The sequence below is a fragment of the Xenopus tropicalis genome, chromosome 5 (genome assembly GCF_000004195.4).
Source record: "Xenopus tropicalis strain Nigerian chromosome 5, UCB_Xtro_10.0, whole genome shotgun sequence".
Classification (NCBI taxonomy): domain Eukaryota; kingdom Metazoa; phylum Chordata; class Amphibia; order Anura; family Pipidae; genus Xenopus; species Xenopus tropicalis.
The window spans coordinates 71,732,311-71,863,228 of NC_030681.2; the positions used below are offsets into that span (position 1 = coordinate 71,732,311).

At 37.4% G+C, this 130,918-nt stretch overlaps 1 protein-coding gene across 4 annotated transcripts; it reads right to left on the bottom strand.

The window, feature by feature from the left end:
- Positions 1-30,553: 30,553 nt before the first annotated feature.
- On the bottom strand, positions 30,554-121,197 carry ahi1 (Abelson helper integration site 1). 4 transcript variants are annotated; one of them, XM_002935808.5, is made up of 25 exons: positions 121,016-121,197; positions 111,861-111,929; positions 110,611-110,732; positions 107,955-108,517; positions 106,901-107,040; positions 105,759-105,960; positions 102,856-103,048; positions 102,136-102,231; positions 100,744-100,920; positions 99,427-99,573; positions 97,251-97,383; positions 90,648-90,771; positions 89,600-89,829; positions 87,494-87,600; positions 85,847-85,965; positions 84,889-85,019; positions 84,280-84,420; positions 82,466-82,635; positions 74,314-74,389; positions 47,171-47,229; positions 44,754-44,822; positions 39,683-39,845; positions 39,463-39,560; positions 35,349-35,428; positions 30,554-31,626 (listed from the first exon to the last, which is right to left on the bottom strand). In XM_002935808.5, the coding sequence occupies exons 2-25, from the start codon at positions 111,868-111,870 to the stop codon at positions 31,347-31,349; spliced, it is 3,630 nt and encodes a 1,209-aa protein (XP_002935854.3). In that variant the 5' UTR covers positions 111,871-111,929; positions 121,016-121,197; the 3' UTR covers positions 30,554-31,346. The 4 variants fall into 4 exon arrangements, with proteins under 4 accessions (XP_002935854.3, XP_012819035.2, XP_004914631.2 ...); XM_012963581.3 differs by having other exon boundaries at positions 100,738-100,920; positions 121,016-121,196; XM_004914574.4 differs by having other exon boundaries at positions 100,738-100,920; positions 120,995-121,196.
- Positions 121,198-130,918: the final 9,721 nt, after the last annotated feature.

Genomic DNA, 130,918 nt, shown 5'->3' on the forward strand with positions numbered 1-130,918 from the left:
AGGTTGTGTACTGATGAGTACGTTAGTGCAGCAAGTGCATACAACAACCAGGTATCAGTCCTGGATTGCACTAGGCAAATAAATCAGTGACTCTTGATATTTGTGAATTGCTGCTCTTAATCATTATTTTAGAGCATGAGGGATTAATGATGCTTTGTAAACTGTAGATTAGTGATGTAAACATCTCTGAAAACAACCTTGATGGCGCATCTGTTCTTTGAAAGAAACATTTCCCCTTATGTATGTTTAGTCTTTCCGTTTCTTACATTTGTGTGCTTTCAGGCAAAAAAAGAGCTCAACTGCTTGGTGGTAAAAAAACACTGCTAAGTCACACAGTGTAAACCATTCAGAGAAAAAAGCATGTATAAATTGATTCCCTATTTCAAGTTAAAGGTAGCTTCACACTGATGTTTTTGCTTTTTTGGTAAGGATAAGTTGTTTTTTATCAAAATTTTCTCTTGTTGTGTTTTGGAAACTTTAAAAAGGGAAATAGCAGTCACTCATTCCACCAGTATGATTCAGATAATGTATAAACAATTTGTAGGGATGCTGACACTCACACATGGGGTGTAAAAAGCACAATGCTTGCATCTATTTAGCACTTTAGAAATTTTGTTGCATTTCCTGCTTAGGTATGTTAATTAATAAGAATTTTAATCCTTAAAGGAAAAAGAAAGTCAAAGTCACTTGGGGGTGCCAAAATGTTAGGCATTTTTTTTTTTGACCACCTACCTTTTACCCCGGGCTGGTGCCCCTGTGAGGAGAGAACAGCACCAGCCCGGGGTAGCTGCCGGCGCTTCCTCCTTCCTATTCGCTTGCGCGCACATGCGCAGTAGAATAAAAAGCCGAACTTAAACCTTAAAGTCGGCTTTTCACTCTACTGCGCATGCCCGGCCACCGGCATTTCAGCAAACGGAAGCCGGAAGAAGGAAGCGCTCCGCTCCAGGTACCCCGGGCTGGTGCTGTTTTCTGCGAACAGGGGCACCAGTGCAGGGTACAAGGTAAGCGGTTAAAGTCACTTGGGGGTGCCTAACATTTTGGCACCCCAAAGTGTCTTTGCCTTTCGTTCTCCTTTAATCAGCAATTTGATTTGACTGACTATAATTTTTCCTTATTCTTCACCACTTCAAAGTGGAGGGCAACAGCCTAAATATGGTGAAAATATGATGATTGGTCACATCCAGGTTTGGTTTAAACCAATATCCCATTAGTTCTGCCCCTGCCCCACTACATCTCCACACTGCTGTACCCCCGGAAAACCAGAGATTGTCCTTGCCAATCTGACACAGTCACACAGTCAGGTGAAAGCACACAAACAATAACATTGTGATAGTTTTCACATATTTCAGTGTTCACATCTTTTTTGTTTTTAAAGAAGGCACCTAATAAAAGCAGGAGGAGTAATATAAGCTGCATATAGGCTAGGGTCAGTTGGAATTTTGGAAGCATGTAAATTTATTTTAACACAAAACTAGACAAAGAAAAGGGACTATTTCTGATACAGAAATATTCTTTTTTTAATTATCTTTTAATTGAGTTTTAATTATATGAAGAGAAATACAGAAAAGGGGAAATGAGGAAATTATAACAATGAAAACATAGCATAGATACTAATAAAAATATTAGAAACAAATTATTAAATAGTCAAGAAATCAGGTCACATCATTCAAACAACCAAAAGCTCAGTTCATATTACATATGGCTTACTTCCCCTTAATGTTATATTACACTATCAACATAATCCCATTGACCAGAAATTCACTTTAGTTCACTATATTTCACTATAAGTCACTATACTATGCTTAAGAGCAGTAAGGTAGCCCATTCTTCATATGTACCTTATTCTCTCCAGAAAGTCTACTGACACGGAAATATTCTTTACAGACATTGTGGACCCAGTGGGTTAAAATTCCAAACTTATGTGTCCTAAAGGGGCAACCCATTTAGAGAAGTCAGGGAACAAGGACCCTGTGAATGAGGGTTAGACAGATACAGGATTATCTTTGTCACAGTAAGTTCTAGGAACATAAGATAATGAGAGTAGGTAAGAAAGAGCAGCCATGTACTCCAATTTAGGATTGATAGCTGGAGGCAAACTCCCCCTAGGCATACCTGGCATAAAGTGAAGGTACAACAGTGCTAACAGTGGAACCACACCTTCCCTTCCTTTTCCACATTGTGAGTGCCCAGCTAAGAAAAGAAGTCCAATGCCAAGCTAAACTGCAACGTTAAATTCTGGGCCGAGATAAAGTAATACTCACAAGCAATCTAAAGTATGCTCTTTGTGTTTTATTAGCCTAAGGGCAAATGAACACGTGGTAGATAACATTTCTTCATTGTCAATTGACCTACAAGTCCCGGTGATTGCTGCTGCAATGAAAGGAAAGAAATTTTAAGGGTTTTGTCACCCAAAAAGCTATAGAATCACATGACAATACTCAGAACCACCCTTTAGGTTATTTGAGTAGTAAACATCTTTACATGTGCATAGCCTATTCCTCCAGGCTCATTTGCTCTATGTTGTTCAATTCATTACATGACACTTGCACAACAGATTCTTTGCTGGATATAGATCAGGGGTTATATTGGATTATTGGAGGACTGCTACTTTTTAGTTCCTGGGCCACATTTATGTTCTTGGCTTATTTTGTGCCATTCTCCCATAGTTAGCCCATGTGGGGCTGCTCTTCTTCAATAGGAACTGGATATTATGTTAAAGTGCAAAGGAGATGGTGGAGAATCTTGGGATGTACGATAGGGAGCCCCAACTTCTCATTATAGCTATGTTTTAGGTTACCCAGAGAGCAAAATAAGAAAACTTATTTATTCTATGTCTGTTTGCCCCCAAAGAACAAAGTAACCTGTATTTAGCCAGCTAGTAATGTTTGAAATAAGCCTAAAAGCCAAATGTAGCCTTGAAGGCCGCAGTTGAAGATGAGAAGCTGTGTAAAATAAATGGAAAAGATCACCATCTGAATGCCGGATATTACGCTGGATATTACGCCATTATTTCCCATAAGTTCCGGTGGAAGAAAAAATGCGTAAAACAATTACGCCGATTTTACGCCATTTTTACATGGCGACGTGTGGCGAATTTTCCCTCCATTTTTTACACAGCATAATAAATATGCCCCTTAAGGTGGCCACACACGTGGCGATCTGACGATGTTTTGTGCGACCATCGGTCGCACGAAACATCGTCAGATCCGCCACACACCGTCAGGGCTGAAACAGCAGATAAGGAGGTAGAAACAATAGGATTTCTACCTCCTTCTGCCGATTCAGCCCTGACGGCAGATTTTGGTCAGGCGCCTTCTATGGCGCCCGATCAAAATCTTTTAACCGGTCCGATCGGCGAGTCGACCAATAGCAGCTTCCTGCGATATTGGTCGACTCGCCGAAATGCCATACACACACCGAATATCGTACGAAACGAGGTTTCGTACGATAGTATCGGTGCGTGTATGGCCAGCTTTAGTGTATACTGTTCCTATGCTTAAAGGAATCAATACTATTCTGTTTTACTGGATTATCTCAACAGTTCTTGAACTAAGTTTTCAGGTCTTGCATAGCACACTAGATAAGTTTTATCTTTAGATAGTCCTTAATTGTTCAAAAAAAAGCAATTTTGGAAACCTAACATCTGGACAGTTATAAAATATTTGATTTATAACCAGCATGGAATTGTTTTATTGCTTTCAAGTTCCCTTTTTTTCCTATGTATGCTTGCATAGCATTAATGATGACCCTGGCGTGTGATATAATGTGCTAAGTAAATACCTTATGTGCGTAGTTAAAGTGCTGTTGCGTGTTTGGAAAGAATCTTCTCTTGCTTCCCTCCTCAGTTAAAACTGCGGTTGTTCGGTAATTCAAGGAGGAGGATTGGCTGATAAGGATATAAGCCCCTTACTCTGCAAAAGTCACTGAACCCGCATGGCAATAACTGTTTCCCACACACTTGATATGTGAGTGTGTAAAGTTCAGTATACAATGTGTCAGAAGAAGTGTATCCAGGAAAGTAAAGCAATCCCTGAAATTAATGTTTTGTGTGTAGGAAAGATGGATTTACTTAAAATACTATATGAGTTTCTTGTCATGGAAAAATATAAACCATTAAAAACTCTCTATCATTTTTTAAATAATCAGTTTATTCTTCAGTATTCCCCTCTCACCAATCTGTCTCTCTATATGCAGCTTTTTTGGGAGTCAGATTTTGACTGCTAGGTCAAATACATTGGTGCTTACTTCACCTAGACCAGTGCTCCCCAACATGTTGCTCACCAACCCCTTGAATGTTGCTCTCAGTGCCCCCAATCAGGTAGTTGTTTTTGAATACCTGACTTGGCAAGTTTTGGTTGAATAAAAACAAGATTTACAGGTATAGGACCCATTATCCAGAATACTCAGGACCAAGGGTACTCTGGATAAGGGGTCTTTCCATAATTTGGATCTGCATACCTTAAGTCTACTAAAAAATCAATAAAAAATTAATCAAACCCAATAGCATTGTTTTGCATCCAATAAGAATTAATTATATCTTAGTTGGGATCAAGTACAAGGTACTGTTTTATTATTACAGAGAAAAAGGTAATCCGTTTTAAACTTCTGAATAATTTGATTAAAATGGAGTCTATGGGAGACAGGCTTTCCGTAATTCGGAGCTTTCTGGATAACGGGTTTCTGGATAAGGGATCCCTTACCTGTACTACCAAATAAAGCCTCCTGTAAGCTGATAGTGTGCATAGAGGCTGCCTAATAGCCAATCACAGCCCTTATTTGGCACCTCCATGAACTTTTATTGAGCTATTGTTGCTCTCCAAGTGACTGTGGCTCACGAGTAAGAAAGGTTGGGGATCCCTGGCCTAGACAATAAGTTTAAAATAATGGTCTTTAATAATAACAAACTCTGACACTAAGCTGCATGAAGAGAGGCAGATTGCTCAGAGGAGCAGGAAGCAGAGACTATTTAAGAGACTGTGCAGAATTGTAATTGCTTTTATTTAGAAAGTTTCTTATTTCCATGAGATGAAGCTCATATTTATAAAAAATGGTTTAATCTTGCATAGGATAGAGTATTTCCTGGAAGTAAACAAAATTATTTCTTTCCATGGAATTTTAGCTGTCTTTAATTCAGGAAGTAAGGGCAAAATCAGTCGCACTAAATCTAACACTGTTTACAGTGCTATAGTATAAAAAGGCCTTAATAAAATTAAATAAAATAATACAGGAGAAAGCTGAACTAAATTTTGTCTGTACTGTAGCTGTGTATGCTGTACCTATGCTATGAATCAGGTCAAATGTAAAAGCACAAAAATACTGTATTCCTGATCTATGATATAATTAGTCTAATTCTTCTATTACTGGTAGAGATGTAGCGAACTGTTCGCCGGCGAACTAATTCGCGCGAACATCGGGTGTTCGCAAGTCCCCAAATTCGCGAACTTTTCGTGATGTTCGCAATTTGGGTTCGCCGGCACCGAAAAAGTCGCAAAACTTCCGATAACGTTACGAATGCTCCGAAAAAGTCGCAAAACTTCCGATAACGTTACGAATGCTCCGAAAAAGTCGCAAAACTTACGATAACGTTACGAATGCTCCGAAAAAGTCGCAAAACTTACGATAACGTTACGAATGCTCCGAAAAAGTTGCAAAACTTACGATAACGTTACGAATGCTCCGAAAAAGTCGCAAAACTTACGATAACGTTACGAATGCTCCGAAAAAGTCGCAAAACTTACGATAACTTTACGAAAGCGCCGGAAATTACGAAAAAGTCGCAAAATGACCGATCATTTCGAAAAACGGCGTGTGTCAATTTTTCAGAGAAGTTTTTGCCCTTGATCCCCCTCCTGCATGCCACTGTCCAGGTCGTGGCACCCTTTAAACAACTTTAAAATCAGTTTTCTCTCCAGAAATGGCTTTTCTAGGTTTTAAAGTTCGCCTTCCCATTGAAGTCTATGGGGTTCGCAAAGTTTGCGAATATTCGCAATTTTCGGCGGAAGTTCGCGAACAGGTTCGCAAACTTTTTTTTTGAGGTTCGCTACATCCCTAATTACTGGCATGTCACGCTGAGCTGCATGGAGTTCCCTGGGGCAAGATGCAGAATCTTGCCCAGTTTTGGCCATAACTAACCCTCTTTCATAATGAGAGCTGACCTGTCACCCTATAAAAGAATTCCAAATTCTCTTTTATTATGTTGATAGACTTTACTTGCCCTAACAAACTAGTCAGATCTTGTTTTTTCATTCACTGTGGGCTGCAGTGATTCTGCTCCTTGTTCCTTTACTACTAATATATACTTATGGTACCTTTGGGTGTGGTGCATGGGACACCTGGGAACTATAAGCTGGATACCCTTGCTACTAGATTTCTGTGTTTTCATTAGGCTTACCTCCTGAACTGCTTCTCTGTCTCCTACTTTATGGCCCCTCAACCATTCAATGTTTGTCACAGGCACAAGACACTCACCCTTTGAAAATATTGTATCTCACCTGTTTGAGGGCATGTCATATTATTTTGCAGGCTAGTTACCAGCTCTACATCTGAACTAATAATGAAATCTTTATTACCCTATAGGTACTTTATATGAAACTCCCAAAAAAGTTTTGCATAAAACAGCTTATATGTGAAGTCCTGCTTTATTGAAATAAATCATTTTCATAAAAATATACTTTTTTAGTAGTATGTGACTGGGTAATCCTATATTGAAAATTGCCATTTTAGGCTGCCCCCTGGGACCAAATTATTCACATTGCACACAAACAAACCAAGGGCACATATACATGTTAGATCACATTAGCCACATTTATGGAAAAAGTGTGGGAGTAAAAGTTCTTTTACTCCCACACTTCTTCCTGTTACAACTAAGAGTGGAATTATTTCCTGTGAGGTGATCTCTGTGGGAACACACAGCCCATCACAAAATGGTGGCACACACATATATATATAATATATATCAATTTAGTAAGATTCTTTAAAAGCCCATTTAATATAATTTAAACTATCTGTTGGTTAAGTATTCATGCTGGGGGTACAGTTTTAAATATTATGGCCTTTCTTTTACAAAGCATTTGTGTGGGTGCATTAATATTAACACTGTATTACAAATGGATCAGATGAGCAGTGGTTTACTGTAATAGAATGTGAGTCTGTTCCTCCTGGCGGGAAAAAATGAACCTCAATGAAACATTGTTATTCCCCAGGGGCCGATGAGGAACAAAAATAAATCAAATTGCACCTGTATGCTAGCGATGCCGAATCTGTCCAGATCTCTTTCTCGTGCTTTGTACTCGCAGCTGCTGCAATGCTTTGGATGCAGGTGGAAGGATGGACTTTGCTATCTATAAAAACTGTGTAATAACAGAGACATGCTTCCTCTTTAGCTCCTTGGGGATTAACATTGCTGTGTTATGACATAAAAAGAGGCTTGTACTAGAGGTCAGAAATAAATGTGAATCATGTCTTTTGGAACCAAGAATAATATCTGCAATATGTAAGGCCATGTGTTTAATGAAGGTGCCAAAAGCTATCACAGACTTGTTATATAAAATGTAAATAAAGCAGTAAGCATAAGGGTCTGCTTTATCAGCATGAACCTTTTAGGTTTTTTTATGCATTTATACTGTACATAATTGGCGGATTACATTTAGCAAGTAAGTCAAGGAGGAATGCAAGTAATGTTAGTGCAACCGAACTTGTGGATGGAAGTGAGACTTTTAACTTTTAACTGACCTGTATATAATATTTGGGTCATGTACATGGCTACAAGATCAAGTCAGATTTTCCCATAAAGCCAAATGCAATTCAATGACAACAGTATAATGTATTACAATGTATTACATGTGATTTAGCTTGTTCCCGGAGTGACTTTGATACTCTCCTTATAAAATGATCCTAGTAAGTTTAAAACTACATTTGTATCTTCTCAAAAAATATATACATGTTTTGTATTATGGAGTGTCCATACCTGTCAACATATACAGAATATGAATGGGAACAGAGGCACCTCTAATGTAATACCAAGATTAACATTATGGCAGCTACTATTTGGCTGCAGAAATGAAAATATATTCTCATACTTTACTGCTCATTTAAATAAAACATTTTGATACAAACCCCATTTATATACTTAGGGGCACATTTACTAATCCATGAACGTCCGAAAAGCGTCCGAATGCGTTTTTTTCGTAATGATCGGTATTTTGCGATTTTTTCGTAAATTGTCGCAACTTTTCCGTAGCCGTTACGACTTTTTCGGAAATTGTTGCGACTTTTTCGTAGCCATTACGACTTGCGGGAATTGTCGTGACTTTTTCGTAGCCGTCGCGCCAATTACTAAAGCTTCGGATTCATTCAAGCTTCAGTATCGTGACTTTCCTTGGGCCAGGTTGGAGCTGCAGAGTGCCATTGAGTCCTATGGGAGACTTCCAAAATCATGCAAAGTTTGAAAGGTTTGCCCGCCGTTTACGAGCGCTCAATACGAAAAAGTCGCGACAATATACGAGCAAGTCGTAACGGCTACGAAAAAGTCGCGACAATTTGCGCAAGTCGTAATGGCTACGAAAAAGTCGCGGCAATTTACGAATAAGTCGTGACGGCGACGCAAAAAATACGAAAAAGTCGCAAAATGTTTGTTTCCAATCCGATTTTTTCCCATTCGTGATTCGGATTCGTGGATTAGTAAATGTGCCCCTTAGTGTATCATCCATTACCTAGATATTTGAATTCAACCGTTTAATTAAACAAATTACTATTTTTTCTCCACTGTATGCTGAAAATCTCTAAATGCAAATGGATTACTTTAGAGTGCTTTTATAAGCAAATAGTGTTGAACATTATCAACTTATAAATACACATTTTGATTATATATTAGTAAACAAACATGAACCTGTTTATCAAAGGTTACAAAATTTCAGTACTGTAATAAAATTTTCATTTTATGTAGTAACTTAATTTAAATACATAGTTATAGAGAGAGGCATAAAGGCCAGGTCTATTTACAGGGCAGCAGGCCCAGTCTGCCAAGTGCTTTAATGTGGTATAATAAACATGTGCATGGAAAAAGTTGGACGGCACTGGGAAAGATGTACCAACCAAGTGTGTGTTTTTGCAGTAATTGTCAGCAACATTCCCACTGACAAAACTTCTCCTGGCATTTGGAAAAGGCAAGTGTTCTAGTCCCGGTTTTAATATGAAACAATAGAACAATCAATACAGTGTAAGGATTTAATTGCTGGACTTCTGCAGTCTTCTTTTTCCATAGCAGCTGCCAGACACATTTTATCTCACTTGAATGAGTTTAACAAGGAATATTGGGAGCTCCACTCCTGAATTGTAGGGAGATGGAATACAAAACACACCCTTGTTCATATCATTTGTTACTATATTATTTAACATACTCCATGTCTGCTTTCTTCCCTGCTAACTGTAATGTCAGATATAATGTTTCTTCTTTATTTATGAACTATAGACAAAATAACATTTACCCTAAAGCAAATGATACAATTTAAAAGCTTCCAAAAAGTTAATCCACTGTTACTTTACATGTTTTCTTGATTATAAAACAGGGAATAACAGTTTAGGGCAAGCAGGGAAAAATTGCCTAATATTAAATTACATCTTGTTCATAAGGACTGCTTTTTGGTCCTGGAGAATATTTTCTATGGAAATCAAAAAAATCACTAAACAATATTTTTATGTTAGTAAATGTCAACATTACAAACTATTTAAGATTCTGCCTAGATGACTAAATAATAAGCAGAAGATTATCTTTCACTGATTTTTTTTTTTTTCTTTTACTATGTTACTTTTCTTGATATTGCTGTCACTAGTGAGTTTCCAAACAACAATATCATAACTGTCTGTCGCAAGCAAATTGGGTGTTTCAGTTTGTTCGACCTGTCATAATAAATTAATTACAGGATGTTGCAGAAATGGCAGCAGCATCTTGCATGGTTTAATATAGCTCAGTTTCCCCATTTTTATAAATTTGTGGTTAGATAAATCCTCTGAAAATTTACAGCTGCTACAGACTAGTTTATAGATGCTGTCTCTGCGTGATCTACTTAGATTTTGCTGATAGCCTCCTTAGAAGAAAAGGCAACTTGAAAAGAATATCAATATTTTGATACAGGAACCTGTTATTTTCAATAGTCATTCTGATAACTGCACAAAGAATACACATACTTCTACAACTGCTTGTAGTTATGTTTTCATATATATTTATACAGATCCTAAAAAGTATTTATTTTATACTTTTCTGTTTCATTTTTTAAGTTTGTTAATATCTGTGGTGTGCAAAAAATGGACACCTCTTGATGGCGGTAACAGCCTCTATCCCAGAAAAGCTATTCACACCCAAAACAATTGGCACAGCTTTCGGCTATGCTATGATACAATGGTTAGACTGGCTAATATATACAAATGTCTGACATGGGCCTCCATAATATTTGCATTAAACAGGGTGTTTAGTTAGAAAAGCAGGTGCATGGCAAGTGTTTTTTTCTAAAGTTTCTTTAGAAACTAGTTGTGTTCTTCCAATGTACACATCACATGTAATAGCATTGTTTCTGTCTTATCTGACAAAGCCCTCAGATCAGCTGAAACTATTGATATTAGATTGATTGTTCCATTTGGTCCCACCATTAAGAACCGTGAAGTACATTTTGCCTAACATACAAGCAGGTAGCAGGTCCTATACAATTCTAATCTCACGACAGCTAGTGTCCCTAGTGACTAGAAAGCAAACTGATCAGGCTGGTGTTGCTGTTATTTATGGATTATCTGTCCCATTTATCTTCTAGTTCACAATTTATACAACAGCCTGGTTGTTTGTGTTACTGATTATTGTCATTGGTATAAACTCCCCCCCAAATGAAGTGGGTGTTTAATAATTTGTTTATAGAAACAGTTTTTGTGATATTTATAGCTTTGTGGTGTGCTTCAACACCAAATAACATCAAAGATTCAGTTCTCCACTCAGAAACAGAAGCTATGTATAGATACAGATATTTGGAGTTTGCAGAATATCTGTGTTTGAGTACATATTGTCAATGTATGGCTCCTTTACAGTATCATCTAGCCATGCTCATTAGAAAAGGCAGGAAGTTGTCCCTAGATGTGGTTGTTTGGAAGGACTACATTGGACTACATCTTCCCAGTCAAGAAAAATGTTTCTAGATGAGATCTTTCAAGCCAAATCGATGCCATGCATCTAAGGAAGAGACTTTTGTGTTCTTGGAAGCTCATGTACGCACGACAAAAATATAAACAACTGATTTCACCCTGGATCTTTCCCGCCTCTGACCAAGTATCTCCCATTCACCTTAACAATTAGAGCAGAAGGATGCAGTGAATGGAATGCCTCATTATTAACTCTGCTACTCATGTTGCCTATATTGTCTTAGAGGGCTGTCTTCTTCTGCTTGTGTTGGGCCTTTGTTAGACCTAAGTGGTACTGACATTCATTTCTCTGCCAAACAATTGGGGCCAGTCGGCAGATTTAGTCTGCTGGTCAACAGGAGCTTTCAGTTGTCATGTTTCTCTGCTGTTTCCTCATTAGTCCCAATGTGACTCTGATCCGCCTCTCTTTGTCATTCTAATTAACCCATTACTTGCTAAAAAAAAAAATAGATGTAATAATATTTTGGAGGCAAAAGTTGAATCCCATTGTGTTTTTTTTTTAGAAAATAGAAACACTTAGATAACTACTTTTTTCCTATTTTCAGAATAACAATTGTTATTGTCAGTATTTACCATATTTTTCATAAAGGTGACTGCAATACTTTTATACTTCTGTAAATCCCTTATGCTGACTTAAAAGTGTACTGTCATCAGAAATAAGATGGAATGTTGTTTGAAAACTAGGATTATGATTTTGAACACAGAATCAGAACATTCTTATAAGGTACAATCAGTTATACTTTGTCTGAAATGGTCTGGTTACATAAATGTAATAAAAGTAACAAAGGCTGCATTAGATCTAGAACAAATTGTAGATAAGTTACAAACATTTGGCATGTATATATATATATATATATATATATATATATATATATATATATATATATGTATATTTTTATTTATATAGTTCTACTTGTGCATGCAGCTCTGTACAGCAGAACAATACATTAATAGAACAAACAGGTCAATGCAATGATAAGACACAAATAAAAACAAATTACAGTTACATTTCAGATTACATTCAGATTTTTTAAAAAATAAGATAAAACCACGACTAAACTCATTTCCACAAAGTCATTTATTAAAAAATTAGAATTGAAAAGGCAGGAACGAAAAAAAAGCAGCAGAAAAAATGCAAAATACGCAATTCTTTCAACTTGACACACGAAAAACTTTTGTACTTTTTCATATAGTAGCACAAAAGCCAGCATCAAAAAACCACGAAAACCTCTAATACCACAAAGATCTTTCAGTTGTAAAAGGGACATCTGCCATCGACTTCTACATGATCTTGACAAGTTTTAGCTGTGTTTTGCATTCGGAATTGTCATGGTTTGTCACATAATAAATCGCATAAAGTTTTTGGCGACAAAAAACCCAAACCAAAAGAAATGAAAAAATGTGTTAAAGAGACAAGAGGAAGTTAACAATATAATTGGGTGGGTAACTTACAGGGACTGGTTGCTATTGGTTACTAGACCTAGGGGCCCATTCATGAAAGCACACTTTTTTTTCCAGAAAGAAATAATTTTTTTTTAAATTTACAGAACTTTTCATAATGACCACCATAATATCGTTAAAATTACACGGCTTTTTTGTGGTGTTCGTTAACTTCCACGAAAAAGTCATATTTTCCGCAAAGACTACGACCATTTCGGAAAGCTTTGGTATCGTGACTATCTTTTGGCCAGGTTAGCCAGGAGTTGCCATTGAGTCCTAAGGAAATCATACATTGAAGTTTCAAAGCCAGAAAGGTTTTCTTGCCGTTTACGATTGTTCGGCAAAAAAACCTTTCTGGCTTTGAAACTTCGATGTATGATTTTGGAAGCCTTCCATAGAAATTTTGTGACGGATCGCAACCACAATATTTTTGTACGACCGTGAAAAGAATTTTCATGCAATTTTCAGAAATTATCATGGCTACACCAAATTTTTTCCAATTGTGCTTTTAACCACACAAAATTTGTGCTTTCATGGATGGGCCCCCTAGTGTATGCTTTGTGATTTTTATTATATTACCGCATTTGAGTATATTAAATATTTAAGAGGGTAAGTGGGTCACATTTATACAAACTTGGTACCTTTATAACTGCCTTGCTGGGATATCAGAATGGACATAGCATTCTGCTGCACTGTCCATTCCCCACCCAACTGCAGATTTACTACTTAGTACTGTACTCTGCAGTACATTTTTAACACATATATATTGCAGTTGATAAATGGAGAATTCTCTGCCACTTCTTGTCACAGTTGCAGAATGTACAGTTCAGTCACAGCTGCGAAGCACCACTACGTTTATGGTGGGCATGTTGAGTGGGTTGGAAAAGCGGTTTCAGATGCCCACAGAAGTCATATGGAGTCATATGATAGTTGCAGAGCAGGGCTACAGTATAATATGAAGCAGCTAGCAGTTATTTAAGAAACTCATTAAGATGTGTCAACTTTTGGTATTGAAAGATAACAGGATTTGCTATGTTTATTTTGTTCAAGGAGGAAATGTATGTTAGTGTAGGAAGTGCTATATCACAGGCATCATCTAAATGTGTGTTATGTACATAAATATGTGATCTTTGTTTTGCTCATTATGCCCAAATGGTTCAGGTATAAATATAAGCATTCTTGTGGGGGATGCAGTGGATGCATTTGAAAAACACTGTGACATCTGTGCTAACGTCATGGGCTGGTGGTTAAAGGAAAGCTATACTTTAAATATAAGTTTCTCTTTGCTGATATGATTCATATTTTTACACCATTTTTGTATATTTTTACACAAATTTGTATCTAATAAAAGAACCTTTATCAGTATAAACAGAACTGGGACGTGGGCTGGCGTACAGAGCTAAATAGTATCAAACTTTGCACCAACCCCAGCCACACAAAGAGAACTGACAGTGCAGGACCAGTTTCTAAGTGGGCACTAATATGAAAGGAGTGTTAAAATAAGAAAACATAACAAAAAAAATAACTTGTTGAGGATGATTTATTAGAATTTGTGTTTTTAAAAATATGAGCGCAGAAAATCAGAAGATTTGCTCGACTTTTTTTCCCCCTCAAATGCTAGAAATTATTTGCGATGAAAATATCAGTTGCAAATGTGAATTGCATTGTTCCATTTTTTTCAGTGAGGCTGTAAAATTTAAAAAAAAAAATCAAAATAATTTTTTTTGTGTGATAAATCTTGAAAAAATGGTTTGAAAAACAAACGAATATATTTAAGATTGCTAAGTATCATCAATAGGAAAGAGCGTTTCTCCTAGGAGGGATTGGATTGTGCTAACACATAGAAGACACAGATGAAACATGTGCTTGAAGAAACTGTACTTACCTATTATTTGTTAGGATAGGGTAGTGAGTAACCAGCCACTTTTAAATTTAATGGTGGTGGGGATGCAGAAGCTGATAGCATGAATATAAGGAACTGAACAGTGAACAGGGTTCAGAGATTGAGACTTGACCAAGAAGGGATAGCTTATGCTGAATGGAAGTATTGGCTAGTAGTTGCAGGCTAAGTAGTATTGGGCCAATTAAGGAGCTACAGCCTATACTTGGACTCTGGCAGGGAGCTAACTGGTGTCTACTTTACAGCCTTTTACTAATAAGAGGGAGATTTGATACCTTCCCATCCTCTTCCCTTTATCTGAAGGCATGAGTGTAGGTGTTATATGCCAGAGCTTCTTCAAGATGTTATTATATCAATGGTGTACATCTAGTAGCAGACTGTGTTTCGGGCAACTTTGCTCTACACATGCATAAAAATATTTATATAAAAAGAAAAGCATAAAAATAGAAAATAACAGTTTTTTTGCACCTAGGGTATTTACCACTGATTATTACCACAATTATACTGGAAAGAAGCAAGATGTGCTATCTATCTCTAATTATAGAACTTGGTCAATAAGGAAGAGTCAATAGAAAGCCAAAAAACTGATGAGGTTCAGTGACCTTATTGTAAACTAGAACAAACCATCCCCAAAATATAATAATAATAGTGGATATCTTTCAAACTACCGTAATCCATACCAACTACTTTCATTTGTTCTAACATTTAAGCCAATTAATAACTGAAAAAAAGAACATTATGAGTAATGTAGCCATCAAGCAACTAAATAGGCCTGTCTCTGGCTACTTGGCCATTAGCTGAGATCAAGCTCGTACCTCATTCTAAAACTCGTGTCACATGCCAGATTCCTGATCCCTTGTCTCCTTACTGATCCCTTGCCTGATTCCTGTATTCATTGCCTGTTTCTAAGTCCTGCCAGTTTCCTGTCTCATGTGATTTTTAGTTTTGACCTCTGGCCTCTGCTTCCCTGCCACCTGCCCTGCCCTTGGCCTATTTATTGTGCTCTATTTGCCTGCAGCCTGCCCAGATCTTGGTCTGTGTATTGAACTCTGCTTGCCTGCCCAGACCATGGTCAGTTAAAGGGTTTGTGCCTTCATGAGCTCAGTAACGTGTGATTATTACACCTTGCCATATCAATAGTTCGTCCAAGACACCATCTACTAGCATTAGCCAACATACGAATTCCAGCCTGTCTACACTCAGCCAGTCATTTTTGTCAGAATGACCAAACCAAACAACATGGAGTCCACAGGTAACATAACCACTTCCAAGGGGGGCCCACTCAGTCTAACTAATGTGTGGGGTTCTTTCATTAAGAGGTGTGAGGGAGGAAGAACAGGATTCTTCTTCTGATTTTCTGATAGCAAGAGGCCGTCTGTAGTGCTTTTTTTTTCAACAAAACACAAGACCAAATAAAAAGCAGGCTAAAAGAAGATTATTCAGAATACTTTGAACTCTACTGAGAATGCTTTGGTGCTATATCATTAAAGGCCGCATTCAATGCCACAGAAAAAAAAACTTATCTCCAGATTTCCTCATATGTTACAATGGAAGTTTTCTTACACAGAATACAACAGAAGCATTTTTTTCTCTTAAAGGGATCTAGACAGTTACATTACTAAACATTTTAGTGATGTAATTTTTCTTTGCAGGTTCCAGTTGGTATTTTTTTATTCCCACATAAATTGATAGTACTGTATGTTTTTACTAAAAGACATACAATATTTGTATTTCAGTTATGTAAGTGTCAGAATAGCTTTATTACTAAGATGCAAAAATTCTAGCAGAGCTTAGGACCATTCAGTATTGTTAGTGGTGTATCTGAACTCAAATGGCAAAATGAAATCTTTTTGTATTCCCTTTCTCTGAAAAATAATAATGGATGTGCCAGGCATAAAAGCAAGGTAACCACACTGTTCTCAGAAATAGGTTATATTTCATCTTTATTGCACCAAAGTGTTTTGCATAAAGCTTAACTCTACTTTCCCTAATTTGTTTCAAGTAAATTATTCCCGCATGACCTTTCATGTGACAAATACTATGCAAAGTTACATTGCCTTTTGCTTGTTGTTGTTTTGTTCCTGTTTGAAAGCAAAGCTTTCTCCTGAAAAGTGTCCATCACCTTTGTACATTTGTACAGATATCAGATTTTAATAATGGTGTATGCAGTGAGTTTGTCTTTCAGCATAAGCAGATGGCACAGAGTATCTCTATGGAGATACAGAGTTCTGCAGGGTTTTCTCTAGGTACTTCTCTTTCTCTCCTGCTGCCAAAAATACAGGAAGGTTAACTGCTTCCTGATAAAATAGACCCCAGTATGTATGCGTATGTATGTTGGGTATCTTAGATTGGAAACTCCAGAGGCAATCGACATGAATGAGGAACAGTCTTGGTATAGAACTGCATAAATATGTGCTATGATCTGATCATTGGTAATGCGTCCAAATGTTTGGATTAGCCCTATTCAGCCCACTCCTGAAAATGAGAACTTGCCTCAGGTTGCAGAGTGCAGCAGGCTACTAGAAGTGGATTTTCAACTTAAACAGTTAAATTTCCATTTTTAAAAAGGAGATTTGCTCTTATGGGAAGGGGGAAAGGGGGGCAACATCAGGCAAGAGCAACAACTGAAAGCCCCTGCATCCACCACATGGAAGGCCAAATCATTCAAAAACCCTTTAACTTGTTTGTCCTCACCAAACAAGCAGATCTTTTCCAGGGCACTATGTCCAACACATATCTCTGGGTGCTCTGTTTTTGGCTTTTGATAAAACTGACCCTATATTGCAGGAATAAGCAATCTACAGATTTCCAGATGCTGCAAACCTACAAAATCCCTACATTGTTTGAGTTGCTTGTGATCTGTTGAGAGCTATAGCTCAGCAACATAAGGAGCAGCAGGATTTTCCCAGGATAGGACAATTAGACTGTCAGCACTACTAGGGCAGGAACTTGCTCTTTAAGGCTCTGTCAGCACTAGACAGATAGAGGGAGTGTTGTTTACTATAGGTGAGCAAGGTGCAATTTATCATTTTTTTGTACATTGCCAGCATTTATAAGATGTATGAGAAAGCATCTGGCTTTTTATTTAAGTGGTAATTATAATTACTTTTTTGACATGCCTGCATTTGCCATTGTGGAAAATAAGAGAATTTTAAGGACACCAGTGTTAAATGAACTGTGTCTCTTTAAATGTCCTACTGCCTCTAAGCAAAGTGGGCAAATATGATGGTATATAAGAAAAGTAAAAGATGGTTAAAGATAATAAGTTAAGTATACAAACTGTTAGCAGTAATCCCAAGATTAGCATCAATATTTGCTCTTGTAAATGTGCATGTGTACTGAATGGAACATTTCTACTGATGAAAATTCATGTTGCCATTATATTAATGGTGCAACACAGCGCAACACAACACAATGAGAACCTATCAAAAGGGGCTTACCATATAGAGCACAGTGGGAACAATTCTCACTCAGGTGTACTAGGTGACAAGTGATATTTAGAATAGGCAAAGCAAGGACTTAACCTTGGACTCCTGACACTTGCTTTGAAAATGTACTTGGTGAGAAGGATTTACCATTAATAGACAAAATAAAGGAAATATATGAATATTCATGGATCAGACTTGCTAAGCCTGCATCCTTCTAACTGTATTGAAAAATGCCAAGACAGACAATACTGGGAGATCTGGTCCTGCAATGACTGAAAAGTCAGGCAACTGTCACTTACCAATTAAAGATAAAAGATTAAAGTTGATTCTCACAGGAAGCAGAATAAGCTTTCTGTATTCCACTATGCTTAACTATGAATATTGGCCAATACACTGACCATACTGACAGTATATACTACTGGCCTGTCCTATTGCTAAAAACCTATGACAATTCTCAACATCTATGCTCTATGCCTCTTTATTTAATATCAGTGTTATGCAACTTACAGCCAGAAAGCTAGCTGAACTGCGTCCTGCTGCAAATTGTGTACTAGGTGACATAAATCAAATAATGAACCTGTCATGTGATAAGTTGCATTCCAGTGTCACTGGTCCTACAAAACTGTCCCAATGGCAAAATCATTACAGTTTACTAATGGTGTGGTGGTGGGAAACATCTGATACAGTACTTGGCCCAATCCCTGTCAGACCACTCCCCTTTACACCTAGCGCTTCACCTTCTATCACTCTGGCCAGATAACCTATGGTGTCTGGGCTCTATTTGGCAAAGACATACTAGAATCCAATAAAAAGTCCTACCAAGAGTCCTGGGAACTCAAAGCTGGCACAATCCTGGGGGTGATGATGTGGGATGCTGCCAAGGCAGTAGCAAGAGGATCCCTTGCGGATGTCATTGCTCAGTTTAGGAAAATGGCCAAAGACTCAGTCAATAAAGCAGAGAGGAAGTTCCTGGAATTCCAGCAGCAGTACTAAACTCAGTCCCAGACACTTACAATATAGTTCTAAGGCTAAAGCAACCTTTATAAGGAAATCCACCACAATTGATGTTTCTTTGCAAATCCTCCCAATCCCAATATGGCCTTTCGTGCCTTTATACTTTACTCGAGGCATCCCGAACTTTTTTTGTTCCTGTGAGCAACACTCAAATGTAAAAGGAGTTGGAGAGCAACACAAGCATGAAAACATTTCCTGGAGATGCCAAATAAGGACTGTAATTGGCTATCTGGTAGCCCTGTATGAACCACTAGCCTGCAGGAGGCTCTGCTTCTGTGCCTCTCCAAGTCATAAATTTAAAAAATGGGCACCTATTTTGAGGCCACTGGGAGCAACATCTGAGGGGTTGGGGGCAACATGTTGCTTGTGAGCCACTGGTTGGGGATCACTGCTCTACTCCATATAGGTTCTTGGTAATTACCCTTACAGCATGATATGAATGTGTTTCATGCACAAATCATGGCCCATTGTCCTTAAAGTGATATTGACACCAAAAACTACTTTTCAAAATAGTAATGTACATAAAATGTTATCTACAGGTCATGTTTTGCCAACCTGACTGTCACTTCTCAGCCCATCAGTTATACCTTCTAATGCTAATGGGCTACTGCTGCACAATTATGGCAGACCCTCATAGAGGACCATGGGGGATCATATATTTAATGTAAAAGCAATGGGCAACTACTATTAAGGCAAAATTATAAATAGCGTGCATTGATAATGTTACATAAGATTAAAGTATCACTTTAAGCTACTGGGACATCCACTACCTCATCTCAACCTCACTTGCCACTGTGGGCAACTTACTCTTCATGCACCTCAAAAATCTCCTGGATTTTCCAATGTGGCCATGGCTTTGTATCAAAACATAGTCAGATCTTGGGAACTTCAAGACAAACTGACAAATAGGCTGGTGCATAGAAGCAAGTTAAAAATAATGATAATATATATATATACATATATATACATATTACATGAATTCCCTATTGGCTATATATTTGTGTAAGAGGTCAGTGATCCTGTGAATTGAATGGTTATAGAATAGAGCACATCACACATTCACTTGCCCCTATCATTTGTGAATAGTTCAAAATCATATACAGTATTATGTTTCCGCTCTCAAAGAATTTACTGCATGCCTATCTCTTTTACATTTTCTATACTTTTCTGCCTGACAGACAGATGTGCTTATATTTCAGAAACTGGTTTCAGTGTCTTTATCAAAAAACCACAGATCATCCCCACAGGACAGGACTAATCAGATAAAATGCTGTATTCTTGTGGGTATTGTACTGAAACAAAATAATATACCACTATGTATTACAAATGAAAAGTATCTCATTTATTAGCCTGTATATCTATAATATTCCCCTAACAATAACACATATATCTTCAGTCTAATTTTTCCAGTACATTAAATTTAAACCAGCGTGTAGTTCAGTATTAAAATCCTACTCAATAAACAAAAGATATTTGCACCTAGAAATTAGCCAGATAGCTTTCCTATAAAATATTTATTTTGAGTTGCACACTGCATAAAATGTTAACACTTTAATCACGAAATAGTCACAGTTTGATAAATGCAAGTACCTCTTGAGTATACAGCCAATGTCCTATTGCTAAATTTACTTCAACCATACTATTTTAAATCAGAATTCACCATAAGGGAATTCTACAGCTCTATTCACTTGTATTGCACTTGGGATTTCTCTTCTTGTGAACTGCGATTAATTGTCCCTTTAACTTTATAAATATGCTATGAGTGTCCCTATGAGTGTCACAGGCAGTACATTTCCATTTTAGTAGAAAGGGAAGCCAATGGTGAAGAAAATGTGATGGGCACACTTCTACCCATGGAGATCTTTTTATTTTAAAATGTAAATGTTGGGTTAAAGGGTCAATAATCACTTATTAATGACTTATTAAGTGATTTACGTGGAACACGCCAATAGACACTAATTTGCAGCAAAGTCCTGCAGTGTCAGGTGTCCGTCATTATTCTATATCAGGGGTCTCCAACCTTTCTTACTTGTGAGCCACAATCAAATGTAAAAAGACTTGGAGAGCAACACAAGCATCATAAAAGTTCATGGAGGAGCCAAATAAGGGCTAAGATTGGCTATTAGGCAGCCTCTATGCACACTATCAGCTTACAGGGGGCTTTAAGAGGTAGTAAATCCTGTTTTTATTCAACCAAAACTTGCCCCCAAGTTTGGAATTCAAAAATAACTACTTGGTTTGGGGGAACGGGGAGCAACATCCAATGGGTTGGGGAGCAACATGTTGCTCACAAGCCACTGGTTGGGGATCACTGTTCTATATGATGTCTACGTTTAATTAGTGCTACAACAGGAGTACAGGCGTTGAAGGAGTTAGCTGAATTGGAATTGAAAAGAACTTTTATTGAGAAATGGCTACAGGCTTCCCCACATTTTTGCAAAATACAAAACAGACAGAAATGCCATTTTAGGGCAAAAATTCTCTAGAGAATTTTCCCTACAATAATTGTACATGGAAACTAGCGAATTTCACTTAAAATTTACACCTGGAGAACATTCAGCAGATTTTTCTTGCAACAGGGTACTTAGGATTTTTACAGTGGATATAAAAAGTCTACGCACCCCTGATAAAATGTCAGGTTCCTGTGCTGTACAAAAACGAGACACAGATAAATCGTTTCAGAACTTTTTCCACCTTTAATGTGACCTATAAACTGTACCACTCAATTGAAAAACAAACTGAAATCTTTTAGGTGGAGGGAAGAAAACCAAAAAAACTAAAATAATGTGGTTGCATAAGTGTGCACACCCTTAAACTAATACTTAGTTGAAGCACCTTTTGATTTTATTACAGCACTCAGTCTTTTTGGGTATGAGTCTATCAGCATGGCACATTTTGACTTTGCAAGATTTGCCCACTCTTCTTTGCAGAAACACTCCAAATCTGTCAGATTGTGAGGGCATCTCCTGGGCATCACCCCACAGATTTTCAATCGGATTCAGGTCTGGGCTCTGGCTGGGCCATTCCAAAACTTTAATCTTCTTCCGGTGAAGCCATTCCTTTGTTGATTTGGATGTGTGCTTTGGGTCGTTGTCATGATGAAAGATGAAGTTCCTCCTCATGTTCACCTTTCTAGCAGAAGCCTGAAGGTTTTGTGCCAATATTGACTGGTATTTGGAACTGTTCATAATTCCCTCTATCTTAACTAAGGCCCCAGTTCCAGCTGAAGAAAAACAGCCCCAAAGCATGATGCTGCCACCACCATGCTTCACTGTGGGTATGGTGTTCTTTTGGTGATGTGCAGTATTGTTTTTGCGCCAAACATATTTTTTGGAATTATGCCCAAAAAGTTAAACCTTGGTTTCATCAGACCATAACACCTTTTCCCACATGCTTTTGGGAGACTTCAGATGTGTTTTTGCAAAATGTAGCCTGGTTTGGATGTTTTTCTTCATAAGAAAAGGCTTTCATCTTGCCACTCTACCCCATAGCCCAGACATATGAAGAATACGGGAGATTGTTGTCACATGTACCACACAGCCAGTACTTGCCAGATATTCCTGCAGCTCCTTTAATGTTGCTGTAGGCCTCTTGGTTGCCTCCCTGACCAGTTTTCATCTCGTCTTTTCATAAATTTTGGAGGAACGTCTAGTTCTTGGTAATGTCACTGTTGTGCCATATTTTATCCCCTGTGTTCCATGGTATATCTAATGCCTTGGAAATTCTTTTGTACCCTTCTCCTGACTGATATCTTTTAACAATGAGATCCCTCTGATGCTTTGGAAGCTCTCTGTGGACCATGGCTTTGGCTGTGGGATGCGACTAAAAAAATCTCAGGAAAGACCAACTAGAGCAGCTGAACTTTATTTGGAGTTAATCAGAGGCACTTTAAATGATTGAGGTGTATGCTGACTCCTATTTAATATGATTTTGAATGTGATTGCTTAATACTGAACACAACTACATCCCCAGTTAGAAGAGGGTGTGCACACTTATGCAACCACATTAATTTAGTTTTTTTGGTTTTCTTCCCTCCACCTAAAAGATTTCAGTTTGTTTTTCAATTGAGTGGTACAGTTTATAGGTCACATTAAAAGTTCTGAAATCATTTATCTTTGTCTCATTTTTGTACAGCACGGGAACCTGACTTTTTATATCTACTGTATGTGTTGAGAAAATACACCTGGCAAATTGAGGTAGGCTTTGGTGAAGTCAGATGAAGAGAAAATTCACATTTTAGTTAATATGCCCCTACAACAGCAATTATATGAAGGGAAGGTAACAATGTGATGGTTACCCAATCTACACATTTAAAAAATGCATCACTGCTAAAAAGAATGACATTTTTCTAAAATAGTTTAATTCTGTGAATTTTGTTAAAATTTGTGGCTGTTTTATTTGTTTTATTAACATAATCAAATGCTACAAAAAGACTGGAATCCAGTTTTAAAGAAACGTTGTTAAAGTTGATTTACAAATTAGTCTATATTTTATTTTGGTATTACTTGTCTATTAAGGACTATGGTATTTAGTTTTCCTCTACAAATACCAATAGTCAAAATTCTGTTGCCCACATATTGCTTTCTATTGGGGATAATTCATAGCAGGCAGGCAGGTAGGTGATAGTACAACTCCACAGAGCAAAGTGGGGTTCAAATGGTCAAATCAGTCATAGTTACAAGCAATATTTACCTAGGCTAGACTCGCCTTTATCTTACGTCCTTACTAACTACTCAGAAGGGTGCTGTCCCTTATACTCAAGAATTCCAGTATTGCACTATAAGAAGTGCTGGAGTTTATTGGGGGATTTTGTGTGAATGGTATTTGCTCCTTTGTTGTTTTGTACTGAAGGCCTGTGATTTCAATTTAGGGCTGCTTTAAGGTACCAACAGGCCCTGGGCAAAATTTTACTGGTGGGTCCCCACTACCCAAAGAAATAAGAATAACCCTTAAGCACATTCAATATAGTAAGGCAGGCAGTGAAGAAATGATCTTCACTAACTGAAGAAGACATGAAAAAGGCAAATACATTAAAACAGCCATACTGTAGAGCTCTTCCAGACAAATTAAAATGTGGGATGCTTCTGACAAAAGTTATCCTGGTGGGCCCTGGGCAAATGCTCCTTTTGCCCATTTATTAAAACAGTCCTGCCTTATGTGCCACCTCCCCGCCCGCTAGCTCTCAGGTAGGAAAGCAGTGGGGAGGGGAGTTCACTAAAGCTGTAGAGGAAGCAGACTCAACTGTCCATGCCCTCCCGCAACTGTGGGGTCTGCTTCCTCTATAGTTATGCCACTGGCTAGGCCTGATTATCCTCAGCCGGCTAATCTATAGGCTTTCTGAGTCTCTCAGAGGGAAAGAGTAAGCCAGGGCAAGGTCTGCAAACTGAACATACAGAAGTCTATGAACTTTAAAAGTCTATTCACTCAAATGTTTGCCAGGATTGTAGCATACATGTTATTTATGGCTTTAGACTGATAAAAGTCTTACAGGTCCAGGTTTCTCTTCCCAAATACCATCATAGTATCAGCACTATCAATGCTAAATAAAGTGATGGGGGAGGTATTGCATTTCTTAATCTTAATATGTATAGGAGCTTATTTTCCTAAATGCACTAGGTATGGTTAAAAACCTTGTTTTAGCAAGAGGGAGATCACAGTAACAATTGCCTTGTGCAGACAGGCTTGTTACCTGGAAGCATGGAGGAGAATCTAATCCAGGAGCCTTGTAAATGAACTTGATAAATGAACAAGGTATTTTCTAAGACAATATTGCAGTATTCTCTCAGTACAGACATTGAGGTATTTTTAGTACTTGTATTGCATATCTGGTTTTGGTTTCTATTAAAAATAAAAATCAAGTAATCTTGACCTCCACTATGCAGAGCTTTTCTGGAAATAGGTTGCAGAGACACTTCCTAAATTCTTCAAGCAGAAATCTGGGTAAAGAGACACTTTAGAGTTTTGGAATAGGGTTTCTTAATTCTCAAGTGAAATGAAATGATGTACAAGCATGTGGGATATCAGCGTGGAGGAGGTAACGCAGATAATGAGATGCCAAAGTGGATTCTCTATTATTATAATGGACGTTTGCCATATATGTGATTTTCTGCCAATATGAAGGTAATTCTCCAGTACTGTTTTTAGTTAATTGCTGATGTTGGGAATTGTCATTTTTGGTGAAAATTCTCCAAATTTAGTAAATATGCCCCATAATATCTGCAATGTTTTCACGTGGAAGATGGTATACAGGATAAAAAGTATTTAAATATTGTGTGCTTTCTTTTGTTGGAATCCACAATCACAGCAGCAGGCAGGTGGACACTGTTATCAAGGCAAGTTTGTATCCCTCTAAAATCTTGTTTATGTGCCAGAATGGGGAACTGATGTCCATTCACAGAATTCACAATTATAGACAGGGAGTAGAGAGAAGGAATGTGAGGAGTGCAATGGCATGAAGAAAGTGCAGACATTAAAGTGATTGCTGTGTCTTAGGCATAGAGACAATATATAATTGACAGGTGAAATATTTAAATGATATTAGAACAGGAATAGATGTTTTAATAAAAAAAGAATGTGGGTTTCATGTTTATTTGAAAGGGACTTTTATTATACAGCTTTTTGTGGTGACAGGTTTAATAGATGTTCAAGTAGACTTTGGTTTGGAGGCCAAATTGTACTGTAGGTCTGTCCATCACAGAAATGATATCTTGAAAGCAAATATTCGATCGATGATATGGGTTTTAGCAACTGTGCAAATGTGTACCCATTTTAACGAATGTCCAAGCATTAATGCTGTTTATCTTCTGATTTCATTTGATTTCAATGCCTTATATGGCAAAGAAGCCCAGCTTTTGACAATAAAGCTGTCTTCTTCAGGGACTGTTGAGCATGGTGTATGGAGATTCTTTACATACTTAAGTGGTTCCCACCTGATTATTTCTCTAACCAACTGGAGTTAGGGGGCAATACATGCCTAATTTATTTTTTCAAGCTTTTATTTGACCCCAAAAATAAGTGGGCATTAATTTATTTACAGAAAGTTAATTGGCTTGCTACCTCAACCTATTGCTTTCTGTACTGCACACAACTCAGCCATGCAGTTTGTCAGTTATTCAATTCCAAATTGTACTTGTATCTAAACACTTACAAAATAAAGTACTAAAGGATAAGGAAACCCAAATTCAATGGGGGCGCCAACATAATAACCCATTGTGAATTAATTCCCTGGGCACCAGTTTGGAAAAAAATATGGTATTTAGCTGTGAATCCATGCCTGGTGGAAAAATTTGCTCATTGCTATTCGCAATATCACCTGTGAAACATTAAGTATTTTGGAGTTCAGGCAAGTTCAGAAATGTAATTCATTTTTTGATATACAGCCTAAATTGCTTTGCATTATAACTGACTCCCCAAACTTATGACGCATTTTCCACTTGCTGAAATCAGAAATAACAGTGTATGTTCTTATGTGTTCTTTACTCTGTGCACACAACATAGTGGAAACTAAACTGATGTGCCTTGTTAAACATGTGGTCTGTGATATTTTAGCCGCCTACGATTCCCCTTGGGCAAAATATGCATTAGGCACATGATTTTAGAAATAAAAGGCTGTTGTAGTACTTCAACCAACTCCATATTGGCTCAGGTATTTACCATTGTATAGCACGTATTTTGTGTTTGCTAACAAGCTTTTATATTTCTTTTATTTTCCGTAATTTGAATGGATTGTGACTTGCCTTGCAGAAACTGGCTAAACAGGTTGACTACATGCCAGTACATTGGGTATCAAATCTGAAATCTCACATTTGATAGACTTTACTTGTGCTAAATGTATAAAGTTCATAGCCACTCAGACAGAGCGTGATGTGGCTTATTCATTTTCTATCTGTTTATTCTTTATCTAATATCCGGCGTATTCATTAGAACACATGCGCCCTATGTAAGGTTAATTAGTTTATTCATATTGGCGTTCAAATGTGATCCTGAATGCCGCTGGTGTAAGAAATGTTCGTCGCAGGAACATGTGCTGACCTGTTCATAGATGTAAGCAAAGATTGCTGTCCTCTAACACAAACCTGTTTTAAAGATCATTTATTTTTCATTGTGTGTACAAGAGGTTGCCTGTAGGTTAAAACAAGTAGGCGAGGGAATAGGTTTCTACCACACGTAAAAATATTGGGCAATACAAGAAGCAGGTGAAATTCTTTCCAGTCAGTTTTCTTAGGGCTAGTGGGGTTGGTTAAAAAAAGTAAAAGTTCCACGCTCACCTTAGCATATACTTTTTAAAGGCCACAAAATCATTTCAAGTATTGCAGGATATTTCTGCTATGTGCTCCTCTCATCTTCATTATGATGTAAAAATATTGCTTACAGGTGATGTGATTGTGACTTTTCCATAACAGCATGTGGGGAACCCTATTTGGTACCACTAATCCCCATGATTTATAAAGTCAGTAGATTCAAGATTTTCTTTGTTGTGATTATAATGTGACTTTTCTCACATATGAGACTTGTGCTAGCCTACAAGTTCAGTGAGCAAAGTGCAGTTTAGAGCACAATTGCCATGTCCCCCCGCCCCCGAATTCCAGCGTCATTGTGGCCACTAAGGGGAGATTCTGTTGACACAAATGTGCTGCGCCTAAATAAGCCTTATAGAGCCCTAGAATAATTTCACCATGTATCATATTGTGTTAGAACTGATTGGAGTATAATCTTTCTAGCTCAGATTTACCAATGTACCATTCGAATTCAAAGGCAATTGGATATTTAAGTTTTCTGGGGGATGTACCATTTGCTTCCTGACTCCTCAGAGCCTGCATGCAATGCTGGTAAATATGACACTTCCATATAATTAGATTTGCGTAATTTTTCCCTTAAATGTTCATGATCAAAGTGTAGAATTTTTATATAATTTCAGCAATTACCCCTGATCGGGATTAATTCATTTGAAAACGAAAATTTGAGATTGATCACAGTTCACGAGATGCAATAAAATGATATCCAACAATAAATGTACCCCTTGGGGTAAGATGAAAGAGTATGATCTGTACGCTCTGTGCGTTCTCCTAGTAGTATTTTCTTCTGCTCCTAGGGGAACAGTATAGTGAAAAGACATTTCAGATGTTTCCTTTTTATGCATACAAGAATATATTTCCTTCAATTTGTTTTCAGTTTGTGAAATGACCATCATTGTTTGCCTAGGTTTGTGCCTAAAACACAAGGTGCAAGGATAACTGTGGTTAGCGTCTGGGGAATTTTCCATACATCACTGCCCAGCCCTGCTAGTCTCACTTCTTCCTTTTATTTTGTGTATGTGTGTGTGTTAGTATGTCATAGAATGTAAGGATTTTTCATTTTATTATAAAACCTATCAACCATGATCACAAATAAAACATGAATCAAGATGCTAATTCCAACACTTTTATTAGTTAAAAAATATATTAAAGTGCTTTTGAGAAGATACAAAGGTTCCAAATGAACTGCAGTCATAAATAACATTATAAAACAAATAAAATCACAATTCATAATAATTAAACTGGTAAAATCACTTAATTTAACCTAAAATTTGTAATTTATTATTGGTTTTAAAACCATCCTTCATTTAAATATCACACGGTAACACAAAAGAAAGGTAACAAACACTTATATATAATGAGAATGGAAATTAATGAATAACACATCCCCAGGTACTGATGCGGATTAATGACTTGTTAAATGCAGAAGCCTCTGAAGGCACCCAGATATAGCTAGAATCAAAGCCAACATTGTTGCATTCCACCATTTTGCTATATCATCCAAACCTTGGTTCCCATAACATTCCGTATCTAATCTGCTGCTGGGTATGCTGTATTGCATTTCCTATTTTGTGACAAACATGACAGGTTTTATTATGATGCAGATGACCATGACATCTTGTCAGCAGCGATTTGAGGGAAAAACCACAAAATAATTTGTAATTTTATTTTAAAAGCTTTTTCTTGTTAGAAGAGAAATTCGAGCTGGGTCTGAGTTACAGGTTACCCCGAGGATATATGGTTTGCATTAAGACAAACAGCCTGGGCGTCAGTGGGATAGGCATATAGGAAATCTGCCCAGGTCTGTATCTATTCAGATCTGAGGTATTCAATTCATTATATAAAGATCATTTTTTCTGTAGCGGATTTAAAGAGAAGATATTTATTAATCAAATAAAAATAGCAAAGACAAAGGGTATTTGCGGCTTTTTAATTTGCACCAGACCATGGAAGTTAAACTAACCCAGCTGATTCTCCTCACATGTCACATGTATCTTACAAAATTACAGAATCTTAACAAAAATGGTGAAAACTATGTTAGACCCAACAAGGTTTGCCAGAGTGATCCAAGGCTTTCATAGACATGGTAACATACTGTAGCTATTGTAAGGAGATCTATTTGTCTCCTTTGTTCAGTTAACAGTGCACTGATTGGTACATCATTTCTTGTAAAACACTGTGTACCCACATGTGGTATTTATATAAATAAATACAATACAAAATATACATAATCTACTACTTGGAAAAGTTTTGGAAAAAAGGTGCAACTGTTTTTATATAACTTCCTTTAACAGCAATTAGGCCTTTGCCTTATCGTGAACATAAACCATATATTTCAAACGTAGCAGGCCCACCAATTGTGCATCCATGACATTAGTCTTTCAGACCCTTTAACCTACTTTTGGTTGCTTCTCACTAGGAGTCTCCAGCAATCAGAAAGCATAATGAAATGCTCTACATTTCCTTCTTGCTAGGGACCACGGGCTTCTATTTTTGGACCAACAAATTTATTTTTTAGCTGTAATATTGGTGTGTAGGCAGCCATCTCAGTGCATTGTGCCTGAGTCTGAGCTTTCAGAAGGAGCCAGAACTACACATTAGAACTGCTTTCAGGTAACCTATTCTTTCTCCTACTCCCATGTAACTGGAGGAGTCCCAAGCCGGACTTGAATTTCTTACTATTGTTTCTTACCATTTCTTACGATTCTGATATCTACTGGGAGCTGCTATTTAGCTACCTTCCCATTGTTCTGCTGATCTGCTGCTGGGAGGGGTGATATTACTCCAATTTGCAGCTCAGCAGTAAAGTGTAACTGAAGTTTATCAAAGCACAGGTCACATTGCATTCCTGTAGCACACAGGATTCTGCTGGAGAAGCTTTATTAACTGATGCGTTTTGAAAAAAACATGTTTTCCCATGACAGTATTTCTTTAAGAAGCTAGAATAGATGCTGTGTGAATAGAAGATATTAGGTATAAAGGTAACAGAACACACTGATTCAAATAATCCTTCATAGCTTTACGTTTACAGCACTGATATGGTAATTCTCAGCAGTTATTCAGCGAATATATATATGTTCTTGACATGGATAGCTATAGGACAGGAATAAATAATAGGGTTACAAATGAATATAAGATTAAGATAAATAAAGATAATTTAACTAGTGGAAGAACACTATCAGAACAGAAAAAAACATGTTTTGCAAAGTAATAAAAAAAAAAGGTAAAAAAGTAAATCTTTATGTACAGTAGAAAAAAAGGGGCTTATCTTATAAGTATAGCACTGTCTCTCAGTATTTATGAAGTCAGTCTGATTAAGAGTACGAATTACAAAAAGCACAGGCTCTACATATTGGGGTCACTATATTGCTATCCAATATCTGGATTACCTGCATATGGCATGATCAAAGGAAAAATAAATGGTCAAAAAAATTAAAATACAAAAATATATACAAAGCTGGCCCAAAAGGTACAGGAAGGCAGGAAATATTATTTGGTGTTGGTATTAGGGACGCACTGAATCCAGGATTCGGATTCAGGATTCAGCCTTTTTTGGGCGAATCTATGTGCCTGGCCAAACCTTAAAATTGCGTGAATACTTCTCACATAAACACGGAAGCTGAAAATTGTTCATCAAGCCCCCTGTGTGTGCGGTTCTCTTTAACCCTTGTGTGGCCTTATTTGCATATGCAAATTAGAATTCAGTTTGGGTGTTTGGCCAAATCTTCCACAAAGGGTTTGGGGTTCAGCTGAATATCAAAATAGTGGATTCAGTGCATCCCTAGTTGATATGTAGGCACTGCTGGTTTAATAAGCAAATACATAGCTTTCTCTGAGGTTATGGCTAAGGCCTGTCATATGCAGGGTTAATCTCTTTGGATATGAAGTGACCAATGCAAGGCTTGTATTTCTTTTTGATATTTTCTTTTTTACAGGATAGAAATTTTTTTACAAGGATAGAAATTAAGACGGGCACTCCCTATAGTACATATTCCTGCTGGTTCCAAAAACACATACATTTTTCACAATAAACAACCTTTTAAAACACTAATACAAAAATGTTGCCCTTTTTAAGAGCCATTCTCTTTTCTAAACTGGAAGATGGTTCTTTGTTTTCCCCAAGCCCTTATATAAAGGATATCCAACATTATCTTGTGAGTCTGGCTCAAATGCATTATTTGTTTGCCCAGCAGTGCTGCTGTTTTTTAATATTTTTTTCTTTTTGGGTTTCACAGCCACCTTTTCACTTATTTGCCCCCATTCAGGCAAAGCAGTGTTTGCGATGTCAGACGGCTCTGCATGAAGAGAAGTCATTTTGGTTGAACGGTTTGATGGCTCTGGATACAGCTGCTTGTCATGCCTTGATCCACTGCAAAAAGCAGACAAATTATTCTTTATATTTCTCTTACTATACTAAACTATACTGCTTTAACAACATCATTAAAAACCAATACTAAAAAATGGCTACACAAATACATATGGTTTCATAAAACAAATCAATAAAATTATATAAAAAGTGTGTCTTATTTAAATCTATTAACATTTCATTCACAATTTTAAGAAAAGCCTATGCATGATTGTAAAGAAAGGGGCTGGCTCATACAGACATTCCAACATTTTCTTTAAAGAAAGCCTTCCATGCAACCAATATGGCAGCTCCTAACTATCTACAAAGCAAATATGCAGTGAAGAAATGTTTATGCACAACATTTGTTCACACACTTGATAATCAATTTCAGAGAGAATATGTTTATAAAAGGGCAACTCCTACCCAGTGCCCAACCCAACAACCCAGTGCCCCTTGCCTACCCACTCCTTCACCTGTGTCCTCCACTCCCCACCCAAAGGTCTAAAGAGGAGGAATAGAGGTGCTGATGGCATCTGCCAACCATTGTAGCAGTTTTGTAACAGGCAGAAAGACAGGGGCGCCTGTCAGAAATAGGTGGTGCAGAGAAGTGGCCCAATGGGGAGGGGGGCGGGGGCGGTGGTGCAGAGAAGTGGCCCAATGGGGAGGGGGGGTGGTGCAGAGAAGTGGCCCAATGGGGAGGGGGGGGCGGTGGTGCAGAGAAGTGGCCCAATGTGGAGGGGGGGTGGTGCAGAGAAGTGGCCCAATGGGGAGGGGGGGAGGTGCAGAGAAGTGGCCCAATGGGGAGGGGGGGGGTGGTGCGGAGATGGGGATGTTCTCCTTTAAAAACAGGTTTATTTTTATGTCTACTTTTTACCATATTTATGGGGTATTTATATTGTAGAAAGAAATGTCACAGTACTGTACAGTACACTGTACACATATTTTTGGCAAGTTTACTAAACAGAAACGTTTAAGAGACTGCTTTAAGCACAGTGTCATTTTCTCAGTTTGATTTGCTGTCCTTTATTTTATAAACAAAATCATCAGGCTGAAAAGGTGGAAGGTCCCTTTTCTTTCAGACATTCTCTGTCATTTTCCTAAATAATAAAATAAGGGTTGTTTCTTCAGGTCATTATAGTAAAAGGCTGGCGGAAGTCTCATGAACACCCTGGAAATACAAGATTTTCTTGATGTGCAGTGACCCTGTTTAAAGTTCAATTGTCCTCAAAAATGAACAGCTAAGGATAATTCTAACTACAGCATCACTGTTGTAACCACATATGCCTGCCTTTCGAGGGTCACTAACTGCTTTGATTCCTCAATATCCTACCTAAGAAAGTGGATCAGGTTGTCCTAGTTAAACAATGGACCATATCTTTAAAAAACTTTGCCATTTTTTATCTGCTTCAGAATAAATAAGGGGCTTGTGGATATTTTGATAAATTATACCTCCAGATTGTGTCTGGTATAAATAATTATGCATGGTCTTTGTATTTTAAATATTTTAAGATGGCAACTCATTGGAAATCTGTATAATTTGCTAAACAAATACCATACAAAGCACTCTACAATATCACTTGGCACTTCAGTGCTTTTCAGCTTCTCCACTTGCTACACAGGGTTCTTTTACTTAAGGCCAATTAAGTTCTTGTATTTGTCTTTTAAAGGGCACAGGGTTACGACTTTTTCACTCAAAGAAGGAAAGCTGGTTTTAGCAGAATTGTAGGTGGTAGCTGAAAGGTTAAGTGGATTCTAAGTAACATTGGGCGTGCTTGCTGCTTCTCATTGATAATCATCATGGCTGACAAGTGCTGTGGGTCACTTTCTTTTGGCTTCATGTCACACAGGCTACAAATGCTCTTTGTGACACTGGGGGTCATTTATAAGGTTCACGCAGCGCATATTTTTTTTTTGCAAATGGTTGTTTGCACATGTTTTCCCCTAAACACTTACATTTTGCACTGCTATGCTCGTCTTTCCTTTTCTTGTGAATCGCAGTGAAATGCGAACTGCTCAAAAACATTTGCAAATGAGTTTGCAATTTGTATTCACAGTTTGCAAATATGCCATATTTATAAGCTTTATTGATATTCGCACTGCAAATAAAAAATTTGCAATTATGTTTGCACATTACATGCACCAGTCTTGTCCAACTTTATAAATGTAAACATGGGCAGGGCAAATATGTTCATTGTGTAAATAATTTTGCACTGTGCAAATTTTATAAATGACCCTCCACTCATTTTGATGGTTAGCAACTAAAGGTGAGATGGAGGTATTTGGACTTTACCAAAAACCGCCCCCCCTACATCAAACACTGACCCACTGCATGGTAAGCACACACTGCATTTTTGGGCTGAAATCTGCTCTGTGTGCACAATGATAAAGGCAGCAGAACAGCATTTTCTCCACTGGCATATACATGCAAAAAAACACAAATAATAGCTGTGCACATAACTGGAAAGCCCCAATGACCCCTACTTCCTTCAACTGGACTTGATGTCTGCAGGACAGAATGCAGTGCAACATGATAGGACTCATTTACTAAGAAAGGTGCTAAACAGGACAAGTGCAGAGACCCAGAACAACCAGCAATATGCAATCAGCTATTTGTTTTGATCAGCCTACTACAGGTATGGAACCCGTTATCCAGAATGCTCGAGACCTGGGGTTTTCCGGATAAGGGGTCTTTCCGTAATTCGGATCTCCTACCTAAAGTCTGCTAATAATATTATTTAAACAGTAATTAAACCCAATAGGATTGTTTTGCCTCCAATAAGGATTAATTATATCTTAGTTGGGATTAATTATAAGGTACTAGAGAGAAAAGGGAAATAATTTTTAAAAATGTGAATTATTTGATTAAAATGGAGTCTATGGGAGATGGCCTTTCCGTAATTCAGAACTTTCTGGATAATGGGTTTCCGGATAAGGGGTCCGATACCTGTACCAGCTAGAAAATTTAAGCAAATATCTGATTGGTCCCAATGAGCAACTGCAATGATAAAAATAGTTACACAGTTCCTGGTCTGAAATTTTTCAACATGGTTAAGCAATCGATAATGAAAACAAGAAAACCAAAACTGCTCCCAACTTAAAAGGAAAAAAAGCTAATAAATGGCTATATGAAATGAAGTCACAGTTTAAATACCACAATTTATTTTATTCAGCAAACATCCCCATAGGGAAGGCATACTTTCCCATGATATAATATGTAAAGAAAAGGTAAACAGATGATAGAGGAAGTCACATTACTGGGTCTAATGTGCATACTTTATCTAATCAATTACTGATTGCCAGACAATGGTTTTATAGTAAGTGTTATAAAATGTGAATCACAGTTCCTAGATAGGGAATGGACAAAATCTACAAGCGCATGCTGAAGATATATTTACTGGAACAAAGGTGGATAATTTGTTTAAAAAAAAAAAAAAATAAATAATAATATAAAAGAGATCTACCCATTATTACTAAAGGGAGGAAAAGGAAGTCCTCATACAATATCCTGCTCTACATTATCTACAATATACTACATTATGGTTCTTGAGATATTATTAACCATTTCCCTATAGATTAATTCTCCCAGTTACTATCCAGTGGATGAAATCATATCAGGATTTCTACTGGGAAGGCATCCTTATCCTTTTTAAACTGTCTATATGTATCTAAACAAAAATATGTTTTTATATTCGGTGAGATTTTTTTCTGAACATGGAAAGATCCTTCCGAATGCTCTCTCTTACTGTGTCACAGGTGAGTCTGCATCTGTGTCAGTCTGTGGCATAAATTTCAGATCCTTTGACGTGCTGGAGACTGCTGACATCTGCAAACAAACAAAAGGCTTAGTAAAAATTCACAGGCAAGGAGGCCAAGTCTATATCTCAGAAACCCACCAGTTTCCTGGATTGAGAGCAAATATACCCCATTTTCAACAAGCTCTTTCACTTGGGGCATGTGTATATTTATGTGGTTGCCAGAAAGGAAACAGTCACTGGCCCCAATCCTACCCATGCCAGGCAGTTGTCAGGTGAGAAGCAAACACTAGAAATTGCTCAAAGCAAAATCTAACATGCACCTGGCTCTATACCAGTTAAAAAAAAAAAACACACACACACACAAACACAGATACAAAAAATTGCTTCATACCAATCATAAAAAGAAAGCTAAATACATAAGAAAGTAACACAAGTTAAAACAATTATCGCAAGATACTGGTTATACATGGACAAATCTATGGGCTATATTAATGCTCCCTTTATTTACAGCGGGGAAAATAAGTATTAAACCACATCAACTTTTTTTTCAGTAAATATTTTTCTAATGGGTTCTTACCGACATCTGGTGTAAATTTCTTGTCAACAGCCCCAAGTAATCCACACATATAAAGAAATCAAAACAAATATGTCCATAGTTATGTGTAGAAAAGTGGAATGACACAGGGAATAAGTATTGAACACGCTTACTGAAATGTAGAAAAAGCCTTTGTTCTAAAGATTTTCATTTGGATTCAAGTCAGATGATTGACTGTGCCATTTTAGCAGGTTTATTTTCTTTTCTGAAATTCGACTGTGTGTTTGGGAAATGAAATGTCCATCCTGGTTTCATATTCAGCATTCTTATCAAGAATGCCCTGGTACATTTCTCCATTAATCCTTTCTTCAGTAATATGAAGTCTGTAAGTACCATATGCTAAAATGAAAAACAGCCCCATACCAAGATGTTCCTACCTCCAAACTTCACTGTTGGTATGGTGTTTTTGGGGTAACGTCCAGTGCCATTTCTCCTCCAAACATGGTGTGTGCAATGACATCCAAAGAGTTCAATTTTCCCAAAATGTAATTGGCCAAATGTTGTTCAGCAAATTTTAGACAAGCTTCAACATGCTTTTTCTTCAGCAGTGCAGTCTTGCATGGTGATTTTGCATAGAGGCCATGTTGGTTGAGTGCATAGCTTATTGCTTTCTTTAAAACAACTGTATCTGCTAGTTCAAGGTCTTTCTGCAGCGGTCTGTGAGTTATCCATTGCTCTTAGACAACTCTTCTGATTATTTTTTTGACTCCTCTGTCAGAAATCTTGCGAGGAGTATCTGGTCGTGGCTGGTTTAGGCCACTTTCAGATTATGGCCCCAACGGTGCCCACTGGAACATTGAGAAGCTTAGAACTATGTCTGTAACCAATGCCATCAGTATGTTTTACAACAATAAGATTGCAAAGGTCTTAAGAGAGCTCTTTGCTTTTACCCATCATCAGATGCTTGTTGTCTGGTACCTTGGTAATGAGAAACCTTTTAATAGGCCATCAATTAGGACTAAACCAGCTGATATTAATTTTCACAGGATTGCTTTCTAAATTCTGACATATTTCAGCAGGTTTCTTGACTTTCCATGCCCTTTTGCACCTCCTTTTCTGTGTTCAATACTTTATCCCTGTGTCATTCCACTTTACTACACATAACTTAATGAAGGACTGTAACATTGAACTGGAAAAACCCTGTTAGAATTCCAAGTTGGCTTGGAGCAGTTACAGAGAGGTTTACCACTGAGAAACTGGCCCTCATTAGGAAAGATCTTTCAGCTTAACACTGGAAATGCAGGCAAAACACATCTTAACTCCCTCCCTTCTTATTGTTAAACAAGACAATTCCACAACTCTACCTATAATCTAACATACAGTGGCTTGCAAAAGTATTCGGCCCCCTTGAACTTTTCCACATTTTGTCACATTACAGCCACAAACATTAATCAATTTTATTGGAATTCCACCTGAAAGACCAATACAAAGTGGCGTACACGTGAGAAGTGGAACAAAAATCATACATGATTCCAAACATTTTTTACAAATAATTAACAGCAAAGTGGGGTGTGCGTAATTATTCAGCCCCCTTTGGTCTGAGTGCAGTCAGTTGCCCATAGACATTGCCTGATGAGTGCTAATGACTAAATAGAGTGCACCTGTGTGTAATCTAATGTCAGTACAAATACAGCTGCTCTGTGACGGCCTCAGAGGTTGTCTAAGAGAATATTGGGAGCAACAACACCATGAAGTCCAAAGAACACACCAGACAGGTCAGGGATAAAGTTATTGAGAAATTTAAAGCAGGCTTAGGCTACAAAAAGATTTCCAAAGCCTTGAACATCCCACGGAGCACTGTTCAAGCGATCATTCAGAAATGGAAGGAGTATGGCACAACTGTAAACCTACCAAGACAAGGCCGTCCACCTAAACTCACAGGCCGAACAAGGAGAGCGCAGATCAGAAATGCAGCCAAGAGGCCCATGGTGACTCTGGACGAGCTGCAGAGATTTACAGCTCAGGTAGGGGAATCTGTCCATAGGACAACTATTAGTCGTGCACTGCACAAAGTTGGCCTTTATGGAAGAGTGGCAAGAAGAAAGCCATTGAAACCATAAGAAGTCCCGTTTGCAGTTTGCCACAAGCCATGTGGGGGACACAGCAAACATGTGGAAGAAGGTGCTCTGGTCAGATGAGACCAAAATGGAACTTTTTGGCCAAAATGCAAAACGCTATGTGTGTCGGAAAACTAACACTGCACATCACTCTGAACACACCATCCCCACTGTCAAATATGGTGGTGGCAGCATCATGCCCTGGGGGTGCTTCTCTTCAGCAGGGACAGGGAAGCTGGTCAGAGTTGATGGGAAGATGGATGGAGCCAAATACAGGGCAATCTTGGAAGAAAACCTCTTGGAGTCTGCAAAAGCTTGAGACTGGGGCGGAGGTTCACCTTCCAGCAGGACAACGAGCCTAAACATAAAGCCAGGGCAACAATGGAATGGTTTAAAACAAAACATATCCATGTGTTAGAATGGCCCAGTCAAAGTCCAGATCTAAATCCAATCGAGAATCTGTGGCAAGATCTGAAAACTGCTATTCACAAACGCTGTCCATCTAATCTGACTGAGCTGGAGCTGTTTTGCAAAGAAGAATGGGCAAGGATTTCAGTCTCTAGATGTGCAAAGCTGGTAGAGACCTACCCTAAAAGACTGGCAGCTGTAATTGCAGCAAAAGGTGGTTCTACAAAGTATTGACTCAGGGGGCTGAATAATTACGCACACCCCACTTTGCAGTTATTTATTTGTAAAAAATGTTTGGAATCATGTATGATTTTCGTTCCACTTATCACATGTACACCACTTTGTATTGGTCTTTCACGTGGAATTCCAATAAAATTGATTCATGCTTGTGGCTGTAATGTGACAAAATGTGGAAAAGTTCAAGGGGGCCGAATACTTTTGCAAGCCACTGTATGTCAGCAATATAAAGTAAAGTGAAATAATATATTGTGATCAATTGCTGAAATTGAGCTTCCATAACCTGATCTACTGTATAACAACCGTGGAATAACTGTCAATATAATTTTTATTGTGTCTATTAAGTCAAACGAAATCAACATTACTTAAACTATATAAATGATTTTTTTCCTTCAGTCCTGGAATTCACAATCATAGGAAAAAGGCAAGCTTTGTATCATCCCAAATTCTTATGTGCCACAATGGGGGGTATCTAATGCCCATGCACTAGCTACACAATCACAGGTGGTGAGGAGGGGGGAATGTAAGTAGTGCAGTGACATATAGGACGCGCTGAATAGAGAGTGAAACAAATTGCCTGCCCCATCTGTATGCCCAGGCGGGACAGGCAATATATGATTATAAATACCATTATAATAGGTATGGATAATTTAATTTAAAAAAATTAAGAATTAAGATTTAATGTTTAGTTTGGAAAGAACTATTATTATACAGCTTTTTATATGTGGATGACAGGAGACCTTTGAAGCTAAGTACATATTCACATAACACAACAGTTATTTGTGTGGACTTTTGGAATATTTACCATGTTAGAACTGTAAGATTGATCAATGTCATATTGTTCCATATTACGATCATCCAAATCATGTGCCACTGCAGGTGAGAAACTATCATTATGCTCATCTGGGGGAAAAAAAAAAAAGGACAGAGGTGAGACTATCTTAATTAGAATAAATTCTGCTGTCTGGGGCAAAACAATCAGTTAAACCCACATTACCCTACTTTGTAAGGAGATGCACACTTACTCTCAGAAGCCACATAATTTGCTGGAAAATAACCTTGTTGTCCATTTGCTAGACTGCCAAACCACCAATTGTCATTATCTTTGTACAACACATGGATAATGTCACTACGATGGATGGTTAGCTCATCAGATCGATGTGCTGTGTAGTCATACAAAGCCACGACCTAGAAGGAAGATAAGACCACCACAGCTTTATCACATCAATGCCACAAAGAAACCCTTCAGCATTTACTTCCTCTCACAGAAAAGCAGCTGAAACCAAAGCTCTACCTTGGTAAGGTTTGAGGCTTTGTCAACTTTGTACTAAAGGGATCAAGGTGGTGGGAACACAGCAGGAGAAGCACGATAAAGAGCTGTGGGAAATGTTAGAAATGGTTTAACATACAAGCAGCAGCTGCTTAATTACCCATTTATGTAGAAATGTATACAAGGTATTCATTCTACATTCTCAGAATGCCACAAACAGAGAAATCCTAATAACGTTTTGCTTAACTTTTACACAATACAAAAAAATAAAACAGCTTTTCTCCCTTAGGGCCATGGCTCACTGGGCCTATGGTTAATTCTGGTTAATCTTGGTAACAAAACGCCTTCCCACCGCCAATAATGTGAATCGCCAGTGGGAAGGCATACGCAACACTTTATTTAAACACAAAGTTTCTTTTTTTTCTCATTTTTAATTTTTGAGTTTTACAAACAATACAATTCTTAGAAAGCAAAATTGTGTTATCTATTCAAGATCATAATAACATATTAGTTACAAATCTAATAGTAAAGCTTCTACAAGTTATATTCGCTTGTGTTATGCAAATTTCAAAAGGGAAATTAGCCTGTCTGTTGTCAGTGAGAAGCGTATGCATTGAGAATTGAGTTTTTGTTAAGTAGGGGGAAGAATTCCAGGCAGAGAAAACGCATAGTTTAGGAAGATAGAGAGATAAGAGAAAAGATTTTCGCACAATCTCCCCTATGCTGCCTGTGGGTGGTGAACCTGGCACCGTGTGCTGCCTGGGTGTGCCCTACCTTGCCTGTGTGTGCCATACTCTGCTTGCCCTACCCTGCCAGTGTGTGCCATACTCTGCTTGCCCTATGCTGCCTGTGTGTGCCATACTCTGCCTACCCTATGCTGCCTGTGGGAGGTGAACCTGGAAGGGGTTTGTTCTTGCAGTTTATTAGCATTTGGAAACAGTTGTTGAGGGATTCCTAAGGTGTGTAATTATGTGGTGAGGGTTGTTGTTCTACCCACATGGTGGGCATATGGATTTAAGGGTGTGACTTAATATGACATTATAAACTTCTATCACATACGAGTGATGGTTGATATCCCTTCAGTGAGCACCAATTATTTTTTTTTAAATTTTTTTGGTGTGCTTAACAATTAATGTGGGTATGGTGTTAAAAGCTCTTTTGATAACATGGGTGTGGTTTAAAGTGGGTGTGGTTTTAATAAAGGGGGGAGTGGTAAAACCAAGCTTCCATTATCAGCCCTCCATGTCAAAACGTAACAGTAAAAGCTTTATCTGACTAAGGTGAGCAACTTGAAGCAAATCTCCCTGGAAGAAAAAGCCAAAATCCCTCCATGACAAAGTGGAGCATATGTATTAACACTGGAGGCAAACATTGCCAGTGATGTTGCCCACAGCAACCAATCAGCAATTATATTTGAACAGTGACCTTCGAATTAGAAAACAAAAGCAAATAGCTGATTGGTTGCTATGGGCAACACCACTGGTGATGCTTGTCTCCAATATTAATGAATATGCCCCATCATGAGCAGAGCATACTGACACCAGAAGTCATGAAGCTGTAATTGTCGAAAAATGCCTCTACAAATGAAGTGTGGTGATGGCATATGTGCGCAGAATATGTCAGTTTATTTTATTAAGCAACCACAAAACAAGGTACTGTATATACTCGAGTATAAGCCGATCCGAATATAAGCTGAGGTACCTAAAGCTGGAAAAACTTACTGACTCGAGTATAAGCCTAGGGTGGGAAATGCAGCAGCTACTGCCAAGATTCATCAAAATAAATACCAATAAAATTACATTAAATGAGGCATCAGTGGGGTATATGTTTTTAAATATTTATTTCAAATAAAAACTGTAAACTAGCTCTGTAAGTGGAGGGTCAACAAAAACAAATGTTTTATCAACAATGATACCTTAAGAGTACTCAATCAGTTAAATCCTTCAAAACTATATATAGTTTATATAGAATATAAAGTGCAATGTCTAGTGCAGAATGGGTCAGGTGAGGATGGTAGATGAAGATGAATTTGGGAGCGGGCCAGGGTACTGGAGGGTCTGGTTGCGGATGGCCTAATTTGCACACAAAGGACAGAGGGTGCTAGTCTGGAGGGACCCATGGCACCCGACTCGAGTATAAGCCAAGGGTGACTTTTTCAGCACATTTTGGGTGCTGAAAAACTAGGCTTATACGCGAGTATATTCAGTATGTCATTTAATAAAATAAAAAGGAACGGCCAGTGTGTATATTCACATAGCTTTCTATGAATCCTTTAGTATAAGGGTCAACTTTATTAAGGCATCTCTAAGACACCTATACTTTTGATTGTTGAAATAGATGTGTCCTAGAATACACAGGTGTCCTGTTTGACAACAGACACTGTCTATACAACGTCTGGAATGTCAATCAGTAAAACATGGAAATCTATTAAGAAGAAATAAGTGCCTTTTACAGATAAACAAACCTGTTCTTTGACTTTGGCTCCACTTATTCATACATACCACCAATTTACTGTATTAAATAACATTCTTATTGTCAGACTTAAAAGAAACATTAAAGGAAGATTTCATATTACTGGATTCTGGAAAAATGCACTTAACCCTGTCAGACAGTACAAGGCTTGCCACCTGAGTGGTATTTTACTGGCCTAGCCAGTACTAGCTAAAGCCAGCATAAAAAGTCTGACCCACCACAGTAGTCTGACCCTATATGATATAATACAAAAACATTATAAAACAAAACAGGTTTCAGAGGAGGACAAGCAAAATCAAATGAAAATATTTTGCTTAGTTTGTGAAGTTAAACTATTATGTGTTTATCCTAATGCTTTGCATTAAAGTCATCTGTTTGACAAGTGCCAGGCCCAAATTAATAGCAAATGGCACCCCCCCCCCCAAAAAAAAAAAAAACTAATTAACAACTTTAAAACATGTAATACAGATGCTAGATAAAAGGATTTATTATCCACACATTTCTGGGCATCAGGAGAGCTGAACACCAATACAAGCCTAAATGTTCTGTTTATGCCATTATTTTAACATTGTAAGCCAAGCTTCTAACACGCACAGGACTTACACCAGCCTTGATCACATCTGCAAAGTATGATAAAATAATGCAAGAAGTACATCTTAGCAAACAGCTAAACTCAGTGTTTACATTTATAGAACATTTTGCATTTGTCTACATTGTTAACCTCAAACACTAGAATTTATTAGGGGAAAAAAAAACAAAAACCCAGCAACCCTTTCCTGTTAAAGGAAAAACATACCCTTGTACATTACAGGTCTGTAGAAATAAACTGCATAAAACAGCTCCTATGTAAAACACTGCTTCGAAGTAAATACTTTTCATAAAAAAAGACTTTTCTATGGGATAAATTATTTGGAAACCTAATTTCAGGAAGGCCATAGATTCCATTTGAAGCAAATAATTCTAATTTTTAAAAAATGTTTTTCCACCAGAGATTAACTCTGACTTCAGTACAAAGGTATTTTTGTCGCTCATGTTGGAAGAAATTTACAGTGGTGCTTGAAAGTTTGTAAACCCTTTCAAACTGTCTAGCTTTTTATATGAATGTGACCTAAAACATCATCTGATTTTCAAACAAGTCCTAAAAGTAGATGAAGAAAACCTAGTTAAATAAATGAAACGAAAATTATTATATTTGGTATATATTTAATGGAGAAAAAAAAAAAGATCCAATAACATATCTGCATGTGGCAAAAATAAGTGAATCGTGCTCTCAGTATTTGATGTGACAAATGAAACGTTTGAGGTAACTGTTGATCAGTCCTGCACATTGACTTGTCTTGGATATTGGTGGGTTTCCTGTAGGTCTTTCCACAACATTTCAATTGGATTAAGGTCAGGACTTTGACTTGGCCATTCCAGAACATTCACTTTATTCTTATTTAACCATACTTTGGTAGAACGATCTTTTGCTGCATGACTCACTGACTCAGTTTACAGATAGATGTCTTGACATTTCCTTGAGAATTCTCTGGTACAGTTAAAAATTCATTGTTCCGTCAATAATGGCAAGCCGCCCAAGCCCAGATGTAGCAAACAGGCCTAAACCAGAACACTCCGCACCATGATTTTTAACAGATGGGATAGGGTTTTTAAGCTGGAATGCAGTTTTTTTCTTTCTCCAAATGTAATATTCCTCATTTAAGCCAAAAAGCGCTATATTGGCTTCATCCCTCCACAAAACATTCTTCCAGTATCCTCCTGGTTTGTTCACATCTGTTTGATGGGCATCAACAACTGTTTTTGTAAGGTTCTCAGACACCTCCATTGTTCAAGCCATGATACCCATCCACAAATGTGTTGTATGTATGATCAGGCTTTGTTGGATTCCCATTCTTTAAATAAAACAGGGTCTCTCACTCACACCTGATTGTCATCCCATTGACTGAAACACCAGACTCTGATTTCACCTTCATATTATATGAAAATCCTAAGGATTTACTTACTTTTGCCACATGTAGGTTATTGGATCATTTTTTTCAATAAACACACTACCAAATATAATGATATTTGTTGCATTTGTTCAACTAGGTTTTCTTCATCTACTTTTAGGACTTGTTTGAAAATCAGATGATGTTTCAGGTCATATTCATATAAATATATAGAAAATTTTAAAGGGTTCACAAACTTTCAAAACCCACTGTAACACTGGTGACAAAACGTCCCACATGCAGGGTTTATTTATTGTTTCACTTGGAAAATGTCAACATGTTATGGTATCATTTAAAGTTTGAAAACTGACATTACCAATGTATTAATACAGCAACCCAAGAATAAGTCTACTACACAATACTTACTGTCTCTTGAAATGGCAGGGCATTATCAGCTTCGATTTTAAGAGAAGAAATCCTTGCCTCGGTGTTACTCTGCGACAACAAAAAATATACATTTGATTCATCTGGTGAACTGTAGCAAGCTCTGCTTTCACCTTTTCATAAATATAACCCTCAGTATACAGATTTAGCCAATTAATGACAACCTTTTTTAATCACTTTTTGCAAGAGATATTATTGTGTATGCATGTGTATGAAAATATCCTAACTAATGTACTGTTGCAAGGACAGAGGGGACATAAAAAACTTATTTATGCTCTAAATCCATTGATTTAAACTTGTGGGAAACTGGAACACCATTTTATGCCCAAATTCTGTGAAAAAAAAATTCACATAATAAGTTTCCATATGTTCTGCCCTTCTTTCTAAAAAACAGAAGGGTTAAGAATTAAAAATCTCATTTTGCCCAAGCCACAACTGTACAATGATGTGACAGAAATTGCATATACCCTGAAGCTTTATTTTAACTGGCACAAACTATTTTCCTCTCTGAACAGGTGTTTTCAGAAAACAAGTTTTGCTTCTAGTTCACTCCTGCCCACACATTTATCAGTAGGCCAAAATTACTTAACTAACTTTTGTTTGCTTTCTGAAATTAAAGGCTTTTTAAAGGCAGGGTGTGTCTGTGTAGTTATGGCACAGATCTCCCCTACGTTCTCTATACGATGACTCACTTATAGTCAAGAGGAAAAAACATTTTCAATAAAAAAGTGCAAGATATTCTCTTGGGTTCATCCAGGGGCAGTAAAATTGTTGTCACAAAAAATCACTTGTGTGTTCATTGTGCATAGGATATTACTGAAATGAATAAAGCTTTGTATTAACATACACCCCCAGAAGCCCCAGAATATAGGTACATATGTAATTCTGATACAAAAATGCAATGTTTTCACTTTAAGCACAATATTATCAGCCACTAGGAAATTTTTATTTTATTTTATTTAGAGCTGTGTTTCACACTCCAGTCAGGATTTCAACCTCAAGTACAAAAGCTTTGGCATCAGGTTACATGTCCCAAACAGCCAATCCCCTGCAGAAAAATTCTGCTACATAAGGGAAAACAGAGCTAAAGGCACTAATGTAGTTCCTTCTCCATCATAATTTGAGAAGGTGCATTCTTACTTAAAAAAAAGAAAAAAAGTTTGGACAAATTAGACCAGAACTCTTGACTCATCCTCTATGTACAGGTATGGGACCCGTTATCCAGAATGCTCGGGACCTGGGGTTTTTCGGATAAGGGATGTTTCTGTAATTTGGATCTCCTACATTAATTCTGCTAAAAAATTTATTTAAACAGTAATTAAACGCAATAGGAATGTTTTGGCTCCAAGAATGAATTGTATCTTAATCTTTATTATTACAGAGAAAAAGGAAACCATTTTTAAAAATGTGAATTATTTGATTAAAATGGAGTCTATGGGAGATGGCCTTTCCGTAATTTGGAACTTTCTGGATAATGGGTTTCTGGATAAGGGGTCCCATACCTGTACCGTAAAACGTTGCACATTTTCATACAAACCTATTCCACAAGGATGCAATTGATCAAACATTTAAAGACACCAGCTATCTACTACACAGCCAGGCTTATTTATTAAAGGGGGCATTCAACTTTATTAATTTTTAAAAATAGTCTAATGGCCATTTAAATGATATTTACAATTTGGTTTAATTTAAAAAAAAAAAAATGGTTTGTTTTTAATATATGTACCTGCAAAGATAGCGGTGCATAAAACCTTGGATCTCATTGCTCTTCCAGCCTCCTACATACTTACATTGCAAGGAGTCACAGGCAACACTTGCTAGTGCACACCCCTGCTTCCACTAGCAATTGAAGCGATTGGCTGAATCACATTAGCCAATTAGATCACTGAGATGCAAATTAATGGAGTGTGTAAAGTAGTTGTCAATGCCTGCACTTCCTCCTTCATGGTTGTAATGCTATTCTGACATAGACAGGTCCTGGTATCAGCGATCCCCTGGCTTGGGCAGACAGAAGGCTCTATGCAGTTCTACCTTTCCATGTAGCTTTATTGAAAATTATTAATTTGTTTTAAATTGAACCAAATAATTTAACAACTAACAAATAATTGAAATGTTGCTAAGTATAGGATATTTTCTAACATAACTAAAAATTAACTTAATTGTGCAAACACAAAGAACAGGTGACAAGCACAATCTGCACTGTGAACTCATTAGCTATATTTGTTACCATTACTAGATCACATTCAAAAACTCATGACGCAGAAAAAGGCTTTAAAAAAATATCTTCATTGTTTGTCACTGGCGCTATACTTTAAATGGAATTAAAACAGTTGTTCATTACCTACCAATATGTCTATATTTTAGAATATAATGTTTGCGCATAATGCAGACAAACTTACCATTTGCAGCTTGATTGATGGTGTTCGGCTGAGTGCCTGTCCCACTGGACTAAAGCCCCCTGTGAAAAGACAAGTCTGTATTTGTTTACCTGTTTCTGTTCCACTCTGTATAAGCTGGACTATTTTGACAACATAGCAGGTTGTAGGGGCAAGATTTACCAACCCCCCCCCCCCCACAGGGCAGCACTAGAGGAATTTCTCTCAACAGTTGCAGGTTTATGGCCTACAGGCAAACAGTTAGTGTTTACAACGTAATTGTTATCTGTATTTAGGGATTTAATGCTATGCTCTAGTGCATATTCCCATGTAGAACTGCGCATAGAAATAGTGAAAGACTATACAACGAAAGCATCAAACAATTATCATATATAATGGCACTGTCTAAACAAACAAATCGTAATAAGCTACATAAAGTGTGTCAAATGGCCATAGCGAAAGTTTGCATGCCTTCTTTCATTAAACATTATGGATCGATACACACAGTATTCTGTTCACTCACGGATTAGTATTATTGTCATTTTAAAAATCAGCAAATATTTTTCTTTCCCATAATCAGACGGGCAGTTAATAACTGTTATTAAACATAAAAAGGGTCAGTCACTATACCCCATGACTGATCCTGAAAAATAAAGAGTAAAGAGCTAAATGATCATGCTAGGTGCCTTATGCACATACATTCTGTTCTTGAACATATTCTATTTAGTTTGGCTAAAAAATACCACTGCTAATGCAGGCAAACTGCTAAATTTGGAAGGGGCCTTGCAACCCCTCATGCTAATAAAAACCTCTTTGGTACTCATAAATGATTTAATATAACAGTTAACAATTGAATAAAATTCAAATATTCCTGTTTGCCATTTTTTTTTTAGACACATATACATAAACTATACATACAAACATTAATACTAACTGTAGATATTAGTATCACAGTAACCTTGGATACTATGCTTGTTCAAAAACTCATCCAAGCCCCTCTTAAAGGCATTAACTAAAGGGGTGACCTCTGGTGCGTTGATTGTTTTTATGGGAAAAAAGAACATCCCCCATCTGCCTATAATCCCCTCTAATGTACTTGTACAGAGTAATCATGTCCCCTCGCAAGCGCCTCTTTTCCAGAGAAAACAACCTCAACCTCGACAGTCTCACCTCATAGTTTAAATCTTCCATCCCCTTAACCAGTTTAGTTGCACGTCTCTGCACTCTCTCCAGCTCATTAATATCCTTCTTAAGGACTGGAGCCCAAAACTGCACTGCATACTCAAGGTGAGGCCTTACCAGGGACCTATAAAGGGGCAAAATTATGTTCTCATCCCTTGAGTCAATGCCCTTTTTTATACAAGACAGCACTTTATTTGCTTTAGTAGCCACAGAATGACACTGCCTGGAATTAGACAATTTGTTATCAACAAAAACCCCTAGATCCTTCTCCATTAAGGATACCCCCAACACACTACCATTCAGTAGACAGTTCGCGTTTATATTATTTCTACCAAAGTGCATAACTTTGCACTTATCAACATTGAACCTCATTTTCCAGTTTGCTGCCCAGTTTTCCAATTTTGTCAAATCGCTCTGCAAAGCGGCAGCATCCTGCATGTAACTTATAGTTTTGCACAATTTTGTGTCATCAGCAAAAATAGAAACAGTACTCTCTATGCCCCCCTCCAGGTCATTAATAAACAAGTTAAAAAGCAAAGGACCAAGGACTGACCCCTGCGGTACTCCACTAACCACACTGGTCCAATTAGAAAATGTTCCATTTACCACCACTCTTTGTACTCTATCCTTCAGCTAGTTCTCTATCCAATTACAAATATTATGTTCTAGGCCAATATTCCTTAATTTGATCATTAACTTTCTGTGAGGTACTGTATCAAACGCTTTAGCAAAGTCCAAGTAGATGACATCAACTGCCATTCCAGCATCGAGGTTCCTGCTCACCTCCTCATAAAAGGCGACTAAATTAGTCTGGCAAGATCTGTTACGCATAAAACCATGCTGGCACAAACTAATAGTATTGTGAACTGCAATGTATTCATCCCTTATTACCCCTTCCAAAATTTTTCCTACTACTGATGTCAAACTAACAGGCCTATAGTTTTCAGGCTAAGAACGGGCTCCATTTTTAAATAACGGCACCACATTAGCAATCCGCCAGTCTCTCGGCACTATGCCAGACCTCAATGAATCCTGAAAAATTAAGTGAAGAGGTTTGGCAATCACAGCGCTCAGCTCATTTAATACCCTGGGATGAATCCCATCTGGCCCTGGACCTTTGTTTACCTTTACATGTTCAAGTCTCTTTTGAATTTCCTCCCGAGTGACCCATGCGTCTGTAGCTAAATTACTAGAACTGGGCATATTAAAAGGGAAGCCTTCATTATCTGGCTCCTCAGATGTATAGACAGATGAAAAATAAGAGTTCAAAATTTCAGCTCAACTGTAAATGGTAACCCCTTATTACAATGATACAATGACAAGCTATAGGAGAGGAGCTTGAACTCAGCATTAAATTAAAACAAAACTTTTTTTAAAATTCAATATTTTACATGGTACAGGAGACAACATAGTACATTTCTTGTATCTGTATGTTTTAACTGTATTAATTAAAAATACATAGTTACACAGTCTGTACAAGTACATTAGAGGGGATTATAGGAAGATAAGGGGTGTTTTTTTCCCCATAAAAACAATCAACACACCAGAGGCCTCCCCTTTAGATTAGAAGGAACGGAGCTTCCATTTGAAGCAGCGTAGGGGGGTTTTCACGGTGAGGGCAGTGAGGTTGTGGAATGCCCTTCCTAGTGATGTGGTAATGGCAGATTCTGTTAATACCTTTAAGAGGGGCCTGGATGAGTTCTTGAACAAGCATAATACCCAAGGCTATTGTGATACTAATATCTACAGTTAGTATTAATGTTTGTATATATATATATATAGTTTATGTATGTGTTGTATAGATTGGTAAGTATAGGTTGTGTGTGCTGGGTTTACTTGGAAGGGTTGAACTTAATGGACTCTGGTCTTTTTTCAACCCTATGTAACTATATGCAGGGAGATTGTAGCATGACTTGATCATATGTAACACAATTATCCAGATCTTTTTTACTAGTAGAGGGGGAGTAGGAGGCTTATCGATCCAGTCATATTTGATCCGCTGATTGATAAGTTCCCCAATGGGGGCTTCTGGCCACCATTTGGTGTATCAAAAGGAGCTAGCAATTTAGAATTTTACTAATGCTCCAGTGTATCTAGAAATCTACTTCAGATTTCATTAAATAAAGAACCTTTACATTCTTTATCTTGCAGTGCTAAAACCCAGTGTAACTGCACTGTATACCATAATTAGTGTTCTGGTTTTTACGAGGTACTTTTGGGTAACAAATGGAAATGAAACAAATATAGATAGACCTAACATAATGTACACTGTACATGCACACTTTATTACTAAAAATTGTAAACTCTAATGCACCTTGCTGCTCAGTACTATGCATAAACATTACAAATGAAACAAGCATATTCAGACTATCACATTATTGAAATCTATCATTCACATAACAATCCCAAGATGAATATAAACAGCATTACTTCCTTGATATAATGTTCCAGGAAATAAGCTGAAATATATTTTGGGGGTAAGTCAGTGTTTACTGTTATACTGGCTTTCAGTGTTCTCTCACTTAGAATTAATTAGATTAGCTGCTGTTCTCAAAGCAGTGATTCTGGAAAAAAGAGAAGATTAAGAGAAAAAAATATAATATTCCTTCAAAATGCAATGATACAAAAGCATCAAAGTCAGCAAAAGCAAGAATTGGCCTGTAAAGCCAGTTCTGGTTAAACTGTTTAACTTAGGAGGGAGGTCTTTGGAAACACTAGGGACATTAAGGACAAGTATTTTTTATTTCAATCACATATAATACATAGATCTCATCACTATATTACTGGTGCCATACCAGTCAGAAGCAAGTATACATTTAACCTAAGAGTGACATCAAGTTTAAACACCATGTATACTTGCTTCTGATTGGCTCCTGCTGCACAGAGACAACAGCAAGGAAGAGAACCAACTGGATTCCTTCTGCATCTGACACTGCCTAAGGTAGTGGTGTGACAGTGAATTCACAAGCCTCAGTGGCTTCTGAGTTCAAACAGCTAATTACCTTCGCGGGCGACTAATCTCCCCTAGTTGCCTACCCCTGCCATCCCGCCGGCGACTTACATGTTCGCTGGTGGGATGGCAGGGGTAGGCAACTCAGGGAGATTAGTCGCCCCCGTGAACAGGGAGTTTTGCCGCGGGCGACTAATCTCCCCGTGTGCCAGAGCCCTTAGATAAAGCGGCAGATTTAAGAGAACGCTGAGCAACAGCACTGAGATCTAACACTCTCTGCTGCAAATGAACGTGGTGGGGGTTACTGATTTGAACAAGATCTCTTCAGTACTGGACCAGTAAGATGATTAAATCTGACATGATATGTATTTTCTTTACTGACCAAACCTTAATAAACTGACCCTAAAGTTTTGACCTGATGTTGGGGACTGCCTCTATCCAAATTGTAGGGTGTAGCCTCTGTGAAAAAGGGGCCTAAGAAAGGAAGTGCAGTAGGACAAAAACAATACCAGCATGAAATCCTCAAACCTCTATGACAAGTAAGGCATTCATGGGTATGTACGTTTAACCTCTCATCTGCTGTAATAGCAAACTTTGAAATATGACTCTTAGGTTAAAGGAACAGGGGAAATCTCTGAACATTTAGCACCTGTTTGATAACCAGCTTGGCAGTTGTTCAGGTAGCAAAGCCCTTGCAATTGTCCCTCCATAATGGTTATTGCCTTGACCCTGCTAGTGCCATTGCTGGTTAGAAAAATCTTACACAAAAACTCAATGGCTTTTGAGACGTCATCTAACCCATGATTTCACCAGCAGGGTCAAGAAATTACCACGTAAGTTTATAGAGAGTAATAGTGAAAGTTAGCTCATTGTGGACAGCAAAATGAACGCAAGAGCTTTTAAAAGAGATGGAAAGGTAAAAACTAAGTAAGCTTTATCAGAAAGGTCTATGTAAATACAGCCTTAAGCACTCACAGAAACGCTTTTCTTTCAAAAGAAACAGGATTTCTGGTCTGTTTTCCTGTGCCAGAGACACGCAGCTTTCTCCTCACTCCCCTCTCCCTCAAGAATGCTAAGAACTCCCTCCCCCCTTAGGAATGTGTGATCTGAGCCAATCAGCAGAAAGCTTCCTCATAGTATTATTAACTGAGCATGTACACCGGTCTTCGTCTAGGTGCAGGAGTGAGGCATTATAGGAATATTCTTTACAGAGCTCAGCATTTTTTTTCCCCCTATGAGAATTCTGATCATCTGAACGGGAGAAATATGGGGAGACTTAAGGGCACTATTAAGAGAACTGAAAGAATGTCTGCAGCTTGAGATTAACTCTTTATTAGCCTTTTCTTCTCCTTTAATGCAAAAATACAAACCACCTAAAGCTTTCTACCACATTTTTAGGTGTGGGTAATAAAACAAAATGGGTAATTTACAAATGCAAGAACACATATACATCAATAACAGCAAAAAATTCAGTGAAAATAAAACCACATTTTAATGGCTCAGAGCTTTTTTCAAGACATGATACAAAACAAATTTTGAATTTGAATTTGTTTTGTATCATGTCTTGAAAAAATCTCTGAGCCATTAAAATGTGGTTTTATTTTCACTGAATTTTTTGCTGTTATTTGTATATTGGTTCAGGGCCTATCAGTGAAATATAAAATGTGATTTCCTTTCCTAATGTATATTGTTGCAATTAACACATATACATCAGCATGTTTTTACCTATTTTTTACTCAATATTGTGGCCACATTCTGAGTTGCTTCAGCCAAAATAGAGCTTGATGCGTCAAAACAAAAGCAATTGCATTTTGATGCAAGTTGAGCCATTTCAAAACAGGATTTGCATATAATTCACTGAGCCCAGGTCTGGTACGCTTATTGACACAACGTCTTGTGTGAATCCCAGACCTACTGATATTGTTCCTCAGTGTTCATAGGCTAAGTTGCACAACATTTTTCAAAACAGGCAGGGTGAACCACTTCCAACCATGTGAAAAAGCAAACGCATGTTTAGCTGAGCATACCTTAATAAGTTGCATCAATACATGCTCTCCATTGCTTCTGTTTAAGGGCTCTGGCACACGGGGAGATTAGTCGCCCGCGACAAATCTCCCTGTTCGCGGGCGACTAATCTCCCCGGACTGCCATCCCACCGGCGAACATGTAAATTGCCGGTGGGATGGCATATTGTTGCCTTGAGAGGAAACTTCTGCGATTTCAGTGAAATCGCGCCGCCGCGTATGCCATCCCACCGGCGATTTACATTTTCGTTGCGGGCGACTAATCTCCCCATGTGCCAGAGCCCTAAGAGTACCTGCGATTGTGGGTGTTCTTAAATTGTATACCAACCAAGTAACCCACAGAAAGAAGCATTAAATGAAATCCTGTTTGAAAGCAAACATCTTGCTGGTTGGAATAGGCATAGGCGGATTTTCAATAAGGCTAGGGGAGGCTAAGCCCCCCCAAACCTCCTTGGCACATTAAAAAAACAAAACAAATCTCACTCTGTTTCTGCACTGTCCTTAAAATCTTCTGTTCCTGCAAGCCGATTCTGCTGTGCTCTGATTGGATCTTTCGTCTTGTAGATTCTAAAATCAGAGCACACTCTTCTTGACAGACAGTAAAATTGACCAATCAAGGCACAGATGCAGACAGCGATTGGGAGATATTACAAACTGAAGGCAGTGCAGAAATGAAGACTGAAAAGAAGAATCTGCAGACTGTAACTTTACCTGAGAACCAAATCTCAACTTTTGCTGCAGATTTCATCCCACAGGTACTATACACAGGTACAATACAAAGTTCTAAAGGCTGAATCACTAGCTAAAATTAAATAGTTTTTTGCCTGACCTGATATCTATAATATCCCTATCACCTATCCTAACATAGGTGGTAGGATGGTAACTGCCTTTTTTGCTATAAAACTAACGTAAACACATCTAAAGGGGTGTTTCACTTTTAAGTTAAATTTTAGTATGTTATAGAATGGCCTATTCCTAGCAACTTTTGCAATTGGTCTTCCTGATTAATTTATTTTATAGTTCTTGAATAATTTGCCTTTCTTTTCAAATGGGGGCGAAAAATGATTGCTCTGCGAGGCTTTAATTTTATTATTAGTGTCATTTTTTATTATTATTTTCCCATGTAGGCCTCTTAACTATTCATATTCCCATCTCCTGTTTAAACCACTAAGTGGTTGCTAGGGTAAATAAGACCCTAGCAACCAGATAGCTCGTAAAATACCAAATGGGGAGCTGCTGAACAAAAATCTAAATAACTGAAAAACCATTAAAAATAAAATAGGACCAATTGCAAATTGTCTCAGACTATCTATCTACATTATATTAAAAGTGAATTTAAAGGTGAACTACCCCTTTAAGCTAAATAATCACAAACACAAATGTTTGCAGATCCCCTCACAGAAATGCACTTATGAATACTTTTATATCCGAAGCATTTAACTATAAAAAAAAAAAGCACTCACACCCGCACTTTTGCACAGAATCCGTGGAAGTCAGTGGGAACTGCAAGTGGTAGTTGGGAGGTTAATTTTTTACACCAGCAGCGTACATTAGTCTTACATTAGCTTTAGGTCATTCTATGTATGGCCCATCTTTAGCCTCCCCAAACAAAAAAGTCACCCTCCACCTATGGGAATAGGTTATAAGACTCTGATTATTTATATTCAATGCAGCAACTAGGAACCACAGACATAGGCAAAAAATAAAAGAACAAGTAAAAGTAAAAGTGTTAGCTAGCCAGCAATCATTTCAATAATTAATTTGTACAAAAAAAAACCCACCTTAGTTTCGAAAACAAACCAAAAAAAAGTACCTAAAGAAATAAATCTACATTTATTTAGATGATCTAATGTTTACTGATGGCGAGTTCAAAGAATAAGGCAGGGTGCCTCCATGAATCCCAGTAAGTCCCAAATATTGACCATGCTCTATGAAATCAACACTTTTGTGTATTTTACTAAAGAAAATCCTTTGCAAATAATGTGGCAATACTCCTGTAGCACATGAACCAGTCAGAAACAATGATGTCACAATCCCATGACTCTCCTAAAGCCCCAGAATAGAGAGACAATTAGTTTCATACTGCATACAAGGTATGATGAATATGTGGGATATGATTACTGATTACCTATAACACGAATGATTACACCTAGTATTACATATACGTGCACTACTGATAAAAACTGATGCTGCATCATATGTTCTTTTGGAACTGCCTAGTTAGAATCTGACATTAATCAAAAAGGAATTTTCTTTCATGAAGAAAACCCACACAAATGTATGGAGCACAGGGGTAAAGTTGTATATTACCTACACATGTAATTTTACAAGCTTATGCAAAATCAATAAGCCAGATTTTATTAACAACAGCACACAGAAACATAAGTCTCACAGATAACAATCAGTGATGAAACCCATGAGGGATGTATTACCATATATACAATTTCTAGTTGCCATTACTGTATACATAAACATTTGCCTAGAGCTAAAGGTGCTGGTTTCTCTCTTTTAAAGAAAAATAACAGAGAATATATGTTCTAATTTATAATATATATTCTTTGACAATTTTATTTTCTCTTTTTCAATATTATAGCAGTACCATGTACTTGATGGTAGCTGGGTGAGCATATCTGGAAGCAAAACATGTGGATTAGGTTTTAATGTTTATTTGTTAATAGCTTTAAGGTACGGTGATCCAAATTATAGAAAGATTCCTTATCCCAAAAAACCCATGCATCCCATTTAATAGACCTGTACTGTGTTTTGCAGCTGAAAGATTTGTCTATATGGTTTGATCTTAAAATACATACTTGCATTAAATAGTGACATTTTCACTAAGTGACATGCCTGACTTGGCCTGACCATGTGGGTTTGGATTATCCCTGTTATATAAAGCATTCCTTCTTTACATAAAATTGGAAGTATCTGAGCTTTTCATGCTCTTGATAAAAGGTGATAAGTGAATAAGCCAAATAAACACACAAACATAAATTTGCTTAGTTACTATTAGTAGCCTACATCATTTTACCTGGCAAATCCCCTAATTAGCCCCTTTGTTAAATTATAATTCAATATTTGTACATAAGGACAATATAATTCATCTGATTCCCATGTCTGTTGCAAAACACCTAGGGTATCTGCATGTCACAGCACACAAGGGATGAAATTTGGCCAAATAATGTGCAGTTTAGCTAACCTACAACATGAGTTTCCACTCTTTCCAAGCCTGGAATATTTTATTCTGGAACTTAAAAACTAGCCCTCGCCCCTTATACCAGCTGCAATGTGATGATAAAGAAGATATATGCTTCAAAGTAACCTTATCATTAAATGTATATTTATAAAATTACATTATATTAAAAATGTATAGTCATTATTATTATTGTTGTTATATGGACAGCATTTAGCTTCCTGTGCAAATACTTGTGATCTGAAGACATCAGATTGTTCCCTATACACTAATGGAAAACCCCACAAAGATAAATTAAAACCAAATCTACTTTAAAAATCGGGCAAAATGTATGAATAGGCAAAATCTGAGGAAAAGTGAAGCAGAGGTACCAGGTAGTTATTTCACTATAGTTTGTAATGTTGCTGGGACCTTTAGACAGCCGCCACATAGATCATAAAAACACTCCTGCAGCTGCATATCATGCATTAACTGTGTAACTTTTGCAGCTTTGAGTTATCCAATCTACAGTATAACAGAATGGATGTGTCTATACTCAAATCCACAGTGAGCTTTCCTGGGTAATAACATGCATACATTTACCTTGAGCTGCTACTTTACACAAAGCAAGGACACACTGCTGAAGTTAAGGTGGCCATGCATTGGTCAAACCTCTGTGTTATCTGACTGGAACAAATGGAAGCAAAGAGAATCTGCTGCTCCTCTCAGCTAATGCTCCATGGCCTGGCCCACATGGTGCATCAGATGATGAAATTTGAATCCTCCTTTATTAATATTACCAACATCCATCATTTGAGACTACACAGCATATATAAGTAAGTTTAATATGATTTTAGAGGATCTACCAAAATATCTATTGGGTAGGAGGATTAGGGGTTCATAGGACTGAAAAAGCATTGGCATGCTATTTGCAGAGTCTTCTACAATCTGATGCATATTAACATAGCTTTAATTGCAAAAAAAAAATGTTCTGTAGGTGATTAAGGTTAAGAAATGATATATCTCATTACCATTTTCAGTAAATGACATTTAAAAATAACTACAGAACATTGTATGCAAGCATCTGTAATGCAAAATTCCCTTTTATCAGAAGTAAAATGACCAGTTGATGCACGTACCACGCACAGTTTCTAAATAAGTCATCTATACCTCATCTCTGCCAAGAGTTGTTGACTGAAATTGAACAAAGCATGAATTTAAGCATGAACAAGAAGACAACTTTGGTGACTTAGAGAACTCACACTGGAATAAAGGCTTCCAACAAACCTAGGTGTGTTGAAATTCTGGAAAATATCAATCATCTGTTATCATTTAGATATGGCCACAATAGCCACGGAGCACATCTTGCCCTGATTTCCCTCTTGATTTTCCATTTTGACAAGTGCAGGGCACTAATCTATACAAAACATTACCAGGAAATTGCATGACATCACTGAGAACTATTAATATAACTAAGAAAAAGGGCATCATGAAGACAAGTAAAGTAAGGGAAGATGCCATTTACATCAAATGAAGGATATTAGCTACAATAAGTAACCAGCTCTGTTAAGTACATAAAAAAAGAAGCAAGAAAGGAAACAAAAAGCTTCTGATCTCGGATTTTTCAAATTTTTTGGTATTATTTAAAGCCCTCATTATTAGTATTATAATGTACAGCTACAATATACTCTACAATTGCTTTGCTTACTGACAGCACAGAGTATAGGTTTATATCTTATAAATTACAGGATCATTTTTTCATAAAACAAACAATTGCGGATTTGCAGAGGGCAGTGCTCCCAACTTGCATATCTTCTACCTAACTACTGCAAGTTCTGGCTGCTTTGCAAATGCGGGAGCGCAGCAGCAGGGGAGAATTTATTGTACACAAGTGATATCACACTGCGTGGAAGAGAAAAGCGAGGAAGTGAGTGACAAGCAGGGGGGCAAGTCGGGGACAGAGATGTGCCTAGGGCATTTTTACCTTGTGGCCCAGCACTGCCCCTACCTAAATACTGATTTTGAATAATGAAAAAAACTTTCATTGTATGAAGAATTCCAATACTTGAATACTTTGAATATTTTTGCACTGCACTGTATATATTAAAGAAAGGTTATATTTTTATTTTGTTTCAGCTGAACTTGTTTTGCCATCACTTTACTTAAAGATGAAAACATACACAAAGTAGATAAAATAACATCAGCTAACCAAATCATTTTCTTTTATTTACACACAGCTAACAATAGGGAGTACTTCTTGGCTTTGATGGAGGTGGCATATTTTTGAAAGACATGCAGCAATAAGCAACCATTTCAGTTTGCTTTGTGGCAAAGTTTCTGCCAATACACTACCCCAATGTTCTCCAACCTTTTTTGCACCACGGACCAGTTTCAAGCAAGACAATTTTTCAGAGGACCAGGGGTGGTGGGTATAATACAGCTCATCATAATACAAAATCAGTGGGAGACCTGACCTTGTTTCCCTGCAACTAGATGCGCCCAGCTGGGCTGGAGTTGGGATCACAGGTAATTGGGACCAGAGGTGGCTGAGTTCAGCACAGCCCACGGCCCGGCACTGGTCCCCGGACTGGTGGTTGGGGACCTCTGCACTACCCTGTACAGGTATGGGATCTGTTATCCAGAAACCCATTATCCAGAAAGCTCAGAATTACAGAAAGCCTTTCTCCCATAGACTCCATTTTAATCAAATAATTCAGATTTTTAAAATTGGGAGGCAAAACAAACATTTTAGGTTTAATTAATATTTTATGAATTTTTTGTATCAATAAGGTACGGGGATCCAAATTACAGAAAGACCCCTTATCCAGAATACCCTTGGTACCGAGCATTCTGGATAATGGTTCCTATACCTGTAATACTTTTCACACACAAATGTATCTGAAGGGTCAGTACACACATATTGACTTCCCTATATGATAAATCTTAGGTTGGATTGCCACAAACAGATTTAAAGGAGAAGGAAAAGCTAAGTCACTTGGGGGTGCCAAAATGTTAGGCACCCCCAAGTGACTTGAATCGCTTATCCTGTACCCCGGGCTGGTGCCCCTGTACGGAGAGAACAGCACCAGCCCGGGGTACCTGCAGCGCTTCCTCCTTCGCCGCACGCGCAGTAGAGTGAAAAGCCGAACTTTAACAGAGAAGTCGGCTTTTTCACTCTACTGCGCATGCGCCGGACTCGGGAGTCACAGCTAAATGAAGGCGGAAGGAGGAAGAGCATCGCCCCAGGTGCCCCGGGCTGGTGCGGTTTTCTCCTAACAGGGGCACCAGCCCGGGGTATGAGGTAAGCGATTCAAGTCACTTGGGGGTGCTTAACATTTTAGCACCCCCAAGTGACTTAGCCTTTCCTTCCCCTTTAAGAACATTATGCTTTAGTACTGGAGACATGCAACCACAACAGAGCATCTTGCTATGGAATTTTAATAAGTTATAGTTATCACTTACAGAAAACATGAGTAGGGTGAAATTATAGATGTGGTATAGGATTTGCATGTGAAATACTAAATTAATACTCAATTTTAGGCTAAGCATATGTTTACAAGGCTCCCAAATATCACTGCAGCACAGCATCACATATTCATTTTAAGGTTAACAACTGTCATAATTATCAATTTGAATACAAATATGGAGATAAAGTTTGCTTCATTTTTATACACAAGGTACAACCACACATAAAACCCTTTGACTACTGGCATTATCAGTCCAACCTCTTATTATCACTGAGCAATGCCTACATTTTGCCAATGTGAAAAGCAGTACTGTATTCAATATACACCCTTGTGTGATTTGGCAAGAAGCATGTCCTTTAGCTCGAAGGCATGAAAGTAATTATTCAGGCAACCATTCTTTGAAGCACTGGAATTGATTCATATATCGAGAATGTTTTTGCTAGGAAATTTTAAAGAAAACCCGCATGGTCTTTTTTTAGAAAAAAAAAATCTCACATGATATCAATGGGTCAGTATTAATAGCAGATGGCTGAACTCTAGGCATATATTGTTGAGGTAATGATTTTCATGCCTCAGTACACTCCTGTATATTTTGGCCAGTATTAATTAAAAGGTGTTAATCTTACTTTATTCACTAATGTTAACCACACTTACAATTTGAGCCCAGTGCTCCAAAAAAATGGCAACACCCTTCAAGGGGCATGGCAAGTAACCAATTATCAGAACAGTATTGTTCCTAAAGCAATCATATTGAAACTGTTCTATGTCACTCAACAGATGTGTTCATTTCTTTTTTTTTTTTTTAAGCTTTTTTACACACAGTTAGGAAACATGGGAAAAAGTTTTGGCATTGGTTTAAACAAAGCACTACAACCAAAATGCAACAAAAAAAAAATACAGCTCTGCCATTTCCCAAACAAAGGGCAAATTTTCATTTTTTTTTTATGAATTTGCCTTTTTATTGTGATTGTCAGTACCTTGTACTGATAACTAAGCTAACATAAATATTGATGGCAAAACAATACTGGGTTTCACTTTTAATAACTACATTTTTTATAGTAGTGTTAAGGCTTGGTGCTCCAAATTAAGGAAAAAAAAACTCACATTTAGAAATCACTTAACTATTTTGTCTTTGTAGATCATGAATTTAAATATCTGTAAATGGCTGTAACATTTATAAGTACAGTCTATGGTAATGCCAGCTACGGAAATATTTACTTGAGCTTCAATTTCTTTAAATGGCATTTTAGTGCTGACGCTACACGTTTGGAATCATTTAACAGTATTCATGACAAGCAGAAAACAAATAAAACCTTCCAAATTAGACTTTATAAATGTCTTTAAGATATTTGGCAAGAATAAATCTTTTAGAAATCTATCATCCGGTTTTATGACCTCTTTCACCCCTGTACTTTTTGCTTTTAAACTCAAATACAATATAACAGTATATTCTTTCCTTGGTGAAAACAAATACAAACTGAACTAATATTTCCATTAGAAGAATGTATAGGGAAAATAAAATGTTAGCTACAGAGATCCGTAAAAAGGTTTTAAGTAGGGATGCACCAAATCCAGCATTTGGTCCCGGATTCCGCCTTTTTCGGCAGGATTTGGCCAAATCCGCTCTGCTGGCCGAACTGAATCTTAAAAATCATGTGACTTTTTGTCATATAACACAGAATTTGAAAATTTTCCCCTGCATACTGCGAATCCAAAAAAAATGGATTTGGTGCATCCCTAGTTTTAAGCTTCTAATTTCAAATATACACACAGCAAACCTAACCATCCATTATATTTATACAGAACAGTTCTAGTTCAGGTTCCCATATGATGCTTACCATAAGGAGGTGAATTCTAGGGGAGCTCAAGGGGTTGGATGAAGTCAAGGAGGACAGGGTTTCACAGAATGTTTCCACTCACCCATTATAGCATCATTACCCAAATTACAATGTTGGTTATACATATCTGCCAATTGTGGGTTGCAAGGGGAGCACATGAGTGTGACAAGGCTGGATTTGTGGTTTTAGAAACAGTGGCAGCACAGTCAACTATTTTCAAAAAAGTCATCAGGCCCAGATTGGCAATCTGTGGATTCAGACAAATACCAGAGGTGCTGTTGCCATATAGTCACTATTTATTGGGCCTGTGGTGGCTGTTTGGGCCTCTGTGTACTTAAAATGCTAGGGCCTATTTTGCATTCCAGTCCAGACCTGAAAGTCATCACAAACTTCGAGATTTAAAGTATGTGATAATTCCTGTGCACAGGCTGCGATTTGTGCTTAGCTCTGTCTTGTAGGTACAACCTCCTATGTGTTGAAGTTCATTTGCAGCCATCAAAGCATCAACATATTTTGAAACCTCAAAACGTATAATAGGGTTTCTACTGTATTTCTATACCCTATAGAGGTTTTAGAATGTAGTTATTTTCTATAAAGCAAGAAATAATAGAATACATTTTTCTTATCAATTTTTGTTTTGTCTTGACATGGAAGACAGCAATTTTATGACCAGGAATGGATGGCTCCAAAAAGAATGCGATAGGCAATAATGATTTGTTTCTTTGGGTAGTATAACCTGTAAACGGAAAAAACAAATTTTTCTAATTTTTCTTGCTTGCTGTGTTTGCTATTCTAACTCAACAATTGGTGCTAAAGATAAACAATTATTACTGAAATATTATTTTGCCATGTCAGACCCGGTGTTACCCTTTCCAGTTAATGAAAAAATACTCAGATGGCAAGGAAATTATGGCATAAAAAAAGTGGTGTAAAATTGGTGTTAGAAGATGATTTTCAAATGTACTGCTGCTTTTAATATTGGAATTTGCCCTGATTTCAGATTCCCGCAGATCTCTTTCACATATTTAGCATGATGTAGACAAAGATATTCTAAGTATTAGCAATTAGTCCTAATTTTTTGCGATTATTAAATTACATAGCTTTTTGTTCAGTAGCCCTCTAGTTTGGACTTTTAGCATCTATTTGGTTGATAGGGTCTTCTTTATCCTAGCAACCAGGCAGTGGTTTTTAATGACAGACTGGAAGATAAAAAGGAGAGGGCCTCCTTAAAAAGTAACAACAACAATAAAATTGCATCTGTACATTTTTGGCTGTTGAGGTCAGCGACCCTAATCTGAAAGATGGAAATAAGCAGAAAAGGAAGGCAAATAATTTCAATTAGTATACACCGACTAAAAAGTTGCTAAGAATAGGACATGCTAAAACATACTGAAAGTTAACATAAAGGTGAACTAGTACAGTGTTTTTCAACCTTTTTTGGGCAAAGGCACACTTGTTTCATGAAAAAAATCACGAGGCACACCACCATTAGAAAATGTTAAAAAATTTAACTCTGTGCCCAGCAGCAGTGCCCCCCTAGTACACTGGTGCCCAGCAGCAGTGCCCCCTAGTACATTGGTGCCAAGAGCAGTGCCCCCCTAGTACACTGGTGCCCAGCAGCAGTGCCCCCCTAGTACACTGGTGCCAAGAGCAGTGCCCCCCTAGTACATTGGTGCCCAGCAGCAGTGCCCCCCTAGTACATTGGTGCCAAGAGCAGTGCCCCCCTAGTACATTGGTGCCCAGCAGCAGTGCCCCCCTAGTACATTGGTGCCAAGAGCAGTGCCCCCCTAATACATTGGTGCCCAGCAGCAGTGCCCCCCTAATACATTGGTGCCCAGCAGCAGTGCCCCCCAGTACATTGGTGCCAAGAGCCAGCCCCCCTAGTACATTGGTGCCCAGCAGCAGTGCCCCGTGGCCCCCCCTAATACATTGGTGCCCAGCAGCATTTTACTTCTGCTCTTCGGCGGCTTCAGCAGCATCTTCCCCTCACGCGCGCCGCCTCCGCACTTCTGCCTACACGCGACCGCACACAGGCCCTTTTATAACGTTGCGCCCCGTGCGTACTGACGTCACCCGTACACACGGGGCGCAACCAATGACAGGGCCCGGATTTTATTAAAGGGGGCCCGAGCTACTAAGAAAAACTGTAGCATCGCCGGGCCCCCTTTGAAAGTAAAAATTGCGGCCCTGCCTACGGCACACCAGGCAACGTCTCGGAACAGCGGTTGAAAAACGCTGAACTAGTAAACTGCCTCTTTAATGTTGCCATGAGATGAATAGAAACAAACTTAAAAAACGAGGGTTACATAGTTAGTAACATAGTTACATAGGGTTGAAAAAGTTCATCAAGTTCAACCCTTCCAAACAAACCCCAAAGCACATATATTAACATACTTATACTATCTATACACTCACATTATAGAATTATATATACCAGTACTTACTAACTGTAGATCTCAAAATCACAATAACTGGATATAATGCTTGTTTAAGTAGTCATCCAAACCCCTTTTAAAGTCTTTAATAGAACCTGCCATCACAACATCACCCAGCAGGGCATTCCACAACCTCACTGCCCTCACTGTGAAGAACCACCTACACTGCTAATCTAAAGGGGTGGCCTGTGATGCATCTTTTGCATGGGGAAAAAAATCCCCCACTATCTGTATATAACATGTATTTGTAAAAAGCACTATTTTATTAAAATATAACACAGTAATAAATGAAATGTACAACTAATAGTCAATCGAAGGTTGCATGAAATGGGTAAAAAAAAAGGGCTGATAGCCCGTTTTTGGAGTTTTGTATGACATTATGTCCAATTTGCTTTTTTTCCTCCCTTTTTTTTGTTCTGTTCCAATACACACAAAGGGAATACACATGTGTATAACAAAACATGTGTCACTGCAATACTTGATTTTCTGGGAAAATTTCTGGGGTGCCAACAATTTGGGCCATGACTATATATGCTCTAAATGCCTAAAGTAATTACATTTACTTTTATTATGCAAAATTGTATATTTAATGTACAACCCTTTTAAAATTAATCTGACTCCGCTACATTTCTAGCTGTGGAATATGTGACATGATATTTTAGCCTAAAATTCTTGTTACTTAAATAATAAGTTGCCTGTATGAATTTTGTAGTCACGGTCTTATTGCACTCCCGCCTAACTGTTTAAAATGTAGTGGTGAGCACAAATTTCTTTTGTTTGCTTTAAGAAGAAGCTGCCTGGATATTCAAGTTGAGATAACTTGAGCAGCACTTTTTCAATTATCTGCATTGGAGTTTTTATTATTTTTTAAAATCAATAAAAAAAACCTTGTTTTCACACATCTTAATTTAGTATATTCATACTAAGTTGTGATGAAGAGTTCAACAGCTGAACTCTTATGTACTGTCGGACTGGCTCACCATAATACCAGGAAAACTCCTGGTGGGTCCAGGAGTCAGTGGGCCTTCCTATCCTAACCAGTTGGCCTGTTTTATGGTCATTCCCTGTTTATATATGGGAACAAAGAGGAGAAATAGATGGAAGGATAGATTATAGTATCTAAACAAAAGAGACTATGAGAAGAACAATGTGAGGGCAGCAGGATGAATAGTTTGGACATTAAGCCTATGGTCCAGTGTTATTTGGTGGCCCCCTGGCATACCAGTCCCACACTACGCTTATGCCAGTATAGTATTATGGAATGGGTCAGCTTAATCCCCCCCACCCACTTTGACAATGGCAAGAAAGGTGGCAAAGAGGTGCGTTGAAGGCTTTATTTTTGAGGATTATAAAATCTACTGTGCTGCACTTAAAGTACCATAGAGCCAGCACATAGCAATACAAGCGGCAAATAAAAAAGCAGTCAGAACCCAATATATTATAAGGCCTCCCTGACCTTCCCAGAAGGTCAAAGGCAAATAAAAAACATTAGAACTCAATGTTATAAGACCTCTCTGACCTTCCCAGAATATTAATCTCTTATTTTAACACAATAAGGATGCACTACCTAAATATTTCTGATCACAAGTCTGCCTAAGCCACACCCAGCCCAGCAGTACTTCGGCAGGAGGGAGACAGATAGTGGAAGGGGTTACGCTGATTTCCTACTGTCACGCTGGGCTGGGGGTGGCACAATCCTTTTACAGGCTAATTACAAAATAAAACAGTACTCCAGCCTATGGAAGGATCATGCTGCCTCTAGCCCACCATGACTGATATAACTGCGGAGAAGCCTTTAACCATGTCGCAGTGTCAACTCTATAAAGTATCGCTAGGCTGGGGACAGTTTTGGGGGACTTTTGGCCAGAAATATTTTGGTACTGCATCTCTTTATTAATACTACCATGTTCTTATGGATTTCATAGGAACATTATTAACATGTCAGTTTTGCTTTAAATTCTTAATTTAACTCTTTGAAAGAAGCACACAAATGCTGCTGCAAAACATTCCAGAGATTATAGCATCATTTACCACACATTTATGTAGCGCCAGCATATTCCAAAATGCATGTAAATGCGCATACCCACTGAATATGAAATTGCCTACTGGTTAAGAGGACCATGCTTAATAGCAAATCTAAAAGACAGTTTTCTAATTTGCACCTCCCCGTGAACATTACCTTTATTTACAGACTAAAGCAACCTGCAGCTGTATGTCTGAGAAAAGTCAATTTTATGAGTTATTTTTGTGTGCTTGTTTTTATCCATGTTGCACCACCAATGTTGAAAATAAATATCATTCCACATGCATAATTATCTCTGTATGTAATGAGTTAATATAATATAATGTGTATTTTATATTTGTTTTTACATGTTTAGCCACTAGATGTCACTTGAAACACTAGAGGTATGCAGCCCTCCATGTCAACAAAAAGTAGGCAGAGCCTTCTGCCAAGTACTTTCAGCCAAGGCCAAACACTAACATTAGTCAAGAGACCCTAAGTAAAACTAATGCCAAATGCGGCTAATGCTAATTCTCAGCTTGCATTTATCTGCTAGCATCTGCCTTCTACTGTGACTGCACGCATAGTCACTGCATTGGCCCACCTGCAGGCACATGGAGTGGATTTCAGAGCAAAAGCACACAAGTCTCCATTTCAATGCTGTAATGCGCTCCGTGTTGCTTCACTCGGCCTGACACAAAAAAAAGCTCTGCATGACATTAGCCTGAAGGAAAAACTTAGAAAGGTGGGTAGGTTAACAAAGTAGACACACTGTGGCACTCTGGTTCTATTTGTATTGTTGATAATGTAACAAATACTGTTTTAAAGCTGTATCGGTAACTGTAAAACAAAGTCTGAATTTATCTGCTCTCCAGTTTGCTCATCACTAAAGTGCCCAGCCAAAGAGCCTTCCTGTAACAGCGGTATAAGCTATGTTATCAGTCTTCATATTGATTTAATGCAAAATGTACACTTTATGGATGTGAAGTGTATTTGATCAAAGTGGCTTAGTGGTTAGCACTACTGACTTGCAGCACTGAGGTCCATGGTTCGATTTTGCCCTGGCCTTTTTCTTACAATCTTAAAACATACAGCAGGTTAATAGAGTTCTGGTAATGCTGACCCTATTTTGTGTTTTTCTGCATGTAAGGGACATTATACTGTAATAAGAGGTGTATTTGGTGCAGTGCTGCCCTAGGCACTGGAAAGCTGACTGCCCTCCTTCCTTAGACAATTGGCACATATGAAGTATGTACTGTGATTTCAAAAAGAGGGTACAAAGACTTATATTAATATTAAAAAAACTCTATAAAGCATTACATAACATGCTTGCTAAATAAAAGATAATAATAATAATAATAGGAGAAAATATATTTACTCCACAAAACACCCTGACATTAAGGTGTAGTGCCCAATAATAACAAATGTTTTCATTAACTGTATAATGTGGAAGTTTGATGTACTTTTTCAAAAGGTTATTATATTTTTAAATTTTCTTGAAAGTAATGATAAGGACACTAGGATGTTAGCAACCTGCTAACTGTAATTAGAGTACATTTGCAAAGATGACAACTGTATAAATCTTCTCAAAGTCTTTAGAAGGATATAAATGCAGCTTTATAAAAGAACAATTATATGTTAATATATTAAATATAAGAACAGAGCAGTGAATCATAACTATTATAATAAATGAAAAATATTAGTTTGTTCTAAAGGGAGCAGGTATGAAGAAAGCTTCTAACTAGCTCCATCTTGTGGTCCACCGATTTGTATTCTGCATATTAACAAAGGTTAAGCAAGAAAAAAAAACAAAAAAACAGCAGGGGGACATTTAAGTATAATGTATGAACTTTTAAGGTGTAAAATTTGGATATTTGTCAAAGTTTTTTTTTGTTCAGCCTTCTCTTATTACGAATATAACTATGAAGTTTACACAGCTGTAAAATGAGTGACAGATCTGAGCCCCCCCATGCACAAAAAATATTAATGAGTTGGGAGAGTAATGCCAGTTTGCCAATCTATTAATCTCTGCCCAGACATGCTGAGCACCTGTTTTTCGGATAAGTTTACTAATTACAGAGAATTTTGCTTCTGTAGACTTTTTTAACACTACAGCAGCTACGTAAAGAATTGGCGTTTAAAGGAGAAGGAAAGGTATAATCATTGTAGGCACCTCCCAGTAATTATAACTGCTTACCTGATAGCATGGGCCAGTGCTCCTGTATGCTGCAAACCGCACTGTCCTGGGGTACTTCTGTAGGAGCACCACACTTGTGGCTATAGACATACCTGCTGTGGGAACCCTGAAATGACTGCCAATTCCAGGCTGCTGATAATTCCTTGAGTACATACCACTGCATGTATTTAATCAGAGAAGGGCACCTGAGCCTTTAGGATATAGCTTTAGTATGTTCTGTTTGCATCCATTTTACTGATTTACACTTTGTAAATAAGCCCCCAAATGTATTACAGGTATAGGACCCATTATCCAGAATGCTCGGGACCAAGGGTATTCCGGATAAGGGGTCTTTCCGTAATTTGGATCTCCATACCTTAAGTCTACTAAAAAATCAATAAAACATTAATTAAACCCAATAGGATTGTTTTGCATCCAATAAGGATTAATTATATCTTAGTTGGAATCAATTACAAGGTTCTGTTTTATTTCTACATAGAAAAAGGAAATCAGTTTTAAAATTCTGAATTATTTGATTAAAATGGAGTCTATGGGAGACGGGCATTCCGTAATTCGGAGCTTTCTGGATAACGGGTTTCCGGATAAGGGGTCCGATACCTGTACCACAACAATCAAAAGACTGAACCTGTGAAAAAATTCTAGGGGCACTACAGCAAAATATGCATATTTCTACCTCCAAAAACCTCAAAGGTCAATTTATACAGAGAACAGACATGATACTCAATAGTCACCTTAGAAGAATTATAGTATAGTATAGTATTATAGTATAGAATTATCACAGGTTCAAAAACATGACCAGTTTGCAAACCTTTAAACTAAACTTCTCTCGGGGACCCCAGCAATGTGCTTTTCTAAAGCCAGATCCAAATAAAAAATTTGAACACTTTGAATGAAAGTAAAAAAAAAATTAAGTCAAACAGTAAGCAAAAGACACAAGCCATCATTATTTGGCTTATGTTAAAACAGGTGTATATCGCAAAAAACATATAGTAAAGTTCCCTATAGGTTTTCTAGACCAAGTCTTGCTGAGCTCATAGTTTACAAGACCGATCTTGTAGAAGGGTTAGCTTACAAATCTTGCCTTCTTAAATAACAGACACCTGACACGCTTCTCCTATTGTTCTTGGGCTATGTCCCATTGTCTACAATATTAACTTTCCAGCGCTTTGATACAACAAACGGTTACCTAGGCTGCTCCTCTCCACAGAAAAAGGCATGGTACATTTTGAGAGCACAGTGCCACCATCTTTTCATAAGTCTCCAAGGGCCAGTGCATTTTTTCAATGAAAAGGAGCAGTGACCTGGAGTTCTAGGCTAGAGATTTTATTCCCTTAGTTACCTATCAAATTGGCACTCCCGACGAATCCCTATTTTTGTCCATTAAGTACTCCACAGTAGTGTTGTACATTATTTATATACCCAGGTCCATCCTGATGTCACAGATATGGGGTGGGATGGGGAAGTTGCAGGTACATAAATAAACATTGGCCTAGAGAAGACATGGAATCAAAGAGTGCTAATATTGCAGGTGGGGTGACACTATGGGCGGAGTTAAGCCTGAAAATGCATAGAAGTCTTTTCTGGCCAAAATTCATCCTGATTGCGCATTGACAAGTTAATAATGCTGTTCCTGACAGTACACAAAATTGATAGGAGACAGTTGGTGTTTTCTCTGCAGGTGTGACATAAGCATTAGCCTTTTCTAAGCTGCCATTGTCTCATTAGCTTGCCCCCTAATGGGGCATTACATAGGTACTGCTTGGAAATAACCACAATTCTGCTAAAAACTTTAAAGGGGATGGGCAACTTTTTGCAAAGTCCTACAAAAGTGGTAGAATTTTGCAAATGGAAACATTTACTGAACATAATGTTTCCCTCTTTTATATATAATTTATTGTTAAAATAATGTGCTAACTCAAACCTATGTTTTAAGCTAATGCAGACATTGGAAGTGTCAATAAGAAAAGCCTGGTGTGCGCACGCCCAGGCTGTCCTTATCCATTTGCATAACGTTAATACTATTGGCTATAAGTATGATTAAGAATATGCAAATGAGCATATGCAAAGGACGATTGGAGGCATGTGCAGTATAGCTCAAGGATCAGTTAGACATTTACTTTAAAGGACATGTAAAGCCTACATTTGCCTACAATGTATATCAGTTGGGCACGTCTCCCCCACCCGAATGGCATCATTTGTACTGCATATATCCCCTCCGCTTGCCAGCACCATCACATTTTCCTAAAGCAAATGGCAACTTTCACCCAGTGGCCATTTTTCCTCTGATACATAATCAGATACATTTAAATCTGCATACACACACACAGACCCTTATTCAGCATATATTTCATCAAGAATGCAGGCTTAAAAAGCCTTAAAACTGTCTTTGATAAAATTTCTGCTTTGTTTGAGCTGAGCTCGGGAGGGTTGGTTGGGAGAAAAAAATTGAAGCAGACAGCTAGAGCTCAGTTTCTATGGGAACCAGCAATGCCATCTCTTTACTGGCTGCTGGACTGGGGGGGTGTTTAGTAATCTGAGCTTAGACCAACTGAGCATGCCCACAAGGCAACAGCCAAAGCAAATTCCTGAGGGAGGGGACTGAGTGGGTTACAGGAGGAGAAGCAAATCTAAGTGATTAAGGGGATATTGCAACCTTAATATTAACCTCTGGACAACCAGTGTGGCAGGTATTGAAAGATTTCAAAGAGGCTGTTCACTGATTACATTTTTGTGTGTGGGGTTTACATGTCCTTTAAGTGTATGATTAATATACAGCATGACACTCCCCAGCTATGTACCCTATCTTGAGCTGCAGTGAACAGTGAAATCATTAAAGGAATACAGTCATGGTAAAACATGTGTTTTTTCAAAACACATCAGTTAATAGAGCTTCGCCAGCAGAATCCTGCACTGAAAACCGTTTTTCAAAAGCGCCCTGTCACCTGCATTGCTAAAAGTGGTAGATGGGAACAGCACTCAGCATTAAAAAATCCAAGTCTGGCTTGGGACTCCTCCAGTTACATGGGAGTAGGAGACAATAGGTTATCTAAAAGCAGTTCTAATGTGTAGTGTCAGCTCCTTCTGAAAGCTCAGACTCAGGCACAATGCACTGAGATGGCGCCTACACACCAATATTATAACTAAAAAAAAATTATTGGTTCAAGAATAAAATTTTAAATGGTAGAGTGAATTATATGCTATGTAAAGAGTGTAGTTTCGAGTAAGGCTGCAGCATTGCCTTATCACTTGGGATTCCTTCTCCTCCTGTAACTTACTCGGTCACCTCCCTTAGGAAATGATTTTGGCTCTTGGCTAACTGAGCATGCTCAGTTTTTCTCAACTCAGGCTACCAAACTCACCCTCCAGTCTAGCAGCCAATGAAGAGATGGCACAGCTGGTTTCCATAGAAACTGTGCTCTATCTGTGCACTCTGCTGGAGAAACATGTTTTTTCTCCTAACCTCCTCTCCTGAGCTCGGTTTAAGCATTAACGGGACCAATACAAAGATAACTTTTTAGTAAAGTAAGTTCCTCCTCTGTAAGCCTGCATTCCTCATTGTATGAACTTTACAGCGCACATGTGCTGTTTGTAGATGTAAATGTCACTGATGATGTCAGAAGGAAAATGGCTGCCTGGTGAAAGCTGCTATTTGTTTTAGGAAAATGTGATGGTCCTGGAGGGGATATGTGCAATATAAATATGTGGTTTGTGTGGGAGATGTGCCGAAATTATATATATGGTAGGAAAATGATATGTAAAATGATCCCAGTATTGTAAAGGTGGCAGGAGCCGCAAAACTCACTTGTGTTAATATATAGTTGTTTGGTCCATTTTTTAAATAAATGGACAAGTGCTATGTAGATACATTTTAATATATTACCTCTAAACTTACATATAAATTTAACCAGCAAGGGACTCACATAAAACAGAATGATTATTTAAAACTTTAAAAATACTTGTATGAAGGCCCAGCCTCCCAGATCATTGTGATGGTATTCTCGCAGGAAAGGTTGACAGTGATTAACAATTATACAAGGAAGTGTTTAAGGAACTGGCAAGTAAATTCTCATGGGAAAGTTCATTTAAAACATGAATCCTATATTTTCTTAAGACTTGCTCTTTTCTGGAAATCTTGATTTTCCAGTTCTACAACTTATATTGTGAATGATCCTGAGAATGTTTATCACTAAGTTTACATTTTCTATGCCTTGCTGACCCTAAAATGCCTGTCAAAAAGGTTTGTAGAGCGTGAAGAAACAACTTATATATTTTGGTAACAAACATTAATGTAACTGAGTAGTAGGAAGACAAAGAGTGGGAACAAAGTACTACCACATCTGAAGCCCCAAAACAAACTGCCTTTATCATTCCATGTTTCTTTCACATTACAACAGTTTTTAGCAACATGTTCAGCATTTTGAAAGATATAAAATTGCTCTTTGTTTCAATAATCACTTGCCACAACAGCAGTAAAACAAGAATGGCAGTCCCACAACTCCCTTTCCCACAGCCCAAAGTTGTAATCAAAACATGACTAAAGGCTGTTTCCCAATGTTGATTGTTCAGACCAGTCAATTAATAAACCAATATAAGATACAATCTGTGAAATAGGTTAAGTTGGGGTCAACAAGAAGGGTCCACATCATGTATATTTTATGCGACTTATAAGTTGGGGAAAGTGTGTCTGTGTCTAGAGGCTTTAAAGGAAAAGTAACACTAAAATTTTTTAAGTAAAAAAGGCTAGGCTCGATCAATCGATCGTCGCATAGATGCAGCTCCTTCCTTCGCCTTATCGCCGTAGTTCAATTGACAGGAAGCCAAGTTTTAGCAGGTATTTTCTATTAAAGCATTTAAAATACTAAGTGGTTTGCAGGATAGGGCAGTTATTGGTGCAGCGTAGAATAGCTTTTTTACTTAAAAAAATTTAGTGTTACTTTTCCTTTAAAGAAGATGATGGCAAAGGTTTTTCAGAATTTAATTCTAAGTTCTTTTTAACAGGGTCTTACCTCTTGTATTATTTATTGGTCTTTTTTTGCATTTAATCTATAAGCACAGGCCTAGAAGAACAAATCCTGGAATGGATTTATACTTATACAAAAAAAATAAATACTGGACTTATTCAATGTGTTTATGCCAAAATGAATACTTAAAAATACTTAATACAATCAATACATACCCTAAATGGCAGGGCAGCCTTCTACTAAAACTATACAAATAGAGGGCAACAGATGAAAAAATATAAAAATTGTATAATGCACAAGTCCCAAATTTATACAGTAATTCACAAAACCCTAATGTACTTCAGCCACACTGGACTGCAGACTAAACAGTAAACACTGCAAGGTGGTCATTCTTTATAAATTTAGTTATAAATAAATAGTTTATAAATGTTAATTCAACCATGCATAGGGTTACCCTGAAACATGCTGTGCAGTGGTCAGCTTTTCTTATACAATATTTAGTTCTCTATTCTGTCTTGGAGATTATTTAAGATGCCCTTCTGTCTAATACATCATACCCAGAATCTATATTGTATACAATATTGAATGCCTTTCTTTATTTATTGGAATGGAAAAAAAGAGCTTCATATGATGCTTTTAGAAACTGCAGTATGAATGAATTTATTTATGAGAACGATTATCTGATTCACTCCACTTTTTTAAGGATTAAAGTGTGCTTTTGTAGTGCAAATTTACAAGCCAACTTTGTATTTCTGTGTCCAGTTATTGGCTGTTTATAAATACAGGATTATTAGTAAATAAATAAGGCTCATCATTTAGCACAATTAACATCCATATGTTTGTTTATTTGGACTTTTTAAAAATGTAATAGCACCAAATGTGCAAAAATAAGAAAGAAACTATTTCAATAATTTGTAATGATTCAATAGAGAATACACTCACCAAAAGAACTGGCACTTTTCTGAGTCATCAGCTGAGTACTTTGTACTCCAGAAACCATTATATTTGAGTGTGGTTGCTGTAAAAAGTAAAGAAAAGGGTTTGAAAATTATGTAGGTACACATTTTATTTCTAGACCAATAATGCTGGGGAAAATCAATGAGAGTAACAATATTTTAAGAGTTTCAAAAGTAGAATTTAAAAGAAAGCATGGGAGAACTGCTATTCAGTTAATTTCTATTGTATGGAAATAGTTGAAAAATACTGCTCTAGAACATACACTGAATTAAAAAACAAACAAAAAAAACAGGAATGATGTTGTTTAATAAGAGTCTCTTTTATTACAGTGGGTGACAGGGAGAGTCCGATATAACATGTAAGCACTACACTCAGTGATGCCTCTAAAGATCAGGACAATTGAACATGAGAATTTTTTGTTCACAGCCTATGCAATAGTTAGCTTAAATTTTAAGTAAATTTGGGTTCACATTCAGTTCAGTATTGAGGAGTATTAAATAGTGTAGTATAGTGTAGTGTAGAAAATATATCTGCATCAAGAAAACCTATTTTTTTTAGAGAAAAATTATGGGTCCTATAATACTAGTGAAAAATAAATGGTCCTATAATGTTCCAACATCTGGTAAATACAATTCCAAAAGGGAGGGCCAAAATTATATAATACTTAATATTAATACTTAAATCAGTATTCATTAAATATATAAACCATGTTTGTTATATATATGTTAACGGGGTGGTGCAACATGCAGACAATAATCACTGTATGGTACTATTAGGAAGGCAAAGAAGTTAGAAAAAAAAAAAAAAAAAAAGCTTCTATAAATGCGCCCATAATACAGAACCTAATTAAAACCTAAATATATATAGGAAGATACAGTCAAAGTATCTGCAGAAATCATGGAATTAGAAAAACAAAAACTATCTATATCTGTATTTATTATATAACTATCAAATCACTGGCTGGCTGACAATTATTTGCTAATCTGTTAAAGCAAGTTGTTGCCATGTTTCTGGCTGCTTTCACTGAAAAGCATCTCTTGGGGCCAGAGGACATAAGGCACAAGTAATGGTAAAATAGTTTGTTCTTGCATGTGCAAACCAGTACCAGGAGTGGTGAACAGAACCTTTTGCTCAGCCAGCAGGCATTTTGTAACAAAGCTGAGTTACAGGCACCATACTATTTACCTTACTCTGACTTTATAGTAAGTAAAGATGAGGGACCCAGATGCAGGGAGTCATTATTAAGTATTAAGTAAATAAGATTTGCATATTCTGCGAGTTCTGATGAAAGGAAATGCTTATTGCAAACAAGCTTTATGGAGTATCCCTTTCTCTATATAATATTTTATATTTATATAAAGCAAGAGCCCTCAGGCCATGCCACTTTATACAGTTTGCAGACTTGTGAGGTGCTATCAGTATTTTAGATCAAACTTACACCCTCTTAATATTTCCCCCCAAAATGCATACTGCTTTTTGTAGGTCATGTTAACACAGATTAGGACCTTTTAAAATATTTCAAAGTCATTAAAAAAAAAAAAAAATCTGCTATAATGCAGTGCAATTATGCAGTAAAAATGGCATTCAAATAAAGGGTAAACATTGACATATTATATAAAGTATAGTAAAAAAAATTGCTGTAATGTAAATGAAGCAACTTTCTTTTTAAGAAATGTAGGTTGTGGAGAGGATTGCCTAATCCTTTTACAACAACAAGTAGTAATATTGGTTAAGACGCTCACTACCTCTATACTCATTTTTCACAACATATTTATTCTTGCCTCATGCTGAAAAACCACAGTCCAGTTTTGAACAGTCTCTTTGGTAGGAGTAGATAACACTTAGAAAGTTGTACTTTTTTTTTTTTTTTAAAAAGGCGGAAGCCAGCTTACTTCAGTGTTTTCCAAGTTCATAAAAGTATATTTATGTGCATGCAAATAATATACTGTAGGGACCCATTTCAATGTGAAATGGTTAATTAAACTTTGTTGAAAAATTATATGCCTTTACAAGACACAACAAGACTTTTTTTCTGCGAGCTCAGGTGCATGCCCTGTAATAAAAGAACCATTTACATAAAGGCTTGCAAGTCAAATAAGCTGAATTTTCACTTCTGCTGAACTTTTTCCTAAGGCATTTTATTATGATGCCTGTCAAACTAACTTGCACTTTGTTCTGCAGCTATAGAAACCATAAGCAAAAAAGGGGATATGTTTATATAAGATTTCCATATGCATAAAGTAAATAATCAAAGGCAGAATAGCATACTGTATTGTAGGAATCCAATCTTTTCATGTTTTCTAGTCCAGATTAAAACTTAACCCCAGAGATGTGTACACAACATTTGGCCACATGAGAAATGTTGCGCAGGCGATTTCGGTAAATCGCCGAAAATGCCTCGCGAGGCAACTTCGGCGATTTACCGAAATCACCTGCTCAGCGTGTGCCATCCCACCGGCGACTTACATTTTCGCCGGTGGGATGGTAGTTCGGGGAGATTAGTCGCCCATGACAAGGGAGATTTGTCGCGGGCGACTAATCTCTCCGTGTGCCAGAGCCCTAAGGCTAATGTCAGACAAGGCGTGTATGGTGTATATTTTCGGCAAGTCTCGCATTTTACGCCATACGCCTGGTCTGACATTAGCCTAAAGTCTATGGTAAAAATCTGGGTTTGAATTAGGAGATACCTTTTTCTCACTAAATCTGGGTTATTATCAGTCATCTAAGGAATATGTGAAACAAGTTACTTAGTGATTTAGTGATAAATGGCCACTATGAGGGCAATATGGGAAAAGCAAAGAGACACAAATTAAAAAATGGGTGTTTAATTTGGTAAACCCATAGGCTATTTTCTTCTGCTTAATATAATATATGCAATAAAAGTATCAAATATAGCCATGTAGATAATTTGTTAAACAAACAGTTTACAGGCCTTCCACTCTCAGTGTTTGGAGATTTCAATCTACAAAAAGGCCAGACTGGCCAGATATATTTGTCCTGTGCATATGCCCACTCAAAATTTGAAATCAGAATGTCCTGGAGGCCACCTGTGTTAATTTGGCTGAATCTTCGCTGCCAGTTTTAAGCAGACATTTAAGGCTGGACACTTGCTTGGGAGCGGCAAGTTGCACTCAACTATGCTGCTTTACAATCTGCTAAAATGCATTGCTTTAGATGCAGCCAAAATTACCCTGTATCAGTTTGGGAACTTAGGTTCAGCCAGAATTACTCTGGACTGGTACTAGGGAGTAGACTGGAACCTAAAATGATTCACATCAGTTTTATTTGGGAGACACCTCCATGAGACACTTCATAAAATAAGAATGTCAATTTAATTTACAGTTTTACTAAAATAGCACCTTGTATTCCTGCAAACCTTAAGTCAGCTCTGTTGAACAGGGCTCTCCTTACCTACTCTGTAGATGAGAATTTGCATGTTTAATATATAAACGCTTCTATTGTACAGTGCTGCAGTATGCTGGCACTTAATAAATACATGCTAATAATACAAATAATATGTCTGGTGGAGTATTTGACGAAGATGTGCCATCTAGTGGTGAAGTTTCCAAAAAATAAAAATTGTTTAGAAAAATACAAAAAAAAAAATCCCACTCCTATTATAGTGTTTTTAACTATATAATAAACACAACAAACCTCTATTGAAACAGTGATCTTTAAAATTGAATAATTTACATGCTGCATGTTTAAGATATTGCACAAAATATATTTTTTTCCATTAAAAGAGATAATATAACATGCATTTGTGTGTGTTGCTAATGTACTTTTAGGGGGGGGGAACCACAAAAATGTCGGTAAAGGAAAATGTAAAAATGTTGTACAAAAACGCAATTTGCATGTTGACTTATTCACAGACCAATTTTCTGTTGTTAAAAAAGTCGGCATGGCTTTTGTTTACAAAATTTTTGAGAATTTCTCAAAATTTTGAAAACAACTTTTTTTGTTTATGCCAAAAATGTTTCCTCCATGTATGTAGGGCAGCTCCAGAGATTGGAAATTGTCTCATACCTCAATTATAATTTTGGAATGGATTTAATAAGCAATAATAAAAACCTCTACCAACTGCAGAACAATATATCTCTGGGAAATCTCAAACATATCAATTTAAATTAAAAAAAAACAAAAACATACACCTGGACTCCAGACATTCAAGTGTTCTATATCCAAATTCTGAAACTGAATGTGTTCTTAAATAGTATCATAATTTCTATCACAGGGAAAGAAATGACTACCTTTACGTTCCTATTATCATTTCTCATTCCAAGTGTTTATTTCTCTTGGCTACCCCTAGCACCTTTGTTTAAATAACCACACTATTGTGACTGCATTCAATAACACTGTTTGAGGATTTCTATAGAGATGGCTGCAGTTGGCAGAATTCCCAATATTACACCCACACAAAGAATGCACCTGTACAAAGATTACACATTCAGAACACCTGTCACAAAGGCTGCATGAGACAATCCTGAACACAAAACTTCCAGTGGCGGAATAAGTGTAACAGAACTCTACACATACATCAAAAAGTCTTTGTGTACAATGGAAAAAAACCTGTCAGAGTTATATTGGCTCTTATAGTCTCTCTGGCAAGCAGCACCCCTAACACAAGAAAAATGAAGCCATTAAAAAATGCCTACTGCAGTTTCTTTTTTAATCACTTTCTCTCATTTTACAGCGACATTCTAAGACATGGCTATCTTTATATCTGTGCAGCCATGATATAGTTAGGTTAACAAATTGCAAGAAATGTACTGTATCAACCATTGCTAACATCTATCTTTAGTTCTGAGGTCAGAATATTAAAAACCCTTAAACCCATAACAGTATAAGCTTTACCAGAAAAAAAATCTATTTCTAATCTCCTTTCTAGGGCTCCTTGGGGGCCATTTACTAATGGTCAGATTTTTTTTTTTTTTTCTATGATTCATAGAAAAAAAAAAAGCATCACTTTTTCAACATTTACTATGTGTCAAAACAGCAACAGGAGACAGGATTCAGGAAACACGGCCCCCAGGTAAAGGTACACTTGACCTACAACAGAGAGTGAGCTTAGAGTTTAGGATTTTATATTATATTCTATTCTAAGTGCTACCAATATTTATTTATTTATTTATCATTTATTATAATATGTTATTTACAGTGGTTTAGTCAATGACGAGTTCATTTAGATCTCCTTAGAGTCAGTCACATGTGATCCAGTCACTATACAATAATTGATGTCCTCATGGACTTGCCTTTCTAACTTTAAAATTAGTAAATGGTCACATGGTATCCAATCCCTATCAGTCCAGAAGAGATTGTATTCATTTTTTTGTATTTTGTATAATAGTTGTATATGTAAATGTAGCAGAGATGTATTGGTGTGTGCCACTTAATCCTGTAGCACTAAAGCAGTGCAGTGGATAAAAAAAAAGAAGAAAGGAAAAGGTTATATGGAGTAAGACATATAAACATAAGAATTTAAAGTGCCATATAGAATTCTCCTGAACCACCTTTTCAGCACTCATCAAAAAATTAAACAAAATTTTATCTGTCTACCCTAATCCCTGTGCTAATTATCAATGTGCCTCCCCTCCAACTCTCAAAACTAGTCCCTCATAATTGTCATGTGATCCTAGATTCCAGATTTACAAATTCCCAGTCTGTTGTTCCAGTACAGTTTTCAGAACCCTCTAACCACAGGTCTAGTCAGATAAAGGAAAATGTTTCATTAAAACAAACAACTGTGCACGCCGCTACCAAAATGATTGTGGAAAAATAACTGGCATACGTTTCACTAAAGCTCAGTTCAATAGTTCACTCAATTTTGCTGAACTCTTGTAGTAGTTAAAAACAAATATGAATCCTATAGTGTTTTGGGGGAAGAGAATTATTATTCTAATATTTATTCACACACTGTTAAAATGTATACTATCTTTAGCTCAATAGTTAGCAAATAAAAACAAAATAAAGCAGAGATACTTAAAAAAAATATTAATAAAATAAATAATGCAAAAGTTGGAGAAAAGCTACAGGTTAAAACAATATTAGGGCCAGCATGCGTCATCTGTTGTTCATGGTTTTGTATTTTAGCGCCAATTCTAAATCCATCACACGGTGCCGAAACAAAAGAAGGCATTGTTTCCTAAAGATACTGTGACAGGAGTGAAATGCCTAAGGGTTAATTAAAAGTGAAGCAATGTCAATAGCCTCAGAATTATTTATTATGTGGGCAAAGCTATCTGCCATAAAATGAAGATGATTGTTATTAATTACAAAAACAAGAATAAACTATACATTTTAGTCATTATATTCCATTGTGGCTTGAAACAGTTCCTTTGCTCTAAACTAAGAAATGTGGATACTTTACAAGCTGCTTAGTATTCAGTACAAATATATAAAGATAAGATAACTCTGAAATAATATTTATACAGACTAATTAATAACATGAACCAGAAAGGTTTTGCTACAATAAATACCACAATCATGTATTTGTAATCCTGTAATCAAGTAAATTTTCCAATATGCATTAAAATTTTTCAGCAGTTTAAAATTTACTATGGCACCTCTGGTTCTGACACTGGAAACAGTGTAGAAGAAACTTATGAGGAGTCCATAATGACTCTATATTGTTTCAAGAATCAAAAACTACACAGCAATTAGCATTATGCATAACATCAAGACCACTAAAATTCATGTGTTTTGGATTTTTACAATTTCTTTTTTATACAAAAATCAGTTTTTGAATAGGTATTCTGGTTTAAAGAGATACGGACACCAGAAATTAAAGGTTTTTTTTACATCTATCATAACATTGTATAGTATGGTATTGTATATAATATGGTATTTATAATTTTGCTACAAAAGTATTAGGTAATGTAAAAGCATTGGACAATCAGATCCTCCATGTTCCTCTATTAGTATTTGTCCAGTGCTTTTACATTACCTATCAGATCCCCCATGTTCCTCTATGAGGAGCTGCCATATTTGTGCAGCAGGAGAAGCTATAACTGACAGGATGAGAAGGGACAGTCAGGTTGGCAAAACAGTCAGGTTTAGGAACTTCAAGTTACAGTTACTTACAAAAGCAGTCCTATCAGTGAAAAATGATCAACATAACCTATTTATGTAACTTTTTATGTACATTCATATTTTGAAGAGTAGTTTTTTAGTGTCAGTATCACTTTAAAAGAGTTTAATATATATACAAATAACTTTGTGGGAATCGAGCAAAAATAAATAACATTTTTGTTACAAACACTAATATGAATGGCATCTAAGGTCAATGTATAACTAGGCTAAATAGAAGAGAAAACACAATTCTGCAATCAGGGAACGGTGTGCTGTGCATACTGGGTGGCTAAAAGTGGCCACATATATATTTCCATTCAGTACAATAGGACATTCAAGACAATAGGTACCAAACATATTATATACAAGAAGAATCATTCTTTCATGATTAATACTTTTCTGACTTATTTTCCACATCCCAAAAATTCTTATGCATATATTTTTCTTACTCCTCTCACATTTGCCAATTTATAAGTCACCTTTCCTCAATTCACTCTACTTACCTCTATGCTCTCTCCTGTATATTCCAATTTCGTCTCCCTTTCTCCATAACTATCTCTGATCTTATTTTCTTCTTCTAACACTTTTTTCTGCCCTTTTTTATTTTTCATCTCTACTGTCCCACTATGTCTCTTCTTTGCCCATTTCTTCACAGAAAAAACCCTGCTCCCTTACTGCCTTGCTGGTGCAAAGGCTATTTCAATATGGTGGGGGTGTGATAACAGTCATTAGGTTACTGTAGTCACAGGTGTTGGAACCATTGAGGGTAGGGGTCAGGACAGTAACTGCCTGGCTGCTTTAGGGGTGTTTTGTCCCCCATGAGAGAAACATACGTGGTGCGAATTTGCACAAAGCTTCCTCGTAAACTTTGGCCTACTTCAGACAGTAGCCATGCCACATGTTTCCCCATTACACACAATTTTTTTTTTTAATACACACACACAAATTTTTCTCTGTGTAATAGTTTCATATGTGATTATTCAACTGGAAAATTACTGGGGCAAAACAGATCCTTGAACAACAGCATAAAAAAAAAAGATTACAGCTGTGCAGGAATGTTCAGACATACCAAGACTGAATCCAGCTTTTGCTTAACTTGAAGCATTCTCATGGAGATTCTTGCAGCACTGGCAAAACGATCAGCAGATAATATTGGGGATTCTTGCAGACCAAGTATTTCAGAGTTTTCAAGTATCATATTGCTGGATATCTGTACTGCTTCAGCTTCAAGTTGGGCAACTGAAAAATTAAGTTAAATATTGTAAAAATTATATTCTTAAATGCACATAAATTGGCATATATGATTTCAACTGCAAAATTAATATTACTAAACGTCTAATGAAAACCAATATTTTATATATACAAATGGCTACCATGCTGTTCATTCCGTCCAAACACAGTACGCTGACAACTTAAGCCAGACAGGAGAGAGCTACAAACGAATTGGTTGATTGGTGGAAGAGGTGTAAAAATGTGTGTTTTTTTTCAGTAAAGCTAAACGCAGATTTGCAAAAATTTTCACAACTAGCCCCATACAGATCCACTTGCTGCCCACAGTCCTCGCAGTTCTTTGGAGGCATTTTTAAAATGTGAGATTAGAGCTCACCACAAAAAAATTCACCCATTCATTGCTATAGGATTTTTAGAAGCATATTGAGCTGTAATCTCAAATTTTGATAAATCTGCCCGTGTGTTGGATTTTTTTAAGTATTTGTAAAAAATCCCTGCATCAGCATTTTCAATTTTGTAAACATTGTTCTAGTGAGAAACATTTTGATTGTAACGCTTTTATGCTTATTACATTTTAGTAACATTTACCCCTTTTACCTGCTGTTTATATGGAATGTGGGTTAGAAAGTCATAAACAGAGAAATGAGTCATGTATATTTCCCAAAATGTCTAGCAATTTTTTTTCTTTGCTATACAGAAAACACAGACAACACAGAAAAAGTGGTTATCTATATAGAGCAACCAGCATTTAACATAATGAGTAATATGTAAGTTTAGGTAATCATGGGAAACTTACATATGAAAACTTCTGTGGTGCTGGTATGAATGGTTATTTCCATTTAATGGTTATTTCAATTTCACAGTGTTAAAGCATGAACATGCACTTTTTTTGGTCTGAAGAATTACAAGGTACCTTAGACACTTATCTAAAGAAACTTAACTCAAATTATTTGAGATCAGCAGATGAAGGACTCTGGTACTAGTGTGGTCCAAGAATTGCTTCAAATGCAGGCTACAATTCCTATGGTATCTATACAGCAATTGGCTGATTTAAGCTTATGACTGTAGTATAAATAAAATAAGACACCTTTCTCACAAAGAACAGCATACCAGTTAGAATGCATGGATATGTAAAGTAAGGATCATAAATATAACCACTAGTGGTGAGCAAAAAATGTCTCCACAGTTTGGTAGACCAGTGAGAGGAACTGTGATAAATATATGGGGTGTTGTACTTATGGATAAAATGTGTTTTCAAGTAACTATGAGACAGAGGAGGGACAAGCATAATAGTATGTTAAAACACATGAAGGCATGTTATTATACCCACCTCTTTACCACTTCTTCCAATTTCACTTCAATCTTTTGGCAATAATGTCTTTTTAACTTTAGCTACTCTTTCACCACGTTATCTTTTTTCCTCTGACCATCCTCAATGCTCATTTTTTCCTGTTTTTTTTTTTGGTAAATTTTCTTTCCTATAGTCCTCATCACTTTACTGCCCACTCTGTTTTCCAGAACCAGGTCACACCTACGATAACACTTAATATAGGGGCTAATAGGCCGTTAGCGAAATGTTATTCTACTCAATTAACTTCTTTATCTAAAGCCCTTTCTTTTGTACAATCTCTCACTCGCACTCTTTGTACATACCTTTGTAATCATAAATATATACAAGTACTGGCTGGTTCTGTCCAAAGGCACAAAATGCCACCATATGTTCATGAGGGTGAAAGGCAACATCTCGAAGGGGAGCTGTATATGACAGCTCAGAATATTTAGCAACCTGATCCCCTAAAACAGAAAAAAAAAACATTTTACAATAAGGTCTACAATAACTTTCTCTGGAAGCCTAAGAGGTTAATGTTACAAAAAAAAACCAATGCTTCATAAAGGTATATACATAAATGTATTTAGTATACCTTTATATACAGTAAAAAAATACTCTTAAAATACTCTACATCACAAAATATAAGAGTGACACAGTAGTACACAACTTTTTGTATGCTGCATTTGATTAGTGAAGTGACTCTCTATTTGCAATAATACAATGCAATGCTTTATTAAACCTTAAAAAGATACCACAAAAACACTAATCACTTTTTGTCCATGAGTTAAGGTCTACATCATGTTGGTGTATGCATCAATTCATGCATCATAGTTATGATGGCCATTTATTTAGCACATGGGAGGTCAGCCTTATTTTAAAATTATTTCATCTGTTTTGTTAATAACAAGCTGGTAGAAAGATGCCGTTCTCACCTGTTTCAGCATTCCAGACATAAGCTATTCTATCTTCACTTCCAGCAAAAACAAATGTTCCACAAGGGGTAAAGGCACTTCTAAGTTTCTCCCTGTAGTTTGTAGCCCCAATATATTTTTTGGCAGCCAAGCTTTAAAAAAAGAACAAAATACAGTATTGATTACATTACAAAATTTTACAGTCTTAGGCTTATGGCATGGCACATGGAGATGTGCCATCTATTATATTTCCCCACCAGGGATTTGTATGTTAGCCACTGAGAAGGAAACAAAAGATGTTTTGTTGCCCATGGTAGTAAACATTTTTTTATTTGCCTATCCAGTAGGAAGATTACTCACTTGCTCACTATGTGTGGATAGCTATTAACTAATCTAACTTGTAGAGATTTTGTTCATAAAATTATTAGCGCATCAACAAGTTACAAGATCAGTTACAAAACATCTGCCATACACTCATAACAACATATTACATTTTCAGGGTACTGCCTTCCAATCCAAATAATGAATAGCCACCATATTGCGAATTTGCATAATATTGTCACAACTGGTGAAAACAGTTGGAACACAGAGTACAACTCATTACGGTATTCAAGAAATATATTTCACTACACTGATAATAAGCAAATAAAGTAGAATGTATATTTATTTTAATGGCACCAAGATACAAATGGAAAGGCACTGAAAGCCATTAAATGCAAGAAATTAGAAGCTGACCCACATAACACATGCTCGGCAAAAGCTGCCCTGCAGGAATAATAATATGTAACATGTAAATGTATCTTCCCATATATATTTGATACTTAATTTTTAATAAAACAAATATTACAATATTTCAATGAGTTTACTATTAGCCAATTCAAGATACGATACCCTTTAATTTAACATTTATACACAATATATTGTTGTGCGAAACATAATGCAGTATTTCAGCCTTTTAGAACTGCAAATGGGAACTTACATTCGGAGGTCCATAATCCTCAATGTACTGTCTTTTGAATGAATTAGTAAGCGTCTTCCATTAGGATGAAGTTGCAGATGATTTACTGGGATTCCTTTCATGTAATCTTCTTTTATTATCTGAATTAATGTGTTTTAAATAATCAACATTTTTTAAATTTAATCCTTCTGATAATAAGATAGCATTAATTTTTAGTAGGTATACAGGTATACAGGTGAACTAAACCCACCACGTGACATCTAAAGAATTTGTGCCCTTGTACAGTCACCTTTGCCCCCCAAAAGAACCACAACAAAAGTTTTTGGTGGGTTGGAGGGAATATTTAGAGGAACAAATAGGTAGAATGAAATGCAGGGAGATTCAGTTCTCTTCTATTGAAGATTTCAATAATTAGTTTTGCAAAACTAGACACAATGATTCCCAATGTACACCACTGGGGTTTTCTGTTACAGTCCTACAAGCAATATTAATAGTGAAGATTTATTTGCAAATACTTTTAAAAACTGCACAACACAAAGAGACAAAGAAATGGAATGGAAAAGCCATGTTCCTTTAGGGCGAAGACAGACATGGCGATTAGTCACTGTGATTTTTATAATCCAGTCACGTTGATGAATTGGCACCACTAAATGTTCCAGCAACTTGTGCCGTGCTGTCGTGGTGGCGACTTGTATATTTTAAACGGAAGTTAGTCGCCGCGATCAGTCTAATCTCTTAGAGAAGTTTACCTTTGTTTAGCTAACTCTCCTTTCAATTTTAGACAATATGCGTTATTTACAAAGTGCGAGGCCAGTTGTAATGTGTAAAAAAAGGGCACACATGTTTTTCACACCTTGCACCCTGCATTGCACTTTTCTCAACTGCCAAAGGACTCTCCTCTGGATTTCCAATCTGGTGTTAGGTTCAGAGGGCTTTTTAAATGAGCACTAAGTGATACTAAACATCTTACCTACCTGACTCAATCTTTCACAACCACACATACCCCCTTCTCGAATTAATTTCAAGCTTTAATATGCAAGGCCCTCTTTATATCTTGCATTTTTCACCAATTATATGTAATCAGTATCTTTCCTGTATACAGCCTTCTAATGTACAAAAACTGGTACTTAACTTTATAATAAAAACGAGTATTTACATTTTCCGTGCAAAATTAATATTTTATATATAACATGGTGGATTAGTTGAATTCTAGCACCTTCTGAGTACAAGTAAAATATTTTCTAAAAACAACTTAATGTGTTCTCCTTTACCTACTTCTTTTCTAACCCAGATTTGTGGCAAATACCACAAGCCACACCTGGACTTTGCTCCTATCCGGAACACGGGGGTCTAGGCACACTAGAGATTTCTCCAGGTCCTGTCCCCAATGCTCTGTGTGTGAATGAAAAAGATGAGCTTACATGCAATCCTGGGGAAGGGGGAGGAGGGGTGTAGGACAAGGACAGCATCTCGGCTCCCAGTTTTGAAATCCGGCACAGCTTTTTCTACTGTCACTAAACTTTACAGCCAAAAAATTATTGTTCAGTGAGGCAAGAATTTTATTGTTACTTATCTTTCTACTCTGTGCCTATCCTATGCATACTGCAGTCTCTCATTCAGAACAAAATAGCCGAAAATGAGACTGGAAAGCTGCTGAACAAAAAGTACCTTAAAAATGCTCCAGTTCTGCACAGGATTTAGCCGAGACTTCTCACTGATGTGAGTATCCCAAATGATAATCAAACCAGAACTGTCCCCAGAGTACATCTGAAGTCCTGTAAAGTTAACATAATATAAAATGAGAAACTAATATAGTAAAATAATGGCTGATTACCTTTACAGAGCATTGCAATGCTTGCATTCATTTAGATTCTAAACAACCAACAAGTATGTAAAATAACATTATATTTACATAATAACTACATAGATTACATAAACTTATAGAGTAGGTGAGAAAACATATAAGTTAAAGAACTACAGTGGGTCAGGTATACAAACCGCAAGGCAGGCACTGGGGGCAAATGATGGTGAAAGTAGATGCAGGATGCAGGCTAGGTATAGTATAGCATTTTGCTCTACTCTTCTGAAATTAAGCTTCTCTACTTCCCTTCTAAATATCCACTAACCCTTAAATGATGTCACTACTGTTTTTGTGATGACATTACTTTTGCATTTTAGGGTTTGCAGTGGGTCATGTTGCAGGTCAGTAGCAAGTTTGGGCATGGGGACGTAAATGTTAAAAATGGTACTTTGATTAATGGAAGTCAATTTCAATGAAATTACTAACAATATTTCAGAAACAGATAAGCAAACTAGCTGGGTGGCTTTAAAATGGACACTAACAGGATACTAAAAACCCACCTAGGGCAAAGCACCAACCTAGTTTAAAAATGACAACCAATGTACATACATTATTTTTATGCAAATATGGTATTGCCATAAAAACTGTAAGATTACCAAGGCAATATAGAATAATACTGATCTATAACATGCAAATAATAGGCAGTTATATGCCAGAAACAACAACCAACAATTAAGTTTTAATGACAGTGTCTCTGGGATGTTATGCTTTTTAATATAAATATGGACACCTGCTAAAGAATCACTGACACATATGTCAGTGTGTCGATACACCAAAGCTGTGGCATACTTTCTAATGTTAAAATTAAAACCTGTAATTATTTTTTTAAGGTAATACCATGTTTTATAGTTTTCTATGTTGGTGTTGCTTTTACTGTATAAAACACTGGACTATGAGAATTTGAATAAAGACACCAGCTTAATCCCTTACCCAACATTATGGCTATGCTGGACTATGATATCCATGATAGTGGGTAAAGATGGAAGCAAGTGTTTGGTTTTTATTAGTAATAACTGCACTAGTAATGTTTCGATAGCACCTTTCAACAGCACCTTTAAAAACCTGCAATGTGTCAGTGTGTGGATAAAAGGTGCTGGGAAGATATAACAACACAGAGTCAACTACATTTTAGCTACCCTAACAGGGAGATGCTGGAAGTTGCAATTAAAAAACACTGCACTACTCAACTAAGCAACTGCTACGGAAACATCTAAATAAAACTGTAGAACCAAGCACATGAAATAGCTTTTTAGTTTAAAGCATTAGGTCACAGGCACTGCCCTGTAAAGAAAATGGTGGAGTTAGCCCCTGAAATTCTGCAGATGTAAATAATGCTGCATAATGTACTATATAAACAAAGTATATTGAAACCCTTTTGTGTACTGAAACAGAGTATTTAAACCACACCCATCACGGGTGGTACAAATTTATACAATGACAATTTTGTTCTTCCTACCTTGCGGCAGCAATTTTATGGAGACCCTATCCTGTTCCAAAAGGATAATATCCCTGTGCACAAAGTAAGGTCCATACAGAATTGCTTTGTATAGATGGGAGTGCACACAACCCTGAACTGCACAAAACTCTGACCTCAACCGATGAACATCTTTGGGATGAACCTGAGTGATTGCCTTATCAAATTGTTATGTATAAATGGAGTAGTATTCCAACATCAAATCAAAATATCATTCCAGAAGAGTAGAGGGTAAATCAGTAAATGTTGTTTTAGCGGTGAAAAGGATCAATGTCATAATAATACCCTAAGGTTTTGAATGTCAGGTACATACTTTTAGTCATATAGTGTGTGTTCTGTAGAACTCTGTTGTTATGCACAGCAAACACTAATAACAACCACAGGGAACCAGAATCTAGTTTCTTTTTTGTAGATATGACTGGTCTGCAACAAAACCTACCTTCTATGTCAAAACACAGCGTATTGATAAAACTATTATGGCCATCAAATTCCTGTAAAAGTTGTCCATTGCTTTCTTTCACGTTTACATTCCAAACTCTTATGACAGCATCATAGCAACCCGTAACAACAAAAGAATTAGCCTTTGGGTGGAACTTAGCTGTGTATACAAAAGAAGGGTGGGGCAATACTTTTAAGGCAGACGAAGCTTCATTCTCAATTTTCCACAGTCTAGAAGGAAAGCATAATAAAATATATACGATCAGCTCTAAATCTACAAATTGAAAACATTAATATTCATGTTAATATCTCTAATATATCTCTTTATATAAGATAAACAATATGTTGGTTAAGTATCCATTCTGAAGGTATAGTTTGTCTTTAAAGGTAATATGACTGTTCCTACCAGCTTCATGAAACAGTTTTTTTAAAAGTCAATATCAATACATAAATTCATCAAAAGCAAAATAAACAGGGATTGTGCTGAAAACATCTTCTGTCTCTTGCTTAAATTTTAAATCCAAATTCTTTATTTGTAACCATTATAAAATAGTAGCTGATCCTTGTTTTGTTTTCAATATTCATGCCCCCATCAGAGATGAGCTCTGTGTAAAACAACCTTTTATACCCGTGAGCCACATTTAAATGGAAAAAATGTTGGGGAGCAACACAAGCATAAATGGCATTATACTTGGTTTTTATGCAACCAAAACTTGCCTCCTTAACAGAAAATCAAAAATAAGCCCCTGCTTTGAGGCCACGGGGAGCAGCATCCAAGGGGATGGTGAGCAACATGTTGCTCATGAGCTACTGGATGGGGATCACTGCTCTAGTGGCTGCCTAATCTTCCACTCATAAACGCTCTAAAGAACTTAAGTTAGAATTTGAAATTACTCTTAACATTACTGTTCCTTACTGATCATGACATGAAATAACAAAATCAGCAGCTATTTCTTCACTAAACAAGTACGATAACCACAGTAGAACTCATCCTTCCAAAGCACACTGATAAAAGCAATGCAGTGGTATGGGAAACCAAAAACACTGACCTGACTGTGGCATCAGAAGAAGCTGTGAGTAAGTGCTGATCATTTCTTGACCAGCAAAGATCATAAACAACATTTAGGTGACCATGCAGCTCCCCGAGACACTCTCCCGAAGGGATTTCATATACTGTAACAAAAAATTATGAATAAATACACAGTTAAAATACATGGTACATGTGTATATTTCACAGGAAATAATACTAAAAGAGGAGTTTTATATATATATATACATATAAACATACACGCACACACGCACGCACGCACGTACGTACGTACGTACGTACGTACGTACGTACTTATAGAGGCTAAACAGTACCCAAGATGGAAATGTAACCTACTGTTTTTAAGCATAAACTTTAGAACACATAATTCCACAAATGAAGCATCAATTATATTACCCAACATACACATAGATAGGTCTTGTACTTTTATATCTATAAATATTCTATAAATTCTGTCCTTAGAGATGTTAAATGGGGTCTTCGGTTATAATAGGTGCTTAGTGATGAGATTTGTCAAACATGAGTCTTGGAACTTGTTATCAATATGAGTATATCAGAAGTCGCCTTAGAGAAACCATATGCTTTTATATGGTCATGGAACCGCTCAGTGACTTCTAATATTGTTGGGGGGGGGTTACATTAGTTGGTGCAGACATTACTGCACCAACTCTGTCCTGTATGGGCTGCCATCTGAATTCTGGTGTGGCACTAACTGTTAAAAACAGATCCCATCTTGAGTGTCACAGTATGTAGTTGACAGATTAAATAAGTTAGCACAGTTTTGCCACACTTGGATATGCAAATTACATTGCCTACTGACAATTAGTTGGATCAATCAATCAGTGAGATTACACAGTGTAAAAAGCAAGAACGATAGTCTGTGCAATTCAAAGCAAATGTTTCTGGGTACAACTTGAACAGATTAAAAGGCTGGCTTCAAATGCAGTTTTGTTCGTGCAAATTCCCCATAGTCATTTGCATTTTAAACCCCATTAAAACCCTTACACTTTCTTAGCTCTTTCTGTAAAGTTGAGTTTGGTGCTACTGATGGTGAGCCCTGTGAGGCCATACAGATTTAAAAAGAAATTCAGCTCAACAGGTTTCTTTTGTGTCAAAATGTGAGCAAAATATTGCCAATTTTGATGCATCAGCCACAATAGCTTCAGGAGCAACTCCCCCAGAGACCCCAACAATGCTGGTGACTACCCTTAAAATTGCACTTAAAACATAGCACTTGCGGTCACAAATGACACCTAGTGATTTAATTGTGCTAAGGGGGGCTTCTATGAGCTCCTCATTATAGATTGAATAACAATACTTTTTACAGCTTGCACAAAATAAGAGACAAAATAAATCTACCAAATGTAAAATCAGTACAGTGTCACATACATAGATGCCCTGCCTTAAATATTTAAAATCTCACTGATATGAGTATTTGCTTTGATTTCATTAGTAAACACTCTGACATCGCCATCTAGTGGTCCCTTAAAAATTTTTTATTGGGCTACTTTATACTTAGAGGGGGGATTTATTATCAATATTCTGCGGGGTGCTAGCCAAAATTATGTATGCATAGAAAATAATAATCTGCGGCCAGCACACCCTTCAATGTTTCATCAAAATTTTTTTATTGTAGATATATTGTTAAAACCAACGTTTCGGTCCTTGTTAGGACCTTTCTCAAGGATAAAAAAAGGATATATATATATCCTTGAGAAAGGTCCCGATGGGGATCGAAACGTAACGTTGGCTGTTCATGCATTTTTTAATATAATCTACTATTCACAATAGATCCGGTGTTGCTGGTCTTTTTTGCAATATTTAAATCTTTTACCGTGCACCCGGGACAAGAATTGGAGCGGTGTGCCATCCTTGGTTCGATTATATATATATATATATATATATACACACACATACACATACATACTGGAACAAGGACAGCACTCCTAAGATTTAAAGAATTGTGAGCAAAATGTAAATGCAAAAATAGAAAGGTTTATTACTCAACTCATCTGGAGTGATGAAGGTCTCTGTGTGAGACAGAAACGTTGAGTAATGAACCTTTCTATTTTTGCATTTACATTTTGTTCACAATTCTTTAAATCTTAGGAGTGCTGTCCTTGTTCCAGTGCATTTTTGTTGTACAGGTATGGGATCCCTTATCCGGAAACCCATTATCCAGAAGGCTCCGAATTACGGAAAGCCTGTCTCCCATAGACTCCATTTTAATCAAATAATTCAGAATTTGAAAACTGATTTCCTTTTTCTCTGTAGTAATAAAATAGTACCTTGTAATTGATCCCAACTAAGATATAAATAATCCTTATTGGATGCAAAACAATCCTATTGGGTTTAATTAATGTTTAATAGATTTTTTAGTAGATTTAAGGTATGGAGATCCAAATTACGGAAAGACCCCTTATCCGGAATACCCTTGGTCCCGAGCATTCTGGATAACGGGTCCTATACCTGTACTAGCACCCAGGTTTTTTTGCTGCAAATGGTGTGTGCACTCCAAGGACTTTTCATAAAAATTCAATCTTTATTGTAACATTGCCATCCAATCAACGTCCTTGTAGTGCGCTTGTAACAATCTTTGGAAGGTGTAAAAAAAAAGTCCATAAGCTGCACCCAGGCAATAAGTAACACTGGCTAATTTGGTTTTCGGAGTGCGGATCGTGATGTGATCGTGTATATATAGATCTATATATATCTATAAAATTGTACAACCTTAAGTGGAGCTAACGTACCAGTCTGAAGAACCTAGTCCAAACTCACGGACAATACATATAGAAAGAAACAAAAAGGTCCAGACTCGTTTAAATGAAAAAAGAAAAAATCTTTACTTCATCCTACTTATAGAAAACCCATCGACCAGGGTTCCCCCTTCAGAAAATAAAAGTGCATAACATGTAACATTCCTAATATAAGCAAATTTGTAACAACAAGAAAAAAGAAAATCACACAATCTTCAATCAGTGGCGTAGCGAGGGGGGTGCCGAGGGGGCCATGGCCCAGGCGGCGTATCAGAAGGGGCGGCGGCGGCTCCTTCTCTCTTACAGGCAACAGGCGCTTTTATAAGGTTGCGCCCGTGCGTATGACGTCACACGTCAGCGACGAGGTGCAACCTTATAGAAGCGCCTGTTGCCTGTAAGAGAGAAGGAGCCGCCGCCGATGGTCTGTTGGGGGTATGTACTATGGGGGAAATTGGGGGCACTGTGTGGGGGCTACTGTCTATGGGGAAATTGGGGCACTTTCCATGGGGGGGGCCAGGTCTTTGTGGGGTATTGTGTATGGGGGCACTTCCTATTGGGGGCACTGTGTATGGGGCAATTGGGGCTCTGTGTATGAGGGCACTTTCTATTGGGGGGCAAGGTCTTTGGGGGGTATTGTCTATGGGGACACTGTGTATGGGGCAATTGGGGCACTGTGTATGGGGGCACTTCCTATTGGGGGCACTTTGTATGGGGCAATTGGGGGCACTGTTTATGGGGGCACTGTGTATGGGGGCACTTTCTATTGGGGGAACTGTGTATGGGGCAATTGGGGCACTGTGTATGGGGGCACTTTCTGTGGGCGGGGCAAGGTCTTTGGGGGGTACTGTCTATGGGGGAACTGTGTATGGGGAAATTGGGGCACTGTGTATGGGGGCACTTCCTATTGGGGGCACTGTCTAAGGGCAATTGGGGGCACTGTGTGGAGGGGGCTGTCTATGGGGACACTGTGTATGGGGCAATTGGAGGCACTGTCTATGGGGAAATTGGGGCACTTTCTATGGGCAATTGGAGGCAATGTGTGTGGGGGGCACTGTGTATGGGGCAATTGGGGGCACTGTGTATGGGGGTACTGTCTATGGGGCAGTTGTATGGGGGGACCGTGGCCAGAATAGCGTTAGGGGGGCCTGGCCAGCATAGTGTTAGGGGGCACTGTGGTAGGGTGACCCTAATACTTTTTATGTCTGTGTGTCCTGTACTGATGGGAGGGGCCCCGTGATTTCTGATGGCGGCCCTGCCACCATGGGCAGCCACGGATGCACAGCTGAATCCACTTTTGACAATTATGACATGCGCACCGCATTTCAAATTCAATCAAAAAAAAAAAAATTTAAATGCTGCTTTTTTTATTTTGTCTATTTTTTTTAAGAATAACTAAATAGAGGGGCGGCAAATTTCCGGTCGGCCCCAGGCGACGAAAGCCCACGCTACGCCACTGTCTTCAATATAGGGTATCCATATTGGAAACTACATGCAAGATGACACATGCACTTATAACCTCTATACAACACCATAGCCAAAAATGTTACAATGTTATGCACTTTTATTTTCTGAAGAGGGAACCCTGGTCGATGGGTATTCTATATCTACAACTCCAGAAACGAGAGAAGTTTTGGATTCATAATTTGCAGACATTACATCCACAGGGCTTAATAGAGAATATGACCTGTATGCATTTATCTAAAAGGAAGCATTGCTTAAAGCAAGTATTTCTAGTATTATATAACCATTTTTTCTTAAAGGTAGGAGTAGGATTGTGGAATGTTCCTACTTCAGTGCTGTCCAACTTCTGTTGTACCGAGGGCCGGAATTTTTCCGACCTACGTGGTGGAGGGCCGATAATGGAAGCCAGTTTTGACCACTCCCCTTTTTGAAACCGCACCCACTTGAAACCACACCCATGTTATCACATGACCATACCCATATTAATGGTTGTAGTACAGAAAAAACCTGCCATACTCTGCCTGCCCTACCCTGCCTGTGCGTGCCATATTCTGCTTGCCCTATGATGCCTGTGTGTATGGCACACACAGGCAGCCTACAGTGACACAATGCTGGCACTGCTCCTACAGTCTGCACTGTATATTAAAAAACTATATATTAAAAAACTTTTTAATTGAAGTACCACCTCAGTATATGTTCTTTTTGTAGTGTGCAGGGATTATTTGTGGGTTTCTACTGCTCCTGAGGTGTGAACAGGGGAACAATGGGGTTGATTACAGCCTGAGCCTGAGGTGTGAACACTGCAGGGGGTGAACAATGCAGAGATGAAAAGGTGTGAACAACACAGGGGATTACATATTTAAACAATACAGAGGGATTACAGCCTGAATCTGAGGTGAGAACCATGCAGGGGGGGCAGTTAATCTCAGTACTGATACCATTTAAAGCTTACACAAGAGTAAGCCATCAAAGCAGCCAGACAGGTGGGGGGCCACACAGAGGGGGGTCGCGGGCCGCATGCGGCCCGCGGGCCGCCAGTTGGACAGCACTGTCCTACTTGGATCCAGTAATTTGTTGGGGGAGTGACCTTTGGACTTGCCCCTATGTATACCTTGTGTGCTTTGTGTTCATTATCTTGCTACTTGATAAAGTAATGCAATTATTCTGCACAATGCATTTTTTATTTCGGAAATGTAGCCCTTTGTTGCAGAGTAAATCTTTCCTGTGAAAAATAATCAGGTTTTTGGTGACAAAAAACCCGAAACTGAAAAATGACAAGCAATAGTAAATGCCCCCTAATAGCTGAATGCATAAATATTTTACTTTGCAACTAGAGACCAGCCATTATGGTCCAAAAGGAATTTTTATTGACCAGAGGCTGTTTGTACAAAGGTCTCTTTGTAAATTAGATGCGCTTTTAAAATACAAGCTACTGGTATCAATATTTTTTAGCAAAATGTTAGTGAGGACTGGTATGATTGCAGTATAGGAACCAGAAAGAAAGTTTTTGTCTCCTTTTGGAGGCACACTGAAGATGGGTTCAAATGATGCCCTTCTCTGGATCAAGTAAAAGTTAGATGGGAGTTTAACGGATCAAAAGGCTAAACAAGATGGGTGTGTATCTTTTACAACCTTAAACATCATGCAAATTCGTAGCTAAACCACACTTTGGTTAGAAAATATGCCGCTCCAGGAAACATATCTTTTAACATCTTCTAACATTCTTTAAACTATATGTATATATGTCTATACTCTGCTAGAATCTCAGATACACAACATACTGTATACATACATTATAACCTGAAAAGGGGTCACTGAAGTAAGTGCTTACATATTCTTGAAATCACTGCAGACCTCCTAGGTACACTTATTAAACAAGATGCATGACAAAGCACCAGGGTTCACTTACTGTTTCCTAACCCACAGCAGAGCAATGATGAAAAAATGTTGCTAGAAAAGATAACTAGGAAGGGCCTATTGTAACTTGAATGGCTGCCCTTTCAGAGCAGCTTACTTAGATAAACTATAGCACTGTCTCTAAAGCAAGCATATAGTTTGTATCAGTGCAGGGCAATAGTACATTATATTTAAATGAATACAAAATTTCTTTATTTTTAGTGTGACTGTTCTGTTCAGATATTTTATTCTCCTAACTAGTTTGTTTACTTTAGAACAGCAGTTAGAACCTTACTTTTAATTAATACAAAACTATCCCTTGGAAGTTTGAATGAAAGTGAATATTTTATATGAACATGTTTATAAACTGGGTAGAGTAGGGTGGCCTTTTTGTTTTCCCTGTTATCATTTTGTGAAAAATATTATTCTTGAGTGGCAAGCATAATTGTGACATTACTTCCAAGTAATCCAAATGTAGCTGAGGAACTTACGGTATATTGGATAACCATCTCTGTCAGCACAAGCTGCTGCTAAAGTTTTCCCATCATTTGAGAAACAAATAGAAAAGCAACCCATATGCCCAGCACGCAGGGATAATATACGTTTGTTTGGAATTCGGCAAGCCTTCAAAGAAACAAAAAATCCAATTAAATGCAAATAGACACATTTGTCAAAAATCACAGATAAAAAAAAAAATTGCAACTGTTTCCATTGCAGGGTTACTTGTTTTTTGTGCATATTCATGAAAAAGATCACAATGGGTAAATCACAATTTTGTAAAAAAAAAAAATATCACAGTAACAAACATTATATATTTTCCTAGTTGTTTTCAAGCAAGTTTAAGAATCATAAAAAGTGCAAGATGGAGAGAAAAAAAAGATGCAACTTGAAAATGCTAGTGGCACACTTGTCATGAATGAAATTATATTAATGACAATGTAAGGGCAGATTTCAATATTCTGAATTTCCAATAAAATCACAAATGCCAAGCAATTTATCAAAACTGCCTTTAAAAAAAGAAAAACACAAACGAGATTGTGTATGTTTCCTTTTGGATTTGTTGTAGTTTTGTCTCATAATAAATAGCAAAAGAATTGTTTATTTCCCCAAGAAAAGTTTATTTTTGTAAGAATCATGGAAAAAAAATTTGACCGTTAGTAAATGCCCCCCACTGTTAGGTATTGGCAGTGTAACCACAAAATGGGCATGGTCAAACATTTTTGCTGTACATATTTTTGGCCCTCTTTCTATTTTTAAAATGTTGGGCGGTATGATAAGGCAAATGGCATATATTTACACATAAGATAGCAGATAAGCTCTGCAGAATACACTTATTAGACAGGAAGACAAACTGAATGTAATTTTCATAGCTCTTCACAGGACTACAGACTGAAAACCTCTCTCACATAAAATAGCACAATTTTTGCCAAGAAATAAGTTATTTGAAGGCGCTTGATCGACACATACAAACATTACATGTAAAAAAAAAAAAAAAAAAAAAATATACTGTCACTTTCTGACATTACTAGTCTTAAAGGAGGAGGAAAGTTACAATCACTGGCAGTGCCAAATGTTTCTTCAGAATCCACTGCATGCGCAATGGAAAAAAACTACTCTCTCGATTAAGTTTAACTTTTCACCCTACTGCGCATGTGCAAGCTGCTCAAAGGTAGAGGAAAGAAGAGCTTGATTGCAGGTACCCCGCACTGGTGCGGTTTTTCTGGTAACAGAAGCACTCGCCTGGGGTATCAGGTAAGTGACTGCAATCACTGGGGTGCAGCCAAATCAACACAGTGAATTCCATTAAAACAGTATCAATTAAATTTGTGGTCCTGATTAAAAAAAAAGGCAGCACTGACTAATAAGCTTATGGTTCAGAAGATATCTCTGTGGGTCTGCGCTGAATGGAAATTTTAGACTTTTTAGAAATGTGAGTGTAGTACATGATTATATTCTATGACTTAATAACGCAGTAAACCACTTCATTCTAAAAAACGTTACTTTCTTTTAAATCTTTGCTACAAGTACATAATTGAAAAGTCACTAAAAAAAACTAAGTAAGCTTTATCAGAAATAAACACTTAAAAAACTGCTGTTCTGAGTCCTCTGTTAAAAGAAACACCAAATTTCTTTCCTTTTATTCTGTACACACGATCTTCTGTCAGACTTCTCAGCAAAATCCTTAAGGGCACAACACAAGCCTGTGCAGCTTCCTCCTCTCTCCCCCTCCCTTCTCCTCATCCCCCTTTCCCTCCGTGCTGTAATCCGAGCCAAGAGCTTCCAAGCAGCAGCGTGCAGGCAGGGAAATGATGTCAGACCAAGCTACAATGGCAGCTACTATCTTAAAGATAGAGCTTCTAGGGATGTTTATTCAGGCATGGTAAAGCGTTCTACAGAATAAATATAGTAATTCTAGCTTGCACTATTGTGACTATTCACAATAAAATGCCTCAGTAGCTTTTCTTCTCCTTAAAGAAAACTTGCTGTAATGAAGTAGTACTTTCTCTCTACTCTAAGCTGACCGCACTAAAACATTTCACTTTATCAGCTTTCACACCTTTTAGGTTGGCTTCAAACATATCATCACTAAGACTCTTGGGAAAAGACAGATCAACAAAGTACCAGGAACTGCAGAGGTTTGCTCCCTACTATAGTTAGTTCAATTACCTGCCCAGGCAGTCGTGACCACTTATATAGCTCCTTCTTCGGTTTCCCTTCTCCAAACCCATCAGCTTCATTCTGGAGATCATTATCCAAGATACTGCTCCCTAAATCTTGTTGAAGGGCCCCAAAAGTATCAGATGTAGGATCTGCCTTAAAAAGCGAGACAATTAAATAAGTGAAATAATTTTAAGTTTAGCATGCTTACTATATATTTATTTTGTATTCATAAAAAAAATTGCAGCTTCAATTACAAATTTTGTATGAATCCATTTAAATGTAGCTCAAATAGAAAATGATTTTGGATCACACTTATCTACTGAATCTCCTAAACTTAGAGTCAAAGTGAAAGCATTAAATACAATGTTTTTCATTCTACATGTATAAACTTCATATGATCTGAGGAGGCAAAACATTAGAGGTGATTCACTGTTTCTGAAGATGTTGGAGTCATTGAATACAATACCAAAAAGGGATCTTTGCTCCTGCTAATATTCCATCATTTAACTGGGCAGAATAAGCGCCATTATTATTTCAAAAGATACACCAACTACTGCACCGTAAAGAAAGGGCCAACTCAAATGAGTATATTATAATAGTAATATAAATAAAAAAGAAGAAACTCAAATACACCTACTACTGCCAAAACATTATCTTCTAACATACTATCAAAAAAGCAAGCCTTAACCGTTGTAATGTTCAGAGAAAAATAAAGGAGGCTCTTTGTAAATATGTACATTTTACTGACTTTTGAATTAAGCTAAACATGCTTTTATTATTTTTCTTGCTAAGATAAACAATGCCATTTCAAGTTAGAACAATAGTAGTTATAAAGAGAGTAGGCAGTACCACGCAGTGTTTTATAACTGCAAAACTTTTGGGATTTGTTACCCCAAATAAAGGACTTTGCAGTTAAAAAGCACTGTGGGGTACTGCCTACTCTCTTTATTACTATTATAATATACCCTTGCATAGGATGGTGAAATAGTACCCAAAGCATAGTTAATCACAATCCGGACCTTATTGTGCAGTTTGGAGAAGGTTTGAATAATGGTTTGTTCAATACTGATTGCTTAGCTAAGCATAGCAAGTATCATGTCACTTCTCAAATATTGGGAATAGATTTACTGAGCAAAATAGTAAATTCCCATATGGTAATGAACAATTAAACAAAAATTACGTGACATATTTAACAAATGTCAATTTTAATAGAGAACCTTATTTTAATGGAAACCATATGTTTTCTAAATTTATATAGAATCAGTTTATAAATTCAACTGAATATAACCAGGGTAACAACAGAAAATTAAAACTTACATTTTCCTTTAGCTTTAGGCCTTTTACAGTGACATATAAGGTAGATGGATAAGGGTTCCTGGGATATTTTAGCCACCATTCATAGATGTGACAATTAGAAGAAAGACGAGCACGTGATGGTGGGTAATAAAGTTGAAGGCGCAGTTTTGTATCCACATTGAATACTTCATTAGCACCGACAAGCTGGGAAAAAAAAAAAAACTTTTGGAAAAAAATAATAATAATAATTCTAGCTGCCTGCCCACCAAGACAAGCTAATCATATTAGGTATATACATATGGGCATTTTGCTAAGCAGCCTGGATATAGTGCCTAGTGATGTGTTTTCATAATATGGAAAATGGTGAGTTAACATGAGCCTTGTGATTAATATGGTGACCAGAAGGTGGATGCAACAATAAAGCATGAAACTATCTAAGGTAGCTTTTGAACAGTAACTGTTATAGATTATAGCCACAATTAGAAGCATTAGTAGTAATTTGTTACATATTTATTTATCACAGTACATAATTACCATAGAAAACTCATTTTTATACAGCCTTAGCAATGTGATTAAATAAAAGTATACTCTACAACTGACAGGTGGACCTTGTGAGACATAAAAGCTTTGCAGAAGATTCAGTCTGCAACTGTATGTTATATTCACGTTTGAGAGTTGCAGCTTGGGATGCACCAAACCCACTAATTTATGCTAATTAGGATTCGGATTCATTTTGGCCAGGATCGTCGAACCCTGCCAAAAAATGCAGAATCCTGGCCGAATACCGAACCGAATACTGGATTAGGTGCATCCCTAGTTGCAGCTCACAAGAATTAGCACAGAACGTAGTATCTGTGACATAACTTTTTGTTAAATTATTGTATTATATTGGTCTAGCATTCAAAAATCTAATTTCTCTGCATTCATATTTATCTACTACAATATTTGTCCTCCATTTGTACTTTTTAGTATTGAAAAACGTACCGTGCTGCATATCCCAGTAGCACTATATACATTTTGTTATCCATACACATAGGACCTTATTTATTAAAATTAGAATTTGTGAAATGTTTATTGTAAATAAACTTGAAATTTTCTAAAACTTAAATGTTTGCTTATTTATTAAAAAGTCTTAAGATAGATGATGAATAAAATTAATATGTAATAAAAAAAATCTGAATATAAAAAATGCAATTAAATAAAATTATGAAAAACACTTCAAATACTTCAAATTCATGTGTTGCTCATAATTTTTCATGGATTTCAAACAAAAAAAAAGAAAAATTAAAAACTTCAATTAAGTTTATATTGACTTCTACATCCAAGTTTTTTTCTCTTGATATTGAAATGAGTTTTAAAATCATAATTCACATTATTTTTAATACAAAAAAAAAATCTCTACCGTAATGTTAAGAATACCTTCAAAAATGCCCAAGCAAGCCTCCGAAAACCTTTTTCCTTAATTTGTGATTCCGAATTAGGATTGGTCCCATCTGAATTACATATGTCTATTATCTGTAAAAAAAAAAAAAATTTAACAACTGCAAATAGCAAAGCATAAAAATTAATTTGGAAACTATGCTCATAATTATAGGCCTGATTTATGAATGCTTGAGCCTTCTGGCTCAAGCCCACATTTGTCTGCATTTGTAAATAGAAAAGGCACTATACACAATACATGATATGTTGACACATATTTTTTAAAAATTCCTAATCGGAATTTAGATTTGTTTTTTTGAACGCATAAGCCCTACTTTCCTTTTTCACTTGTTACCACACACCCTCCAAGTTCTATTTATAATACTACCTGTGATTGATCTGGTGTCTTTGAACATGCACATCTTATTGACTTGGGAATTAACTGGACTACAAGATCTACACACGGAAAACGTTAACAGATGTTTTTCGCTCTGTCTTTTCTCTTATAAATCCTTTTTATATATCAGTTTAATTCAATTCTTGCCAAGAACAACTGTATCTGTACTCTGCACATTTAGCTATAGTCTCATTTCAACTCTCAAGACTAAATTAGAGGTTAACTAGCAGAATTTAAAGGGTTTCTGAATCTGGGTAAAATAAATAAAAGGCATCAACGGAAAAATAAAATGTTATTTAGTAGTTAAGAATGGTACTAAATACCTCAAAGAACAGGATAACATTAGGACTGTCTTCATTTTCTTGCAAAAAATATAAAAAACGTTCATTAATTATAATTTGCTCATCCCATTCAGGAATGGGTGATTTATGCCTCTTGAAGTCATATGCTTGTGTCTCCACAGGAAGAATGTATGCATTACTTTCTGATTCTTTTAAAGATGAAACTGCATTAATGCTGTAAAGCAAAAAAAGAAATATATTGTAGTAAAATACATTTACATTCAACCCCAAATCATAATGACTTAAAACAACAATACACCAAACTTTTGGACATTAGCTCATTCAGTTAATGTTATCCATAATAAAAACATGGAGAACAAAAGTCATTTTTTTACTGCCAATAGATTTGCCACATTAGTGCCACCTAGAACAAAATATTTATTCTGCAGAAACCATGACCATACCCGAGTAAATAGTTTTAGAAGCTTTCTGTTTGCTTAAGATAGCAGCTGTCATTTTAAGTAGCTTCCTTCCTGCTCCAGCTCTTATAGCTAAGATCACACATTTCTAAGGGAGGGGGTTCTTAGCATTCTGGTGGGAGGGGGGAGCAGAAGAGGGGAGAGAGGAGAGAACTGCGCAGACTCTGGCCCCAGGAATTAAGGATGTTCCTGAGAGAGGAAGTCAGACACTGGAACATCATGTTTATAAACAAAGAGACAAGAAATCCTGTGTTTCTTTTGAGGACTCAGTGCAGCATTACTGTAAGTGCTTATGGCTGTATTTACATAGACCTTTCTGATAAAGCTTACTTACTTTTTCCTTTTCCTTCTCCTTTAACACTGAATTTCTAAAAATATATATTTTTTTTAATATACAAGCAGACTATTTCCCTAACACCTTATGATTTGATTCCACCTCTCCTTGAACTTATTTCACTGTAAAGTGATAAATTCTGGTTCATCTGCTTGAATTTATGTGCCGTACACTAGAGAGTCCCATAATGAATCATTTTACATTGAAATAAGGTGAGAGGGGTTGCATTACACTGTGAACCTAAGGGGTATGTGAAAGAATTCTTACAAGCATCATATGTCCTTTTCAGTCTGTGGAAATAGGTAGAAAATATTTAAAACATTTAATTTTATTTCTGGATGTTCAGATACCTATTTAAGTACAGGTATGGGATCCTTTATCCGAAAAGCAGTTATCCAGAAAGTTTCGAATTACAGAAAGGCCATCTCCCATAGACTCCATTATGAGAAAATAATTAAAATTTTTAAAAATCATTTCTTTTTTTCTCTGTAATAATTAAACAGTACCTTTTACTTGACCCCAGCTAAGATATCCTTAATCCTTACAGGAGGCAAAACAATCCTATTGGGTTTATTCAATATTTAAATTATTTTTAGCAGACTTATGTTTTGGAGATCCAAATTACGGAAAGATCCCTTATCCAGAAAGGTCCCGAGCATTCTGGATTGCAGGTCCCATACCTGTATTTTACAAAGCCTTTCTGAATGAGCAAATTTAAAAAAAAAATGGTGTATATTACGCCTTTAGAGAAAGCTATGATTGGTTACTTACGTAGGTAAACCAGATGCTAATTACTTGAAATGACCATATGCCTAGCATTGCTTATAAGCTGCAAGTTGCTTGTCCTGCAAGCAGCTGATAATCACATCTCCTGAGCAGATCTTACAGGTAAACACAAGTAGATCCAGACTTCAATGTTTATTAATTACAAAAAAGAGACAATAAACCCCTTTGTTAAAATGCTTTCAAAGAATATGGCTTGTGTCAAACCTATCTGCTGCTTATTTTTTAATTAAAGAGGAACTAAGGCTAAGCTAACTGTTCCAAACTATATAATTACATTAAAATCATAAAAAGGCTACATATTTTTTAATTGATGTATATTACAAAGTTGCATGAAATTATGTTTACTTTTCAAAAAGCTCAAGTTATGTTTGGGTGGAGTTCCCCTTTAAACTATTTCTATGTTATTTTTGTTATTACTAGTGCAGAAAAGTGAAATAGACAGTACTTTAATTTTAAAGTGTCTTTTGTTCTTTAGAGCACTTGCAGAAGGGGAAAGGATGCAACTGATCAAATTTATACTTATGGTCAAACCAGTTATCATCTATAAAAGAACCTTACTTTTTCTGTGAGCCTGAGGCACAAGCAACACATTGGGCAAGGGCTTCATACATATCTAATTATCTCTATTTAAACAAAACCGCTCACACTCCAACCCCCCAGGTTTGGTGCTGGATTTTCTATGGAAATGGTGTAAAAAGCATTGCGGAGGCTGGGGGCATATTTTATTGTTTTTAAAATAAAAAATGAATATATACAGGCACCCAAGTGTCTTTTTATAAATATGCCCCTGATAATCAGAATACATTTTTAATATAAGTCTAATTTATACTGCTCATGTTTGAAACAGGCGTTTTCATTGTCAATTGTTCCATTGCCAGTACTAGGCATGTCCCCCTAAAGTATAGGTTTAATGGACCTGAGAACAGAAAAGTTGCACCAGAATAACTAGACTGTGAACACACAGAAGGAACTGAATTAAAACATTTTACTTTGAATTGGAAGCAATGTTATTTCAAATTAAGGGGGTCTGCCCCAAAAATGAAAGCACTATTGAAAACTGTCACTGTCAAACTATCAGGCTCAATTTTACACACGTTTGTCTCTGGTCCCCATAATAATGTTTTAAGCCAGCTGATTAAAAGAGCTTAAAGCAATTATTTATATAAGTAACATTAAAACCTCTGAAAATGTTTGAATGTATATTGGAAAGTTGCCTACAATTAAATTTATGTGGCAAAAAAAGTTTTTCAGTAAAGGGACCCCTAAAAACTGAATACTAAAGGATTTAACAATCTACACAAGAATTATTATATTTTTCTTTACATTACAAAAGGAAAACAAATTACCTGCTCTCTTTCTTAACATATGCCCCAGTCCTTTGATCAATCACATGAATCTTGACAATGGGACGGGAAACCATGATGCGAGTTAGTAGTTTATCAGAACGATGGATATAAACACCCAATACCAAGCTGGGATCATACAAATGCTTTGGGTGTTTTTCTTTGTTGTCATCTTCAATACCATTTTCTGGGCCATCTTCTTTTACTATATATAAAAACGTTATAATAATTTTGATGCATAAGTTGCTTCGGCATGAGGGTCAGAAAATATTTTTTTTATCAGACAGTAATCTATAAGCCACATATATATATATATATATATACATAAAAAAAATGTCGGCACTCACAGGGTTTCCATATAAAGGCAAAAAATAAACAGCTTTTAAATACAAACGGTGATGTTTATTCTTTCCAACGTTTCAGTCCTATACACGGACTTTCGTCCCTGACGAAAGTCCGTGTATAGGACTGAAACGTTGGAAAGAATAAACATCACCGTTTGTATTTAAAAGCTGTTTATTTTTTGCCTTTATATGGAAACCCTGTGAGTGCCAACATTTTTCTTTATGTATCTAAAACCTCTAGCTCGAGCACCCAGGTATTGGAATTTTGAAGGTGTGCTCCCCAATCCCACACCATATATATATATATATATATATATATATATATATATACATACAGGTATGGGATCCCTTATCCGGAAACCCATTATCCAGAAAGCTCCGAATTACGGAAAGCCTGTCTCCCATAGACTCAATTTTAATCAAATAATTCAGAATTTTAAAACTGATTTCCTTTTTCTCTGTAGTAATAAAACAGTAACTTGTAGTTAAGTCCAGAGTGGGGAGCACACCACGATGTGAGCAATACCTAGGTGCCAGAGCTCAAAGTATTAGACAGGTAAAGAATGTCGGCACTCACAGGATTTTTCATAGAACGGCAGAAAAATAATAAAGGCTTCTGTTGAATGCAAGCGGTGAAGTTTTATTCTTTACAACGTTTCAGTCCTGTACTCGGACTTTCGTCAGGGAATAACCAATTATTAATTCACCAATGATACAATGTAATTAAGCCATTACAGTTCATTCACAAGTGAACAATAAAAAAACACAGGATACTTGTAGAGACATTGTAAAGATGCTTACTTGCTTTTGCCTTTTTCTTAATCTTTTTCACTTTAGTTGTTGGCAAACTTTCATTGACAAAATGTTCAGAAAAATGCAGTTGTGGCTGCAAGCTGGTTATTTGTGGCGGGCCATGTTGAAGTTCGGAAATAAACGTGACACTAGCAAAAAATACAACATTTAGGAAATGTTTTACTACATCAATTACATTTTCACCATAAAATGTCTCTTAATAAACATAGGTTTAAAGTTACTATCAGCAGTTAAAGGGAATCTACAGTAATAATAAAAAATAATGTTAAAAACTTGCTCAGTAAACTTTTCCTTAAGTAAGCGACTAAGAATATAATGTCCTGGATCTGAAGTATGCAGGGTGGGTGGAAAGCAACTGAAACTCTCCTTTAGAAACAAAATGCAGAATAGTGCCTCATTGGAGACCTCCCCTGCATATCCCTGCAATTGGAGTATGAACAGTAAAGTCTGTACATGTGTCAATCAACAAGAAGAGGATGCAGGCTGACTTCCGGATCTAAGCCATGCTTAAAGAGATACTGACACCAGAAATTAAACCCTTATTATCTCATAACATAACAGTGTCTTTGCATGATCCTAATAACTTTTACGTAAAATCCCAGCTGTCAATCATATATTGGTTGCCCTGCCTCTATGCCTCAGGCATAGAGGCGGGGCAGACAATAACTTTAGCTTTACATTCAGCACTACCTAGATGTCACTGCACATCTAACTTTTCCCCTCCCTCCTCCTCATCTAACTGTGTAGCCAGTGCATGGGCATGGGCACGGGCACCTGATCCCCCATTCTGGCACATAAACAAGATTTTGGCATGATACCCAGCTTGCCTTCATAACAGTGTCCACAAAATGGTGCCTGCCTGCTTGCTTTGATTGAGCAATTCCAGTACGGAAGGAAACAAGATTTATATTATTTATATAGAGTAAGTATAGTTTATTTTGCTCAACTAACAATATAGAAAATAATTTGGAGTTATTTCTTAGGGTGACAGGTCCCCTTTAAAGGCTAAAACCTCATATTTCACCAAAGAGTTTTCAAATACCTTGTTTCTGGTTCAGATGTAACCACCATTTCCTTTTTCTTCTTTTTTTTAATCCCAATTTCATTATTCATTGGCACAGTTTGAGTATCATTTATGACAGGCTGTTGATAAAGTCGAGTCTTAAGCTTGTTTTTTATCTTTTCTCGAAGTTCTTCAGTTTCTTTTTGTGAAACATGGACAAGGTTTTCTTCAATTAGGTGGTCCTCATCATTAAAATCCGAGGGACCACGTTCTTCTTTCCAGACATCTTTTTCTTTTTTTTTGCGAGTTTTACATTTTTGTTCTTCAGAGTTTGAAACTTGTTGTGCAAGGTCTAAACTTTCATCAAATGTTTCTCTAATAGTTACGGCTTCTGACAACTTTGTTTTCTTATTTTTCTTCTTCTCCAGCTTAACCACGGTCTGCTCCTTATTAACATTGCTTTGCTTTTCAGCTACTGGTGTTCTTTCTCTTAGTCTGTTTTTTGTAAACCTTGGACTTTCTTCCTCTGCATTGTATGTGTTTATAATTGTTTCATTTGCACTATTCTTCAATAGATCAAGCTGACCTTTAAATGACTCAAGCTAAAAAAAAACAAAGAAAGTAAGCTGCATTTCTCAAAGTCACTGGAAAAGCCTTTTTAGAAAAAAATCCCAGATGCAAACTAAGCACTGTATGATCAGTGTCTTGTATAGAGCAGAATATTTCTGATTGGATGCTACATTAACTACTCATCAGCATATTTTCAAATATGGTAATAGCTCAAATGGACAGCATTAAAGCAGTAAGAATTCCCATAGAGGAGTATGTAGCATACATGTTCAGTCTAAGCAAATGCTCATATGTGTATTTGTATGCCTAGATCAATGGGCAGAAAGAAAAAGGTGTAAAGGGAGAAAGACAAAGTAGAAAGGTAAGTTTGAGAACAAACTTCATGTTGGTTTGAAAAATGTGAAGTCACTGAAAGAAATCTGATTGGCTTTTGTTAGCTCGACCCAATTTTTCTAATCTTGGACCACAGTTATTTAGTAAAAACCACTGTGCAAAGTTTGTGTCTGAATGCCAGCAATTCAGATTTCACCACTGAAGGTCAATGAGTGACATCTGATTGGTGACTCCGCCCACTTTGTTTCAAATATGTAAGCGAATTAAATTCAATGAATGAAATCTGATTGGCTGTTAATCCACTTTTCCTATTTTTGAACTGCACGCACCCAGTGACCAACTCTGCAAAGTTTAGGTACTCAGGCGTAAAAATTGTGGGACTAACAGCATTGTACATTTCACCACTAAAAGTAAATAGGTGAAATATGATTGGCTGTTGGTGGCTTCGCCCACTTTTTCTAACCTTGAATACGTAGTCACCCAGTGGCTGCAAAGTTTGAGAACCCTGGCATAAATAGTATGAGAAAGGCAGCAGTTTAAATATAAACCAATGAAACGGAATTGGTGAAATGTGATTGGCTTTTGGTGGTTCTGCCTTCTTTTTCTAACCTTGAACCGCAGTTACCTGGTGACTAAATTTTGGGGACCTTAGTATATATATTATAGTTTATATTTAAAGAATTGCAGTAGTTTAAATTTAAACCAGTGAAAGTCTATAGGTGAAATCTGATTGGCTGTTGTTAACTCCGCCACCTTTTCTAAACTTGGGACGTAGTCACCCAGTGACAAACTGTGCAAAGTTTGGGGACCCTGATATTAAACCAATAAAATTAAATAGATAAAATCTGATTGGCTGTTGGTGGCTCTGCCCACTTTTTCAAACCTAAAACTGCAGTCCCCTAGTGACCAACTGTGAAGAGTTTGGGGACCATGGTGTTAATATTGTGAGAATGGCAGCAGGTTGAATTTCCCTATTGAAAGTCAAAAGGCAAAATTGGGTTGGCTGTTGATGGCTCCGCTCACTTTGGGTCATCCAACAAATGTTGCCGTTTCATTCGGGTTGACCTCATGATTATATTATTCAAGTTTTGGAAGTGTAGCTTCAAAGCTGTAAGAGTAGCAGCAGTTTGAAAAGCTTCCCTGTCAAAGTCAATGGAACAATTACGCTGTTCAGAGTGGCGCCACAAATAGATGGGGGGTAGGATCGCTTAGAAAAGCGCGAGCAACCTGCTGTGCTATAGGACGAAGAAGTGTGGAGAGTCTGGGTGTTGTACCCCAAAAACTGTAGGAGGAGTAGCATTTAGAAAATGGGGGGTGCTAAGAATAAGAAGAAAAAGAAGAATCAGAAGAATAAGCTGAAGTCGAGGAACAGTAGGTTGGGTTTTTCAAACCAACATAATTAAGAAGTAAAAGAATAAGCTGAAGTCGAAGAACAGAATGTTGTTTTTTTGTTAAACCAACATAATTAGCAGTAGATAGTGGAGGAAAGTGGGCGTATTTAATGGGATGCTCTGACACTAATAGCAAAGGATTACCACAAAAAAAACCACAAAAAAACTTTTTTGTTTGTTTGTGTTTTTGATTGCTATAGTTCCTATATACATTACAGTTTAAAAAACATCTATCCTTTCTTTTTAGTTAGTTTGGAACTGGCTTTTTAGTGGTGGAAGTGCTCTGTGTTTGGAAGCTGAGTCATTCACTTTTTCTAGGCTCTATGGAACATTGAACAAGTCTTACTAACCTTTAGTTGCTATACTCATCCCAACTTTAAAAAAAAAACAAAAACACTTACCACTATGTGTTCTTCAGGGGTTGTCTTCTTGCGAGACTTGTTTTTGGTACCTGGCAATCCAGCATAGCTCTGGAAAACTTCTTCAAACCTTGCCTTTGTCCTTAATTTAGCCTCACTCTCTACTATAGAGGCAATAAATTAATATTAAAGATTTTCTATGTGTTACAATTTAAATAATTATACAAACAACAATTCATAGCAACATAGCTCTACTTTCTCCTGGTATTTGTCAAGTGTTTTATATCTGCTCATTCACTATACCAACATATATGGCAACACTTCAGCCATTTCTATTTCGTTTTCTGATATTACAGGTATTTATTTAGCCTGGTAAACTACGAGTTTGCTTTTTCTAAATGTTTTTACCTAAAGATCTGTGTAAGAATACAACAAATACATGAAAATCAGTTTAGACTTCTACATTATGAATATTGCAAGCAGAGTTTTTCCAGAAACAAAATTTGTATCAGGTGAAAACCTAAGCTTTTAAATTGCATTGCCAGCCATACAGAGACAAAGACACTAAATGATTTGGGCATAGTTTTATAACCTGTGGGATCTTCTGTTTGGCAATCTTGATATTAGTAAATGTAAATACGCTATACTTCCCATTTCTCTTTTTATATATGGTTAAACCTTCTTTGCATTTCTCGCTAATACAGTCCTGACTGCGTTAGTAACCACTGTATTAGTGAGGGGCAGGCAGGGGGAGGCACGTAAGCATCCTCCCTTCCCGCCCCTACCTTATGAGTCATTCTGAGGCACAAGGTAGGAGCAAAAAAAAGGTGCAACCCACATTGTGCTGCTGTCCTTACCACCTTCCTCAAGACAGTCAGTAAGGGCTGAGCTCTGTCTCCAGATTTGTTTTATTAGATGCTCCGTGCAGAAAGCTACAACCCCAGGGCTGAAAATTACCCCACACTACACTATGATGATAATTATCCAAAGTGAAGGTGGCCATACACATTGCAATATGCAATATCTCCTGATATTGGGCTAATTTGATCAAATTAAAACGGTGGCATAGGCGCCGTCATATGGCCACATTAAGTTACCAGCGCACCCTAGCAAACTTGCATTTTAATGCACATTAATAGGCTTTTCAATTTCTGCAAAGTCAGAGAAGTTTTTAATAAATGTGGTAAAGAATTTGCTATGTTTGTTTGTCATACATATCAACTAATATATATTTATTTCAAACACATTTAAAAAACTGATGACATAAACAATAATTAAGTTAAATGTCTTACTGGCCGGCATTTTTGCCCAAGATCCAACATTTTCTGTTCAATGAGGCTTTTTTATTCAGACATTATCACCTACCAATTTAGAAAAAAAACAAAAGGAAAAATAAATATTTTATAATTGAATAATAAATGTATAGTGTCTATATTACACACTGTTAAACTGTTCATGTATTTAACAATTTATTATTATTTTCAGAGCATTAGTCATGGAGGCTGGTACTCATTTTTCAATTCATTCGTTCAGTTCTGCACCTGAAAATGCTGTCTGGTTATCAGGATAATCAAAAGTCAGAAAAACAAACAAAGCCTCACTTTTTATTTTAACTTTTTGGCTATTCTTGTTTGTTATTGCTTATCTTTCACTTCAAGCCTTGTACAGGTATGGAAACCAGTTATCCAGAAAGCTCCGAATCACAGGAAGGCCTTTTTACATTATTACACTATAATCCAGTAAATCCAATTTTTTAAAAAAAAATATTTCCCTTTTTCTGTAATAATACAGTACCTAGAACTTGATCCCAAATAAGATATAATTAATCCTTATTAGAGGCAAAACAATCCTATTTGGTTTAATTAATGTTTAAATGTTTTTTTTTAGCTGACTTAAGGTATGGAGATCCAAATTATGGAAAGATTCCTTATATGGAAAAACTCAGGTCCCAAGCATTCTGGAAAACAGGTCCCATACCTCTGTTATTCATCTTCCATTCTGACTTCCAAAATGCTGTCTTGTTGCTAGTAATTAAGTCCTAGCACTCAGTTCGCAAATACAATTCTAGTTCTAAGCAATAAAAATGTAAAGAATTAAAAGACCACAAAAAAAGAAGACCAGTAACCATGCTTAAGAAGACCATGTTTAATATGTACAACATTTTAAAGAGGTGGTTCAACCTTTGTAATGAAATTTATATAAATCTTTTCTGTGCTAAAAGAAGTATTTTTGCAATATATATGCATTATCGAAAATTCAGCATCTAAAAGATATTAACCTTATGAATTCCCAGCGAACCGCAATAACCTTTCTGAAGACTGTTGCAATGCAGTGGGATTGCCAACACCATTCTTAGTCCTCCTCAGCGAGGCTTTTGTCACACTAGAGTTGGGCAAAGCCGGCAACAATCGCCGATTTGGTCCAATGATTCAGTGCACACATGACAGAGAAGGCACGGTAACATGCGCATCATCGCTTGAAGCAGGCTGTGCCCAACATGCTTGTGATGGAAGCCCCACTATGAAGCACTGATAGCTGGCAAACTTTAAAAAGTCTTATTGGGGATCACTGGGAACTAGCAAGGTGAAATTTTCTAAATTTTTATATGAATGTGACCTAAAACATCATCTGATTTTCAAACAATTCCTAAAAGTGAAACAAATGATATAAAAATTGCGATTTTTGGTCATGTATTTATTGGAAAAAAAATCCAATATGTGTGGCAAAAGTATGTGAATAATGCTCTCAGTATTTTGTGTGACCACCTTGTGCAGCAATAACTGCAACTAAACTAAACTAATCTAATCAGTCCTCTACATCGACTCTGAGGAATTTTAGCCCATTCCTCCTTACAGAACAGCTTTAGCTCTTGCATGTTGGGGGTTTCCTCACATCACCCGCTCGCTTTAGGTCTTTCCACAACATTTCAATTGGATTAAGGTCAAGACTTGGTCATCCCAGAACATTCACTTTATTCTTCTTTAACCATACTTTAGTACAGTGCTGTCCAACTTTTGTGCTACTGAGGGCTGGAATTTTTCTTGCCTACATGGTGAAGGGCCCCCTTTTTAAACTCCACCCACTTCAAACCACACCCACAAGAGCTTTCAAGACCATACCTACATTAAAAGAGAAGGAAAGGTAAAAACTAAGTAAGCTTTATCAGAAAGGTCTATGTCAATACAGCCATAAGCACTCACAGAAAAGCTGCATTGAGTCCTCTATCAAAAGAAACGCAGGATTTCTGGTCTCCTTTTTTTGTAAACATGTTCTTCGGTATCGGACTTCCTCTCTTAGAAAAATCCTTAATTCCGGGGCCAGAGTCTGCATAGCACACAGGCCACACAGGGCAGGCCTTGGGCCACCAGTTGGACAACAATTCTTTAGTAGGACGACTTGTGTGTTTAGGATCATTGTGTTGCTGCATGACCCACTGTCTCTTGAGATTCAGTTCATGGACAGATGTCTTAACATTCTCCTTTTCAATTCCCTGGTATACTCCAAATTTATTGTTCCATCAAACAATCAGGCCCAAACCAGAACGCTCCCACCACCAGGTTTCACAGATGGTATAAGGTTCTTAGCAGGAATGTAGTATTTTTCTTTCTCCAAATATAACGCTATATATGTGCAGATATGTCATTGGAACATTTTTTTCCATAAATACATGGACAAATACAATATATTTTTTTCATTTGTTTAACTAGGTTTTCTTCATCTACTTTTAGGACTTAAGCTGGCCATACACGTGGCGATCTGACGATGTTTCGTGCGACCATCGGTCGCACGAAACATCGTCAGATCTGCCACACACCATTCAGGGCTGAATCGGCAGGTAAGGAGGTAGAAACAATAGGATTTTGGTCAGGCGCCTTTTATGGCGCCCGATCAAAATTTTCCAACTGGTCCGATCGGCGAGTCGGCCGATAGCAGCTTCCTGCGATATCGGTCGACTCGCCGACATACCATACACGCACCGAATATCGTACGAAGCGAGGTTTCGTACGATATTATTGGTGCGTGTATGGCCACCTTTAGGACATCTACTTTTTAGGACAAATGGGACAGTCAATAAATTAAGTTTAAGACAAAAGAGGTAGAAGAGTATCTTAAATGACATGTAACCCCCCAAAAAATCTGTGAACAGTCTCTTTGAAATCTTTAAACACATAACACTCTTGTTGCTCAAAGGCTGCAGTATCCCTTTAATTGCTTAGGATTTCTTAGGCAGTGATTCTTCTCATCTTAGATTACTAAACACACCTCCAGTCTAGCCACCAATGAAGAGATTTCATTGCTGGTCACCATAGAAACTCTGATCTAGCTCTGCTGATATGTGAGTGGCAAAATGGCCATCTGGTTAAAGCTGCTATTTGGTATTTTTTTATTTGCTATTTAGGAAAATGTGACAGTGCTGGCAAATGAAGGGGACACATGGAGTACAAATAATGCTGTTTGGGTGGGGGAGCTGAACCAATATATATACATGGTAGGAAAATGTGGGGTTTACATGTTTTAACTATATATTTTCCGTACAGTTAAAATTTAATAAAATATGCCAGTTTTCTCAGTATAGTGTATACACAATTTCAGACCACCGGTTACATCACAACAACAGCATGGTTATATAGTATGTTCCTCTGGGCAATGTTGGTTATTATTTCTTTTGCTCGTCAATGTGACATGACTGGTAAGCACGTGGCCATATATTGGGCAAAAGTCAACTAAAAGGAGTTATGCAAGCAGACAATTAATAACAGGAAAGGTCCATAATGTGGGCCTGGACATGACTGGTTCCTCAACATATGTGGTTGTCAGACTTTTTTGGTTCATTGATGTGTTTTGTTCAGTGCCCCGCTTAATTCATAACAAGGTTATAAATATACATTGATGGCGAATTAGCTATTCCTCTAAATGTATCTATCTCACCCAAATAAGTATTCACACTGAGCAACCCTATCACACTGCTCACAGACAGGGCCAAGACAGATGGGGAGATAAGTTGCCACGTGACAAATCTCCCTTGTTGCGGGCGGCTAATCTTCCCAATATGCCAACCCACCGGCTAGTATGTATATCGCCGGTGGGATGGCATGCGCGGTGCTGCGATTTGGCAAAATCGCTGCAGTTGCCTTGAGAGAAAACTTCTGTGATTTTGGTGCCACGTATGCCATACCACCGGCGACATACATTCTAGCCAGTGGGTTGGCATATCGGGGAGATTCGTCACACTGTCACGACCCTTAAAGGACAAGGCAACTCAAAATATAATTTTTTGCCTAATAAAAGAAACCAAAATTCTACGCAGCTTTGCAATATACATTTAAGTTTGTAATGGTTTTTGAGTTATTTGTATTTATAATTGCTATTAGAAGCAGTGTTTGCCTGTCCTTTTCTATTCTCTGCCCTGGTGGCTCAGACTGTTGAAACAATGTAACACAGGGCAGCAGACTGACAGACCTGCCTTGCTGGAGAAGCAAGACATTTGCAACATTGTTTAAAATGTAACAACCAGGAGTTCAGCAAATGCTGCTTTCAATAGCAATTACATTGACAAATAACTTATAGGGCTCTGGCACACGGGGAGATTAGTCGCCCGCGACAAAACTCCCTGTTCGCGGGCGACTAATTTCCCCGGATTGCCATTCGCTGGTGGGATGGCATACGTGGCGGTGCGGCAAATTGCCTCGAGAGGAAACTTGCGTGATTTCACTGAAATCGTGCCGCCGCGTATGCCATCCCACCGGCGATTTACATTTTCGCCGGTGGGATGGCATTTGGGGGAGATTAGTCGCCCGAGACACAGAAGATTTGTCGCGGGTGACTAATCTCCACGTGTGCCAGAGCCCTTAAAACACTACAAATTTTTTATTATTTCATATTGGAAAGTTGCTTTGAATTATGTTTCCTTTCACTATGCAAAAAATTATTTTTGGGGTTGACATGCCCTTTAAAGGCTGGAATGTATGAAAAGTGATTGCGTGAAGTTGCAACAGTGAAAAAGGATTTTGCAATTTGCAGGAAAAATTACAATGCTGAGCATTATTCATATCTATGAAACTGCGCAATGATGAAGTGTTTGCACTGTGCTTGAGTGCTCAGGATAATGTAGAAATCTGCAAGGCAGTTACTGTGAAAAATTAAATTGTGTTAAACAGACCTACAACCAGTTTATAAAGGCTACAGCTACTGATTATTCATATGAACAATAATAAACAATCATCATAATCAAACCAGGAAAGCTGCCATTCTTCAAAGACATATGCTAATGTACATTAGGTACCACATAACACGAACAGTTATCTGGTTGTGGCTGTTTATGGTATTAGGCTTTGACTATGCAACAAAAACAAAAGATTAGCAGATGAAGTAGATTAAATACCTAAATTTAACTCAATAAGGGGAAAATTATAAAGCCAGACCATTAATCCTTCACTGAAATAGACCAAGCTTAACCAGACGTAACCTTTATACTGCTGGTGGAGTTTTGCACTGTTTACAAATTATCTCCATAACAGCTTTTAGTAGGCATAGTAAACCCAATGCAATTCTTAACAATTGTCCAATAGGTATTTTTTTACCTATTGCTATGAGTCTCTTGTAATTGTGTTACAGCAAGATACTGTTTTTTCAAATCTAAGTTTAGATATTTACGCTTATTATCATAAGGTCCCTTTACATTAAAGAAGACCTGTCACCCGGACATAAAAATCAGTATAACAAAGTCCCTTTTAAATTAAACATGAAACCCAAATTCCTTTGTTTATTAACACATCTATACCCATTATATTATTGCCTGGCCTGCCGCTATGCCATTGCGGCGGGGCAGACAATTACTTTTACTTTACATTCAACACTCCCCCTCCTTCTCCACCATCTAATTGTGTAGCCAGTGCATGGGCATGTGCATCAGGTCCCCTGTTCTGGTGCATACACAAGATTTTGGCATGATACAAAGCTTGCCTTAATTACAGTTTCAACCACATGGCACCTGCCTGCCTGTGTTTGGGTAATTCCAAGACTTAAGGAAACAAGATTTACATTATTTATATAGTGTAAGTGAAGTTCATTTTACTTGACAAAGCAGAAAAAATTGGATTATTTCTTAAAGGAGAAAAAAAGTCAAAATCTATTAAGCACACTATTAAATAGTACTACTATTGCTGTGTAAAAACGCTATATTCCTGGCTTGCCTAATGAAAGATTTACAGAGATCCACATACTAGAACTTACATACTTGTTTCAGTGAACGGCGCCGCCATCTTGTCCAGCGTGTCTGTATGGGCTGAAAAGCACAAACCAGCTCCCCGCTCCTGTCACAAAGATTCTGCAGCTCCTGCCACAAACCCCCCCCCACTCCTGCCACAAATCCTCTGCCGCTCGCAGCACCTGCCCCCCTGCTTCCCCCTCCTCCTTGTCACAGAGTTTGGCGACGCTGCGTCGCCATGGCAAACGGACGCTCCTGCCCTGTGCACATGCGCCGCCTGCAGTAACAAGTCACCAAGTCTTGAAGGAGCGATGCATTATGGGAATCTTCTCTACCCAGCTCATCGGTTTTTTTTCCTGTTTGGCTTCTGATCTTCTGAACGGGTGAAGTATGAGGAGACTTAAGGGCACTATTGAGACAACTGAAGGTATGCCTGCAGTTTAGGATTAACTCTTTATTAGCCTTTCCTTCTCCTTTAAGGTGACATGTCAACTTTAAGGATGTTTCATGTAAAGTGGTGTCAGGCATTGAATTGTAAATAATGGAGAAAGGAATACCTGGCAAAACATATTTGTCCTATTGGGTCAGCCTTGCACCTGGCCCCCTCCAGCAGGCAATGTTTCAGCTTAAAATACAATATTAGTGTAGGCCACAAGTTTACTTCATGAAATGTGAGTATAATAAGTAGAAAAATGACAGAAAGAATCAAGTCCTGGGAAAAAAAAACACTGAAGGCGTCCTAAAGTATGTGGTATCACTGAAGGTTGTGATAGATGTTTCTTCTTTCAGTCCTCAGTTTATCAATAGTCTCAAATATCTATTTTCTGCAAGTCCCATATCTTAAATAAAGGCTATCACACTATCTCTGTGGACAGCGATAAAATACACTTTCTGTCACAGGGGCCAACAAGCAGATCATACATTAAAGGAGAAGGAAACGTAAAAACTAAGTAAGCTTTATCAGAAAGGTCTATGTAAATACACCCATAAGCACTCACAGAAACGCGAGTCCTCTATCAAAAGAAACACAGGATTTCTTGTCTCCTTTTTTGTAAACATGTTCTTCAGGTATCGGACTTCCTCTCTTAAGCAAACTGAGAAATCTTCAAGGGCTCTTTACTCAGGTATGGTAATGCTTTCTGCGGAATCTATTGGCAGTAAAATGCCAAAATGACTTTCACTCTCCTTTAAACCTAGGGAGGCTTTTTGAAGGAGGATTGCATCAACTTGCTGATGCATGCAGGATATTCAAACCTCTCTGACAGATACTGGGCTAATTTTTGGTCACAGCAGGCCCTTTCATAGTAACATAGTAACATAGTAACACAGTAAGTTGGGTTGAAAAAAGACATATGTCCATCAAGTTCAACCATAATGCCTATATATAACCTGCCTAACTACTAGTTGATCCAGAGGAAGGCAAAAAACCCCATCTGAAGCCTCTCTAATTTGCCGCAGAGGGGAAAAAATTCCTTCCTGACTCCAAGATGGCAATCGGACCAGTCGACACACAAGCTGCAGAATGAGTCCAGAGGGGCAACGTTGGCACCTTTAATAGCCCCCATATAACAGCCCTAATGCGCTGAGTGGCAGCCATCATAGCACCACAGCTTGTTTAGAAAAACATTACATTTGAAACTAAAAACACAGAATTTCCCACCACTGGGTAAGAGAACTCAGCACTGTAGTTAGATTTATATTTTTTGTGCATACTTCTAGTGCATTTGATATAAGGTTAATTCACCAGAGAAGGAAAATTAGAGTTACAGTACCACCAGACCTCCACCTGTTGTGGACTACTAAATTCAGATACAAGCTGATGCCTACTGTAACAATGCGCACAGTAACATCCCGATGCGGGACAGTCCCTATTTCAACAGCTCAGACCGGATTCTTACTGAAAAGTCCCTCATTTCACTTTCATCTCCTGCACTGAATGCTAAAAAAGATACAATGTTTCTGAAACTTAATTAAACAAGCAGCTTTTGGCAGAGAGCCCAGAAAAGTTAACAAGCAACACGAGCACTTAGATACAATTGTAACTAATAAGCTAAACAGTAGTGATGTGCAGGTCTACTATTTGTCAACCCACACCCGACCCTAACCCGTCCCTTCTCCACCGGCACCTGACCTGGCCTGCAGCTTCATGTCTATTTACAGATTTTCAGAATGTAAGCTCTTGCGAGCAGGGCCCTCCCCCTAGTGTCTCCGATCCTCATCCAATGTAACTGCAAACCATTTTTGTGTATTGTTTATATATACATGTTAACTGTTATGTCTTTTGTACCACTCTATTCTGTAAAGCAATGCGTAAATTGATGGTGCTATATAAATACTAATAATAGACCTGATCCCACCCCACCAATGACATTACTGAGGGAGTGGGCATGGCACGCGCCTATAAATAGACGCTGCCAGATCCGGTATTGGGGCTCCGTTAGGCTGCAGGCGGGGAGGAAAGCAGAAGGGCTTGACCCAACCAAAACCTGCTTTTGATGTTGCACTGCCAGCCCGAATCAGTGGGTAAACCCGCACATCACTACTAAATAGGTCTCTTGGGGGGAACTGAGACATACAGCTTAAAGGGCAATTTCACATTTTTAAGCAAAACTGTAATAACAAATAAAACATGACCCCCAAACCCCCCAAAAATTGTTCAAATTTTAAATAACCTGCCAAATATGGTAAAAATGGGAGTGGTATTTAGGGGGTGTGGTCACAAAAACGGGCGTGGTCAAAAAATTGCAATATGCACTGCATTTCTTTTTGTCCCTCTTTAGATTTTTCAAATACTGGGAGGTGTGCTTGGAGTCATTTCGCTATAGGATTACAGATGTCACCACCAGTGTTCCAGGGAACCGGTTTATGGTAAAACATTATCAGTCACTTGATCCTTCCTGGATTCAATCCCCCAGCCACCAATCACTATTATCATGGTACTCTGCAAAGATAAACAGTCTTCAATCTGCAGCCTCAGATCATAACACAGTATGACCAAAAAGCTAACAGAACAAAATAAAAAACAATTTAATCAAAATCAGGATAGTAGTGCACATGTTAGCAGTAGGCAAATTTGCACAATCACAGTCATTAATAACTAATTAGCTATTGTCATAGTGCGCCGCAGCGTCTACGGCAGGTCAAATAATACAATTAATACATATTACAAATGGGTACAGCTGTATTTTTTTTAATAACTTTAGAAAAACAAAATCATACTGTAGAAATGTTCTCATTTACCACATCTGCACGTCAAGGTATTGCATTCCGCCCAATAGTCCCGCTTTTTCTCAACGCAGCCCGCAGCCTCGGGTCGCAGCTTAAATGTCCCGCAACACTGTTTACGTCCTGCTCCTTGACTACCTCAGAACAGCTAATCCCCAATTCTCATCTCGCGAGAATGCGGCGTCACAACTACACGTACTAGGGACGCACCATTCAGTGGTTTTAGGGACAGTAGAGCGACGCGCGTTGGTGTGAGGGTTGGCGCAGCAGGGCGCTTGTCTGCTCGCATATTACTTTCGCTGTGCTGTCAGGGAGCTCCTACTTTTGTCAGGGATTCAAAAATAAATACTTTTTATTGCACAATTTAGGGTAAGAAAAAATGAATTTAGGAGAAAATGGGTGAAAATAGCCATAGTAATCAATAATTAAGCTCTTTTACCATTGTGGCGTCAGAGAGTCCCAGAAATATTTCACAATTTTAGGACAACTAGGGCTGATTTAGGAATAGGTAATTAAACTGGGATTTTGGCATTTTGTCCCTTGTTTAAGAGGGCATTGCTTTTCACAGTTTAGGGGGAAAAAAAAGTTATACTTTGTTGAGATCCCCATCACCATGAAAGCTTCATTTGTATGGAAATTTAATGAACTCTTATTATTACAGAAACAAACTAGAACGGAAATATCTGTTTCTATATCAGATACAATTTCGTTTAATAACCTCACTAAAACAGACCCCTCCACACTATGACCCCTAACACTGAAGGTAGTAACAGGTAACCTAAAAGCACTCAGCACAAAAATGAAAAAACAGAATAACGCTAATATACAAATACTAATGCAAGAAATTCACAATTTAGAGAGCAAACACAAGACAACACTGGCCAACAAAATACAAACCGAGTTAGAAACTGAAAGAATTCAGCTAAACACCTACTAGACTAGTTCACCGAAAAAGCATATTTAAAATGTAAAAGAGAATACTACGGCAAATATTATATATAAAAAATTGGCAAATAAACCATCTAAAATCCTATCCAGACTAATAAAAACGCAGAAAAACAAAACTTTTATCACACAAATTAAAGATTCAAAGCAAAAACTTAATCATACCTACCCAGATATAGCAAAATGTTTTAAGGAATTTTACCAGACCCTATACAATCTAAACCCAGGGACCCACAACCAAAACAAAACGCTAAAAAAAGAGCAATACCTAAAAAAGTTAGACCTCCCCAAAATCAAACCATATACAATCACAACTAGAAGCACCATTCTCAATAGAAGAAATAACAAAAGTAATTAATTATCTACCATCCAACAAGAGCCCGGGACTAGATGGTTATAGCGCAGGTTTCTATAAAGAATTCAACAACAAATAATCCCCATATTATTAAAACATTTTAACTCAATATCAGACAAGAACGCAAATTACTGTTTTGCATAAACCTAACAAAGACCCAGCAGTATGCTGCAGTTATAGGCCCATTTCACTTCAATCTGGACCAAAAACCATATGCCAAAATGATCGCCAGCAGGCTACAAATCATCACCGCTTTACTAATCCACCCTGAACAAACAGGGTTTGTGAAAGGCAGAGAGGTCAAAGATTATACCACAAAAATAATTCATGTCTCTAGCCATAAAGAGGAAAACACCTTCACTTTTTTTTAACAACCAACGCTGAAAAAGCGTTTGACAGGGTCAACTGGGCATATCTAAAAGCTACATTACAAACCTTTGAGTTCGGACCAGCATTAACAGCACAAATTATGGCACTTTATCATGCACCTTACGCACGAATAAAGGTAAATGGTATATTATCCCCAGCCTTAGAAATCTCAAACGGGACCAGACAGGGGTGCCCCCTATGCCCAATTTTATTTGTGTTAGTCATGGAGACATTGATAACCTCCATCAGACAAAATGTAGACATAACAGGCCTCAAAGTTGGCACCCAAGAATATAAAGCAGCAGCTTTTGCTGATGATCTACTGCCAGTAATCACTAACCACCAAATATCCCTCCCAAATGTAATTATAGAATTTAACAAATTCAGCGAAGTATCTAATTTCAAAATAAATTCCTCAAAATCTGAAATTCTCAACATAAATATCCCATTGGTTCAAGCACAGAATCTACAAACTTCTTTCCCCTTTAAATGGCTGAATTTAAATCTGAAACTATAAAATATCTAGGAATCAATTTAGCCCCCCACCCAGGCAGACTCACCAACGAAATTGAGTCTATGCTAAACCAATGGCAAGGCAAATCAATATCATGGTTCGGTAGAGCCAATGTGCTAAAAATGATGGTCATGCCTAAACTATTATACCTCTATCAAATGATTCCAATTAAGCTACCAGAGAATTTTTTTCTTAGGATCAAATCGTTATTCTCACAATTTCTTTGGGCCAAAAAGCACCCAAGAATTAAATATGAATACCGGATAGCACAAAAAGCAGATGGAGGATTGACACTTCCCTGCCTGGAAAAATACTATATAGCAAACCACATGCACAGAACATGTCTCTGGAAATGGAGACAATCTTTAAATTATGGAAAGAAGTTGAACAGCATGAAACAAAATATAATCTATGTAACCTAATGCACCTGAATTTCTCTGACTTACCTCAACAACTCAAAAACCATCCCACAATAGGAGCCAATTGGAACTATTTACAACAAAGACAAAATATTTTGCCATTCCCATCACCAGAATTAGAACTATTGAATAACCCTAATTTCCCACCAAGTTGTGAAAAGGGACAACTAGACAAGTGGTCAACAATAAAAAAATACTCCCACTAAACTACACCACTTAATTGAAAATGGAAAAATAATCCCGTTCCATACAATACAAAAAAGATGGGGCCTTCACCCTAGAAACCGATGGAACTATATACAGGTATCCAACTGAAATCAGTAGGTTTGGAAGGAGTCATTAGACCATTTACAAGTTGGGAAACACTATTACAACAACAAAAACTAGCCCACCCCATTGCAAAATTTTACAAAAAGTTAACAAAACAGGACCAAAAAGGAAAAATGCAATACATGGTCCAATGGGAAAACAAACTAAATATAACTCTGCATATAGAAACATGGGGAGAAATAATGACCTCAGCACATAAGGGTACAAGATCTAACAGATCACAAGAGGCAAATTTTAAACTAATCAGCATATGGTACAGAACCCCCCAATTCTTACACAAAATATACAACAAAGTACCACAGACATGCTGGAGGTGCAATAACGCTGAAGGATCATTCAGCCATAAATGGTACATGTGTGATAAAATTAAACCATACTGGAGAGAGGCATTCGAAACAATTGACAAACTAAGACCAAAGAAACATACAAACTGCATAGAAACAGTACTGTTTAATCTGGATAGAACAGAACAAAAAATAACAATAGACAAACTAATTATACAACTATTACAGGCAGCAAGGTTAATGAAACCCAAGAACTGGAGAAATCCAGTAACACCACATAAGATGGAATGGATAAAAGAAATAGAGAACACAAGGAAAATGGAACAATTAACAGCTATAAAATATGGGAGAATTAAAAATTACGAAAACATGTGGTTAGATAAGTGAACCTAGATCATACTCAAAAAAGGACACCAAACAAATCTACAAAAACAGTAAGTGAGCACAAAATGCATGTATTCCCACCTGCATCCCCTATCAGTCTACAGGCAGTTCTCCATAGTACTTGATATCTTATACAATCTGATATGTTATGTTTGTTATGATAACTATGGATGTATAAAAATCTGTACAAAAGAACATTAGTAGAACTGCTGTTCTATTTACCATTGTTTGTTGATCTGTTTTCCCCCTCCCTACCCCTTCCCATTTTTCCTTTCTGTACCCCCCACCCCATAAAAAATTGAAAATGAAAATAAAGACTTACTTTAGGAGAGGGCAATTATTGACATTCAATCTTAAGAGTTTCTGCAATTTACCATTAGCTCTGAATTAGTTTTACCTAGTATGAGTGACCCTGAAAATTATGGTAATCTGATACTAGTTGCCAGCAGTACTTCTCAAATTTCCGTATATTGGAACCTGAAATTTACATTTAATTATGCTATCAGCAATACCTGCCGCCACCAAAGATTCAACTCCCAATATTTGACCAAAAGTAATCTATTTTCTCTGCTCCATAGGGCACTATTTTGTGCCAGGGAACAAAAGAAAAAAAAACATAGTTTTTGGTTTTTAACAACACCAGCAGCAGTTAACAAAATCAGCTGCCACTTCCATATTTGACCGAAAAGTATAATTTTATTTTTGGGCCAGAACTCTGACTTTGACCATGAGTGCAGTTATTTTTTTTTTCTCTGCTCAGACTTCCCCTTTTTTTCCCCCTGACCAGGGATAAAAAAACTGTTTCTTCTGGGTACCAAGAATACTCACTGCCGCTTGTGCCTCTGCTCCCAACTTCACAAAAAAATAAAGTGTTTTTTATGCAAACAAGGGCTTAGGGAAATCAAGTAATTTTTAAGTTTTTTTCATCTGGAACCAAAAGGGACCTAGTGTTTTTTGTGCAAATGGAGCACATTATTCACAATTGAGGTTGATGTCCCACACAGAGATTAGTCACCTGCGATAGATCTCTGCTACAGTGGGCAACTAATCTCTCCTAAATGCCTTTCCACTGACAACAAAGGGAATTGTTGGTGAAAAGGTCTATGCATCCCTTCGGTTTTCCAAAGTCGTGCAAAGTTTTCTCTTGCAGGCAACTTCCTGGGTAAAAGGCGTTTAGGAGAGATTAGTCGCCTGCAGTAGGAAAGATGTAACGCAGGTGACTAATCCTGTAATGCAGCATTTTTATTACAGTGCCAACATCATTGCAGCCACATTGCACCCAGTGCAATTGGGCACAAAGCACCAAAATGCTCTTTAGTTTTACCTTGTGCTTTGCAATAAATTGGTTGCAAGTCAGCATAGCATTTTGAGAGTGGCAATGGCGTTGTATCTGGCATGCTAATGCATGCATCACCTGACATGGCAGTAATTCCAGGTTCCTAGCATCGCTAGACATACTTGCATACTGTTCAGCAGAGCAGGCTGGAGCGGGCGCATTGGCAAATGTGGAAAATGTGTACTGTAGCAGGTTCTTGGGGTACCACTGGTATGGGAATGTGATTTCATATCCATTTATTTGCATGGATATGAAGGGGTCATTGATGTGAGGTCTGACTACTGTATATTGCTGGGGCAACATATCTGAGGTCTGATATTTACAGCATGTACATAGTTGGGCCACAAGTCTGGGCATTGCTATTCATATCAAGATGCACATTGCAGGGACCACTGCATTTACCTTGTATGCCAGTGTACACTTGCTGCTGTCTGAAAGGGTGCTGATCCTTCGATGGACATTTATCAGGCTTTCAATTTCTGGAAGGTAAAAGTGTGCAAGCATGGGCTACCTTATATTCTCTTGAAATGCTTGTGGGCCACAGTGTTGTTCAGATTGGAAAAATTGCTCTATCCTAACCATATAACTTCCCTTTTTCCTTTTCATTCACTTTCTTATTACTACAAGTATGGGATCCCTTATCCAGAAACCAATTATCTAGAAAGTTCCAAATTACAGAAAGGCCATCTCCCATAGACTCCGTTATAAGCAAATAATTTTTATTTTTATAAATGATTTCCTTTTTCTCTGTAATTATAAAACAGTGCCTTGTACTTGATCCCAACTAAGGTATAATTAATCCTTATTGGAGGCAAAACAAGCCTATTGGGTTTATTTAATATTTCAATTAATTTTAGCAGACTTAGGTTATAGAGATCCAAATTACGGAAAGATCCCTTATCCAGAAAACCCCAGGTCCCAAGCATTCTGGATAACAGGTCCCATACCTACACTTGTAAATGTTTTGCTTACTAGAGTTACATCTTCCTAAAACATACCCCTGGTTATTTTTACCCCTCACTTATTTATTAAACGATAATATGGTTATTTTTATACCCTTCACTGAATCTCACAGTAGCACAAAATTATAAGCTGTAAACAAGCTTATGTTATAAACTTTAAAAAAGATCTTTGGCAAAACAGCAACCAGTCTGTAACAACAATGTGATCATTTTTCTCTGAGGAACTGAAACTTGTACCCTGCCTGTGCCTGTTGATACCAAAAAGACTTCAGTCACATACTCTTTATTTTACCAGTTAATATCTTCTACAGATAACTAAGCTTGGGCCTGCTCAAGTAAAAATAAAAGTATAGTGTCCCTGTCATTTTCTTGGAACTCTTTGATGCCCTCTGTAAATTAAAGTCAATCTTTCCAGCCACTTGTATATGCTTACCAAGTTTTGTTAGCTAGTGATTGACTTAGCCGCTACTATACTCTGGCAGCACAAAGTCCCACAAGTATTCTGTACTTGAGGTTCCCTGTGAATCTAGGTTACTGATGGTACTTCAGAGGCTGTCGAACTGAAAGCAAGGCAAGTGGTGGTGATTATATTGCATGAACTATGGCCTTAATCCTTTAATTATAACACACTTGTGTCAGTAACCTAAAAATTGGGAAGGTGGTGGAGTCAGATGCTAAATTATTCGAGACACTCCTCCCCCCCCATTATTGCAATTCCATGAAATCTGTTAGCCAGTTGTTTACATCATGGATTATTAGCAATGAAAAACAAAAAACAGATTTTTGTCAAACCCAGCTCTACAGCTCTACCCAACTAGCTGGCCAACTGTTAGCACACCAGTGCCATATCCATATATAAATGTAAAAAAAGAATTCTCAAAAAACGTGTATGAGTGCCTATTAAGATCATCAAAAAAAAACAGCTTCCAGTCTTCACGAACCTCAACTGATTGTCAGGCTTGCTTGCTCCACTGCCCGCTCCGGTGTGACAATCAGCGTCGGTGCGCATGCGTTTGTTCGGAGGCACGTGAATGTTGGCGCACTGAATGCAACAGCACAGGCGCGCGTCCGAAGTGATGCTGCGGGCATGCGCATTGCGATAGGGTGGTATCCCAAATTTACTGGAGAACTATGAAAAACTACATAATAAAGTTTCAGTATCATGTGGACCAATAAACAAAAAGTAATAAGCAATAAAGGTATACCTCATATCAAATTCCACAACCCACTGAAGAAAAAATGGCAAAGCCTCAAATTAAAAAACAGAAGTGGACATCCAGTCTGAAGGCAACAGCCATAACAATTGTGCCTCACAGTGAAATCCAAGGCACTTATAAGGTTCAGGGTAAATTGAAAGCAACCGGAAAGCAGACTGAATATTACTGTTTGTCCAGCACAAGGTGCACAGATCACACTTGTACTAACCAAATTGTATGATCAAATGAAGCGTAGGAAACTGACAACAGTTCTGGGCCTCCCCATGCGTAACTCTCTCTCTCTTAATAGGAATGACAGATGTCTATCATCCAGTAAGGAAACGTTGCATTTCCGCAATAAAGGATATTTTAAGGGCAAGTCCCGTATGTAGCTCTTGAGTGCCGTTGCTGCTTGCTTGTTTGGAGTCTGTGGGGAGGGTGCCGATCCCTCTCTAGCATTGTGCACCGAGTTGTGAATTTCTATTGGAGAACTGAGGGAGTGCGGGTTTAGGTTCGTTGTATATCATCCAGTAAGGGCCAGGCCCTTTTATTGGAACCAGACCTATGGTTGATACCCTAAAATCCTCAAATGATCCTTCTGAAAAGGGGCTCTGATTCCTACCCAAAATGTATTTGTTTGCCCTTTTTGGGTATTGTCTGAGAAAAGAATAGGAGGCATATCAGCAGAAAGAATCCAAAACTTAAGTTTCATCACCTGCTTTGGGTATAACATTAGATATGATAACTTTACTAATGCTTTATTGGTGTTATCTGTGCAACTTGACTCTTGTGTTGATGATTTTAAGGGAGCTGACGCAAACCTTTTAAAGGGACAGTAACACCAAAAAATGAAAGTGTATAAAAGTAATTACTATATAATGTAATGCTGCCCTGTACTGGTACAACTGGTGTGTTTTCCTTAGAAAGACTACTATAGTTTATATAATAAAGCTTCTGTGTAGCCACGGGGGCAGCCATTTACAGGAGAAAAGGCACAGGCACTTAGCAGATAACAGATAAAACCCCATTATATTCTACAGAGCTTATCCGTTATCTGCTATGTAACGTGTGCCTTTTCTCCTTTTTCCCAGCTTCAATGGCTGCCCCCGTGTTGACATAGCAGCTCATTTATATAAACTATAGTAGCGTTTCTGTTGCAAACTTACCAGTTTTACCAGCGCAGGGCAACAGTGCATTATATTTTAATTACTTTAAAACACTTTCATTTTTTGGTGTTACTGTTCCTTTAATGCACCAAAATGCTGGGTGGCAGCCTGAACAATGTTAGCATTCATGGGTAAATTTACATTTGGCTTCCCACTTGCAGGTAGAATGATTAAAGCCCAGCAAGTATTGTTTTCCACTCTTTAAAGCTGACTAAAAAGTGTAGTCTACAGGGATCAACATACCCAACCTCTGGATATTTATGTGCTACTGTCAGTTACTGAGCTTAGGGACCCACTCACACTATACAGTATTTATAAAAATATTACAATATAAAGCTGATTTGTTATTTATTCAGATTCACATTACATGTCAGTTCTGAAACCGGACCAATTTGCATCAGCTTATGTGACAGTTAAACCTCAATTTATGCTTAAAAATTTGTGACAACCCTGAAGCTTAGCTTCTTAACAGCACACTGAGCAGGTAAGTATTGTAGACACTTCTAACAGATTCCAAGATGTGGAGCTACTGTGACAACTGTAAGGACATGAATTATTATTCCTATGGAAATGCTGAAACTTTAGGCTAGTGCATTAAGTTCATTATATAAAATGTGGCATCTCTAGCCTTATTCATTTTTTGGGTTTAGCTCTCTAATGTATTGCCACAGGTCTGCATGCATCTATTCTACTTTTGGTCTGCCTTTTAATTGGAAAGGCAGGAGGGATAGCAAGTCTATATACTCTAGAAAGTCTATATACACTACATTCTCCTCTTTTCCCTATCAAAGTGAGAAATATGCAGCTACCAGGGCGTGTAGTGTGCTGAAAGTACCTTGGCGTTCCCATACTCCCACAAAATGTCAAGTTAAAAAAATGGACAACTGTACAGTCTTCCAATAAAATGATTTGCTTAGCTAAAACACAAGGTGAGGGTTTTACCACCCTTAATCATAGGCTACATATAGGCCCTGGCTTTGTGTTTTAGCTGAACAAATAAAGATCTACTTTTTTTACCATTTTTTAAACTTGACTTGGCCACCTGGTCACCTTTGGTGACATTGCACCGTGCTCTGCATGAAGATTCAGTTTTCGGTGGTGTTGCCTCTTCTAAGGGTGAGCTGGGTGTTTCTGTTCTTATTGATCACTGGACACAAGCTGACACTGCTTCAACAGGGACAATATATATTCCTCTGCTGTTTCGTTATGGATCCAACAGAGGATATCCTGAAGCTGCTCACTGCTGGCTTCCACAGCCATGGGCTTTATTCTCTTCTCTCTTCTATACTGTCCTGCTATGTAATGACAGATATACAGGGAATTCCTACTCTTGTATACCCTGCAGGTTACCAGGCTTTTCCTATTACTAACCAGCTTTCAAATCTGCCTGCAAACCAATGTCATATTCCTTTTACAGCTGGCCAGTAAACTTAAATCTTCACTTTGCTACACTTTTGCCTAGATGCACATCATGTGACTACTTGCTTTATATGACTGTCACTGTCCCATGCTCCCAGATAACTAAAAGCCCCCTGTGTCAGACTGGGACCCCAAGGGCTCACCAGCAAACCTGAAAAAAAATCAAATATTTTTGACTTCAATGCATTTAGCGCATTGTCTTTAATGCATTTGACCATTTTACCAGTTGGAGCCCTAAA

Coding starts and splice junctions, on each gene's coding strand:
- ahi1 (XM_012963581.3), bottom strand. Junction 89,830..90,647: donor TCTTCTGATGCCACAGTCAG/GTCAGTGTTTTT, acceptor CTTTCCTTCTAG/ACTGTGGAAAATTGAGAATG. Junction 39,561..39,682: donor AAATTATGTGGCTTCTGAGA/GTAAGTGTGCAT, acceptor TTTTTCCCCCAG/ATGAGCATAATGATAGTTTC.